General features: G+C 43.5%; 6 protein-coding genes and 1 long non-coding RNA gene across 12 annotated transcripts in view; 2 read left to right on the forward strand and 5 right to left on the reverse strand.

Annotated features, from left to right (window-relative positions):
* Positions 1 to 7,054: 7,054 nt before the first annotated feature.
* LOC121577307 (C-C motif chemokine 17) lies at positions 7,055 to 9,403 on the forward strand. The gene is made up of 5 exons (XM_041891071.2): positions 7,055 to 7,201; positions 7,978 to 8,107; positions 8,417 to 8,564; positions 8,811 to 8,892; positions 9,026 to 9,403. The coding sequence occupies exons 1-4, from the start codon at positions 7,138 to 7,140 to the stop codon at positions 8,847 to 8,849; spliced, it is 381 nt and encodes a 126-aa protein (XP_041747005.1). The 5' UTR covers positions 7,055 to 7,137; the 3' UTR covers positions 8,850 to 8,892; positions 9,026 to 9,403.
* Positions 9,404 to 15,781: 6,378 nt separating this feature from the next.
* Positions 15,782 to 56,352, reverse strand: LOC121577308 (excitatory amino acid transporter 1-like). Its single transcript, XM_041891072.1, has 12 exons — positions 56,217 to 56,352; positions 55,909 to 56,002; positions 53,902 to 54,165; positions 52,745 to 52,882; positions 52,287 to 52,494; positions 52,137 to 52,179; positions 51,860 to 51,988; positions 51,541 to 51,725; positions 51,119 to 51,352; positions 50,600 to 50,794; positions 16,521 to 16,655; positions 15,782 to 16,146 (listed from the first exon to the last, which is right to left on the reverse strand). Exons 3-12 carry the CDS (start codon positions 54,119 to 54,121, stop codon positions 15,948 to 15,950), a joined length of 1,686 nt encoding a protein of 561 aa, XP_041747006.1. The 5' UTR covers positions 54,122 to 54,165; positions 55,909 to 56,002; positions 56,217 to 56,352; the 3' UTR covers positions 15,782 to 15,947.
* Positions 56,353 to 64,674: 8,322 nt separating this feature from the next.
* On the reverse strand, positions 64,675 to 70,827 carry LOC121577309 (tax1-binding protein 3). Its single transcript, XM_041891073.1, has 4 exons — positions 70,548 to 70,827; positions 68,891 to 69,010; positions 68,361 to 68,438; positions 64,675 to 66,629 (listed from the first exon to the last, which is right to left on the reverse strand). The coding sequence occupies exons 1-4, from the start codon at positions 70,584 to 70,586 to the stop codon at positions 66,495 to 66,497; spliced, it is 372 nt and encodes a 123-aa protein (XP_041747007.1). The 5' UTR covers positions 70,587 to 70,827; the 3' UTR covers positions 64,675 to 66,494.
* Positions 70,828 to 83,683: 12,856 nt separating this feature from the next.
* Positions 83,684 to 87,613, reverse strand: LOC121577310. The gene is made up of 3 exons (XR_006002603.1): positions 87,533 to 87,613; positions 87,066 to 87,231; positions 83,684 to 84,751 (listed from the first exon to the last, which is right to left on the reverse strand). It is a non-coding gene; the product is annotated as an uncharacterized LOC121577310 (long non-coding RNA).
* A 9,157-nt stretch (positions 87,614 to 96,770) lies between these two features.
* LOC121576806 (ras-related protein Rab-8A-like) lies at positions 96,771 to 105,537 on the reverse strand. The gene is made up of 8 exons (XM_041890290.2): positions 105,318 to 105,537; positions 104,256 to 104,316; positions 104,042 to 104,102; positions 103,613 to 103,690; positions 100,854 to 100,943; positions 100,478 to 100,543; positions 100,290 to 100,340; positions 96,771 to 100,201 (listed from the first exon to the last, which is right to left on the reverse strand). The coding sequence occupies exons 1-8, from the start codon at positions 105,439 to 105,441 to the stop codon at positions 100,112 to 100,114; spliced, it is 621 nt and encodes a 206-aa protein (XP_041746224.1). The 5' UTR covers positions 105,442 to 105,537; the 3' UTR covers positions 96,771 to 100,111.
* Positions 105,538 to 105,662: 125 nt separating this feature from the next.
* On the forward strand, positions 105,663 to 109,684 carry LOC121576807 (40S ribosomal protein S27-like). Its single transcript, XM_041890291.1, has 4 exons — positions 105,663 to 105,769; positions 107,204 to 107,312; positions 108,967 to 109,077; positions 109,213 to 109,684. The coding sequence occupies exons 1-4, from the start codon at positions 105,764 to 105,766 to the stop codon at positions 109,239 to 109,241; spliced, it is 255 nt and encodes an 84-aa protein (XP_041746225.1). The 5' UTR covers positions 105,663 to 105,763; the 3' UTR covers positions 109,242 to 109,684.
* LOC121576805 (tropomyosin alpha-4 chain) overlaps positions 109,532 to 144,179 on the reverse strand; it is a 35,200-nt gene continuing 552 nt past the window's right edge. For 2 of the 6 annotated variants that reach the window (XM_041890285.1, XM_041890283.1), the window contains 8 exons: positions 142,698 to 142,823; positions 117,064 to 117,197; positions 116,591 to 116,708; positions 116,405 to 116,475; positions 116,181 to 116,256; positions 112,667 to 112,729; positions 112,484 to 112,553; positions 109,532 to 110,805 (listed from right to left, as the gene is read on the reverse strand). In XM_041890285.1, coding sequence (XP_041746219.1) covers positions 110,723 to 110,805; positions 112,484 to 112,553; positions 112,667 to 112,729; positions 116,181 to 116,256; positions 116,405 to 116,475; positions 116,591 to 116,708; positions 117,064 to 117,197; positions 142,698 to 142,823 — 741 coding nt within the window. In that variant the 3' untranslated portion in view covers positions 109,532 to 110,722. Of the gene's footprint in view, positions 110,806 to 111,252; positions 111,509 to 112,483; positions 112,554 to 112,666; positions 112,730 to 116,180; positions 116,257 to 116,404; positions 116,476 to 116,590; positions 116,709 to 117,063; positions 117,198 to 127,627; positions 128,113 to 142,697; positions 142,824 to 144,179 lie in introns of those variants that run through there. The other 4 variants (XM_041890286.1, XM_041890287.1, XM_041890284.1 and 1 more) reach the window with 4 other exon arrangements.

Consider the following 144,179-nt stretch of genomic DNA (forward strand, 5'->3'; position numbering starts at 1 on the left):
GTCCATAATCAAAAAAGCATAATATGAGCTTTTCTGAAGATTATGACAGCTCACGCCAGGACAGACACACATGCCAGGGAAAGTGGCTGTGCTGGTGGTCTGGGGCTATGGCAAATGAAATGTATCTGGAGAAAATCAAGGCTGGACAAAAAATACACAACATTTTATGTGCTCCTTGTGCGTTCCTGAATATATTTGCTTTAGTGTATCAACAGAATAATGGGTTGAGTGCAGTTTAGCCCACCTCCCATGATAGACTATTGCTGCAGAACAATATACAGTGGGGAGAACAAGTATTTGATACACTGCCGATTTTGCAGGTTTTCCTACTTACAAAGCATGTAGAGGTCTGTCATTTTTATCATAGGTACACTTCAACTGTGAGAGACGGAATCTAAAACAAAAATCCAGAAAATCACATTGGATGATTTGTAAGTAATTAATTTGCATTTTATTGCATGACATAAGTTTTTGATACATCAGAAAAGCAGAACTTAATATTTGGTACAGAAACCTTTGTTTGCAATTACAGAGATAATACGTTTCCTGTAGGTCTTGACCAGGTTTGCACACACTGCAGCAGGGATAATGGCCCACTTCTCCATACCTTCTCCAGATCCTTCAGGTTTCGGGGCTGTCGCTGGGCAATACGGACTTTCAGCTCCCTCCAAAGATTTTCTATTGGGTTCAGGTCTGGAGACTGGCTAGGCCACTCCAGGACCTTGAGATGCTTCTTACGGAGCCACTCCTTAGTTGCCCTGGCTGTGTGTTTTGGGTCGTTGTCATGCTGGAAGACCCAGCCACGATCCATCTTCAATGCTCTTACTGAGGGAAGGAGGTTGTTGGCCAAGATCTCGCGATACATGGCCCCATCCATCCTCCCCTCAATACGGTGCAGTCGTCCTGTCCCCTTTCCACCTCCATGCTTCACGGTTGGGATGGTGTTCTTGGGGTTGTACTCATCCTTCTTCTTCCTCCAAACACGGCGAGTGGAATTTAGACCAAAAAGCTCTATTTTTGTCTCATCAGACCACATGACCTTCTCCCATTCCTCCTCTGGATCATCCAGATGGTCATTGGCAAACTTCAGACGGGCCTGGACATGCGCTGGCTTGTGCAGGGGGACCATGCATGCGCTGCAGGATTTTAATCCATGACGGCGTAGTGTGTTACTAATGGTTTTCTTTGAGACTGTGGTCCCAGCTCTCTTCAGGTCATTGACCAGGTCCTGCCGTGTAGTTCTGGGCGGATCCCTCACCTTCCTCATGATCATTGATGCCCCACGAGGTGATATCTTGCATGGAGCCCCAGACCGAGGGTGATTGACCGTCATCTTGAGCTTCTTCCATTTTCTAATAATTGCGCCAACAGTTATTGCCTTCTCACCAAGCTGCTTGCCTATTGTCCTGTAGCCCATCCCAGCCTTGTGCAGGTCTACAATTTTATCCCTGATGTCCTTACACAGCTCTCTGGTCTTGGCCATTGTGGAGAGGTTGGAGTCTGTTTGATTGAGTGTGTGGACAGGTGTCTTTTATACAGGTAACGAGTTCAAACAGGTGCAGTTAATACAGGTAATGAGTGGAGAACAGGAGGGCTTCTTAAAGAAAAACTAACAGGTCTGTGAGAGCCGAATTCTTACTGGTTGGTAGGTGATCAAATACTTATGTCATGCAATAAAATGCAAATTAATTACTTAAAAATCATACAATGTGATTTTCTGGATTTTTGTCTCTCACAGTTGAAGTGTACCGATGATAAAAATTACAGACCTCTACATGCTTTGTAAGTAGGAAAACCTGCAAAATCGGCAGTGTATCAAATACTTTTTCTCCCCACTGTAATTAATTCCCACTCTTTTTTATGATGACCCATCAAATTATTTCTAATTAACAATTACACACTTTTCATTCAACACATATCAAATCTGATGGATGTAACTCATCCCTTGCTTACTTTTCAGTATTTCTGAGAAACTCAGTAATTTAATGTCATTGTAATTTATTTTCTAGCACCTTTTGGCACCAGTAAACTTGGGAGGATTATTTATTACAATGTCCCCTAACTTCTCGAATGACAAAAATGTGTTTTTCTTTTGCAGTTTTTGTTACACATCCATTTCGGAAAAGTGTTCAGTTTCCCCACTTTAAGCACTGTCAAGACCATTGAGTGTTGCAATGATTTTAAATAATTGATTTGTATGTTTAACCAAACACGTTCTGGTTTAGTGTTACAGTAAATGAAGACAAACCTGTGTGAACCACAGATGTTAGTTTGAGGACTGCCTCAAAGGTTTTCAGTCTAATCCCACCAGAAGAATGCCAGGCAGCATAGAACATGTAGTGCCCTGGCTATAATAAAATATAATCACAACATGTTGCATGGACGGACGTAATTTTATTTCCACAGTAAATAAGGAAATTCCATTAGGGATCTCTCTAATATAAAGTAAGATAGTTCCACCTAGACTTTTGTCAAGATCAGAACATTCAAGCATTCATTACGTAACCATGAAGAAGCATTGGTGTTTTACACCCATTTCAAATGATTGTGAGCATATATAGAATATACAGTGGGGAGAACAAGTATTTGATACACTGCCGATTTTGCAGGTTTTCCTACTTACAAAGCATGTAGAGGTCTGTAATTTTTATCATAGGTACACTTCAACTGTGAGAGACGGAATCTAAATCAAAAATCCAGAAAATCACATTGTATTATTTGTAAGTAATTAATTTGCATTTTATTGCATGACATAATTATTTGATCACCTACCAACCAGTAAGAATTCCGGCTCTCACAGACCTGTTAGTTTTTCTTTAAGAAGCCCTCCAGTTCTCCACTCATTACCTGTATTAACTGCACCTGTTTGAACTCGTTACCTGTATAAAAGACACCTGTCCACACACTCAATCAAACAGACTCCAACCTCTCCACAATGGCCAAGACCAAAGAGCTGTGTAAGGACATCAGGGATAAAATTGTAGACCTGCACAAGGCTGGGATGGGCTACAGGACATTAGGCAAGCAGCTTGGTGAGAAGGCAACAACTATTGGCGCAATTATTAGAAAATGGAAGAAGTTCAAGATGACGGTCAATCACCCTCGGTCTGGGGCTCCATGCAAGATCTCACCTCGTGGGGCATCAATGATCATGAGGAAGGTGAGGGATCAGCTCAGAACTACACGGCAGGACCTGGTCAATGACCTGAAGAGAGCTGGGACCACTGTCTCAAAGAAAACCATTAGTAACACACTACGCCGTCATGGATTAAAATCCTGCAGAGCACGCAAGGTCCCCCTGCTCAAGCCAGCGCATGTCCAGGCCCGTCTGAAGTTTGCCAATGACCATCTGGATGATCCAGAAGAGGAATGGGAGAAGGTCATGTGGTCTGATGAGACAAAAATAGAGCTTTTGGTCTAAACTCCACTCGCCGTGTTTGGAGGAAGAAGAAGGATGAGTACAACCCCAAGAACACCATCCCAACCGTGAAGCATGGAGGTGGAAACATCATTCTTTGGGGATGCTTTTCTGCAAAGGGGACAGGACGACTGCACCGTATTGAGGGGGAGGATGGATGGGGCCATGTATCGCGAGATCTTGGCCAACAACCTCCTTCCCTCAGTAAGAGCATTGAAGATGGGTCGTGGCTGGGTCTTCCAGCATGACAACGACCCGAAACACACAGCCAGGGCAACTAAGGAGTGGCTCTGTAAGAAGCATCTCAAGGTCCTGGAGTGGCCTAGCCAGTCTCCAGACCTGAACCCAATAGAAAATCTTTGGAGGGAGCTGAAAGTCCGTATTGCCCAGCGACAGCCCCGAAACCTGAATGATCTGGAGAAGGTCTGTATGGAGGAGTGGGCCAAAATCCCTGCTGCAGTGTGTGCAAACCTGGTCAGGAAACGTATGATCTCTGTAATTGCAAACAAAGGTTTCTGTACCAAATATTAAGTTCTGCTTTTCTGATGTATCAAAAACTTATGTCATGCAATAAAATGCAAATTAATTACTTAAAAATCATACAATGTGATTTTCTGGATTTTTGTTTTAGATTCCGTCTCTCACAGTTGAAGTGTACCTATGATAAAAATGACAGACCTCTACATGCTTTGTAAGTAGGAAAACCTGCAAAATCGGCAGTGTATCAAATACTTGTTCTCCCCACTGTATGACTTGATTAATTTTTTCTAAAGTTTACTATTCCATAAATCGATACCTCCCCAACTTTTTGGGGGTTGTGTCAACTCATGCTTTTTACAAGATCAGAACATTTAAAAAATGGTGAAACACCTTTAAATTAGGGTATAAAGCTGATAAATGTGATTGAAGTTGTAGAGAAGACAATGTCCTAAAATGACTATAATCCCCCATTCATTCACACTGTTCCAGACATTCCATACCAAATGTTATGTGCTTGATAAATTATAAATCTCAAAATTGGACACAGATTTGCCCCCAGAAACCTAACTTGACACCCTTTTGGGTTAAACAGCCCTGGCCTGGACCACAGGTATAGTTAGCCTTGCCCTACAACATCCCCAGGACATACTTATCCCTCCTCCTACCTCCTCAAAGAGGAACACTTGTTTAGTCCATGACTTCATAGTAAAAAAAAAAAAATGCCTTTGGCATGTTTGTGTCTATACTATTACAATGATCTATTAATCGCCCCAAAGATATGCGTGAAATGTGTTTGGCTCAGGAGCAGACTGGAGTAATGGGGAAGGTATGTTTTTGCAGCTGAAAGATTCCAAATCTGATTTCTTAAGGGTTGAATTCCTCTCCTCTACCCACCTCACCCCCTCAACAGACTGCATAGTTTCACTTCCAGGGCTCAGGTATGATCACAGTCACATAGTAGGGATTACGCTGTGGCCTTGTCGTCCTAATAAATGCCACTACCTAAATCCCACCATTCAGCAGGGATTTAAAACATAATTTACCCTGTATTCTTTACGGTGTGTTTTACCACATTATCTATTCATCGATGTTGCAATTCTCTCCAGGTGTGTATTATTCCTTTTGTACAACAGCATAATTAAATGGAGCAATATATTTACAGTAGCTACTGCTGTAAAATACAAACAAGATTTGTAGTAGTTAATAGCTTAACACTTACTTGTATTCACTGGAAGCATTTATTCTAAGGTACATTAAACAGCGGGTATTCAGTCTCGTCATTAAAAGACTAAGGTTATTTGGGTTTTCCTGTCCAAAAGGTTATTTGCGTTTTCCTGTTTTTGTTTGTTTTTCAGGCGGTTATATTTCATTTGTTCAGTTTTAACTTTGCATTTATTTTATGTAACAGTCAAAGATTTTTATAGCATTCCTTCCACTTCTTTTTTCAACCTTGTTTATTTAATTGAATACCAAAGGCATTAGAGAACGTGCTGTAATTCTGCAATAGTTTCATTGCTTGGTTAGAAGGGAGGTTTCTGACATTGTAGGGAGCGTCAGCTGGGTTCTAATGACACCTAACCTGCCAAAGCAAACGGTCTCTTCCCAAAACCACCACTCTGGGTCTCCGGGTCAATCAATCCTCAACCGCCAACCAGCGTTGACTTTGTATCCATTTCCTCAAACATAAGCCATTTTATATTTGACATTTTATATTTAGTTATAGTGGTGAGTTTGGGTGCTTGTCCCACACTGGTCCTAAAGGCAATTAAGTAATGCACTTGCCAACCTATTTTCTTACACTTTGGATGCCCTCGTGGGCAGCACCATGCATCCCACTTCTGACACCAAATGTAAATTCATGGGGTAACCTTCTGGGACTTGCATTTGTCAGTCCAAGACCTTTGCCATTACACCAAGAGAGGTCCAAACCTCTTGACAAGGTTCTAAGGTGTAGGTGTTGTACTGAGGATGTTAGAATTAAGCTTCTATACAAAGTCTGTCACAGTTCAGACTGTATGGAATATGGAAACTATAATGTACAGCTGTACTTTAGTCTGGCAGATCAGCGCCAATGTTCAAAATTATCATAATCTTGTGATCTTTCTAATGGTGGAGAGCTGGTTGCCGTTTTATGTCATCGTCTGACAATTGACATCTGCTTTTAACATCTTTCAGCACAACTTAATTTAAATGAATACCATAACAGGAGCAGACACAACTAATACCTGCATTTTCTCCTTGTAATCACATCGTGCTGCTGTTGGTTCAACTCGCTCTTTAATAATGTGAATTGTTGATGCTTGAACCACAGATAGGCTAAAGCCTTCATGCATATGCTGGTGGTTGGTTTTGGAAACAGGCTGCATGTAACTTTCTTGTGTTTTGAACCATGTCGGTACTACTGATGCCTTAGTCATTTGCATGGATGAAAACCACATGAATGTATTACAGTACACCAGTGGAGGCTGCTGAGGGGAGGACGGCTCATAATAATGGCTGCAACGGAACGAATGGCATCAAACACATGGAAGCCATGTTTGATGTATTTGATACCATTCCACTAATTCCTCTCCAGTCATTACCACGAGCCCGTTCTCCCCAATTAAGGTGCCACCAACCTCCTGTGCAGTACACTGTAACATCTGTCTTATAAATGTAGTGTGTGACAAGCTTTGGTGTTCCCTGTATTGCAAAGGAGGTTGGTGGCACCTTAATTGGGGAGAACGGGTTCGTGGTAATGGCTGGAGCGGAATAAGTGGAATGGTATCAAATACATCAAACACATGGTTTCCAGGTGTTTGATGCCATTTCATTCGCTCCGTTCCAGCCATTATTATGAGCTGTCCTCCCTTCAGCAGCCTCCACTGGTGTATTGTGCTCGAGCAGTGGGTCATAACATAGCAGCAAGACTAGTGGGACACACCTACAACAAGGAAGAGCACTTTACATGACTGCATTAGAGAATGCCATAAATCTGGATTATTTTAAGAGCTTTATTTGGGAAAGCACCTTTTGAAGAGTGGGAAAGACAGAAATTAACATAGTGAGTGGGGCACTCGGAGGATAGGGGAGAGAGAGGGAGGGAGCTGGAGAGAGGAGGGGTAGAGTGTGTGTGTGTTTGAGGGAGAGAGTGAGTGAGAGGGAGGGGGAGTGAAAAGGAGGGAGGGAGGGAGAAATATAAGACACACGGCAATAGAGGGGAAGGTAACACAGCGGATAACTTCCCTGTCAGGCTCACCATGTTTCTGCTGCAGACTGTGACTGTTATTTCTCTGACTGTCGTTCTCCTGGACGCAGTGGAAGGTAAGACACAATAACACCTACACTATACCGTCAGCAGTATGCACCCTGCTGGGAGCCAGTTTAGCAGGGAAGCGATGGCGAAGGAGATTAAGCTAGAGGAGAGGGGAAGAGAGCCAATACGGGAGCAGCAGCAGGGAGAGTCATGGATGTAAACAGAGGGCTAGAATGCAGGAAGACAATGATTTCAAAACTAACAAGCTAACTGAATACCTAATAACAAGCTAACTGAATACCTAATAACAAGCTAACTGAATACCTAATAACAAGCTAACTGAATACCTCATAGACTTTCATGGGAAAAGTGATAGATGATGTCAATGATAATATATGACAAGGTTCAGAGCAGCTTTTATATGACATGCATATGGTAACTGTAATCTCGGCTAATGTTATTGTGTTTACTCGCTCTGATTGGACAAAAAGGCTTGTCATGTAGTCACAGTGCCACTGGCATAACAGTACATTGTTGGGGATCATGGGATGATCTAGCTAATTCCTCTGGCATTCTAGTGTGTATAGGGGGTGTGTAATACTCCTGACTCTGTCTGCACAAAATATTACATATTAACCTTACATAGTCCAACTAAACTGTATAGAATAGTGCAATGATATGCGTTGCATTCCTACTAAAATATTTGCCATTTGAGCTAATTTCTATCATAACAACCCTCCTTAGCGATCAGCCTTCATATACTGTAAGTGTGCTTTGACGAGTCTGACATAAGGGTATGTCTCTCTCCCCCTCACTTTCTCTCTCTCCCCCCTTTCTCTCTCAGGTAAGGGGGTACAGATGCAGAGAGACGTTCAGTGCTGTATGCAGTACTCCCATGGGAAAGTGCGCACCAAAGACGTGCTGAGGTTTGAAGTGCAGACAGAGGGGCCAGACTGCAGCATACAAGCCATCATGCAAGTATTCCAACTATCCCCAAGCAACTCGCAGACATAGAACATATTCCTCTCACAGCTGTGAGGCATTGTCATCTATCCAGGTCATGTTGTTATGGCTCAGATTCTACTGTAATTGCCAGGGATGTGAGGAAGGAAATAGGTGGGAATAACAAGCCATAAAGAAAAAGATGCCTCACTAGCCAACTTTGTTGAAGCTTTGGTTCAGAGAAGGCTTTATTGAAACCATGCTGCATATCTACAGTATGTTCTGAATGTTTCAGTTGGAAAGTTGGTGTGGTGAATGTTCTTTATCTGTTGTGGCTGCAGACTGTACACCAAGAAGGCGGTGAAGTGTGCTGACCCCAGAGACAGAAGGGTCAAGAGGTTACTGAGGAAGCTGCTCCAGAGGCAGAGGACCAAAGCACATAGGACCATGTGGCTCCACCCTCATGGCAACCTGCCAGTCATGTCGGAGGTGGGAAATATGCACTGTGTTTATACACATAGGGCTCAATTCAATCTAATGCACATTGCAGTTACGTATACTACATTAAAATACTACATAAACATTCCTATGGTGGGAGTGATTGAATCCAGCCTGTACATCCAAACGGCTTTATTAGATAGTGGTAATGATAGCGTTATTGAAAAGTGTGCTGTAGACGTTTCTCCCTGATTTATGTCTCCATAGACAATGATTTTCCACACTTTTCTCTCTCAGGACAAAAAGGATGTGTGGGATGCCCTCCATGTGGAATGATTGTGAGGTTGCTGTTACCACAGGAGGATGATTACTGTCATAGGTGACAGCTGTTTAATATTGTACTGTATTGTCTCCGCATAAACTTACAGTTTCTGACATTTATGTTGCACTTAAATTGCCCTTTGGGGACAATAAAGATTTATTTAACTGAACTATCTTTCTTGTCATTGCAGGCCAAGTAAACTTCCAGCGGCTTCTCGTCCTAACTCAGCCAAGCTTGCTGACTCTCCAGTCGTCTCGTGTCACTATCTATCTGCCTGGGAGAGTGTAGTGGCTGAGTTGTCATCGCCATACATTGCAGAGTCCATGAGAGGTTTTGATATATAGCTAAATGTCTTTTACACACTGTCGCTAACTATGCCAAAGTATTTGCCAAGTATTTCTGATTACTCTTTATTCCGAGAAACCGGTCTTCACCATCTATGTATGGCTGTTCAACTTCATAGATGGCTTGTTCTCGCCTGAAACACAATGTTATGTAGAAAAATGCACTGTTTGTTTAAACACATCTAAAGTGGATATTTTATAAATAAATTAACCAGAAAGAGTTATATTTTCCTCCTCATTGTGTCTTATTGCAGCCTAGGCTCATTCTTCAAAAACCAGTATTATAGGTCAGTGGGTTCTTTATTTTTTTAAGGTATATTTTTGTACTTTTTTTGCTTTATTGAAGAGATAGTAAAGACTGGGGGAGGGTAAGTCAAAGGGCAGTGGGCCAGATTCAAACCTATGCCGACATACATGTGTGCCGGGGTCAGAGGCTTTAACTGCTGGACTACACAGTCCACAATGGGTTACTCTGGGAGTGTCCGTGTGATTAAATACACAGAGTATACCAAACATTAGGAACACCTTCTAAATATGGATATTAATGTTTTGTATACATTGGTTCAAGTAGGTTACCCTATGATTTCTCTTATAGGTACAGTTATCACAGTCACTGGTATAAAACAAGCAGAATAACTGCTGTATGAATAGTTTGGAACAAAACTGAGTTGCCCAGAGAGGTTGAAACCACACGCTGCTTCTGTTTACTGGCTCTGGGTGGATGCACTCTGTTTGATGTTGAGGTGCCAAGCATCTTCCCTCCCAGATAAAAGGTGATTTAATGCTTCCCAAATCATTGAGCTTCTGGCTCAACACTGTTTGAGACACCCAAAGCTGCTCTGGCACTCCATTTGACAGTTCATTAATTTCAGCTAAGACAGCTTGACACCATATCACTACCTAGAGGTTTTGACCACATAACTGGCAACAATGGGGAGGTTTTACTCGATGAGAGGCAGTACTGTAAGTGTGAAGCCAGCTGGAATGCACTGCAAGTGTTCAGTACTGCAGTTTAGACTGGTCGGAGCAAGAATCCATGGTGAATCAGGGACAAAAACAGAAGGAGATTCTCCACCAGGGGTAGCCATTTTCTGTGCGTTAAGAATATAGCCATGCTATCACACTATCACCTCAGATCAACCAAAAGAGAACAGGAATCTCCTGGGGAATCTCTCGCTGTCTGAATAGCCTCATTTATACCTGGCGCTAACATGCATCCTTGGTCCTGATCTTGTCCACATTCTGATTGTTCCCACATTTCCAGATATGCGTCTACACATGGTAGTAAAATGTGTCTCTTATCCCTCCACTGTGTCTGGATTGTGACCAGATTTCCTAGTCCCTCCCTGTATGCAAATATTTTGACAGATATTCTTCCAAAATAATATTTATTTATTTTAAGACACATATGTCTGTCGTAAGTCAATGGTGCCAGCAGTCAAGGAAGGATAATGATGCTTTAAATGGTCTTAGATCTGTCTACACTTGTGAGATATCCAGACACTGCATGCCTGACTACCTCCGTTGGTGATCAGGAAGATCTGAAAACAATCAGATCAGAATGTGTGTTTTGATCATCTACAAATGTGAGCACAAAACCACCAGGTATAAACAGGGCTTCTGTCTCTCTCAACCACACTTATCAACCTACAGATTCACACAATTGCTGTCAATTCCTGAGACATTTATTTGTTGCGACTGTCATATTCTTCCATCAAAATACTGATAATGACAGTTCCCAAAAGCAATCAAAATGTAAACCATCTCACGAAAACATAAATAAACTATTTAATACGTAAAACAAGAGGCACAAATGAGAAATGACCATGTAAGATTACAGCATCAAGGAAAGGGAATATCTAGTGAGCACTTTAGTTATAAGTCAAGAAATCTATTTAGATCTCCCTGCTCATATTCTACAAATGGACCAAATGTACACTACTGGTCAAAAGTTTTAGAACACCTACTCATTCAAGGGTTTTTCTTTTAATATCTTCTGTATACCAACCCTACCTTGTCACAACACAACTCAAACGCATTAAGAAGGAAAGAAATTCCACAAATTACTTTTTAAGAAGGCACACCTGTTAATTGAAATGCATTCCAGGTGACTACCTCATGAAGCTGGTTGAGAGAATGCCAAGTGTGTGCAAAGCTGTCATCAAGGCAAAGGGTGGCTATTTGAAGAAACTCTAATATAAAATATATTTTGATTTGTTTAACACTTTTTTGGTTACTACATGATTCCATATGTGTTATTTCATAGTTTTGATGTCTTCACTATTATTCTACAATGTAGAAAATAGTAAAAATATAGAAAAACCCTTGAATGAGTAGGTGTTCTAAAACTTTTGACCGGTAGTGTACATTCAATCCTTGCATGGTCTGAAAACACTCACAACACTCTTAAACAACCAACAACATTGGGGGAAAACATATCATGTAATACAGTAGCCTATGCGACATCCTTTTGTCAATATGTACAGAAACATACCACAGCCCCAATGATATCAACATTTCACATATTTCAGCCTTGAGTGACTTGTGGTAAAATAACAGGGCACTAGTACCAACATATGTTCAGTTAAGAAACACTAGAGCTAACACTGAAAATAAATATTTGTTACCCAATATTGTTTTGAAAAAAGAAAAAGAAAGTCTAACAACCCCAATTTACCTCAATAAGTAACATAGAAATCACCCAAGTGTAAAATATTATTACAGATATCCGTACAAATATATACTGTATACATTCACATTGATGCAATTGACAGAGATCAAGCAAAGTACATTATATCAAAACTGATGACAATACTTCAATGTTTATTTTCAAAACTGTTGAAAAACTGCTTATCAAAGTTGGTATCATGGATAATATGATAGGCCTACAACATTTCCTCTATGTAATGTTTGGGGCAGAAAATCGAATGGCTTAAGAGAAAGCATAATATACACTTGAATTATATTAGAGGTAGATTCACAATAAAAACAACAACCACCATCTACAGAAGTGCAACTGAGGCTGCTATAAACTCAAATTGATTACGTCAAAGATACTAAAAGTGTAAAAATTTAAAAAAGAAACAATCAAGCCATGCAACAAAACCAGCTAAGTGATGGTGAGTATAGGAATGGATTTTCCATTTATTCACATATTTAAAAAGGTCATTGAATGGCAATTATTTTCTTGTTCATGTAAATGAATCGGATACAGAGTACATAACAACAGTCTAAAGTGGTCTCTACTGATATGAACACATAGGATAAGAGAAATCAATATGGTAACTAGATGCAGTTGAAGTCGGAAGTTTACATACACCTTAGCCAAATACATTTAAACTCAGTTTTTCACAATTCCTGACATTTAATCCTAGTAAAAATTCCCTGTCTTAGGTCAGTTAGGATCACCACCATATTTTAAGAATGTGAAATGTCAGAATAATAGTAGAGAGAATGATTTATTTCAGCTTTTATTTATTTCATCACATTCCCAGTGGGTCAGAAGTTTACATACACTCAATTAGTATTTGGTAGCATTGCCTTTAAATTGTTTAACTTGGGACAAACGTTTCGGGTAGCCTTCCACAAGCTTCCCACAATAAGTTGGGTGAATTTTGGCTCAGTCCTCCTGACAGAGCTGGTGTAACTGCATCAGGTTTGTAGGCCTCCTTGCTCGCACACACTTTTTCAGTTCTTCCCACTCATTTTCTATAGGATTGAGGTCAGGGCTTTGTGATGGCCACTCCAATACCTTGACTTTGTTGTCCTTAAGCCATTTTGCCACAACTTTGGAAGTATGCTTGGGGTCATTGTCCATTTGGAAGACCCATTTGCGACCAAGCTTTAACTTCCTGACTGATGTCTTGAGATGTTGCTTCAATATATCCTCATGATGCCATCTATTTTGTGAAGTGCACCAGTCCCTCCTGCAGTAAAGCACCCCCACAGCATGATGCTGCCACCCCCGTGCTTCACGGTTGGGATGGTGTTCTTCGGCTTGCAAGCCCCCCCTTTTTCCTCCAAGCATAACGATGGTCATTATGGCCAAACAGTTCTATCTTTGTTTCATCAGACCAGAGGACATTTCTCCAAAAAGTACGATCTTTGTCCCCATGTGCAGTTGCAAACCGTAGTCTGGCTTTTTTATGGCGGTTTTGGAGCAGTGGCTTCTTCCTTGCTGAGCGGCCTTTCAGGTTATGTCAATATAGGACTTGTTGTACTGTGGATATAGATACTTTTGTACCTGTTTCCTCCAGCATCTTCACAAGGTCCTTTGCTGTTGTTCTGGGATTGATTTGCACTTTTCGCACCAAAGTACGTTCATCTCTAGGAGACAGAACGCGTCTCCTTCCTGAGCTGTATGACGGCTGCGTGGTCCCATGGTGTTTATACTTGCATACTATTGTTTGTAAAGATGAACGTGGTACCTTCAGGCGTTTGGAAATTGCTCCCAATGATGAACCAGACTTGTGGAGGTCTACAATTTTCTTTCTGAGGTCTTGGCTGATTTCTTTTGATTTCCCCATGATGTCAAGCAAAGATGCACTGAGTTTGAAGGTAGGCCTTGAAATACATCCACAGGTACACCTCCAATTGACTCAAATGATGTCAATTTAGCCTATCAGAAGCTTCTAAAGCCATTACATAATTTTCTGGAATTTTCCTAGCTGTTTAAAGGCACAGTTAACTTAGTGTATGTAAACTTCTGACTCACTGGAATTGTGATATTGTGAATTGTAAGTGAAATAATCTGTCTGTAAACAATTGTTGGAAAAATTACTTGTGTCATGCACAAAGTAGATGTCCTAAACGACATGCCAAAACTATAGTTTGTTAACAAGAAATGTGTGGAGTGGTTGAAAAACAAGTTTTAATGACTCCAACCTAAGTGTATGTAAACTTCCGACTTCAACTGTATCTACGGAAAATTTGATTTCACCTGTCCAGTTCTTTCATTAGTGTCATCTAGACAATGCTTCCATGGACTCAGATTTGGACTGAAATTACCAAAAGAGTTGGTGATATGGTTAAGAGTGTCAAAACAATCCCTAGCCACTATCCCTAGAGTGTTTGCAGATCTGAAGTTAACCAGATACAGTACCAGTCAAAAGTTTGGACACACCTACTCATTCAAGGGTTTTTCTTTATTTTTACTATTTTCTACATTGTAGAATAATAGTAAAGACATCAGAACTATGACATAACACATATGGAATAATGTAGTAAACAAAAAAGTGTTAAACAAATCAAAATATATTTTAGAATTTAGATTCTTCAAAGTCGCAACCTTTGCCTTAATGACTGCTTTGCACACTCTTGGCGTGCCTTGTTAAAAGTTCATTTGTGGAATTTCTTTCCTTCTTAATGTGTTTGAGCCAATCAGTTGTGTTGTGACAAGGTAGGGGTGGTATACAGAATATAGGCCTATTTGGTAAAAGACCAAGCCCATATTATGGCAAGAACAGCTCAAATAAGCAAAGAGAAACGACAGTCCATCATTACTTTAAGACATGAAGGTCAGTCAATCTGAACAATTTCAAGAACTTTGAAAGTTTCTTCAATTGCAGTCGAAAAAACCATCAAGCGCTATGATGAAACTGGCTCTCATGAGGACCGCCACAGGAAAGGAAGACCCAGAGTTACCTCTGCTGCAGAGGATAAGTTCATGAGAGTTACCAGCCTCAGAAATTGCTGCCCAAATAAATGTTTCACAGAGTTCAAGTAACTGACACATCTCAACATGAACTGTTCAGAGGAGACTGCGTGAATCAGGCCTTCATGGTCAAATTGATGCAAACAAACCACTACTAAAGGACACCAATAAGAAGAAGAGACTTGCTTGGGCCAAGAAACATGAGCAATGGACATTAGACCCGTGGAAATCTGTCATTTTGGTCTGATGAGTCCAAATTTGAGATTGTTGGTTCCAACCGCCGTGTCTTTGTGAGACGCAGAGTAGGTGAACGGATGATCTCCACATGTGTGGTTCCCACTGTAAAGCATGGTGGAGGAGGTGTGATGGTGCTTTGCTGGTGACACTGTCAGTGATTTATTTAGAATTCAAGGCACACTTAACCAGCATGGCTACCACAGCATTCTGCAGCGATACGCCATTCCATCTGGTTTGCGCTTATTGGGACTATCATTTGTTTTTCAACAGGACAAAGACCCAACACACCTCCAGGGTGTGTAAGGGCTATTTGACCAAGAAGGAGAGTGATGGAGTGCTGCATCAGATGACATGGCCTCCACAATCACCCGACCTCAACCCAGTTGAGATTGTTTGGGATTAATTTGACCGCAGAGTGAAGGAAAAGCAGCCAACAAGTGCTCAGCATATGTGGGAACTCCTTCAAGACTGTTGGAAAAGCATTCCAGGTGAAGCTGGTTGAGAGAATGCCAAGAGTGTGCAAAGCTGTCATCAAGGCAAAGGGTGGCTACTTTGAAGAATCTAAAATATATTTTGACTTATTTAATATTTGTTTGGTTACTACATGATTCCATATGTATTATTTCATAGTTTTGATGTCTTCAATATCACTCTACAATGTAGAAAATAGTAAAAATAAAGAAAAACCCTTGAATGAGTAGGTGTGTCCAAACTTTTGACGGGTACTGTAGGTGTTAGCAACCTAGGCATCCAATATCTTTCCCCATTTTGCTTGCATCTACTGTATCCAGTTCCTCCATTCTACAAACACTGAATAAGTACAGTGGAGGCTAGTGGTTGTTTTCAGACTGGGCCTATACATTCCCCTGTCCTGACCCCTACATGGGGGTCTCACTGTTGTGGTGCTTCACTGAGTCGTTCTCCTGGCAGATGAGCTGGTAGGACTTCTCGTTCTCTTCGATCACTGAGTTGCCCACCTCAACATCCTGGCTCTGCAACTCCTTGCGCGACAGGTGCTCCACGATGCCCGCCCCCAGAGAGTCCCCCAGCACATTGGTAGTGGTCCTCAGTCGGTCCCTGCACAGGTACACACATTATGACGCACAGACATTATATAGTGCGCGCACACACACACACACACACAAATGCACGCACAAACACTCCTTCCGGGTGTCAACCTCTGCGCAGCCACACAAAAACACAAGGCAATCCTTGGAGTAATCCACCCACAAGTTATAAAAAAAATGAATGTCAACCATTGTGTGTAAATCAAGCTATGAGGCATGCAGGAAAGTGTACACAACACCACACCACATCACAACATTAGAGAGGGCTAGTTGTTAACAGTTCATAAATTACAATAATCTGATGCACATAATGCATAGACAACCTTTCAGGGGGATCTGTTCTAGTGGGGTGGCGGCCTTACAGTGACATTTAGGCAGACTTACAGGAACCAATCCACAGCAATGATCATCGTTATGTCCTCTGTGGGCAGTCCCACCGATGTCAATACAATCACCATGGTAACCAGACCAGCCTGTGGGATGCCTGCTGCTCCGATGCTGGCAGCTGTTGCCGTGATACTGTGGAGGGATGGCACCAGCACCATTTAATAAGAAAGAGAAACACACATTGCAGTAGGGAATCGGTGGGGAGTGATATGTGAAAAATATTTAAGGCTGATCCGGGAGGACAGGGTTATAGACTAACTTTTTCCAATGGTGGCACTGGTGCTACCAACTTTTTAAGTTGATGGCACCAGCACATGATTTGGTCACACCAATTCTTCACCGCTGCACGCCGATAATAACTTGACCTGTGTCCCATAATGTACCTGCATTCCATACAGAACCAGGCTAATAATGACTAGCCATCTCTTAAATTAGCATATCCTTCCAGGGCTTGACAAATTTGCCAGTGGCACACCGAGCCAAAGCCAACTGAAAGCTACTGGCCCAAATGAAAAGAATACTGGCCCGGGAAAGTGGACGATGCGCACATCATTTAAATGTTATCTTGAATTTGCGGGCTAAGCAAGTAGCCTATGATAGCCTACCCTCCATACACAAATTATTACATTTTAACTTGACAATATCATATTTACATTGATTGTTTGGAGGGAAAAAATAAAACCTTTGCGCAATCTCAAATAGGGTGTTATTGTTAGCGATTTTGAACAGTTAATCTACAGTTGTAGGGCCCTATAAAATCAGTTTTTGTATTTTGGTAAATTCCGTTTTGCCGGTTAAGTTTTTCCTGGTTTCCGAAAACACCATTTTTAAAAATAGAAAAACAAAGAAAAAATATGTATGTTCCAAATCCACAACAATGCTTAAATCACATTAGGAGACCACTTTTGAGGTTTGAGAACAATATAAATAAAAAGATTGGAGGGTGTAGTTGCCCTTTAATTCAATTGTGTGCCATCAAGAGACCGTGTTTTTGTACTGTACAATGTAGTGTAGGCTAATCAAATCAAATAAATGTTTATTTGTCACATGTTTCGTAAACAACATGTGTAGACTAACAGTGCAGAGCTAAAGATAATTATTTATTTTTTAACAAAGAAATAGTGACATATGGAATAAATACACAGTGAATAACGAATAATAATGATGAGTAAAAATAACATGACTATACAGTTCATTAGGAAAGTATTCAGACCCCTTGACTTTTTCAATATTTTGTTACGTTTCAGCCTTATTCTACAATCTACACACAATACCCCGTAATGACAAAGCAAAAACAGGTTTTTATAAATTTTAGCAAATTTATACAAAATAAAAACTGAAATATTACATTTACATAAGTAATAATATAATAATAATATGCCATTTAGCAGACGCTTTTATCCAAAGCGACTTACAGTCATGCGTGCATACATTTTTTTTGGTGTATGGGTGGTCCCGGGGATCAAACCCACTACCTTGGTGTTACAAGCGCCGTGCTCTACCAGCTGAGCTACAGAGGACCACTCAGACCCTTTACTCAGTACTTTGTTGAAGCACCTTTGGCAGCGATTACAGCCTCGAGTCTTCTTGGGTATGATGCTCCTAGCTTGGAACACCTGTATTTGGGGAGTTTCTCCCATTCTTCTCTGCAGATCCTCTCGAGCTCTGTCAGGTTGGATGCGGAGCATCGCTACACAGCTATTTTCAGGTCTCTCCAGAGATGTTCGATCATGTTCAAGTCCGGGCTCTGGCTGCGCCTCTCAAGGACATTCAGAGACTTGTCCTGAAGCCATTCCTGTGTTGTCTTGGCTGTGTGCTTAGGGTCGTTGTCCTGTTGGAAGGTGAACATTCGCCCAAGTCTGAGGTCCTGAGCGCTCTAGAGCAGGTTTTCATCAAGGATCTCTCTGTACTTTGCTCCGTTCATCTTTCCCTCAATCCTGACTATTCTCCCAGTTCCTGCCGCTGAAAACATCCCCACAGCATGATGCTGCCACCACCATGCTTCACCGTAGGGATGGTGCCAGGTTTCCTACAGACGTGACGCTTGGCATTCAGGCCAAAGCGTTCAATCTTGGTTTCATCAACTGGGAATTCTGAAAAAAACAAGGTTTTTTAGCTCAATTGGTAGAGCATGGCGCTTGTAACGCTTGTAATGCCAGGGTAGTGGGTTCGATCCCTGGGACCACCCATACGTAAAAATGTATGCACACATGACTGTAAGTCGCTTTGGATAAAAGCATCTGCTAAATGGCATATTATATTATTATTATGATGTCAGTGATCTTCAGGTCCGAGCTCTAGAAAGAGGCCAGAGTTCCCGACTTGGAATTCCGAGTTGGATGACCGTTCAAAACGTATTTTCTCAGTCGGAGCTCATTTTTTTCAGAGTTCCCAGTTGTCTTGAACTCACTGAAGTCTGAGATTTCCCAGTTCCGAGTTTCCAGTTGTTTTGAACGCAGCAGAAGTCATGCTGGGATTTTAAAAAATGTTTTTATTTAACCTTTATTTAACCAGGTAAGCCAGTTGAGAACAAGTTCTCATTTACAACTGTGACCTGGCCAAGATAAAGCAAAGCAGTGCGATAAAAACAACAACACAGAGTTACATATGGGGTAAAACAAAACATAAAGTAAAGTACAACAGAAAAATATATATACAGTGTGTGCAAATGTAGCAAGTTATGGAGGTAAGGCAATAAATAGGCTATAGTGCAAAATAATTACAATTAGTATTAACACTGGAATGATTGATGTGCAAATAGAGATACTGGGGTGCAAATGAGCAAAATAAATAAAAATATGGGGATGAGGTAGTTGGGTGGGCTAATTTCAGATGGGCTGTGTACAGGTGCAGTGATCAGTAAGGTGCTCTGACAACTGATGCTTAAAGTTAGTGAGGGAGATAAGAGTCTCCAGCTTCAGAGATTTTTGCAATTCGTTCCAGTCATTGGCAGCAGAGAACTGGAAGGAATGGTGGCCAAAGGAGGTGTTGGCTTTGGGGATGACCAGTGAGATATACCTGCTGGAGCACATACTACGGGTGGGTGTTGCTATGGTGACCAATGAGCTAAGATAAGGCAGGGATTTGCCTAGCAGTGATTTATAGATGGCCTGGAGCCAGTGGGTTTGGCGACAAATATGTAGTGAGGACCAGCCAACAAGAGCGTACAGGTCACAGTGGTGGGTAGTATATGGGGCTTTGGTGACAAAACGGATGGCACTGTGATAGACTACATCCAATTTGCTGAGTAGAGTGTTGGAGGCTATTTTGTAAATGACATCGCTGAAGTCAAGGATTGGTAGGATAGTCAGTTTTACGAGGGCATGTTTGGCAGCATGAGTGAAGGAGGCATTGTTGCGAAATAGGAAGCCGATTCTAGATTTAACTTTGGATTGGAGATTCTTAATGTGAGTCTGGAAGGAGAGTTTACAGTCTAACCAGACACCTAGGTATTTGTAGTTGTCCACATACTCTAGGTCAGACCCGTCGAGAGTAGTGATTCTAGTTGGGTGGGCGGGTGCCAGCAGCGTTCGATTGAAGAGCATGCATTTAGTTTTACTAGTGTTTAAGAGCAGTTGGAGGCTACTGAATGAGTGTTGTATGGCATTGAAGCTCGTTTGGAGGTTTGTTAACACAGTGTCCAATGAAGGGCCAGATGTATACAAAATGGTGTCGTCTGCGTAGAGGTGGATCTGAGAGTCACCAGCAGCAAGAGCGACATCATTGATATACACGGAGAAAAGAGTCGGCCCAAGAATTGAACCCTGTGGCACCCCCATAGAGACTGCCATAGGTCCAGACAACAGGCACTCCGATTTGACACATTGAACACATTGAAGTAGTTTGTGAACCAGGCGAGGCAGTCATTTGAGAAACCAAGGCTATTTAGTCTTCCAATAAGAATGCGGTGGTTGACAGAGTCGAAAGCCTTGGCCAGGTCGATGAAGACGGCTGCACAGTACTGTCTATTATCGATCGCGGTTATAATATCGTATAGGACCTTGAGCGTGGCTGAGGTGCACCCATGACCAGCTCGGAAACCGGATTGCATAGCAGAGAAGGTACGGTGGGATTCGAAATGGTCGGTGATCTGTTTGTGAACTTGGCTTTCAAAAACATTCGAAAGGCAGGGCAGGATGGATATAGGTCTGTAACAGTTTGGATCTAGAGTGTCACCCCCTTTGAAGAGGGGGATGACCGCGGCAGCTTTTCAATCTCTGGGGATCTCAGACGTTACGAAAGAGAGGTTGAACAGGCTAGTAATAGGGGTTGTGACAATTTCGGCGGCTAGTTTTAGAAAGAATGGGTCCAGATTGTCTAGCCCAGATGATTTGTAGGGGTCCAGATTTTGCAGCTCTTTCAGAACATCAGCTGTCTGAATTTGGCCAGCCATAGCAAAATGCTTGTTGAAATTCTCGATTATTGTAGATTTATCGGTGGTGACAGTGTTTCCTAGCCTCAGTGCAGTGGGCAGCTGGGAGGAGGTGCTCTTATTCTCCATGGACTTTACAGTGTCCCAAAACTTTTTGGAGTTAGTGCTACAGGATTCAAATTTCTGTTTGAAAAAGCTAGCCTTTGCTTTCCTAACTGCTTGTGTATATTGGTTCCTGACTTCCCTGAAAAGTTGCATATCGCGGGGGCTATTTGATGCTAATGCAGTACGCCACAGGATCTTTTTGTGCAGGTCAAGGGCAGTCAAGTCTGAGGAGAACCAGGGGCTATATCTGTTCTTAGTTCTGTATTTTTTGAATGGTGCATGTTTATTTCAGATTGAGAGGAAATTACTTTTAAAGAACAACCAGGCATCCTCTACTGACGGAATGAGATCTATATCCATCCAGGATACCTGGGCCAGGTCAATTAGAAAGGCCTGCTCGCTAAAGTGTTTTAGGGAGGGTTTGACAGTGATGAGGGGTGGTCGTTTGACCGCGGACCTGTTACGGATGCAGGCAATAAGCCAGTGATCGCTGAGATCCTGGTTGAATACAGCGGAGGTGTATTTAGAGGGTAAGTTAGTCAGGATGATACAGTGGGGAAAAAAGTATTTAGTCAGCCACCAATTGTGCAAGTTCTCCCACTTAAAAAGATGAGAGAGGCCTGTAATTTTCATCATAGGTACACGTCAACTATGACAGACAAAATGAGGAAAAAAAAATCCAGAAAATCACATTGTAGGATTTTTAATGAATTTATTTGCAAATTATGGTGGAAAATAAGTATTTGGTCACCTACAAACAAGCAAGATTTCTGGCTCTCACAGACCTGTAACTTCTTCTTTAAGAGGCTCCTCTGTCCTCCACTCGTTACCTGTATTAATGGCACCTGTTTGAACTTGTTATCAGTATAAAAGACACCTGTCCACAACCTCAAACAGTCACACTCCAAACTCCACTATGGCCAAGACCAAAGAGCTGTCAAAGGACACCAGAAACAAAATTGTAGACCTGCACCAGGCTGGGAAGACTGAATCTGCAATAGGTAATCAGCTTGGTTTGAAGAAATCAACTGTGGGAGCAATTATTAGGAAATGGAAGACATGGAAGACCACTGATAATCTCCCTCGATCTGGGGCTCCACGCAAGATCTCACCCCGTGGGGTCAAAATGATCACAAGAACGGTGAGCAAAAATCCCAGAACCACACGGGGGGACCTAGTGAATGACCTGCAGAGAGCTGGGACCAAAGTAACAAAGCCTACCATCAGAAACACACTACGCCGCCAGGGACTCAAATCCTGCAGTGCCAGACATGTCCCCCTGCTTAAGCCAGTACATGTCCAGGCCCGTCTGAAGTTTGCTAGAGTGCATTTGGATGATCCAGAAGAGGATTGGGAGAATGTCATATGGTCAGATGAAACCAAAATAGAACTTTTTGGTAAAAACTCAACTCGTCGTGTTTGGAGGACAAAGAATGCTGAGTTGCATCCAAAGAACACCATACCTACTGTGAAGCATGGGGGTGGAAACATCATGCTTTGGGGCTGTTTTTCTGCAAAGGGACCAGGACGACTGATCCGTGTAAAGGAAAGAATGAATGGGGCCATGTATCGTGAGATTTTGAGTGAAAACCTCCTTCCATCAGCAAGGGCATTGAAGATGAAACGTGGCTGGGTCTTTCAGCATGACAATGATCCCAAACACACCGCCCGGGCAACGAGGGAGTGGCTTCGTAAGAAGCATTTCAAGGTCCTGGAGTGGCCTAGCCAGTCTCCAGATCTCAACCCCATAGAAAATCTTTGGAGGGAGTTGAAAGTCTGTGTTGCCCAGCGACAGACCCAAAACATCATGCTTCTTAATGCTTCTTAAGACCAATTTAGGTCACCAAGCAGTACGAACTCGGAGGATAAATGGGGGGCAATCAATTCACATATGGTATCCAGGGCACAGCTGGGGGCTGAGTGGGGTCTGTAGCAAGCGGCAACAGTGAGAGACTTATTTCTGGAAAGGTGGATTTTTAGAAGTAGAAGCTCAAACTGTTTGGGCACAGACCTGGATAGTATGATAGAGCTCTGCAGGCTATCTCTACAGTAGATTGTAACTCCACCCCCTTTGGCAGTGCTATCTAGATGGAAAATGTTGTAGTTGGGGATGGACATTTCAGAATTTTTGGTGGCCTTCCTAAGCCAGGATTCAGACACTGCTAGAACATCAGGGTTGGCGGAGTGTGCTAACGCAGTGAATAACTCAAACTTAGGAAGTAGACTTCTGATGTTAACGTGCAGAAAACCAAGGCTTTTACGGTTACAGAAGTCAACAAATGATAGCTCCTGGGGAGTAGGAGTGATACTGGGGGCTGCAGGGCCTGGGTTAGCCTCTACATCACCAGAGGAACAGAGGAGGACTAGAATAAGGATACGGCTAAAGGCTTTAAGAACTGGTCTTCTAGTGCGTTGGGTACAGAGAATAAAGGGGGCAGATTTCCGGGCGTTGTAGAAAAGATTCAGGGCATTATGTACAGACAAGGATATGGAAGGATATGAGTACAGTGGAGGTAAACCTAAGCGTTGGGTAACAATGAAAGAGATAGCATCACTGGAGGCACCGATTGAGCCGGTCTCGTCGTGTATGGGGGGTGGAACAAAGGAACTATTTGAGGCAGTTTGAGAGGGACTTGGGGTTCTACAGTGAAATTGTATAATAAGAACTAACCCAAACAGCAATAGGCAAGGCATATTGACATGGGAGAGAGGCATAACGCAATCACAGGTGTTATTAGAGAGAGCTAAGACAACAACTGGTAATGGCGATAAAGTTTGGGCTGAGGCTAATCAGAATAAACAGGACAGGGTACTGTGTAAAGGAACAGTCCAGCAGGCATCAGCTGTGCAGCTGAGTGATCATAAGGTCCAGTGAACAGCAATATGTGAGTCCGAGAGCAGTTCAAATTGGTGCTTCAGCACAGCGAGCAGGAAGCACGGTTGTGGTTTGCGTGTGCTAGCGGGCCGGGACTAGCAGATGGATCTTCGTGGTCGTCGCAACGGGAAGCCTGTTGAAACCACCGACGATTACGTCAGCAGACCAGTCGTGATGGATCGGCAGGGCTCCGTGTCAACTCTGGGAGGTCCTGTCCGGTTGACAGAGAGGTAGATAGCCGGGAGATGTGCTTGACTCAAGGCTAGCTCAAGGCTGATTAGCCAACAACAACGTTCATATGGTTGCAACTAGCTAGTTGCGATTATCCAGTCCAGTGATTCAGTGATTCCGGCAGAAAATCCGATAGGTTCTGGGATGACAGCATGGCCAATGTATTCAACCTTTTCTGGCCCATGGTGTTGCGTGTGAATGTTTATCCTTTTAAGCTTGGAAAAGAGACACTTAAACCCAGACTTGGGACCCACATACCCTCTCCACTGAATAGCAGGCAGGGGAAGTAAAATAGGGATTGCTTTGCTGCCATAGATTTACATTAGAAGTGCCCATCCAAGAAGGTTCAAGGTCATTGGCCACAGATAAAATGACGTCAAATCACGTCATATCTACCGTAGCTTTGATTGGACTGATCATGTCAACATCATACTTTCAAAATCTTCGCTAGCAAGCTAGACAAGCAGTCATCATCATGAATCTGTCATGAGCCCCCTCCTCAGCGGGTTCCCATCTTGTGTTGCTTCCACTCTGCTCATCACTACTTAGCCACCCATCCCAGCTCCCCTCCCCCCCCTTGCTCGGCCCGACTATTTACTCCCGCGGCGGCGTATCCCCCTATCCTCTCTCCTTATATCTTTCTCTCTCTTCTGCCCTTCAGATCGTCTGCAAAGCTCACACCCGGAACCTGTTTGCTCGCGCTTCTGGCTCACCCTGGTTTTGTGACCCCGGACCTGCCTGTTTATTGGATACTCTTCTGCCTTAGGAGATCCAGACCTGCTTCTGCCATTACGACTCCTGACTACTCTTCAATCCCGGTAACTCTGACCAGCCTTCTGCCTTGCTACTACGTTTTTTGGATTCCCTTGAACTGTACTGCTGCCTGGTTTCATTCCGCCCTGTTGTGTCTGTGTTTCCTCCCCCCCCCCCCCAGGACTTCTGGACCACCAACCACCGGCGTCATCGGACGCATCGCTGCCACTGGGGGGAGGCACAGACCCAGCACATCGGACGGGATAACCCCTGGAGCCTTCACTCACTCCCTACATCCCTTTCCCTTTAAGTTTAAATAAACTTTCTGGTGTGACGCAATTGTGGTCCTCTTGTCGTCTGTCTGAATCGTGACAGAATCACATCGACAATCTACTGGCAAATCCTTTTCAATCATTGTCATATGAAGATAAATTATAGATAAAAGGTATTGGTGCTCATCAGCCATTGGACATAAACATTACACAAGTTGGAAATCGCAAATTCAACAATGAGTGGTTTGGAAGCAATCACTAGCCTGCTATTCAGTGGAGTGGGTGTGTGGTCCAAGTCTGGGTTGAAGGGTCTCTTTTCCAAGCTTAAAAGGATAAACATTCAACACCATGGGCCAGAAAAGGTTGAATACATTGACCATGCTGTCAATCCAGCATGACTTCTGCCACGTTCAAAATAACTGGAAACTCGGAACTGTGAAATCTCAGACTTCAGTAAGTTCAAGACAACTGGGAACTTTGAAAAAACAAGCTCCGACTGGGAAAATACGTTTTGAACGGTCATCCAACTCGGAATTCCAAGTCGGGAACTCGGGCCTCTTTCTAGAGCTCCGACCTGATGATCACTAACGTCATGATTCAACCTTGTTTTTTTAGAATTCCCAGTTGTCTTGAAAGCACCATAAATCCAGAGAATGCCAGACTTTGATGACAAAATTTCACCACAAGGACCACCGCGCCACCTTCCTGTTCAAGTGAGCACAGCACAACAAGGTGAGTCCAAAAATGTCTTGTATGCTGCTGCATAAATTATTTAATATGCCAGGGAGATATGTATACTGTAGCTAAGAAAGTAATACTAAGTGTATGTTGTGTAGTAAGCTGTTAGTAGCCCATGTGCCCCACCCTAATAATTTGTCCCTCTCCCCCTCATAACTTAGCCTACTGTTCTGACTTGGTGGTGCACATGTAGCCTATAGCCTGTTTTAGAGAAATGTAACCATCTAATATTGTAAGAGCTTTCATTGTCTGCTTATATGCCCCCTTTATTTATCCTACGGTTCCGACTTGGTGTACAGGGAGAATACTGTAAGAACGGCCCATGTTCTGAATTATGTTGCTGTACATTTCAAAAGTGCTGAACAAATAGTTATATTGACTACGTCCATCCTAGCTCGCTCATTAATGTCTTAATCGAAATTACGGATTTCCTCTTATCCGCTCGCCGTCCCCTTATGCCATAGTTTGTACATCTCAATTGTCAATAGAAACCACATTGGTTTAAGCAAGTCAGCAATATCAGCTATGTTTTTTTTAAAGGCAGTAAATGAGGCTGAATGATCTGTTTTGCTGCCAGACAAGTCTCCGCTGATAGCCAGGTGTAGCAGTGGTAAGGATTCACTCCATGGTGCTGAAAAGAAAGCTCTGCTGTTGGGACAGCTTTATGTAGGCCCTAACAGTTTGTGGGCACCGTTTGTCACCGTTATAGTGCAATTAATGTATTGTTTAGTGTTGTGCTGTGTAGTGCCTTTGCTGGCATGCAGCTAAAAAAAAAATGTTTTGTTTGCCCCACAAAGATTTATGTACTAAAATCGCCACTGAGTGTTGCTGAATTGTCTAGTAGTCTCAGTCCTGACCTTAATCTGAATTAAAATCAGTGATAAGCATTGAACATTGTTGTCCATTAATGATTCCCAACCAAATTTACTGAGCTTGAGTAATTTGACAAAAACAATAGATATGTTGCCCTAAGAGTTGTGCAAGGTTAGAATAATCTTATTCTAAATTATTCACAGCTGTAATGAATGCCAAAGGTGCTTCCACCAAGTATTAACTCTGGGGTGTGAAAACATACACAATCAATACATTTTAATTTCTTATTTTTCTGTAATTGTTTCTATAATTTTTCTTTCTCTTTGAAAAAGAGGAGTGAGTTGTGTAGAGCTATACCAAGATAATCAAATATAATCCCTTTTTAGATTTAATTTTAAGGCCTGCAAAGAAAAAGACCAGTGTCTGTGTTCTTTTGCCCATCTTAATCATTTATATTTATTGGCCAGTCTGAGATATGGCTTTTTCTTTGCAACTCTGCCCAGAAGGTCAGCATCCCAGAGTCGCCTCTTCACTGTTGACGTTGAGACTGGTGTTTTGCGGGTACTATTTAAAGAAGCTGCCAGTTGAGGACCTGTGAGGCGTCTGTTTCTCAAACTAGACACTCTAATGTATTTGTCCTCTTGCTCAGCTGTGCACCGGGGCCTCCCACTCCTCTTTCTATTCTAGTTAGAGCCAGTTTGTCTGTGAAGGGAGTAGTACACAGCGTTGTACGAGATCTTCAATTTCTTGGCAATTTCTCGCATGGAATAGCCTTCATTTCTCAGAACAAGAATAGACTAACGAGTTTCAGAAGAAAGTTATTTGTTTCTGGCCATTTTGAGCCTGTAATCGAACCCAATATTGCTGATGCTCCAGATACTCAACTAGTCTCAAGAAGGCCAGTTTTTTTTGCTTCTTTAATCAGCACAACAGTTTTCAGCTGTGCTAACATAATTGCAAAAGGGTATTCTAATGATCAATTAGCCTTTTAAAATGATAAACTGGGATTAGCAAACACAACGTGCCATTGGAACACAGGACTGATGGTTGCTGATAATGGGCCTCTGTACGCCTATGTAGATATTCCATTAAAAATCAGCCGTTTCCAGCTACAATAGCCATTTACAACAAGAACAATGTCTACACTGTATTACTGATCAATTTGATGTTATTTTAATGGACAAAAAAATTTGCTTTTCTTTCGAAAACAATGACATTTCTAAGTGACCCCAAACCTATGAACGGTAGTGTATGTTAAAACAGCTTTCCATATTCTAGCTGTGTGTGTGTGAAATGTGGTACCTCTATCACCAAAGTTACAATCCAAAAACATAGCTGACCCACTAATGTCGATGGCACAATATGGGCTATTTTTTAAACAATAGTTGTAGCTGATGCTTTCAAAGTTGGTTATATTTTATATAATTTGAAAGGTAATTCTGTTGACCTGAACATTCCAATGTGTCTGATGGATAGCTGTGAATCTAAACGTTCCAATTATATATGATTAAAGGGTATACGTGAGCAATAACTTGTTGTAGGGTAAAATCCCTATGGGAAAAATGAATGGGATGGAGGGATGAATGAAAGAGTGATAACAGAGAAAGCTACCATTGCTGCACTGCTATCAAACATTTTCCAACTCAAGGGACCTTCAACAAAATCACTATGAGACATTGTCAGCCCAAGTGAGCCCGACGGCCCAAATTTGGATGTCTGGCTAATGGACTATTTGCACCAACTCTCCTGCACTGACTCTATGTACAGTGGGGAAAAAAAGTATTTAGTCAGCCACCAATTGTGCAAGTTCTCCCACTTCTCCCAAAAGATGAGAGAGGCCTGTAATTTTCATCATTGGTACACGTCAACTATGACAGACAAAATGAGAAAAAAATATCCAGAAAATCACATTGTAGGATTTTTAATGAATTTATTTGCAAATTATGGTGGAAAATAAGTATTTGGTCAATAACAAAAGTTTCTCAATACTTTGTTATATACCCTTTGTTGGCAATGACACAGGTCAAACATTTTCTGTAAGTCTTCACAAGGTTTTCACACACTGTTGCTGGTATTTTGGCCCATTCCTCCATCCAGATCTCCTCTAGAGCAGTGATGTTTTGGGGCTGTCGCTGGGCAACACGGACTTTCAACTCCCTCCAAAGATTTTCTATGGGGTTGAGATCTGGAGACTGGCTAGGCCACTCCAGGACCTTGAAATGCTTCTTACGAAGCCACTCCCTCGTTGCCCGGGCGGTGTGTTTGGGATCATTGTCATGCTGAAAGACCCAGCCACGTTTCATCTTCAATGCCCTTGCTGATGGAAGGAGGTTTTCACTCAAAATCTCACAATACATGGCCCCATTCATTCTTTCCTTTACACGGATCAGTCGTCCTGGTCCCTTTGCAGAAAAACAGCCCCAAAGCATGATGTTTCCACCCCCATGCTTCACAGTAGGTATGGTGTTCTTTGGATGCAACTCAGCATTCTTTGTCCTCCAAACACGACGAGTTGAGTTTTTACCAAAAAAGTTCTATTTTGGTTTCATCTGACCATATGACATTCTCCCAATCCTCTTCTGGATCATCCAAATGCACTCTAGCAAACTTCAGATGGGCCTGGACATGTACTGGCTTAAGCAGGGGGACACGTCTGGCACTGCAGGATTTGAGTCCCTGGCAGCGTAGTGTGTTACTGATGGTAGGCTTTGTTACTTTGGTCCCAGCTCTCTGCAGGTCATTCACTAGGGTCCCCCCGTGTGGTTCTGGGATTTTTTGCTCACCGTTCTTGAGATCATTTTGACCCCAAGGGGTGAGATCTTGCGTGGAGCCCCAGATCGAGGGAGATTATCAGTGGTCTTGTATGTCTTCCATTTCCTAATAATTGCTCCCACAGTTGATTTCTTCAAACCAAGCTGCTTACCTATTGCAGATTCAGTCTTCCCAGCCTGGTGCAGGTCTACAATTTTGTTTCTGGTGTCTTTTGACAGCTCTTTGGTCTTGGCCATAGTGGAGTTTGGAGTGTGACTGTTTGAGGTTGTGGACAGGTGTATTTTATACTGATAACAAGTTCAAACAGGTGCCATTAATACAGGTAACGAGTGGAGGACAGAGGAGCCTCTTAAAGAAGAAGTTACAGGTCTGTGAGAGCCAGAAATCTTGCTTGTTTGTAGGTGACCAAATACTTATTTTCCACCATAATTTGCAAATAAATTCATTAAAAATCCTACAATGTGATTTTCTAGATTTTTTTTCTCTCAATTTGTCTGTCATAGTTGACGTGTACCTATGATGAAAATTACAGGCCTCTCTCATCTTTTTAAGTGGGAGAACTTGCACAATTGGTGGCTGACTAAATACTTTTTTTCCCCACTGTGTAAACACTGGTCTTTACCCACACACTCACACATACTTGCACTAACACCCCAACACACACATAGACACACACACACACACGCACTACATACACCCACATACACATAACAAGCGCACACACATACTGACACCACACACACACACATTTTCACACTCACCACATATGCTGCTGCTACTGTCTATTATCTATCCTGTTGCCGAGTCACTTTACCCCTACTACAGTATATGTACATAGCTACCTCAATTACTTTGTACCCCTGCACATCGACTCGGTACTGGTGCTCCCTGTATATGGCATGTTATTTTTACTTGTTATTGTTATTCGTTATTCACTGTGTATTTATTCCTTGTGTCACTATAAAAAAATATATATATATCTTTAACTGCATTGTTAGAACAGGACCTGTAAGTAAGCATTTCACTGTTAGTCTATACCTGCTGATTACGAAGCATGTCAAATCAAATCAAATCAAATCAAATCAAATTGTATTGGTCACATGCGCCGAATACAACAGGTGCAGACATTACAGTGAAATGCTTACTTACAGCCCTTAACCAACAGTGCATTTATTTTTTACAAAAAAAATAAAAATAAAACAACAACAAAAAAAGTGTTGAGAAAAAAAAGAGCAGAAGTAAAATAAAATAACAGTAGGGAGGCTATATATACAGGGGGGTACCGTTGCAGAGTCAATGTGCGGGGGCACCGGCTAGTTGAGGTAGTTGAGGTAATATAATAATAATAATAATAATATGCCATTTAGCAGACGCTTTTATCCAAAGCGACTTACAGTCATGCGTGCATACATTTTTGTGTATGGGTGGTCCCGGGGATCGAACCCACTACCTTGGCGTTACAAGTGCCGTGCTCTACCAGTTGAGCTACAGAGGTGTACATGTGGGTAGAGTTAAAGTGACTATGCATAAATAATTAACAGAGTAGCAGCAGCGTAAAAAGGATCGGGTGGGGGGGCAGTGCAAATAGTCCGGGTAGCCATGATTAGCTGTTCAGGAGTCTTATGGCTTGGGGGTAGAAGCTGTTGAGAAGTCTTTTGGACCTAGACTTGGCACTCCGGTACCGCTTGCCGTGCGGTAGCAGAGAGAACAGTCTATGACTAGGGTGGCTGGAGTCTTTGACAATTTTGAGGGCCTTCCTCTGACACCGCCTGGTATAGAGGTCCTGGATGGCAGGAAGCTTGGCCCCAGTGATGTACTGGGCCGTACGCACTACCCTCTGTAGTGCCTTGCGGTCGGAGGCCAAGCAGTTGCCATACCAGGCGGTGATGCAACCAGTCAGGATGCTCTCGATGGTGCAGCTGTATAATTTTTTTGAGGATCTGAGGACCCATGCCAAATCTTTTCAGTCTCCTGAGGGGGAATAGGCTTTGTCGTGCCCTCTTCACGACTGTCTTGGTGTGTTTGGACCATGATAGTTCATTGGTGATGTGGACACCAAGGAACTTGAAGCTCTCAACCTGTTCCAGTACAGCCCCGTCGATGAGAATGGGGGTGTGCTCAGTCCTCTTTTTTTTCCTGTAGTCCACAATCATCTCCTTTGTCTTGGTCACGTTGAGGGAGAGGTTGTTGTCCTGGCACCACACGGACAGGTCTCTGACCTCCTCCCTATAGGCTGTCTCATCGTTGTCGGTGATCAGGCCTACCACTGTTGTGTCGTCGGCAAACTTAATGATGGTATTGGAGTCGTGCCTGGCCATGTGACCATGTATATATTTTTTTATGTTGTGTTTGCTAGGGATGTGACACCACTCTGGCCCCCGAGGACTGGAGTTGCCCTTCCCTGTGCTAAACCAACACTCCATGGTAGAGGTCATCCGTCTTGGGTAGTGAAGTCAATAGAAGAAAGCCAATAACATGGAGTTCGGCATAGACCACAAAATCCATCTTAACAAGACCACGAAAACACCTTGTTATTTTCTCTCCTCTAATGTAGTTACAAAATTAGATAATATGCCTTTCTTGAGATTTTACAAAATTATTTATTGTTAAAAATAACTTAATAATTGAAAAATACTTCATACTTAAAAATAACTTAATAGTTGAAAAATACTTAATACTTAAAAATAACTTCATAGTTAAAAAATACTTATTACTTAAAAATAACTTAATAGTTGAAAAATATATATTTTATTTTTTATTTTTTATTTATTTATATACAGTGCCCTCCACTATTATTGGCACCCCTGTTTAAGATGTGGTCGAGGACTTCCAAAAATTCTCATTTTTTTTTAAACAACATAGAACCCAAATGCAAAAAAAGAGAAAAATCCAACCTTTTATTTAAGTACATTACTTTGGTGGTAAAAAAGAAAATCACACATTTAGAAAAAAAAAACTTGAAATCATGTGTCCCACAATTATCTGCATCACTTCCAATCCCCCATGTTTTTAATATATACAGTGGGGAGAAAAAGTATTTGATACACTGCTGATTTTGCAGGTTTTCCTACTTACAAAGCATGTAGAGGTCTGTAATTTTTATCATAGGTACACTTCAACTGTGAGAGACGGAATCTAAAACAAAAATCCAGAAAATCACATTGTATGATTTTTAAGTAATTAATTTGCATTTTATTGCATGACATACAGTGGGGGAAAAAAGTATTTAGTCAGCCACCAATTGTGCAAGTTCTCCCACTTAAAAAGATGAGAGAGGCCTGTAATTTTCATCATAGGTACACGTCAACTATGACAGGCAAAATGAGAAAAAATAATCCAGAAAATCACATTGTAGGATTTTTAATGAATTTATTTGCAAATGATGGTGGAAAATAAGTATTTGGTCAATAACAAAAGTTTCTCAATACTTTGTTATATACCCTTTGTTGGCAATGACACAGGTCAAACGTTTTCTGTAAGTCTTCACAAGGTTTTCACACACTGTTTCTGGTATTTTGGCCCATTCCTCCATGCAGATCTCCTCTAGAGCAGTGATGTTTTGAGGCTGTCGCTGGGCAACACGGACTTTCAACTCCTCCAAAGATTTTCTATGGGGTTGAGATCTGGAGACTGGCTAGGCCACTCCAGGACCTTGAAATGCTTCTTACGAAGCCACTCCTTCGTTGCCCGGGCGGTGTGTTTGGGATCATTGTCATGCTGAAAGACTCAGCCACATTTCATCTTCAATGCCCTTGCTGATGGAAGGAGGTTTTCACTCAAAATTTCACGATACATGGCCCCATTCATTCTTTCCTTTACACGGATCAGTCGTCCTGGTCCCTTTGCAGAAAAAACAGCCCCAAAGCATGATGTTTCCACCCCCATGCTTCACAGTAGGTATGGTGTTCTTTGGATGCAACTCAGCATTCTTTGTCCTCCAAACATGACGAGTTGAGTTTTTACCCAAAAGTTATATTTTGGTTTCATCTGACCATATGACATTCTCCCAATCCTCTTCTGGATCATCCAAATGCACTTCAGACGGGCCTGGACATGTACTGGCTTAAGCAGGGGGACACGTCTTGCACTGCAGGATTTGAGTCCCTGGCGGCGTAGTGTTTAACTGATGGTAGGCTTTGTTACTTTGGTCCCAGCTCTCTGCAGGTCATTCACTAGGTCCCCCCGTGTGGTTCTGGGATTTTTGCTCACCGTTCTTGTGATCATTTTGACCCCACGGGGTGAGATCTTGCGTGGAGCCCCAGATCGAGGGAGATTATCAGTGGTCTTGTATGTCTTCCATTTCCTAATAATTGCTCCCACAGTTGATTTCTTCAAACCAAGCTGCTTACCTATTGCAGATTCAGTCTTCCCAGCCTGGTGCAGGTCTACAATTTTGTTTCTGGTGTCCTTTGACAGCTCTTTGGTCTTGGCCATAGTGGAGTTTGGAGTGTGACTGTTTGAGGTTGTGGACAGGTGTCTTTTATACTGATAACAAGTTCAAACAGGTGCCATTAATACAGGTAACGAGTGGAGGACAGAGGAGCCTCTTAAAGAAGAAGTTACAGGTCTGTGAGAGCCAGAAATCTTGCTTGTTTGTAGGTGACCAAATATTTATTTTCCACCATAATTTGCAAATAAATTCATAAAAAATCCTACGATGTGATTTTCTGGATTTTTTTCCCTCAATTTGTCTGTCATAGTTGACGTGTACCTATGATGAAAATTACAGGCATCTCTCATCTTTTTAAGTGGGAGAACTTGCACAATTGGTGGCTGACTAAATACTTTTTTTCCCCACTGTAAGTATTTGATACATCAGAAAAGCAGAACTTAATATTTGGTACAGAAACCTTTGTTTGCAATTACAGAGATCATACGTTTCCTGACCAGGTTTGCACACACTGCAGCAGGGATTTTGGCCCACTCCTCCATACAGACCTTCTCCAGATCCTTCAGGTTTCGGGGCTGTCGCTGGGCAATACGGACTTTCAGCTCCCTCCAAAGATTTTCTATTGGGTTCAGGTCTGGAGACTGGCTAGTCTACTCCAGGACCTTGAGATGCTTCTTACGGAGCCACTCCTTAATTGCCCTGGCTGTGTGTTTCGGGTCGTTGTCATGCTGGAAGACCCAGCCACGACCCATCTTCAATACTCTTACTGAGGGAAGGAGGTTGTTGGCCAAGATCTCGCGATACATGGCCCATCCATCCTCCCCTCAATACGGTGCAGTTGTCCTGTCCCCTTTGCAGAAAAGCATCCCCAAAGAATGATGTTTCCACCTCCATGTTTCACGGCTGGGATGGTGTTCTTGGGGTTGTACTCATCCTTCTTCTTCCTCCAAACACGGCAAGTGGAGTTTAGACCAAAAAGGTCTATTTTAGTCTCATCAGACCACATGACCTTCTCCCATTCCTCCTCTGGATCATCCAGATGGTCATTGGCAAACTTCAGACGGGCCTGGACATGCGCTGGCTTGAGCAGGGGGACCTTGCGTGCGCTGCAGGATTTTAATCCATGACAGCGTAGTGTGTTACTAATGGTTTTCTTTGAGACTGTGGTCCCAGCTCTCTTCAGGTCATTGACCAGGTCCTGCCGTGTAGTTCTGGACTGATCCGTCACCTTCCTCATGATCATTGATGCCCCACGAGGTGAGATCTTGCATGGAGCCCCAGACCGAGGGTGATTGACCGTCATCTTGAACTTCTTCCATTTTCTAATAATTGCGCCAACAGTTGTTGCCTTCTCACCAAGCTGCTTGCCTATTGTCCTGTAGCCCATCCCAGCCTTGTGCAGGTCTTCAATTTTATCCCTGATGTCCTTACACAGCTCTCTGGTCTTGGCCATTGTGGAGAGGTTGGAGTCTGTTTGATTGAGTGTGTGGACAGGTGTCTTTTATACAGGTAACGAGTTCAAACAGGTGCAGTTAATAAAGGTAATGAGTGGAGAACAGGAGGGCTTCTTAAAGAAAAACTAACAGGTCTGTGAGAGCCGGAATTCTTACTGGTTGGTAGGTGATCAAATACTTATGTCATGCAATAAAATGCAAATTAATTACTTAAAAATCATACAATGTGGTTTTCTGGATTTTTGTTTTAGATTCCGTCTCTCACAGTTGAAGTGTACCTATGATAAAAATTACAGACCTCTACATGCTTTGTAAGTAGGAAAACCTGCAAAATCGGCAGTGTATCAAATACTTGTTCTCCCCACTGTATATACTCCCCTTTATTACTTTTCAACCCCGCCATCCTTTCCCTACTTGGAGTAAATTAGTGAACAACAATGCCCAGGCCTCTACTTCCGGTCTATACTTACTATCTACACCTTATGGACAGAGTTAATTTTACAATAATTCTATTATATATACATTATTTATTTATTTTTTGGCTCCTGAACTACTTCTACTCTCAACCTCTCCGATCATTTTCATGATGTCCATCCGGTTTGCTTCTATATGCCATATCTTTCTAACTGTGCTCTTTCCCAAAAGCTCCCAACATACAACCTATATACTTATTATGGACACAGTATGCTTACATTATTAGCTATCTTTGTTATTATTTGTTGTTATTTGTTATTAGTCCCATCCTTCAACTCTATTCAATACCTCCCATCTATCTCTTAACACCATCCATATAGGATTTCTATTTGCCATATATACCGTACTGTGATGTTTTACAAAAGTTCTGAACCTTTCTATTCTCATTGCTTCTACAGATTGTGAATTAAAAATAAACATTTTTGCTAAAAGTATTATTATAATATTGATTGATTGACTATGACTTTTCAGATCACCCAGTAATGCTATCTGCAAGGTTAGCTCCAGGTAAATATTGCAATCCTTTAGCCATTCCTGGACCTGTGTCCAAAAACAAGCTACAAATGGACAGAACCAAAACAAATGATCTAATGATTCTGTCTCTTCACAGCAAAATCTGCAGAGCTGGGAAGATTGTATCCTCCATATAAATAACATTCTATTGGTAGCAAGAATTTTATATAATAATTTAAATTGAAAGATTCTAATTTTTGAATCCGGTGTCATTTTGCGTTTCAGTTCATAAACACTATGCCATGGGATCGGTACGTCAAAGATCTCTTCCCAACTATTTTGCAATCTATATGGGACGGCTGTCAATCCTTTGGTCCTTAAGTGAAACTGATATACTTTTTTATTTATCACAGTTTTCCTTAACCAATTATGTTCTTTAATGCAAGGCCGACAGACAAGTTCCTTACTTTCTCCCCCTTACACTTTCCTCTTCCACTTTTGCGGTAAGGCTGCAATTATTTGGTTGTAATTTTGGGTAGAGCAGACATTTCCATATGTTCCAGCTGCATGTGCGACATAACTCCACCAGTCCTACCGATGATATCATTTACGAAGATTATAACTTTTTTAAACATTCTGTCAAAAAATAAAGGTTCTTTGTCAATTAGTATATTTGAATTTAACCACAATATTTGTTGCATTATTTGTTCTGTCGTTTCTAGAGGATTAAATTGAAATTGCAACCAACTTTCTATGGCTTGTTTTAGAAATAGTGATATTTGGGAGATGATTTCCTTTTCAAATAACTGCAAATGAGTTATTGTAATCTGAATAAAGGGAAAAAGGCCTTTCTTGAACATTGGGTGAGACAATCTTACTAATTTGCTTGAGAACCAGTTCGGGTTTAAGTATAACTTTTGTATGACTGAAGCTTTTAGTGATAGGTCTAATGCTTTAATATTTAATAATTTCTGTCCTCCGAATTCATATTCATTATATAAATATGCCCTTTTAATTTTGTCTGGCTTGCCGTTCCAAATAAAATTTAATATTTTTTTCTCATATATTTAAAAAAACTGTTCGCTAGGCGTAGGCAAGACCATAAGCAAATAGGTAAACTGGGATAATACTAAAGAGTTAATCAGGGTGATTTTTCCACAAATTGACAGGTATTTTCCTTTCCATAGTAGTAAGATCTTATCTATTTTTGCTAACTTTCTATTAAAATTAATTGAAGTGAGATCATTTATTTCCTTTGGGATAAGTATTCAGAGTATATCCACATCACCATCAGACCATTTTATTGGTAAACTACATGGTAATGTAAAAATTGTATTTTTTAGTGATCCAATACGTAATATAGTACATTTGTCATAATTTGGTTGTAATCCAGAGAGGTTAGAAAATGTATCTAGATCCTCTATGAGGCTGTGGAGGGATTTTAGTTGTTGATTTAAAAGAAAACATGAATCATCAGCGTACAATGACACCTTTGTTTTTAAGCCCTGTATTTCTAATCCTCTGATATTATTATTGGATCTGATTTTAATAGCTAACATCTCGATGGCCACAATAAATAGATATGCCGATAATGGACAACCTTGTTTCACTCCTCTTGACAGTTTAAAACTTTCTGAGAAATAGCCATTATTTACTATTTTACACCTAGGGTTACTATTCATGATTTTGACCCATTTTATAAGAGATTCTCCAAAATTGAAATGCTCCAGGCATTTATATATAAACCCCAGTCGAATTTTATCAAATGCCTTTTCGAAGTCTGCTATGAATAGCAGGCCTGGTTTCCCATATTTTCCATAGTGTTCTATTGTTTCCAATACTTGCCTTATATTATCTCCAATGTATCTTCCATGTAAAAAACCTGTCTGATTAGAATTAATAATATCCGACAATACCTTTTTAATTCTATGCGCTATACATTTTGCTAGGATTTTTGCATCACAACACTGAAGTGTAAGGGGCCTCCAATTTTGTAAATGGACTGGATCTTTATATTTTCCACTTGTATCCTGTTTCAGTAATAATGAGATCAGACCTTCTTCTTGAGTGTCAGATAATCTACCATTTACATAGGAGTGGTTAAAACATGCTAATAACGGTCCTCTTAGTATATCAAAAAAGGTTTGGTATACCTCGACTGGTATGCCATCCAACCCTGGAGTTTTCCCAGACTTAAAGTCTTTAATTGCATCCAGAAGTTCCTCCTCTGTAATTTCACCTTCACATGAGTCTTTCTGTGTGGCTGTTAATTTGTCATTATCAATAGAAAAAAAATCTCTACAATTAGCTTCAGTTAGAGGAGACGGAGGCGACTGAAAAGAAAAAATATGCTGAAAGTACTTTGTTTCTTGTCTTCAAAATATCGTTTGGTGAATTATGGGTGACTCCGTCAATTGTAACCAGTTTCATTCAGTTCTTTTTGGTCGCATTCCTATGTTGAAGATTAAAAAAGAATTTTGTGCATTTTTCCCCATATTCCATCCAGTTTGCTTTATTTTTATAATATATTACACTTGATCTTTCTTGAATAAGTTTCTCCATTTAATTTTGTTTTTCCTCTAATTTATTCTGAGCCTCTATTTTACAGTTTTTATTGCCATCTATCTGTTCTGTTAGACTTTCTATTTCCTTTCTTAGTATAAACTCTTTTGACCTAAATTGCTTTTGTTTTCGAGATGAATACTGAATTGCATGGCCTCTAAAGGCACATTTAAAGGTGTCCCATACAATAAGGGGATTCGCTGTACCTATGTTATGTTGGAAAAAGTAAGTTATAAATTCCTTTGTTCTAATTATAAATAAATTATCATCCAATAGGCTTTGATTAAATTTCCAATATCCTCGCCCACATGGAAATTCAGTAAGAGTAATGTATATGCCTATTATATGATGGTCCGACCGCATTCTGTCCCCTATCAACACTTTTTTTACTTTTGGTGCCAACGAGAATGAGATAAGAAAGAAGTCAAGACGACTAGCTTGATTCAGTCTCCGCCATGTATATCTCACTAGATCAGTATATTTAAGCCTCCATATATCTACTAATTCTAATGTATCCATGACATTCACAATTTCCTTAAGAGCATGTGGGTGATTGTTTGTGGTGTGATTTCCTTTACGGTCCATTGAGCTATTTAAAACAGTATTATAATCCCCCACCATAACAATATTGTCTTGAATTGCTTGCAGGCTTGATAATTTATTATATATATTGTCAAAGAATTGTGGATCATCATTATTTGGTCCGTAAAGGTTAATGAGCCATATCTGTTTATGGTCCAATAACATATTAAAAATAATCCATCTATTTTGACAATTTGCACATTCGGATCGAATTACTATTAATTCATATCATCACCCCTTTTGAATTTCTTTGCCCATGGGAGAAGTATATTCCCCCCATTCTTTTTTCCACGCTACTTCATCTCGAATTGTTGAATGAGTTTCCTGTATACAATAGATATTATATTCCTTCTCTTTGAGCCATGTAAATATTGTTCTTCTTTTGTTATTATCAGCTAAGCCATTACAATTATAACTGGCTATACTTATTTCACCATACACCATAATGAGATACAAGTTTCAAGTCTATTTATCATTATATATGTTTGTAAATTTACCAATAAAAAATACCGTAATGATTGAGTGTCCATATAGCTGTACCGTGATATTTGCATTGCTACGGAGTAACCCTTCAATTGTTCTCCACTAATTCCCCCGCTAAAGCCCCTCCCCATCCCAAGTTGAGCCGTCATCCCAGTGATCAGCATCCCACCCACGTCCCTCCGGATCCCTAAGGCCCCGAGAGGCCAGGACCCATCCATCGAAAACAGCACACAGTGCCACCCACAAAACAGAAGCAGATTAACCGCCAAAAGCATTTCCAATGCTTTCACCTCTCTCTCTCTATATATATATCTATTTAACTATTTAAACAAAATTATGCATATCCTATTTTCCATCATTATCAATTAATATGCGTAATAATGTCGGCAGTTCACGCGTAGGATTCTAACATATAACCCGGATTGCCATTGTATTACATTTAATTAATTGACAAGCAATTATTATCCTAGCAAATAATTCCCATGGTCCATACCATACCTCCCCCCTCCCCCCCCCCAACATCCCCACCCCCCCACAACAGATGCCAGACAAGCACACACGCACATACTCACATACTCCAACACACTCAACCCCCCTCCTCCACAATCCACCATAAAATCAGATACTCAACGGCTGTTATATCCCAGAGCCCAACTCGAGAAATAACTTGATTTACGAGTGCACATACAGTTAAAGCTGATTGAGAAAGCATGCAGATTGAGCAGAAATTGATAACAATGTGAGATTTGATTAATCTACTTAATCTATGTCAAGTCCTAGGTGATGGAGATCAGATCCACCCTCTTCACCCTCTTCACCTGAGACACAAACACTCTGATCCCCTGTTGTAACCATTTTCCCAAGCATCTCCGTGCGGTCAGACCTTTGATTATTTTGTGCCACCTGGGCCACAATGATAAACCCCCTCTCTGATTGTCCGAGTGTGACCCCCTCCCCATGGGTTACTGCAGCCAGTGTTGCCAGCACTGCCACTACCTGGGTGGGCGTACCCCACCGGAATCCCCACTGGCTAGGTAAAAGGTCGTCAAGGTTCTCATTAGCAGCTTTGAGAATTTCCTTGTATATTATGCTCTCCCTTCAGGGGGCTCTGGCTTTGTAGGACCAACCCTGCCAGGCAGGCTCAGAATCTTGAGGGGGCGGTGCTGCTCAAGTGTCACGGTTTCGGCCGAGGCTGCCTCTCTTCCTTGCTCGGGCAGGCTTCGGCGTTCGTCGTCTCCGGAATACTAGCTGCCACCGTTGCATGTTTCTATGTTCGTTTGCTTTTGTCTGATTGTTGTTACACCTGTTATCGTTTAGTGTAATTAGTGTCCTATAAGTTCTCGTTGTGTTTGTCTAGTGTTGTGTGTGATTGTTTTCACTGTCGTGCGCTTAGCTTTTGTATGTACAATTTGCTTGGTTGAGCTGCTCTCCATTCTGTGTTTTTGGAGTAATTTGTCGCACGTATTTTGTGCGCCCGCTTTATTTCGCCGTTGTGCGGAGTTTCTCGCCTCAGGGCATTTGTTTTCGTGCTGTGTTTTGTTGCCAAACAACTAAAGTCTTTTGGACTTACTTTGTGCGTCCTGTGCCTGATTCCACCACCACACCCACCTACAGCTACACTGACAGAATCACACACCATACTCGATGGAGTCAGCAGGAGCCGCAACAGCACAGGCGACGTTGGAGGACAGGATCCGCGAACAAAATGACCAGATCCTGCGGATGGGGTCCGCACTGCAGGAGGTGATCACCACCATCCGAGGCTGGGAGACCCGAGGGACTCCTCCACCGCCATCCTCCCTGCCCGCACCATCGGCTCCGGAACCCAGAGGAGTTCGGCTCTCGCTCCCGAGGGCCTACGATGGGACCGCGGCCGGGTGTCAGGGATTCCTTCTCCAGGTGGAGCTTTACCTGGCCACCGTGCACCCGGCGCCCTCGGGACACGAGAGCGTGTCCGCCCTGATCTCCTGCCTTTCCGGGAAGGCGTTGGAATGGGCCAACGCAGAGTGGAGGAGAATCGACGCGAACACCATCACCTACGACGAGTTCTCCCGCCGCTTCAGGGCGGTGTTTGACCATCCCCGGAGGGGAACGCGCGGGGAGCGTCTGGTCTGCCTCCGGCAGGGGAAGAGGAGTGCCCAGGAGTTCGCCTTGGAATTCCGTACTCTAGCGGCGGATGCAGGGTGGAATGAGCGGGCTCTCATCGATCACTACCGATGTAGTCTACGCGAGGACGTCCGTAGGGAGCTGGCCTGTAGGGACACCAGCCTCTCGTTCGACCAGTTGGTCGACATGTCCATCAGGCTGGATACCCTGCTAGCTACCCGCGGGCATCCCGAGGGGGGTCCGTCCATTTCACCCTCCAGCGCCTCCGAGCCGTGCCCCATGGAGCTCGGGGGCGCTGGCGCTAGAGAGAGGAGGGATCGGCTTACGAGGGGGTCCATCTCCTGCACCAACTGTGGTCGGGGAGGACACACCGCGGCTAGGTGCTGGGGATGGCCTCCTAGGGGAGAGGACGACAGGTCCCGCACTGGGGAGTCCTTCCAGGTGAGTAGGCGCCCCACTCACCCAGAGCTCTCTGTTGCACATTTCTGTATACCTGTGCGTTTTCCACAGGTAGCACCTCATTCCCAGCATAAGGCGCTGGTAGATTCAGGCGCGGCTGGGAATTTTGTTGATAAGAAGTTTTGCTTAGCCTTAGGGATTCCCCTTCTTCCAGTTGACGTTCCCTTCCCCGTTCATGCCCTAGATAGCCGTCCGTTGGGTGCGGGCTTGATCAGGGAGGTCACTGCGCCACTTAGGATGTGTGCGCAGGGGGGTCATCAGGAGATGATCCAGCTATTTCTGATCGACTCGCCTGCGTATCCGGTGGTGCTGGGCATGCCCTGGTTGAGTACCCATAACCCATCTATTTCGTGGCAGGAGAGGGCTCTGATGGAGTGGTCTGCCCAGTGTGTGGGTCGATGTTTAGGCGTTTCCGTAGGGGCTACCTCGTGGAGAGTCCAAACCAGGTGCCCGCATTGCACGTTCCCCCTGAGTATGGGGATTTGGCTATTGTGTTCAGTAAGTCGAGGGCGACGCAGTTGCCTCCCCATAGGCAGGGAGATTGTGCGATAGACCTCCAGGCAGGAGCTGCGCTCCCACGGAGCCATGTGTATCCTCTGTCTCAGGAGGAGAAGAGAGCTATGGAGACGTACATAGACGAATCTCTGAGACAAGGATACATACGGCCCTCCACTTCCCCTGCGTCCTCGAGTTTCTTTTTTGTGAAGAAAAAGGATGGAGGATTACGCCCGTGCATTGATTACCGTGGTCTCAATCAGATCACGGTGAAGTACAGTTATCCACTCCCGCTGATTGCGACCATGACGGAGTCATTGCACGGGGCGCGTTTCTTCACTAAATTAGATCTCAGGAGCGCGTACAACTTGGTGCGCATTAGGGGGGGGCGATGAATGGAAGACAGCCTTTAGTACCACCTCGTGCCATTACGAGTATCTTGTCATGCCATACGGGTTGATGAACGCTCCTTCAGTTTTCCAATCCTTCGTGGATGAGATCTTCAGGGACATGCAGGGGCAGGGGGTGGTCGTGTACATCGATGACATTCTCGTGTACTCGCCTTACGCGAGTCGAGCATGTGGCCCTGGTGCGCCGAGTGTTGCGGAGACTGTTGGAGCACGACCTGTATGTCAAGGCAGAGAAGTGTCTGTTCTTCCAGGAGTCGGTCTCCTTTTTGGGTTATCAGTTGTCTGCGTCAGGGGTGAAGATGGAGGTAGACCGGGTGTCAGCCGTGCGTAATTGGCAAACGCCAACCACTGTGAAGGAGGTGCAGCAGTTTTTGGGGTTTGCGAATTATTACCGGAGGTTTATCTGGGGTTTTGGACAGGTGGCAGCTCCCATAACGTCTATTTTGAAGGGGGGTCCGGTGCGTCTGCAGTGGTCAGCCGAGGCAGACAGGGCGTTTGGGAGGCTGAAGGACCTGTTTACCTCGGCTCCGGTGCTGGCGCATCCGGATCCCTCTTTGCCATTTCAGGTAGAGGTGGACGCGTCAGAGGCCGGTATAGGAGCCGTGCTGTCGCAACGGTCCGGCGCGCCACCTAAACTCCGCCCCTGTGCTTTTTTATTCCAAGAAGCTCCAGTCCGGCGGAGCGAAACTATGACGTGGGGGACAGGGAGCTGTTAGCCGTGGTACAGGCCCTAAAGGTGTGGAGGCACTGGCTTGAGGGGGCTCAACACCCTTTCCTCATTTTGACGGACCACCGTAACCTGGAGTACATCCGGGCAGCGAGGAGGCTGAACCCTCGCCAGGCGAGGTGGAATATGTTTTTGACCCGGTTCACATTTAAGATCACGTACATCCCTGGGTCACAGAACGGTAAGGCAGACGCACTGTCTCGGCGGTATGACACGGAGGAGAGGTCCGTGGAGCCCACTCCCATACTGCCGGAGTCGTGTCTGGTGGCACCGGTAGTGTGGGAGGTCGATGCTGAACTCGAGCGGGCGTTACGCACCGACCCTAGTCCACCTCAATGCCCGGAGGGTCGGAAGTACGTTCCGCTCGAGGTTCGGGATCGATTGATCTATTGGGCTCACACGTCACCCTCCTCTGGACACCCTGGTATCGGCCGGACAGTGCACTGTCTTAGTGCCAAGTACTGGTGGCCCACGTTGGCGAGGGATGTGAGGGTTTATGTTTCCTCCTGCTCGGTGTGCGCCAGTGTAAGGCGCCTAGACATCTGCCTAGGGGTAAGTTACTACCCCTGCCCGTTCCACAACGACCATGGTCTCACCTCTCGGTGGATTTCCTCACTGACCTTCCTCCTTCACAGGGGAATACCACTATACTGGTCGTTGTGGACCGGTTTTCTAAGGCCTGTCGTTTGCTCCCTATGCCGGGCCTTCCTACTGCCCTGCAAACCGCCGAAGCACTATTCACCCATGTGTTCCGGCACTACGGGTACCCGAGGATATTGTGTCTGATCGAGGTCCCCAATTTACCTCCAGAGTCTGGAGAGCTTTTATGGAGCGGTTGGGGGTCTCGGTGAGCCTCACCTCGGGTTACCACCCGGAGAGTAATGGGCAGGTGGAACGCGTGAACCAGGATGTGGGGAGGTTTCTTAGAACATACTGCCAGGACCGGCCGGAGGAGTGGGCAGGGTACGTTCCTGGGCCGAAATGGCCCAGAATTCCCTACGCCATTCCTCCACTAACCTAACCCCTTTCCAATGTGTGTTAGGTTACCAGCCGGTTCTGGCACCTTGGCAGCAGAGCCAGATCGAGGCTCCTGCGGTGGATGAGTGGGCGCGGCGCTCGGAGGAGACATGGAACGCTGCACACGTCCACCTGCAGCGGGCCCTCCGTCGTCATAAGGCGAGCGCCGATCTCCACCGCAGTGAGGGACCGGTGTACGCACCTGGTGATAGAGTCTGGCTCTCTACCAGAAACCTGCCCCTCCGCCTGCCCTGTCGGAAACTGGGTCGGCGGTTTGTAGGGCCATTTAAAGTCCTGAGAAGGTTGAACGAGGTGTGTTACAAATTACAACTACCTGTTGAGTATAAAAGTATTAACCCCTCGTTCCATGTGTCTCTTCTCAGGCCGGTGGTAGCTGGCCCACTCCAAGAAAGTGAGATCAGGGAGACTCCTCCGCCCCCATTGGACATCGAGGGGGCACCGGCGTACTCCGTGCGGTCCATCTTGGATTCGAGACGTCGGATGGGGGGTCTCCAATATCTAGTGGAGTGGGAGGGGTACGGCCCGGAGGAACGGTGCTGGGTGCCGAGGAGAGACATTTTGGACCCGTCTCTCCTGACGGAATTCCATCGTGGGCACCCGACGCACCCTGCTCCGCGTCCTCCTGGTCGTCCCCCGAGGCCGGAGTCGGTGCACGTCTGGAGCCCGGCGTCAAGGGGGGGTACTGTCACGGTTTCGGCCGAGGCTGCCTCTCTTCCTTGCTCGGGCAGGCTTCGGCGTTCGTCGCCTCCGGAATACTAGCTGCCACCGTTGCATGTTTCTATGTTTGTTTGCTTTTGTCTGATTGTTGTTACACCTGTTATCGTTTAGTGTAATTAGTGTCCTATAAGTTCTCGTTGTGTTTGTCTAGTGTTGTGTGTGATTGTTTTCACTGTCGTGCGCTTAGCTTTTGTATGTACAGTTTGCTCGGTTGAGCTGCTCTCCATTCTGTGTTTTTGGAGTAATTTGTCGCACGTATTTTGTGCGCCCGCTTTATTTCGCCGGTGTGCGGAGTTTCTCGCCTCAGGGCATTTGTTTTCGTGCTGTGTTTTGTTGCCAAACAACTAAAGTCTTTTGGACTTACTTTGTGCGTCCTGTGCCTGATTCCACCACCACACCCACCTACAGCTACACTGACATCAAGTAGGTCTCTGACCGCATGTATTTCTCTGTTTAGGCTGCATACTCACAGCAGGTCCATAAAAGAGATGGGAACTTCTCTTTGGTGTATGGGTCGCTCAGGTGGGTGTCCAGGTTATAGGTTTAGGGATCTTTCCATCATGATAGGACAATGAAAAATTTGATTAGATGTATACTATATTTTAAAATGTATATCCCTCATCTACACAAAATTGAAAGCTCTCTCTCACTACCCCTGCTCATAGACCCCCGGTCGGCTCTGGGATATGCAACCATTTCCCCTCTCACTCACTTAACGCCGCACCTTTTCAAACACAAAAATGCACACCACATGGTTGACTGCGGAAGAAATGAGCAGAGCGTGCAAACGCACCCGCATCCACATCTGCCGCAAGGGGGAAAGGACGCCAGAGAGAACACAGGACCAACCACAACAACCATCTGCCAAAACAACAACCTCCCACCAAAAAAGCCATGTTCTAATTATTTGTATTTAAAGATGTATTATTCTGCTTGTTATGTCGTTTTATCCTTTTATAAAATAATATACTTACTATAAATGTTATTTAATATTACAATCCCTATCATTGCTAGCATCAGGTGCTCCAATATTCGACTCCTCTATTACAACTTTTAGAATAGCCATGGAGTAGTCTTTGTGTCTCTGAACATTTGGTTGTCAATATATAGTTTATCCACCACGAGTGCAACACGTTTCCCTTTTAATCTGTTTTCCTTGAAGATTGGATACAGAACTTTGCGCCTTTCTACAATCTCCCTTGGGAACTGATCATTCATGCCTATTTTCGTGCCAGCAAGTCTTTTTCCTAGGCTTTTCACCATAGATTATCCTTTAAAAAAAGCAAATTTGGCAACGATTGGGCGCTCATATTTCTGTCCTCTTTTTCTGAAACGGTGTACACGTTCGAGTTGGATTTTATCGACAGCCTCGAGTGGGATTTGTAGCGCTGTATGCAGGAAGTCCTTCATAATATTCTCTGTTAATTCTCCCTCCTTTTCCTGAATGCCCGTAAGTACTAGATTTTCCCTCATCGATCTTGTTTGGATGTCTAGTAAGGCTTCTCTCAGAAGGTTGTTCTCCTTTTTTAGTTCCTTAACGTCCGTTTCCATTTTAGAGACTGTCACTTTTAATTATTTGGTTTCTTTCTCCATTACCAAAGCTTTTTCGTCACTCATTTGAAGACTCGCTTTCAACTCTTTTACGTCTTTACTGACCAATTCTAGTATGCCCAATTTGTCATTTATCGACTTCAACAGGTCGCTTTCCACACTTACCATACCCAGTGGTGAAAAGCATATATCATCTGTATCAGTCGATGAGTCGCGTTTCCTTTTGGGGATCGGCTCTCCACGCTTGTCTTCAGTCATGTTTGGGTGTTGCGTGTTGTTGTAATATTTGTCGATATATTTCTCTAGCCTTGTGATCTGTTTTGTGTTATTATCCAGATTGAATTATATTAACTACGAATATATGAAATGCTAATATTTAGTCTAACTTACTGATTTTTAATATTATGTTTTTATCTTGAGGTGTTTTGTACCGCTTTCTATTCAATACGCCAAATAAATTCATTAAAAATCCTACAATGTGATTTTCTGGATTTTTTTTCCTCAATTTGTCTGTCATAGTTGATGTGTACCTATGATGAAAATTACAGGCCTCTCTCATCTTTTTAAGTGGGAGAACTTGCACAATTGGTGGCTGACTAAATACTTTTTTTCCCCACTGTATAAACACTGGTCTTTACCCACACACTCACACATACTTGCACTAACACCCCAACACACACATAGACACACACACACACACACTACATACACCCACATACACGTAACAAGCACACACACATACTGACGCCACACACACACACATTTTCACACTCACCACATATGCTGCTGCTACTGTCTATTATCTATCCTGTTGCCGAGTCACTTTACCCCTACTACAGTATATGTACATACAGTGGGGAAAAAAAGTATTTAGTCAGCCACCAATTGTGCAAGTTCTCCCACTTAAAAAGATGAGAGAGACCTGTAATTTTCATCATAGGTACACGTCAACTATGACAGACAAATTGAGAAAAGAAAATCCAGAAAATCACATTGTAGGATTTTTAATGAATTTATTTGCAAATTATGGTGGAAAATAAGTATTTGGTCACCTACAAACAAGCAAGATTTCTGGCTCTCACAGACCTGTAACTTCTTCTTTAAGAGGCTCCTCTGTCCTCCACTCGTTTCCTGTATTAATGGCACCTGTTTGAACTTGTTATCAGTATAAAAGACACCTGTCCACAACCTCAAACAGTCACACTCCAAACTCCTCTATGGCCAAGACCAAAGAGCTGTCAAAAGACACCAGAAACAAAATTGTAGACCTGCACCAGGCTGGGAAGACTGAATCTGCAATAGGTAAGCGGCTTGGTTTGAAGAAATCAACTGTGGGAGCAATTATTAGGAAATGGAAGACATACAAGACCACTGACAATCTCCCTCGATCTGGGGCTCCACGCAAGATCTCACCCCGTGGGGTCAAAATGATCACAAGAACGGTGAGCAAAAATCCCAGAACTACACGGGGGGACCTAGTGAATGACCTGCAGAGAGCTGGGACCAAAATAACAAAGCCTACCATCAGTAACACACTACGCCGCCAGGGACTCAAATCCTGCAGTGCAAGATGTGTCCCCCTGCTTAAGCCAGTACATGTCCAGGCCCGTCTGAAGTTTGCTAGAGTGCATTTGGATGATCTAGAAGAGGATTGGGAGAATGTCATATGGTCAGATGAAACCAAAATAGAACTTTTTGGTAAAAACTCAACTCGTCGTGTTTGGAGGACAAAGAATGCTGAGTTGCATCCAAAGAACACCATACCTACTGTGAAGCATGGGGGTGGAAACATCATGCTTTGGGGCTGTTTTTCTGCAAAGGGACCAGGACGACTGATCCGTGTAAAGGAAAGAATGAATGAGGCCATGTATCGTGAGATTTTGAGTGAAAACCTCCTTCCATCAGCAAGGGCATTGAAGATGAAACGTGGCTGGGTCTTTCAGCATGACAATGATCCCAAACACACCGCCCGGGCAACGAAGGAGTGGCTTCGTAAGAAGCATTTCAAGGTCCTGGAGTGGCCTAGCCAGTCTCCAGATCTCAACCCATAGAAAATCTTTGGAGGCAGTTGAAAGTCCGTGTTGCCCAGCGACAGCCCCAAAACATCACTGCTCTAGAGGAGATCTGCATGGAGGAATGGGCCAAAATACCAGCAACAGTGTGTGAAAACCTTGTGAAGACTTACAGAAAACGTTTGACATGTTTCATTGCCAACAAAGTGTATATAACAAAGTATTGATAACCTTTTGTTATTGACCAAATACTTATTTTCCACCATAATTTGCAAATAAATTCATAAAAAATCCTACAATGTGACTTTCTGGATTTTTTTTCCTCATTTTGTCTGTCATAGTTGACGTGTACCTATGATGAAAATTACAGGCCTCTCTCATGTTTTTAAGTGGGAGAACTTGCACAATTGGTGGCTGACTAAATCCTTTTTTCCCCACTGTAGCTACCTCAATTACTTTGTACCCCTGCACATCGACTCGGTACTGGTACTCCGTGTATATAGCATGTTATTTTTACTTGTTATTGTTATTTGTTATTCACTGTGTATTTATTCCTTGTGTCACTATAAAAATATATGTATATATATCTTTAACTGCATTGTTAGAACAGGACCTGTAAGTAAGCATTTCACTGTTAGTCTATACCTGCTGATTACGAAGCATGTGACCATGTATATATTTTTTTATGTTGTGTTTGCTAGGGATGTGACACCACTCTGGCCCCCGAGGACTGGAGTTGCCCATCCCTGAGCTAAACCAACACTCCATGGTAGAGGTCATCCGTCTTGGGTAGTGAAGTCAATAGAAGAAAGCCAATAACATGGAGTTCGGCATAGACCACAAAATCCATCTTAACAAGACCACGAAAACACCTTGTTATTTTCTCTCCTCTAATGTAGTTACAAAATTAGATAATATGCTTTTGTATACCCTTTCCAAGTTGAGATTTTACAAAATTATTTATTGTTAAAAATAACTTGATAATTGAAAAATACTTCATACTTAAAAATAACTTAATAGTTGAAAAATACTTAATACTTAAAAATAACTTCATAGTTAAAAAATACTTAATACTTAAAAATAACTTCATAGTTGAAAAATACTTAATACTTAAAAATAACTTCATAGTTGACAAATACTTAATACTTAAAAATAACTTCATAGTTGAAGGTCTAGCTCTAGCTCATTCATAGCATTGTGGCTTATCAGATTAATGGTATCTTAACACACACCTGATGGTGAGGATTTGGCCAAAGCTGAGTTCCATGTCATTGACCTGGGCAATGAAGATGGCTGCCACAGCCTCGTAGAGGGCAGTGCCATCCATGTTGATGGTGGCACCCACGGGTAGCATGAAACGTGTCACTCTCTTGTCCACACGGTTGTTCTCCTCTAGACAGCGGAAGGTGATGGGCAGGGTGGCAGAGCTATGGCAGGGTGGCAGAGAATAGAGGACGTTGTGAGATCATAATAGTCCAAACAACAACTAGCAGTGTTTCCCAACTCCAGTCCTCGAGTATCTCCAACAGCACACATTTTTGTTGTAGCCCCGGACAAGCACACCTGATTCCACTTGTCAACTAATCGTCAAGCCCTCAATGAGTGGAATCAGGTGAGTTTGTCTGGGGCACAAACAAAAATGTGTGCTGTTGGGTGTCCTGGAGGACTGGAGTTGGGAAACGCTGAACTAGAGGATGTCCGCAGGGCAATGAATTAGCTACATCTGACCCTGAATCAGTTCCTACACCCACCTAGAGGATGTCCCCAGGGCAGTGATGAGGGCCTGCAGCAGGCCAGCGATGAAGGTGTATGGGTTCTTCCTGGTGATCAGGAAATAGAGCAGGGGCAGGACGAAGAGGCCGTGGATGAGCAGACCCACAATGACAGACACCGTGTACATCCCCAGCTGACCTCCCACCTCGGCCAGGTTCTTCATCTCCACGATCTTACCTGCTATCAGGAACAAGATGCCCACTGGAGCGTACCTGACGGAGCGAGAGGGAGGAAAGGAGATAAACGAGAGAGATATTTGTATGATAGCCCACACTACCTAACACAACAATTCCACCGAAAGCAACTGTTTTGAGAGATATACTGTATGTTCGAAATAATGGTAAAGGCACATACGAGTACATTAACGCGTTACTTTGTAACCACTAATCTGACTACTAACCAGATGATGATGGCCACCAGGCGCATGATGGCTTCATTGAGGCAGTTGAATAAGTCCCTGAGAGCCTGTCCCTGCTGCTTCATGCTGCCAATGACCAGGCCGAAGCACATGGAGAACACTACCAGACCCAGGGCGTTCACCCCGTTAGAGGAACCAGACACTGGGATCGTCTCCACCACTGTCTCCTGGAGCACGAGGAGAACAACCACTCACATCACATTTACATTTATACTTATCCAAATTAACTGTAGCACTTTTTCCCCCAAAGGACTTTACATTGGGGTAAGTCACCCCACCACCACCGATGTGTATCACCCACTTGGATGGTTTGCAGCACTCTGCTCATGTTAGCAGCCAAGGCAGCCTCTGTAGCGTTTAGGGAGTCAGTCAGGTTGAGGGCAACGGTCACGTTCTTGGTGTAGATGGTCTTCTTGTAGACTGTTTTGTACTGGGCGAAACAGTGCATGCATTGAATACATGTATGTATTGTACAAGGAAAGAGTATCAGTCCTAAACAATTTATTTGGTGAGTAAGCATTTTAACACAGTGTATTGAAGAATAGCAGCTTGATCAATTGGCAAGTGAATTCCCTTACCTGCTTGAAACAGGCTTCCACCAAATTAGGTGGGAACATGTTCCTGAAAGATAAACAATGCTGAACTATTATCACAGTGAATAAAGGACAATCAATTATTAATATCTTCTATTGACTTACTGTCATTGGGATCCTACAGTAGTTACTCACCTAATGAGATCCAGGAAAGCGTCAGCTGCTTGTACCGGCTCTATGGTACCGCTAGAGGCCACTGGGCTGTCCCTATGGCCTTTCCCTGGTTTGATGACAATCACAATGACCATGCCAATGAAGACAGCGATGAGGGTGGTCACCATGTAATAAACCACAGCCCGCATTCCCATCTTCCCAGACACTTTGCTGTCCAGAGAGGAAATACCTGCAAGACAAGACAAAGTTAATAATTTTCTCCTGAATCCTCTAGGTACTTCCACAAGACTACTACTGTACCAACTAACTTTGAAACTCAAAATAGCAAGACGTATGGAAAATGTAGAGTAATAACATGCAGAAGGGGTGAGAGATCTCCATGAAATGTAAATCATTTTGAGTTTGACAAAAGCAATACATACTGTAAATGCAAATCATTATAATGATGCTAAGAAAGCAGAAGTCCTGTGACCAGCTACCTGTGACCAGGCTGGAGATGATGAGAGGCAGAACCAGCATCTGCAGCATCCTCATCAGCAGCTCTCCAGGGAAGGCAAAGTACTTGATCTCCCTGAGGGTCAGGTTGTGGGGCCGCAGGGCGAAACCCAGCATGACACCTGGACACACACAGGAGACATGATATAAAGGCTGGAGCATTGATGAAGAATACTGTATGTATTTCAAGTCTTCTTGACACAGGAGTCTACACTTGGGGGCTACAGCTCATATACCTGTGTAATAACACTGCAATTACTATTGTTTTTTTTTAATTAACATTGTATTAACTATAAACAAACAATCAACAAACTAACCATTGATGTGGAAAAGTATCACTATACTTCATTAAAAATCAAAGTTCTTCCAGAGTTTTTGTAGAATTAAGATAGACTTTATTACACAGAGTAACGTGAGCCGAGATGGTCTGCAGACCACCTCCCGTCTCCCGCTCAGCTCTCCGTTTATATAGTCACATTCACACACATCCTAGTTTAGAGCCCCTCCCTCTGTAGTTCCCCCACCATTATCTTCAGTTTCCCACTCTCTACTGCTCCGCCCACTTCCTTAGTCTATGATAGCGGCTACATTTGACTTCTCTTCAATTTAGAAACAATATTATTACAATCAATCAACCCTTGTCATTCACAAATAATCATGTTCAGTTTTAAACTGTTAAACACCGGCTCTCCCTGGCTTGACCTAAAGATTGATTGTTGGACATGACAGGTCCACACTCAATCTCTCAAACGTACACAAAACCCCACTCCTCCCTCCTGTCATGCTGTAATTACTCATGATTAGTCTAAACTCTGTTCAACTCTGGCGTCGCTCTTTGTACTTTGTTTGAGGAGAAATGAATAAGGTAACAGTCTGGTTTCAGTCTCTGATAAGGTAGGACAGCCATGGATTAGGTAAGAGCGAGCAATTCGACCCTAGGTCAGATCCCCACTTCACACACAGTGAAATGAACCAATTAAGTTCTTGCCTAGCAACAGAGAATTCTAACTATATGTTCGTGATTAACTCAGTTTTATCTCATAGTCCACTAAAAAATCCCCATCACCATAACCTTAGCACTAAACCTTAACCCTTAATCCTAACCCCAATAAGACAGTAACAAAGTATTTTGTCCACTTGCCCAGAGCCACTGCTGCGATGGTGAGGAGGACAAAGAGGTTGCGTCTCAGGAAGCCCTTGACGCTCTCCTTAGTGATGGAGCTCATCGTGTCTTTGCCACTGGCCGATCTCTTCTGCATGGCCCTACTTAGCCGCCGCCAGAGGCCTCGTTCAGGGAGGGTGGGCTTGTCGGCGTCCTCGTTCAGGAAAAGGCTGGCGGTGTTGGCGGACTTCTCATTCATAATAAGCTCCAGCACCTGGTCCAGGAGGCAGGTTTCCTGTGAAACTGGAGGAGAGGAGATGGAGGAGACTATAAGCATTCTGTTATAATGCAATGAAGGAAAAATGTGTATGAAGTTCACATGACTGCTTGATAGAGGAGTTGGTTGGAAATATTGATATCAATTCAGCAACGCTGAAGTCAGAAAATAATTCAAATGGATTGCAAAAGACCACTCAAGAACCTGATGGTTGTTGCTAATACTCAAACAGTGCTGGATGAGCGTTGACTAAATGCATGACAAATACATACAGTGCAGTATCACAGCTCTGCATTGAAATTGTAGTTATTTTCTGAGTTATGATCCTATCATCCTACCTGGTCCAAGGCAATCCTATAAGGCAAGTAGTGTAGCTGTGACCAGGCTAGCATAGAAATGGCCCCATTTTGTTAGAGGTGATGGTATTTCATGCCTAACTTACAAGAAAGCCTTGAGCCTCTTCAAACTATCCTGCTAAAATATGCATGAACACAGAGTACCAACTCTACAGTATGATTCTAACATGTAAAAGCCAGAAGCAAATCACAGCTTTTCTATGCAACAAGTTTTGGAAACAAAGAAGCACAATCAATGTCGGAAATCAAACAGCACAGTTTGGTTGGTGCTGAAAATATCAACTGGTCCCTTAAACTCCCACTTCTTTTCAAGCTGACTCAAACTGCCTTACCTTTAACATCCCACTGGGCAAGATTGTTTCAAAATAATTTCAATAACAAAAATGTGATGTGATGACGTTGAATCAATGTGGAAAACTGATTGGATTTGCAAAAAGTTGTCAATGTAAGGGAATTTAGTATTTTATTTCAAACAACTTTTCACCTAAATCCAATAACATGGTGATTTTTTGTTTTGGTTTAATGTTGAATTCACGTTAGTTGACAACTTAACCAAATGTAAATCAAAACTAGATGTTGAACTGACTCTTTAAACATAGCATACTCACCACTCATGGTTTAGTCCAAAGCCTAGATACAACAGACGCGGTCTACCTGTACTGTCAGAGCCTCAGGGCCAAACTGACTGGAGGTGACAGTTCGCTGATTTCATAAGCGGGCAGACATGAAAAGGTCTGTCATCTCGTCTGACCTAACCTTCACATGCATGCTCTGCCCTCCCAAACCCACCCACCCGTCAGCACACAAACACACACACACACACACACACACACACACACACACACACACACACACACACACACACACACACACACACACAGCTGAACACAACTACAAAGTCCTTGGACAACCCCAGGTACAGTCTAACCCCCACCTATACCTCCCATGTCCCACTGTCCTAGCCAACATTAGTCTCCCCAGCAGTTCCAGGGCTGGAAATAGCAATACATGACAATGCAACTTCAGTTTATGAATTTGGTCCTCTATTTGTACCATTCATACAAAACCAATGCTCTTTTTGTTGGTGCACATTACATCACCACTTCTGCCACTATTCTACCAAGGGGCTGTGATAACGTAGTGGAGCAATATCATTACAACTAGCCCTAATCCCAATAAATGGTTAAGAGACATATTAACTGAGCATCAACAAGTGAGCTGTCAGTGTCAGCTGTGGGACCTCCCATTTTCCTTTTCAATGCTGGAGGAAATGAGCTGTTGTTCTCTTTTTTTCCTCCAAACACTGACAACAAATCAGGACAATATTTCAGTTATTACTGTCAAGTTCATGGTCACTTTTAAATGTGTACCCTACTTAATCACTGCTAATAAAATATGCAAAGAAACATATACCCTGTTTCTGATGTTTTTTCTCTTCACAGATTAAGATACAGTCATGGAGAGTGCCTCTGGTCTGGGTGGATTGTCTTCAACTGGTGGTTCTTAACTATACAGGGTATAATCATAAAATACACTTAAAATGGCAATATTATAATTTGTGTACAAGTTATCAAAGTTGGTACCTTTGATAGACATGAAATCATGTATCTAGCTATTAAGTGAGATTGAATTCACCTAAGTCTGAGAAGTACATGTGTTGCATGTTATAATTAACCATTAATTTAAAATTAATACAATCCAAAAAAGTTGTATTTTCATACCTTCTCTCAAGACGGTCCTCACACGGTACGGTTAATTCCTTTGCTTGCTTTCCACTCACATAACTGAAGTAGCCTACCGGAGCACACATTCACATCTACAGTTAATTTCCCTTAGTTACATGAGTGTGAGCTTTTCTCCAGCCCTCGGGCGTGATAGAAAAACGCCTCGACATCGAGCAGAGGTCTGTGTGGGCGGGAAGAGGTTTAAAGGATTCTTCTGGCGCGAAGAAAAGCCACCTGCTGCACATCCGAATCGGCGGAGCTCGTGTAGTCCCAATATTAGTGGGTGGTAGAGTGGTTACCCAATAATGATAAGAGAGATAATGTGCTGCCTAATAGATATCCTAAATGTTCTACCAATTAAAAGCTTAATCCATTTGTTGTCATTATAGGGATGATTGTGAGGTTGACATATTGAGAATTGGATTTGTATTGAGATATTTGTTCTCCAGAAAGATGTTTTAATAGTTTTGTTTTCTCCTTGGATATTGTGAACTTTGAGAGAGGTGAAGATACATACATAAACGCTGCTATTATTTCCATGACAACCGGCCTTCCCGCACTTGCTCAGGATCTGGTCTTAGCAGCTCAAGGGAACCATACTGTATATGTGTAACCTTTAACTCCTGACTACCCACACTCCCACCCACACATTGTTTTAGGCCCTCTGTGTATAAAAGCATTACTTCAATGTGGATATTCTAGAACTTTACAGGGGGCTTCAAAGAACTCCATGTTCAGAATGCATTGGCTCCTCATCATCATGTCATTGACATAATAGTATTTTCACTGAAATAACACCATTCAATTCTCCAAAGTAGTAAAATAATGCTTAGTATTGGAGCTGTAATGTGGGTGAAGTCATGCAATACTCTCAGTCCTGTTTCTCAATAGAAAACAGGTGAATATCCTTCAATTATGTGAGCATTACCATTGTTATTTCTGATAACTCAGATAGATATACTCATATTTATGTGAAAAATACCTACTTATATTAATTAAAACATTTAGACCACTGTGATCAAGGGTGATTTAAGAATAAACAGGAAGTGCCTTGGACATCTTCAAGCATTCTACCATGAGAATTTGAGAAAAAAATTAAACTGTCCCAGGTGGCCTCAGAAATAAATCAGGCGTAGACACGTGAATACCATCTGATCTCCAATAGTATGCAATATTTTGCCTAATGAGAGACAAAGTTCAAGCCAAGAGAGTTATTAAAGACAATATTTGACAATTTTCTGCTTAAGCCCTCCAACTGTCTGGTTCTGTTTAATCAAAATGAAATGTATTTCCTAATCCCTAGTACTGAGTGAGTATGAGCAAGGCTCTTAATCTAGTTTTTTTCCCACTCAAATGGTGAAGACTGGAATTGACCAACAGCTATGAATACATTGTGCGCTGCATTATTTCACTGTCTTAACTAAGTGGTAAACCATCATCATAAGGAATGTCTTGAAAATCCTTTCCCCTTAGAAGAAGCAGAGATTGGAAGCTATGGATCCATGATCACATGATTACAATCTGGTGTCTCCAAAGTGATGGGAGCAGATTGCATCACTATGGAAATACAATTACCCTGCCAGAGTGTGGGAGGTGTGGGCCATGTATGATCCACATTTAGCCAGATAATTATGCACTTCCCTGTAGAAAGTAACGCATGTCATTTGCAGGATAGTATGTGCAATGGATGATGGCTCCATTGTCTTGCATGAAATTTGATTTGTTAATTAAATAAATGTGTTTTCCTCAAGTGTGAAATGGTTGCTTGATCCGATTTAAATTAATGCAGATAAGGAAGAACAAAAAAGTAATTAAAGGGAAATGCCAAAAATGTTCTACTTCATATTCATCATCACCAGCACTACCCCAACATCAACATATGTGAAAATGGCACGTTTCTATGTTTTGTAGTAAAAAAGATAGAGGAAGATATGATTTTCCACCGGCATCATCTGGTGTGCATCATGTGATTTCAACCAATTATGAGTAGGCATTGCCTACTAATTGGTTAAAATCATATTGTGAAATATCCCTTTAAGGTCTTCAATTCTATCTTTTGCCTTCTCAAAGCCAACGGAAATTGATATTGACAAGAGTCCAGTTGATTAGTTAGCATTATAGTATAATTATTTGTAGAATATCTGTATGAATAGATTCACAATAGTAATATATATATTTTTAGGGGGTAGATCAGCTTTAATATTGCAGATAGATGTGGCTTCCATCAATGTAATTGTCTGTATAATTTTTAATATATATTTCATAAGATATATTTTCCTTCTTTATTATGTTCCCCTAACCCCACCCCTCCCCTAATTTGAGTAAACTAATGGACAAGAATACTTAGGCTTCTACTTCCAGCTTATACATACTACTGTATATACATTTTACAGACACAGTATACACTATATGTACAAAATTATGTGGACACCCCTTCAAATGAGTGGATTCGGCTATTTCAGCCACACCCGTTGCTGACAGGTGTATCAAATTGAGCACACAGCCATGCAATCCCTATAAACAAACATTGGCAGTAGAATGGCCCATACTGAAGAGCTCAGTGACTTTCAACGTGGCACCGTCGTAGGATGCCACCTTTCCAACAACTCAGTTCATCAAATTTCTGCCCTGCTAGAGCTGTCCCGGTCAACTGTAAGTGCTGTTACTGTGTAGTGGAAATGTCTAGGAGCAACAACGGCTCAGCCGCGAAGTGGTAGGCCACACAAGCTCACAGAACGGGACCGCCAAGTGCTGAAGCGCGTAGCGAGTAAAAATCGTCTGTCCTCGGTTGCAACACTCACTACCGAGTTCCAAACTGCCTCTGGAAGCAACGTCAGCACAAGAACTGTTCGTCGGGAGCTTCAAGAAATGGGTTTCCATGGCCGAGCAGCTGCACACAAGCCTAAGATCACCATGTGCAATGCCAAGCGTTGGCTGGAGTGGTGTATAGCTCGCTGCCATTGGACTCTGGAGCAGTAGAAACGTGTTCTCTGGAGTAATGAATCACGCTTCAACATCGGACGAATCTGGGTTTGGCGGATGCCAGGGGAGAACGCTACCTGCCCAATGCATAGTGCCAACTGTAAAGTTGCTACAGCATACAATGACATTCTAGACTTTTCTGTGCTTCCAACTTTGTGGCAACAGTTTGGGGAAGGTCCTTTCCTGTTTCAGCATGACAATGCCGCCGTGCATAAAGTGAGGTCCATACAGAAATGGTTTGTCGAGATCGGTGTGGAAGAACCTGACTGGCCTGCACAGAGCCCTGACCTCAACCACATCGAACACCTCTGGGATGAATTTGAACACTAACTGCGAGCCAGGCCTAATCGCCCAACATCAGTGCCCAACCTCACTAATGCTCTTGTGGCTGAATGGAAGCAAGTCCCCGCAGCAATGTTTCAACATCTAGTGGAAAGCCTTCCCAGAAGAGTGGAGGCTGTTATAGCAGCAAAGGGGGGGACCAACGTCATATTAATGTCCATGATTTTGAATGAGATGTTCGACGAGCAGGTGTCCACATACTTTTGGCCATGTAGTGTATTTTACATTCGTTATCTTTTGTTTGTTTTTAGTCCCAGCCTTCAGCTACCCTCAACCTCTCCCATCTATCTCTGAAGACCATCCAGTTTTGATTTCTAGCTGCCATATATTTTTCCACAGATTTTTCCAATGATGTTTCACAAAAGTTCTGAATCTTTCTATTCTCGTTGTTTCTACAGATTGTAAATTAAAGAGAAACATTTTTGCCAAGAGTATTATTATATTATTGATCGATCGACTATGACTTTTCAAATCAAATTTCTGCCCTGCTAGAGCTGCCCCATGTCAACTGTAAGTGCTGTTACTGTGTAGTGGAAAGGTCTAGGAGCAACAACGGTAGGCCACACAAGCTCACAGAACAGGCATTGCTATTTGCGGAGTTCGCTCCAAATAAATGTTGAAATGTTTCAGCCATTCCTGAACATGCGACCAAAAACAAGCTACATATGGGCAGTACCAAAACAAGTGGTCTAATGATTCTGTCTCTTCGCAGCAAAATCTGCAGAGCTGGGATGGTTGTATCCCCCATATACATAACATTCTATTGGTTGCAAGAATTTTGTATAATAATTTAAATTGAAAAACTAAGTTTTGAATCCGGCGTTGTTTTGTGTATCAGTTCATAAACCATGTGTCATGGAATCGGTAAAACGAAAATCTCCTCCCAACTATTTTTAACCTGTATGGCGCAACTGTCATTTTTTTGATCCTGAAAGGAAACTGGTATACTTTTTTATTTATCACAATTTTCTTTAGTCAATATTGGTCTTTAATGCAGGGTCGACAGACAAGTTCCTTACCTTCTCCCCTTTCAACTTGCCTCATCCCTTTTTGCGGGAATGCTGCAATCAGTTGGTTGTAATTTTGAATAGAGCAGATGTTTCCATATATTTTTGTTAACTGCATGTCTGACATAACTCCACCAGTCCTATTTATGATATCATTTACAAAGATTATACAGTTTTTAAACATTATTTCTTAAAATAATGTTTTTTTGATCAATTAATATATTTGAGTTTAACCATAATATTTGTTGTAATATGTGTTCTGTCTTTTCTGGTGGATTAAACTGAAATTGCAACCAGCTTTCTATGGCTTGTTTTAAAAATTGCGATATTTTTGAGATTATTTCATTTTCAAATAACCGAAAGTGAGAGGCTGTAATCTGCTGAAGGGAAAAAGGCCATTCTTGAACACGGGGTGAGCCATTCTTACTAATCTGCTAGAGAACAAATTTGGATTTAAGTATAGTTTTTGTATGACTGAAGCCTTTAGTGAGAGGTCCAATGCTTTAATATTTAATAATTTATGCCCTCAGAATTCATATTCATTATATAAATAGTTTTTTCTGGTTTGCCGTTCCAAATAAAGTAGAATATTTTTTGCTCATATACAGTGCATTTGGAAAGTATTCAGACCCCTTGATTTTTCCCCACATTTTGTTACGTTACACCCATATTCTAAACTTAATTACATTGTTTTCCCCCCTCATCAATCTACACACAATACCCCATAATGACAAAGCAAAAACTGTTTTTTGTAATGTATTAAAAAAATATTTTAAAACAACAACAGAAATATCAAATTTACATAAGTATTCAGATCCTTTACTCAGTACTTTGTTGAAGCACCTTTGACAGCGATTACAACCTCGAGTCTTCTTGGGTATGACGCTACAAGCTTGGCACACCTGTATTTGGGGAGTTTCTCCCATTCTTCTCCGCAGATCCTCTTAAGCTCTGTCAGGTTGGATGGGGAGCGTCGCTGCACAGCTATTTTCAAGTCTCTCCCTCGATCCTGACTAGTCTCCCAGGTTTCCTCCAGACATGACGCTTGGCATTCAGTCCAGACAGTTCAATCTTAGTTTCATCAGATCAGAGAATCTTGTTTCTCATGGTCTGAGAGTCCATTAGGTGCCTTTTGGCAAACTCCAAGCGGGTTGTCATGTGCCTTTTACTGAGTGGCATCCATTTAAGAATGATGGAGGCCACTTTGTTTTTGGGGACCTGCAGACATTTTTTGGTACCCTTCCCCAGATCTGTGCCTCGACACAATCCTGTCTCGGAGCTCTACGGACAATTCCTTCGACCTCATGGCTTGGTTTTTGCTCTGACATGCACTGTCAACTGTGGGTCCTTATATAGACAGGTGTGCCTTTCCATATCATGTCCAATCAATTGAATTTACCACAGGTGGACTCCAATCAAGTTGTAGAAACATCTTAAGGATGATCTATGGAAACAGGATGCACCTGAACTCAATTTTGAGTCTCATAGCAAAGGGTCTGAATAGTTATGTAAATAAGGTATTTCTGTTTTTTATTTTTAATACATTTGCAAAAATGTCTAAAAACCTGTTTTCGTTTTGTCATGATGCGGTATTGTGTGCAGATTGATGAGGATTTGTATTTTTTAAATCCATTTTAGAATAAGGCTGTAAAGTAACAAATTGTGGAAAAAGTCAAAGGGTCTGAATACTTTCTGAATGCACTGTAATTAAAAAACAAGGTGTAGGCAGGGCCATAAGTAAATAGATAAACTGGGATATGACTAAATAATTAATCAGGGTGATTTTTCCACAAATAGACAGGTGTTGTCCTTTCCAAGATCTTATCTAATTTGGCTAACTTTCTATTAAAATGTATTGTAGTGAGATTATTTATTTATTTTGGGATAGTAATACCGAGTATGTCCACTTCACCGTCGGACCATTTTATCCAATACGTAGGCCTAATATTTATCATAATTCGGCTTTAATCCAGAGAGGTTAGAAAAATTATCTAGATCCTCTATCAGGCTATGCAAAGATCAAAATTGCGGATTTAAAAGAAAACATGAATCGTCAGCGTACAATGACACCTTTGTTTTTAAGCCCTGGATTTCTAGCCCCTTGATATTATTGTTGGATCTGATTTTAATAGCTAACATTTCAATGGCCATAATAAATAGATATGCCGATAGTGGACAACCTTGTTTTACTCCTCTTGACAATTTAATACTTTCTGAGAAGTAGCCATTATTTACTATTTTACACCTGGGGTTACTATACATAACTTTAACCCATTGTATAAGAGATTCTCAAAAATTTAAATAATAATTATTTTTTCTTTAACCTTTATTTAACTAGGCATTTAAATAATCCAGGCATTTATATATACATTCCAGTCGTACTTTATCCAAGGCCTTTTCAAAGTCAGCTATGAATACCAGGCCTGGTTTCCTAGATTTTTAATTGTGTTCTACTGTTTCCAGTACTTGTCTTATATTATCTCCAATGTATCATCCATGTACAAAGCCTGTCTGATTAGGATGAATAATATCCAACAATACCTTTTCAATTTTATGCGCTATGTATTTTGCTAGGATTTGGGCATCACAACACTGAAGTGTATAGTAACAGTAATATTGGGAAGTTATTGTTTTGGCATCGTTTTGGTTTGAGTTTTCTAATTCAATGAACTGGTTACCTCTACATGAACAACAACTACTCTACATATTACAGTACTGTAGTATTAGTATCTATTGAGATGGAGGTGGTTCTCTCATTATAAATCCAGTTACCCAGCAACAAGCAATGTGATAATTTTGTGGACAACATGGCACGATTGGATTGGATTAGTGAGAACAGAGCCAGTTCTAATGGATTACTGGTGTGATTTCTTTGCGGAAATGTGTGCTCAACCACATTCACTGTAGCCCCACGTCATATCTCATAGCTCCCTGTGTAGTGTTTAGGCAAGTGGAATGGAACGAAAATTATGTATGTAGCTAAGTCCCTATGAGACAAACAAAACTCTTGCTGATGTCTTCATGTCAAACAACTCACTTTCTCATACTGAGAAAACACACACACAGATACACACTCCTCATCAATTATTTCTCAAAGGGGATTTTAGCAAAGCCTCACACTGAATCGATCAGCCACCCTCCCCTGATTCTGGGAACAGCATAACCCATTTGGGTATGTCATTAGCAATATTATTAGTAAGGTAAAAATTGTGCCATGTCTGTATCTCTTTGATAATGACAGCCATGAATAAAAATATGCTGAATTGGATAAAAGCTGATGATGTGATCATTTGATTCAAGGATGTGCTGCTATTCTTAGAGTGAAGAGATTGGGGAGAGGATGGACCAGGTTGCTCTCTGGGTGGTGCATCGGGTGTTGTCTCCACACCAGCAGTTAAAAGAGGAGTGTTTGTTTTTAGATGAGTGGCAATATTAAGAGATGAAAGTGGAGAAACTGATCATATAAAATGCCTGAGTACACAGGGAAAGGTCAGGTAATAGATTCACTGCTTTGAAATGTCATCTGATTACTTTCAAGTTGGTAACATGAAGATATCTAAAGTCTATGGTGATAAAGGCCAAAGATCAAGACAATTGGACGAAATACAGTATGATGAAAGAACAAATCTTTCAATATGTCAATAATAAAACTCAACCTATAGAAATACTGTATTGCAAACCCACATATGTATTTCTATTGGTTAATATGCTTCATAAAATGGTCGATGACAGGGTGGTGGTAAGCTGCGCAACTGCCCACACACACCATGAATCTATGCACACACCAGGATGCTCCAACAGCTTCTCAAATCTAACATTCACACCTTTTTTTCCACCCATCTTTATGATGCTAACGAACAGCATTTAATTAGCAGCTGTGGATCTGTGAAGTACAGCTGCTCTTCATTGTTTCAGCTGACGTTATGTAATCTTTTCACAAAATGAGCTTGTCTTGGCATATACTATTTCTTCTAACATACAGTGCACACAGAGAAAATATTATCCCTGCTCATGTCTCAGAACCACATATTCTGTTTTGTCAGAGAATATCACCTATCGGTGACAACAGTCAATTTTCCACAAAGTGCCTGACAAACACATAATACCAAAAAAAAGATGCATTCTTTCAGTTGATTTTGATTTATGTTAAAGACATTTGAAAAGTGTACAGTATACAATCATATGCCCAAATAGTAAAATCAAAGGTTTTCCTCATATACTCGGGAGTACTTATGGAGAACAAATAAAATAAGATATTTTAACAATCGACATGTAGATAAAAATCGACTTCATAGAAAACATTCATGCAAGACTACATTTATCAAAAGGTTTGGCAGTCTTTTGAAGTGTTTATTCTTTAAAAAGTTGGGTGTGGAGTTAGATGTGTCACTCTGCCAATGACATATAATGATAATCTCCCTATAAAATAAATGCTAACAAAAACAAAGCCATACCAAATACTAAATTAGTAGAACATACTACAACGTGTATGTATATTAGGTACCATTGGAATCTGCATTACGACTTCACTTTACTTTATTTTTTATCCATATTAATAGGAACTAAGAAGATTGGATTAAATCAGTGATGTATTGCTGTGTATTGCATGGCTGAGGCAGTGATAAAATTCACATATCATTGAACTATATAGGAATGGAAAAGTGCATGAATATAAAAACACTATCGGCACCATCAAGATTTAGTGGTACAATCACTAGAGTTTCATTTAAGGCTGTGGTGTATCAAACTTCTCTCTCAATTCATTAGATCCTTCAACCTTGGTCCAAACTATTCCAGTGTGCAACTAGCTGTCTAAGATCATCCAACATGCCACTTTCTCTATATGAACCTGATAAAGAAGGCACTTATTAAAAGGTTGACTATGCCCCAGCCTTGATTTCAAGGCAAGGATGGCAACACCAGATTAACTATATGCAGATGATTGGGAAGTAACTGTTTTCCTGCACAACATACAAAACTAAAATCCTCAAATTAATATTACAGTATTTGGTAGACATGAACTACAATATTGTAAAATGAAATATAAAGCATGCAGTTCAGCTGTGCTTGTTACTTTGGTAGATGCACAACATGGATGACACCAAAATAAAGATTCCAAAATATATCATCCAAGCCTGATGAATATTCATTAATTTCCCACAACACAAGGCGGTGTTAAGCACTTCAGTGTTAAATTGTCATTAAAGCCATATATTAAACTCAAAACATAAGTCATATAAACAGGAAGCCTCTATAGAAAACACACAAATTAGTGTAGCAGATAAATGCTAGAAATTACCATATGTGCTTTGTATGCGTATGTTTGCATAACAACCTCTATCACCACTACAAAACGGCACATGCTAAATATGTGGAAGTTACACCACATGACATGGTTCAATTTATCAATCTATAGTTCCTTTGCATTGTTTTCCTTTGGCTTGTAGAGACATCGACTCGAAAACATAGATATAAAATGATGAGTAAATCAAATCATGACAGATCATTAACTGAAATGAAATGTACTAATAACTGAATAAGTAATACACAAGTCAGCTAGTTAAGGCATTAATAATCCCAATAACTAGAACCATACTGATGAATTGTAGAGACATTATATAAATGGAGTGTACCCTGTTTGGGAATATGCGAGTACGGCCATGATCAATTCCATTTCAACTCCATCAACTCTGGAATCCTTCATGAAAATAAATGGCACTTTTCAATTTCATTCCATCTCCTGAATTGACAGAATTGATATGGAATTCACCCCAACCTTACAGTATGTGAGAAAAGATTTGGAATACAATGCTCTCGGTCACTGGCATTGTCTTACGTCAGATAGCAAACTCCGTCTGCACTAAAGGACAACCGTTGCATTGGAGGGATGCCACCTGTTCGAAAGACAATGAGGTCACCAAGCCGCTGTTACTGTTTGGCGTCATTACATCATAGAATGTCTGACAGCCTGCTCCAGCGATTTCCTGGTCACCAGTAGCCGCACAATGTCTTCATTCTTCTTTGTCAGCCGTTTGCGTGCCTGGTCGTGTGTCACCATGGTCATATCCCATCCATTTACCTGGTTGAGACAGATAAACAATGTTAAGTCTTCCTACAATAGTTTGTTATTACTGTATTATATATTATTGATGCAAAGTAAGTAGAATATTGGGATACAGTGAATAGTTTGAGTGTTTGTATGTTCTCATCACCAAGAACTTCAGATCCACTGAATGATGGTTAACCATATTGACCACAGACTGCAGGGGTTTTAAGAACTTCTGACCACTGACACTGAGGCTCCTCTTATTCACCATCACAGACACGCTTTGGTAGAGCATGGCGCTTGTTACGTCACGATTATGGGTTCATTTCCTGGGGCCACTCATACATGAAATGTATGCACGCATGACTAAAGTTGCTTTGAATAAAAGCGTCTGCTAAATGGCATATACACTATATATAGAAAAGTATGTGGACACCCCTTCAAATTAGCAGATTTGGCTATTTCAGCCACACCCGTTGCTGACAAGTGCATAAAAATCGAGCACATCTCCATAGACAAACATAGGCAGTAAAATGGCCTTACTGAAGAGCTCAGTAACTTTCAACGTGGCACCGTCATAGGATGCCACCTTTCCAACAAATCAGTTCGTCAAATTTCTGCCCTGCTAGAGCTGCCCCGGTTAACTGTAAGTGCTGTTGTGAAGTGGAAACGTCTAGGAGCAACAATGGCTCAGCCGCGAAGTGGTAGGCCACACAAGCTCACAGAACGGGACCGCCGAGTGCTGTAGCGTGTAAAAATCATCTGTCCTCGGTTGCATCACTCACTACCGAGTTCCAAACTGCCTCTGGAAGCAACGTCAGCACAATAACTGTTCGTCGGGAGCTTAGTGAAATGGGTTTCCATGACCGAGCAGCCGCACACAAGCCTAAGATCACCATGTGCAACGCCAAGCATCGGCTGGAGTGGTGTAAAGCTCGCCGACATTGGACTCTGGAGCAGTGGAAACGCGTTCTCTGGAGAGATGAATCCCGCTTCAAGATCTGGCAGTCCGACAGACGAATCTGTGTTTGGCGGATGCCAGGAGAACGCTACCTGCTCCAATGCATAGTGCCAACTGTAAAGTTTGGTGGATGAGGAATAATGGTCTGGGGCTGTTTTTCATGGTTCGGGGTAGGCTCCTTAGTTCCAGTGAAGGGAAATCTTAATGCTACAGCATACAATGACATTCTAGACTATTCTGTGCTTCCAACTTTGTGGCAACAGTTTGGGGAAGGCCCTTTCCTGTTTCAGCATGACAATGCACCCGTGCACAAAGCGAGATCCATACAGAAATGGTTTGTCAAGATCGGTGTGGAAGAACTTGACTGGCCTGCACAGAGCCCTGACTTCAACCCCATCTAACAACTTTGGGATTAATTGGAACGCCGACTGCGAGCCAGGCATAATTGCCCAACATCAGTGCCCGACCTAACTAATGCTCTTGTGGCTGAATAGAAGCAAGTCCCCACAGCAATGTTCCAACATCTAGTGGAAAGCCTTCCCAGAAGAGTGGAGGCTGTTATAGCAGCAAAGGGGGGACCAACTCCACATTAATGGCCATGATTTTGGAATGAGATGTTCGATGAGCAGGTTTCCACACTTTTGGTCATGTAGTGTATATCATCCCAAGTGAAATTTAGTAAATGGTGCCACCTTGTGGAAATGTATTAATAAGGTAAAATGAAATGTTTCTTGGGGCCAAAAGTTTGAAACGTGCATTCTGAAGCAATTAACGTTTAAAAAATATTTTGAAGTATTGCATACCTGCATTACTTTGTCTCCCATCATCAAGCCTGCAACTTCTGCTGGTCCCCCTGGTGTCACCCGTGTCACATAGATGCCCTGTGATCACACAGACACACAGAAAAACATAAACAGAAAAAGTGAAATACATATTTGTTACATTTTAGTCATTTAGCAGACGCTCTTATCCAGAGTGACTTACAGTTAGGGAGTGCATACATTTTTTTTTTTTTTCATACTGGCCCCCGTGGGAAAGTCCAACATCTGTGCATCTACATTTAAAACGTATTAACTAGCGTCAATTCGTTAGACTGGTTTGATGATATAGGCCAAACTTTAAAATGTCACTGTTTGAGTAATCTATCTATGCCCTTGTATGGGATCAGCTATCTGGATCTGCAGTGTTACTACAGTAGCAACCTGAGGCTAGAGTTGATGTGTTCAGGCCTACCTCTGATACCTTAATTTACTGCTGATGTTAATAGAGTTTTGCCAGAGCAGAGCTCACTGAGAACAGACAGGGAGAGTATTTCCACGTGTTTTACTCGTACCTTGTCGGACTTGTCTTCAGAGAAGGGGTTCTGACCAGGGTCTTGGTCTATTCCCCCTCCAATGCTGAAACCCAGGATCAAATGTTCACCCTGACGGAGTTTGCAGATTTCAATTCGTTGCTGTAAAGCACATGAAAGTTGAGAGTTGAGCTGGGAGAGGAAAGAATTCATAACTTCAACAACCATCAAGTATCTGTTCGTATTCCCATTCCACCATTGCAACATGTTATAAAAATGTGGTAAATGACTACCAATAGTTCCAATAGCATAACTAGCCACAATATTTTGAATGAGGTGATGACTTGCATAGAATGTTACATTTTGTGCTGAGTCCACCACATCATGCACTGAGCTTCCTTTAAGAATGCAGAAGGGCAATTCCACAGTTTGATAACCAAAGTTTGGTAACAGAATGACAGCACAAACCATGATTCTGTTACCAAACTTTGCATCTGCACTGTTCTTCAAGTAAATGTGTTTTTGTAAATGTTTGTGGAAATTGTTAAAAGTAGTTATTGTGCATAGAGTTGTATGGTTTGTTTAACTTTGCAATCATTGGTTTTTGTTTGCCAATCATTTATAGTGAAAAATCAATCTCAGCATCATTATGTTACCATGGAATTGTCCAGAACACTAGGGTTATGAATAGACTCTAGTTCCCTGAAGGGACAAAGATAATATCCCTGTAGTGTGTTATGTTGAGTGACTGACTGAAAGGGAAACCCTCTGCCACCAACTGACTGGAGACAGATCTTTTCTCAGTCTAGCTATCCCCATGGTCCTCAGACAGCTGCCCTCTCAGAGCAGATGGAGGATTCTGGCACATCCAGCTCAGTGCTCTTTACAGCACAAAGCGAGTCTGTGTGATGGTGAATAAGAGGAGCCTCAGTGTCAGAAGTTCTTAAAACCCCTGCAGTCTGTGGTCAATATGGTTAACCATCATTCAGTGGATCTGAAGTTCTTGATGATGAGAACATGGAAACACTCATGGAATTGTATAATGCAGGCTGACCACCGTCCGTTTTAATGGAAATATCAACCCATTGTCACTAGGCAATTACTTCATGACTCATATTTCTAGCTGATGTTAGATATAAACAGTGTGTTGAGAGGCATGGCCTTTCATTAATGACAGAGTATTGACCATGTCACTTCAATGGCTGTGTCAATAGAGTAGGCTATGCACCCAAGCCGTCTCGGGTAGGTAGGTGACGCCCTTCTCTGAAACACTTCACTTTCATGCATGCAGCATTGCAAACAACTTGGCTAATAATGCTAGCTGCTATCCATAATGTAGCGATAACAGGCTACTCCTAAAGAAAAAAACACGTTGGCAAGGCCGCACAGTGTAACATTAGCTTACTAAATAAATGTACTTTCAGTGAATAGATTTCTCATCATATATGAAAATGAAATACACCTATAACTTCATAACCCTAAACTGTTAGCCAGCTAGCTACAGCAGCTACAACAGAAAGGCGTACAACGTAGATACTGTAGGTGGTTTAATTAGAACCTATCGAACAGCAATGTTAGTCTACATTTTTGCACTAAATACTTATTTATAGTTTGCATCTAGGCACTGATTGAAGGGTTTTAGACGTGGACAATGGATGCCGTAGCTATTGAATGAAGAGTAGCCTGTTCCAAAACTTACCACAACGGCAGTAACTGGTTGTCCTGGGATGAAAGACATTGTTTCAGACTGTAACTCGGACACAATTGTTTTGTGTTTCTCAGCGGTTGCAAATAACTGAACGATCTAAAGTAATTTTTGTTCCTTTGGGGAAATCATACAGTGTTCGAAGCGGCTTGCATTTGTGTGAGTAACAACAACTAGCAAATAAATCCTGCCATTATTATTTAAAGGCAGGGTTGGTGATGTCATACTGCCTTTCAGTGGTTAGTCATCATCATGGATCCTGGGGTATATTTATTAGTCGGATTCCGTTGCAAAACGTTTCGCAACAGAAACCGTTGACTCTTGGAAGCAAACGGAACGAAACGGTGAGGGACCTACGTAGGCTACCTGCATTTATCCAATAGAAACTCTCGTTTTCGTTTCAAAACGTTTTCAGTACGCAAAACAGACTAAACGTTTTGCAACGGAATCCGACTAATGAATACACCCCCGGGGTGTAATCATTAGTCCAAAGTCCAAACAGTTGCGTTTTGCAACGAAAACGAGAGTTTCTATTGGACAACTGCAGCTAGGTCCCTCCCCGTTTCGTTCCGTTTGGTTCCTAGTGAATACACCCCTGTAGTGTCCAGGGCTGCGTTCAGTACGTTTTTACGTTCTGGAACGTTCAATTGAACGGAAACTGTGCTGCACTGAACGACCAGTTAAAAAACGGGGTTGAATTGTGGCGTATATTGTAAAATGTTTGTGGGTTGGGCAATGCTGTCAGCATGGATTGGCCACTTGCTGCGTTAAAAACAAGGTGGGAACTCGGAAATATCCTACTTCCGACTTCAGTGCGTTCAAAACAATGGTCATCCAAGTCGGATACTCTGGTATTTTTCTAGAGCTCCGACTTTCCTGCCTGGAGATCACTGACGTCATGATTTGACCTCTTTTTTTCTGAGTTCTAATGCTGGGAACTCTGAAAAATACGAGGTCAAATCATGACGTCAGTGATCTTCAGGTCGGAAAGTCGGAGCTCTAGAAAGAGGCTTGAGTTAGAATTCCGAGTTGGATGACCATTCAAATCGATTTTTCCCAGTCGGAGCTAGTTTTTTTTCCCCAGAGTTCCCAGTTGTTTTGAACGCACTGAGTCGGAACTCCAACTTCCCAGTTGTTTCTAACGCAGCACCAGTTGTTCATCAAAAAGAAAGGAGGACCAAGGCACTCTTCATATAATTAATTAAAATGCCTTTATTTGTATGGCATGTTCAATGGATACAACGTTTTTTAAACTTTGTTTCCATTGAACATGCCATACAAATAAAGGCATTTGAATTAATTATATGAAGAGTGCCTTGGTCCTCCTTTCTTTTGGATGAACAATTTACCCCTTTTACCAAAGAGCACTACCAGAACCTACTATTGTGCACTGTTGGTTAAGGGCTGTAAGTAAGCATTTCACTGTAATGTCTGCACCTGTTGTATTCGGCGCATGTGACCAATAAAATTTGATTAGATTTGATTTGATTTGTGTACTTTAGCAGCGCTTCCCTTCCTTTTTTTTCCTACAAGCAACACCAGTTGTCTTGAAAGCACCAACTTCCCTTTAAATACGTCACTCATTGATTCAAGCAACACCTAGCCACACCCACCAAACAAAAGCAAACGTACCTCAAAGTCTGTTCAAGAACATACAAGAACGTTTTGAGGAAACATGTATTCTCACCCATCAGACTATGTTCAGTACAAACTGTTACGCAATGTAGCAAACGTTTAAGCGAACTGAACTCACGTCAGTTGGGGTGTATCAATTTTTACATTTACATCATTTAGCAGACGCTCTTATCCAGAGCGACTTACAAATTGGTGCATTCAACTTATGATAGCCAGTGGGACAACCTCTTTTTTTCTTCTTTTTTTTTGTGGGGGAGGTAGAAGGATTACTTTATACTATTCCAGGTATTCCTTAAAGAGGTAGGGTTTCAAGTGTCTCCGGAAGGTGGTCAGTGACTCCGCTGTCCTGGCGTCGTGGGGGAGCTTGTTCCACCATTGGGGTGCCAGAGCAGCAAATAGCTTTGACTGGGCTGAGCGGGAACTGTGCTTCCGTAGAGGTAGGGGAGCTAGCAGGCCAGAGGTGGATGAACGTAGTGCCCTTGTTTGGGTGTAGGGTCTGATCAGAGCCTGAAGGTAAGGAGGTGCCGTTCCCCTCACAGCTCCGTAGGCAAGCACCATGGTCTTGTAGTAGATGCGAGCCTCAACCGGAGGCCAGTGGAGTGTGCAGAGGAGCGGGGTGACATGAGAGAACATGGGAAGGTCGAACACCAGACGGGCTGCAGCGTTCTGGATAAGTTGTAGGGGTTTAATGGCACAGGCAGGGAGCCCAGCCAACAGCGAGTTGCAGTAATCCAGACGGGAGATGACAAGTGCCTGGACCTGTGCCGCTTTCTGTGTAAAGTAGGGTCGTACTCTGCGAATGTTGTAGAGCATGAACCTGCAGGATCGGGTCACCGCTTTGATGTTAGCGGAGAACGACAGGGTGTTGTCCAGGGTCACGCCAAGGTTCTTTGCACTCTGGGAGGAGGACACAATGGAGTTGTCAACCGTGATGGCGAGATCATGGAGCGGGCAGTCCTTCCCCGAGAGGAAGAGCAGCTCCGTCTTGCCAAGGTTCAGCTTGAAGTGGTGATCCGACATCCACACTGATATGTCTGCCAGACATGCAGAGATGCGATTCGCCACCTGGTTATCAGAAGGGGGAAAGGAGAAAATTATTTGTGTGTTGTCTGCGTAGCAATGATAGGAGAGACCATGTGAGGATATGACAGAGCCGAGTGACTTGGTGTATAGAGAGAATAGGAGAGGGCCTAGAACTGAGCCCTGGGGGACACCAGTGGTGAGAGCGCGTGGTGCGGAGACAGATTCTCACCACGCCACCTGGTAGGAGCGACCTGTCAGGTAGGACGCAATCCAAGAGTGAGCAGTGCCGGAGATGCCCAACTCAGAGAGGGTGGAGAGGAGGATCTGATGGTTCACAGTATCAAAGGCAACGGATTGGTCTAGAAGGATAAGAGCAGAGGAGAGAGAGTTAGCTTTAGCAGTGCGGAGAGCCTCCGTGACACAGAGAAGAGCAGTCTCAGTTGAATGACCAGTCTTGAAACCTGACTGGTTTGGATCAAGAAGGTCATTCTGAGAGAGATAGCAGGAGAGTTGGCTAGAGACGGCACGCTCAAGTGTTTGAGAGAAAAGAAAGAAGGGATACTGGTCTGTAGTTGTTGACATCGGAGGGATCGAGTGTAGGTTTTTTGAGGAGGGGTGCAACTCTCGCTCTCTTGAAGATGGAAGGGACATGGCCAGCAGTCAAGGATGAGTTGATGAGCGAGGTGAGGTAAGGGAGAAGGTCTCCGGAAATGGTCTGGAGAAGAGGGGAGGGGATAGGGTCAAGCGGGCAGGTTGTTGGGCGGTGATGTATAACGCCTCGATCACACCGACAGTGATTTGCGTTTTGGTACACCAGAAGTACATTAATTTCCAATGGAACGCTGCGTTTGCCTTGCAGCATTGCGTTGCAGAGGCAGTTGCAGTACGTTCTGTGTGGTGCATACGTAGAACGTATGCATTTATAGAACATATGCATAAAATTGTATGTGTAAACTGCTTGACAGAAATGATAGCAGAAGGTGAAGGTTGAACTTTTTCTGCACACAGATCCAGATGATGCTGCATACCATTTTACACAATGACACACTCTGCGTGATCGAGGCGTAAACCCTGAGCTGCGTACAGTACGTTTTTTCCGTTATGTTAAATTGAACAGAAGCGGTGCTGTACTGAAAGACCAGTTGAAAAACGGGGAGGTTGTGAGTTGGGGAACGGCTTCAGCATGGCCACTGCCCTTTAAATACGTCACTCATTGCTTCAAGCCACACCTCGCCACACCCACCAAACAGGAACAACGTACCTCAAAGTCTGTTCAAGAATTTACAAGAACGTTTTGGGGAAAGATGTCATTCAGTACAAACCGTGGCGCAGTGAACTGAACGCACCTCAGGATTGCTGATGCTATGTATTGCTTTGATGCCAACGGTTTAATTTAAAATTTTAATGTTTAGCTCACATAATATAATATAAAAGTATGAATTAAGGTATCTGTAATAGAATAAACGTGGGGAAAAAACAAATGTAGACATTAATAAATGCTTTTCTATACTTTCCTAAATATTTTTACAATGGTGGGGGAGTACCAAGACGGAGATAATGGCGCCGGAGGGGATGGCTGCCGTTTTACGGCCTCCTAACCAATTGTGCTATTTTTTGTGTTTTTTCGCATAGTTTGTAACTTATTTTGTACATAATGTTGCTGTTACCGTCTCTTATGACCGAAAAGAGCTTCTGGATATCAGAACAGCGATTACTCACCTCGAACTGGATGAAGATTTTTTCTTTAATAAGTCTGACACAAAGGATATACTGTTTCACCCGGACCAGGCCCAAATCCCCGTCACTCGCATGAAGAAAAGACAGAAATACATAGGGCGAAGATCCGGGGGCCTTGTAAGAATTTGTCGGCGAGTGGGTAACCCGCCTCTACCATCCGTTCTATTGGCCAACGTGCAATCACTGGAGAGTAAACTGGATGAGCTCTGTTCGAGACTATCATACCAACGGGACATTAAAAACTGTAATATCTTATGTTTCACTGAGTCGTGGCTGAACGACGACACGGATAATATACAGTTGGATGGGTTTTTCGTGCATCGGCAGGACAGAACAGCTACGTCTGGTAAGATGAGGGTTGGTGGTGTGTGTCTATTTGTCAATAACAGCTGGTGCGCGATGTCTAATATTAAGGAAGTCTCGAGGTATTGCTCGCCTGAGGTAGAGTACCTCATGATAAGCTGTAGACCACACTATCTATCAGGAGTTATCTATATTTCTTCGTAGCCGTCTATTTACCACCACAAACCGATGCTGGCACTAAGACCGCACTCAACGAGCTGTATAAGGCCATAAGCAAACAAGAAAATGCTCATCCAGAAGTGGCGCTCCTATTGGCCAGGGACTTTAATGCAGGCAAACTTAAATCAGTTTTACCTAATTTCTACCAGCATGTCACACGTGCAACCAGAGGGAAAAACAACTCTAGACCACCTTTACTCCACACACAGAGACACATACAAAGCTCTCCATCTGCCTCCATTTGGCAAATCTGACCCTAATTCTATCCTCCTGATTCCTGCTTGCAAGCAAGTAGTAGGAAGTACCAGTGACTCGCTCAATACGGAAGTGGTCAGATGACGCGGATGCTATGCTACAGGACTATTTTGTTAGCACAGACTGGAATATGTTCCGGGATTCATCCAATGGCATTGAGGAGTATACCACCTCAGTCATCGGCTTCATCAATAAGTGCATTGACGACGTCGTCCCCACAATGACCGTAAATAAATATCCCAACCAGAAGCCATGGATTACAGGCAACATCCGCACCGAGCTAAAGGCAAGAGCTGCCACTTTCAAGGAGTGGGACTCTAATCCGGACGCTTATAAGAAATCCCGCTATGCCCTCAGACGAACCATCAAACAGGCAAAGCATCAATACAGGACTAAGATTAAATCCTACTACACCGGCTCTGACGTTCATCGATGGCAACCCAGCCTGTAGCTGCCCAGTGACGCGAGCCTACCAGACGGGCTAAATGCTTTTATTCTCGCTTCGAGGCAAGCAACACTGAAGCATGCATGAGAGCACCAGCTGTTCCACCAGACGACTGTGTGATCACGCTTTCCTTTAAACAGGTCAACATTCACAAGGCCGCAGGGCCAGACGGATTACCAGGACATGTACTCAGAGCATGCGCGGACCAACTGGCAAGTGTATTCACTGACATTTTCAACCTCTCCCTGACCGAGTCTGTAATACCTACATGTTCCAAGCAGACCACCATAGTCCCTGTGCCCAAGAAAGCGAAGGTAACCTGCCTAAATGACTACCGCCCCATAGCACTCACGTCAGTAGCCATGAAGTGCTTTGAAAGGCTGGTCACGGCTCACATCAACACCATCATCCCGGAAACCCTAGACCCACTCATATTCGCACACCGCCCCAACAGATCCACAGATGACGTAATCTCAATCGCACTCCACACTGCCCTTTCCCACCTGGACAAAGGGAACACCGATGAGATAATGCTGTTCATTGACTACAGGTCAGCATTCAACACCATAGTGCCCACAAAGCTCATCACTAAGCTAAGGACCCTGGGACTAAACACCTCCCTCTGCAACTGGATCCTGGACTCCCTGACAGGCCGCCCCCAGGTGGTAAGGGTAGGCAACAACACATCTGCCATGCTGATCCTCAACACGGGGACCCTCAGAGGTGCGTGCTTAGTCCCCTCCTGTACTCCCTGTTTACCCACGACTGCGTGGCCAAGCTTGACTCCAACACCATCATTAAGTTTGCTGACGACAACAGTGGTAGGCCTGATCACCGACAATGATGAGACAGCCTATAGGGAGGAGGTCAGAGACAACAACCTATCCCTCAACGAGCTTATCGTGGACTACAGGACACGACTACAGGCCGAGCACGTCCCATTCACATTGACGTGGCTGTAGTGGAGCGGGTCGAGAGTTTCAAGTTCCTTGGTGTCCACATCACCAACAAACTATCATGATCCAAACACAACAAGACAGTCGTGAAGAGGGCACAACAACGCCTTTCTCCCCCTCAGGAGACTGAAAAGATTTGGCATGGTTCCCCAGATCCTCAAAAAGTTATACAGCTGCACCATCGAGAACATCCTGAACGGTTGCATCATCGCCTGGTATGGCAACTGCTTGGCATCCGCCCGTAAGGCGCTACAGAGGGTAGTGCGTACGGCCCACCTGGGAGCCAGAAATCTTTCTGATTGAGAGGGGGTCAAATACTTATTTCCCTCATTAAAATGCAAATCAATTTATAACATTTTTGACATGCGTTTTTCTGGATTTTGTTGTTGTTATTCTGTCTCTCACTGTTCAAATAAACCTACCATTAAAATTATAGACTGATCATGTCTTTGTCAGTGGGCAAACGTACAAAATCAGCAGGGGATCAAATACTTTTTTCCCCTCACTGTATACAGTGCCTTCGGAAGGTATTCAGACCCCTTGACTTTTTCCACATTTTGTTACGTTACAGCCTTATTCTAAAATTGATAAAATATTATTATTATTTTTTTTGACAATGCGAAAACAGGTTTTTATTTAAAAATATATTTTTTAAATACATTATTTACATAATAATTTAGTCCCTTTGCTATGAGACTCGAAATTGAGCTCAGGTGCATCCTGTTTCCATTTATCATCGTTGAGATGTTTCTACAACTTGAGTGGAGTCCACCTGTGGTAAACTCAATTTATTGGGCATGATTTGGAAAGGCACGCACACCTGTCTATATAAGGTCCCACAGTTGACAGTGTATGTCAGAGTAAAAACCAAGCCATGAGGTCGAACAAATTGTCCGTAGAGTTCAGAGACAGGCTTGTGTCAAGGCACAGGCCTGGGGAAGGGTACCAAAAAATGTCTGCAGTATTGAAGGTCCCTAAGAGCACCGTGGCCTCCATCATTCTTAAATGGAAGAAGTTTGGAACCACCAAGACTCTTCCTAGAGCCAAACTGAGCAATCGGGGTAGAAGGATCTTGGTCAGGGAGGTGACCAAGAACCTGATGGTCACTCTGACAGAGCTTTAGAGTTCTTCTGAGACGGGAGAACCTTCCAGAAGTACAACCATCTCTGCAGCACTCCACCAATCAGGCCTTTATGGTAGAGTGGCCAGACGGAAGCCACTCCTCAGTAAAAAGGCACATGACAACCCACTTGGAGTTTGCCAAAAGCACTTAAACAAGATTCTCTGGTCTGATGAAACGAAGATTGAACGCTTTGGCCTGAATGCCAAGCGTCACGTCTGTAGGAAACCTGGCATCATCCCTACGGTGAAGCATGGTGGTGGCAGCATCATGCTGTGGGTATGTTTTTTAGTGGCAGGGACTGGGAGACTAGTCAGGATCGAGGCAAAGATGAACGGAGCAAAGTACAGAGAGATCCTTGAAGAAAACCTGCTCCAGAGCACTCAAGACCTCAGACTGGGGCGAAGGTTCACCTTCGAACAGGACAACGACCCTAAGCACACAGCCAAGACAACGCAGGTGTGGCTTTGGGACAAGTCTCTGAATGTCCTTGAGTGGCCCAGCCAGAGCCCAGACTTGAACCCAATCTAACATCTCTGGAGAGACCTGAAAATAGCTGAGCAGCAACGCTCCACATCCAACCTGACAGAGCTTAAGATGATCTGCAGAGAAGAATGGGAGAAACTCCCCAAATACATTTACATTTTAGTCATTTAGCAGACGCTCTTATCCAGAGCGACTTACAGTTAGTGAGTGCATACATAAAAAAAAAAAAAAAAATCCATACTGGCCCCCCGTGGGAATACAGGTGTGTCAAGCTTGTAGCATCATAACCAAGAAGACTCAATGCTGTAATCGCTGCCAAAGGTGCTTCAACAAAGTATTGAGTAAATGGTCTGAATACTTATGTAAATGTCATATTTCAGTTTCTTATTTTAAATAATTAGCACAAAAAAATAAAAACCTGTTTTTGCTTTGTCATTATGGGGTATTTTGTGTAGTGATCAGGGGGGGGGAAACTATTGTATACATTTTACAAAAAGGCTGTAACGTAACAAAATGTGGAAAAAGTCAAGGGGTCTGAATACTTTCCCGAAGGCACTGTATAAATCATTGGGTGTATCCCAGAAAAGGGTTAAGGCCATTACAGTATTTATCTTTGTTGGTAGGATAGGCCTACTTCCTGCCAATGAATAAAATAATTTACTGAATGCCCACTACTTTTTAGGGACATTATTTACTTGGCAACTCATGTCGTGGAGCATTCATCACCACTTTCTCACAGAATGCTACTTTGTTTTTGAGTTTGACAGGGGATGCATCTCAAGTTTACTGCCTAAAATCAATGGCCTCTTGGCCTTTTCTACTCATCTCCTCTCCTTCAACCGCACTGATATGAAAAACCTGCACAGGTGGAAGTAAAATTACCTGAGAAAATCAGAAAAGGAGACCATGATGATGTTGAGATTCAGCCAGGGTAGCGGTGCAAGTCAGTACATCAGGAGGAGTAGGCCTAATGGAAAAGGTCAGACTGTGATTGGAGTGTGTCTCTGAATCAGTGGCAGACATTCAAACAATGGGCCTATTGTTCTATAGAGCAGAGGGGGACCCATACAGATAGTCACAATCACTGAGCTATGATCCCTTACTGATGTCACTTGTTAAAGCAACTTCAATAAGTGTAGATGAAGGGGAGGAGACAGGTTAAAGGAGGATTTGTAAGCCTTGAGACAATCGAGACATTGATTGTGTATGTGTGCCATTCAGAGGGTGAATGGGCAAGACAAAATATTTATGTGCCTTAGAACGGGGTATGGTCGAAGGTGCCAGCCTGCTGGGTTTTTCATGCTCAACAGTTTCCCGTGTGTATCAAGAACCACCACCCAAAGGCCATCCAGCCAACTTGACACCACTGTGGGAAGCATTTGTGGGAAGCATTAGAGTCAACATGGGCCAGCATCCCTGTGGAACGCTTTCGACACCTTGTAGAGGCCATGCCCTGACGAATTGAGAATGTTCTGAGGGCAAAAGGGGGTGCGACTCAATTTTAGGAAGGTTTTCACAGTGTATTTCAGGGGCCTTTTCATCACATCACAAGCTGTAGAGAAGCAGGCATTCAGGTAGCCTGATACATCATCCGGTGATAGGTTGCACTAACAAGGTACCATCTGAAATACAGCATGTTACGGATACAGGTATCCTGTGTCTTTTTGTGTTTTTCCTCTCCTTCTGCCCTAATCACAGGTGTCCTGTATGTTCCTGATTGGTGGTCATTGGGGTGTCTGCTGATAGCTGAGGTAGACCAATCGGTGGACATTCCTCTGCATTGCACCACCTGTTTCTGGTTTTTCAATCACACATCCCATTGTTTAAAAGTCGGTCAGTTGTGTTTGTTGTTAGAGACTATTTCCGTATGTGAGTATGGATACTGTGGTGTTTTGTGTACTCACTCACTCATTTGCTGGCTACTCTGTTTGGTAACTTTGTGTGTTTCTGGGAAAAGGGGAATTTAAGCAAGTTGCCCTTGGGCGTACATTACCCGTGGGAAGAAAACTGTCTAAAAACACTAGTTAGACCTGAGCGGACCACCCACTGTAATTTTTGTATGATTAGCAGTAGCTTAGCAGTTCTTGAGGCAGGCAAGATCAGTTTAGGGGTTCTTTACACTATTGTTTCATTTCTTGGGTCCTGCTCAGCCCTTTTTCCCAAACCTTTACAGTGTGTTCAAAAATAAACATTTTATGTTTGACGGTAGTTTATGGTTGTCGTGTAGTTTTTGTTCTCACTGTTCCATGTCACGATTCTAATTTGCATGAATTATGTTACGGGTCTCTTGTCCATCCACCCTAGACGTTTAAAGCCACATGGGTTCGTAACACAGCAATACAATTTTTTTGAACAATTATCTGCAAGCAAGAATGTTGAATAAAATTACATTTGAACTTACTATACCGGTTGTCTGGGTGGTTGGTCCTAATGCAGCTGGACAAAATATCAACAGGAAATAATTATTAAACAGACATCAAAACGCTGGAAGAGCGTTCAGATGTATATTACCTTAAGCATGCGCACACAATGTAAATACCTGCAACAACAACAACAAAAAACTATATTAAGTGCCAAATAAAGTAACATCCCACTGGGCACAGACATCAGTTCAACGTCTATTTTTGATTTACATTTCATTGAGTTGTCAACATGAAATCAACAAAAATTTCACCATGACATTGGATTTAGGTTAAAAGTTAAGTGAAAGAAAGACAATTCCCTTATGTTGATTCAACGTCATCACATTTATTTGTTTTGGTTGAAATTACGTGGAAACAACGTTGATTCAACCAGTTTTTGCCCAGTGGTAATGTTGACCGTAACAGGGTTGACGATTTCTTCTTAAATCAGCCATAAATTGAGACCGGGGTAATGGAAGCTTGTGTGCAACAGGGAGTGGCAATTGAAAGAAAGCTTCACAAAAAAGAAAATGTTAAAACATTTCTAGCCTGTCTATGGTTAACAGTGTTGATGTGTTATGCTTGCCCCGCTCAGTTTCCCACCACAAAACACCAGAGAATGACCAACAAGAGTAGAACCAGGTGACCTGATTTTAATCTATGATTTGAGTATTAAATGTTCAATGTTTCTTTAAAAATAAAACTTTTAAGGAATAGTTTCACCATATTAAAGTGAGCGTACACTTCACGTAACAGGGTTGCCCTTAAAGTGACAGTCGAAATTAATCACATGAAATAAGTAACTATGTTCAGAAATGACTGTCAAAGCAACTAGGGCTTTACAATGATGGCGACATTTTGCGATTAAGTGGGTTAAAATCTTCCTAGAAGTGACACAGGGTTGACAGAGGGACAAGCAAGAGGGGGAAAAGTATTTGATCCCCTGCTGATTTTGTACGTTTGCCCACTGACAAAGAAATGATCAGTCTATAATTTTAATAGTAGGTTTATTTGAACAGTGAGAGACAGAATAACAACAACAAAAATCAAGAAAAACGCATGTCAAAAATGTTATAATTTTTATTTTATTTTAATGAGGGAAATAAGTATTTGACCCCTCTGCAAAACATGACTTAGTACTTGGTGGAAAAACCCTTGTTGGCAATCACAGAGGTCAGATGTTTCTTGTAGTTGGCCACCAGGTTTGCACACATCTCAGGAGGGATTTTGTCCCACTCCTCTTTGCAGATCTTCTCCAAGTCATTAAGGTTTCGAGGCTGACGTTTGGCAACTCGAACCTTCAGCTCCCTCCACAGATTTTCTATGGGATTAAGGTCTGGAGACTGGCTAGGCCACTCCAAGACCTTAATGTGCTTCTTCTTGAGCCACTCCTTTGTTACCTTGGCCGTGTGGTTTGGGTCATTGTCATGCTGGAATACCCATCCACGACCCATTTTCAATGCCCTGGCTGAGGGAAGGAAGTTCTCACCCAAGATTTGACGGTACATGGCCCCGTCCAGCGTCCCTTTGATGCGGTGAAGTTGTCCCCTTAGCAGAAAAACACCCCCAAAGCATAATGTTTCCACCTCCATGTTTGACGGTGGGGATGGTGTTCTTGGGGTCATAGGCAGCATTCCTCCTCCTCCTCCAAACACTGAGTTGAGTTGATGCCAAAGACCTCGATTTTGGTCTCATCTGAACACCACTTTCACCCAGTTCTCCTCTGAATCATTCAGATGTTCATTGGCAAACTTCAGACGGGCATGTATATGTGCTTTCTTGAGCAGGGGGACCTTGCGGGCGCTGCAGGATTTCAGTCCTTCACGGCGTAGTGTGCTACCAATTGTTTTCTTAGTGACTATGGTCCCAGCTGCCTTGAGATCATTGACAAGATCCTCCCGTGTAGTTCTGGGCTGATTCCTCACCATTCTCATGATCATTGCAACTCCACGAGGTGAGATCTTGCATGGAGCCCCAGGCCGAGGGAGATTGACAGTTATTGTGTTTCTTCCATTTGCGAATAATTGCACCAACTGTTGTCACCTTCTCACCAAGCTGCTTGGCGATGGTCTTGTAGCCCATTCCAGCCTTGTTTAGGTCTACAATCTTGTCCCTGACATCCTTGGAGAGCTCTTTGGTCTTGGCCATGGTGGAGAGTTTGGAATATGATTGATTGATTGCTTCTGTGGACAGGTGTCTTTTATAAAGGTAACAAGCTGAGATTAGGAGCACTCCCTTTAAGAGTGTGCTCCTAATCTCAGCTCGTTACCTGTATAAAAGACACCTGGGAGCCAGACATTTTTCTGATTGAGAGGGGGTCAAATACTTATTTCCCTCATTAAAATGCAAATCAATTTATAACATTTTTGACATGCGTTTTTCTGGATTTTTTTTGTTGTTATTCTGTCTCTCACTGTTCAAATACACCTACCATTAAAATTATAGACTGATCATTTCTTTGTCAGTGGGCAAACGTACAAAATCAGCAGGGGATCAAATACTTTTTTCCCCTCACTGTATAGAATTTTCCATGTGGTCTCTATTAAAAAGGGCACTTCATTTAATATAACCCCCCCAAAAAATATTGGTGCACAATTTCTACTTAAAATATCAAAGGGACACAAAAGGCATTCATTTCGTGGAATGACCCACCTACACCTGAATGCCCACACTGTCACTGGAGTTTCCCAATTTACTCACATTCCTCATCAATCCAGTTAGACCAGAACCTTTCTGAGAGCAGACTTGCCAATTTTAACAAGATGTTTAACATAATTCCTCACATGACATAAAACTAAATTATTTTCACATTTGATATGAAATAGTCCACCATACACAGTATTCTAAAGCATTGGACATTGTCTAACTACTAACCAGAGATTATTGCAGACATAAATAGCACTCAATGTTAATTTGTAAAATAAATTATAGATATACAGTTAAATAATGAACTCCTCAGACCGTCATTAACTTTTAACTCATCATTGCCTTCAACAGACATCTTTCTCTCATGAACAGTCTTGCATGCTACAACTACATTAATGTGTCCATCCATCCAGCCATCCATCCATCCATTCGAGGGTAGAGAAGTGGACATTAGTATCCAAGGGCAAAAGGAGGTGGGGGCAGGTATTTTGGCGGTAACCCCCTGTATGTGGGTCTAACAGTGGTAACATCAGTAATGGGTGGAGGGCCATTGGCAATCTCTCCTGGAAGCATCTGGTACTCGTTCTCACCAGCTGTATCAATGTCCCTCTCTGGCCTCCAGGACTGTTTCCCCTTGCCTCTGCTCAGCCTCCACACTGATCTCTGCATACATGTGCTCCTGAGAGGCACTTCTCTTATTATGGAACTTCCTCTGACTTTACATCTTAATTCTTCTGTTTGTTGGGATTTGGGTCCTGGTGGTGTGTGTTTGGTCGGGCCTGTGGTCATCTGTCTGTACACACCATCATGGGTCCTGGGGGGCCCTTCAGGTGCAGTGCTGCTCTGGTCCTTGATCTTTCTCTGTGGAAGAGCAGGGAGCTCTGGCAGGTAACTCAGGAGGTTGGTCTGGCTGGGCCGCGGTGACTAAGTATCTTTCTGGGCAATGGCACTGGTTTAGCAGTACGATCTACCTGGAATGTACAGAATAGATAGTGGAAGAATACAGTCTAACTTCAGTTCTCTTTGATCTCAGTGGATTCAACCTGCAGACAAATATGTGGGGCAATATAGGCCAACAATGCTTTTGCAATATCTCAACATTTAAACAATGAAAATAAAACTTTAGCCCTATCCCCCAACAAACACACAATGTAAACACAATGACATTCCAGCATTTTTACCACGCTTGGGTTTTGGAGGCTCATTGTGTTTAACTCAGTCTCCAGGTAGGGGTAGAGTCATGGAGGATGGCCGTTTGGAGTTATAGGTAGTTTGCTAGTGTTTGGAGGCTTGTCGGCAGGGTCACTCAATGTGCTGGGACGATGTTGGAAAGCAGGTGAAGTGTCCTCATCTGGTTTTAGATGAGTACTACTGTTAATGTGTGGGGGGTTATTTAGCAACACACCATGATTAGGGTTAATCAGGAATAACGGTTCTGCATAATTAGCCTTGTCTGTTGATACCTACAACAAGAAGTAGATGAGGGGGGAGAATGTTTAGTCAAAAACATGTCAATTCACTTACAGTGAGGGAAAAAAGTATTTGATCCCCTGCTGATTTTGTACGTTTGCCCACTGACAAAGACCTGATCAGTCTATAATTTTAATGGTAGGTTTATTTGAACAGTGAGAGACAGAATAACAAACAAAAAATCCAGAAAAACGCATGTCAAAAATGTTATACATTGATTTGCATTTTAATGAGGGAAATAAGTATTTGACCCCTCTGCAAAACATGACTTAGTACTTGGTGGCAAAACCCTTGTTGGCAATCACAGAGGTCAGACGTTTCTTGTAGTTGGCCACCAGGTTTGCACACATCTCAGGAGGGATTTGGTCCCACTCCTCTTTGCAGATCTTCTCAAAGTCATTAAGGTTTCGAAGCTGACGTTTGGCAACTCGAACCTTCAGCTCCCTCCACAGATTTTCTATGGGATTAAGGTTTGGAGACTGGCTAGGCCATTCCAGGACCTTAATGTGCTTCTTCTTGAGCCATTCCTTTGTTGCCTTGGCCGTGTGTTTTGGGTCATTGTCATGCTGGAATACCCATCCACGACCCATTTTCAATGCCCTGGCTGAGGGAAGGAGGTTCTCACCCAAGATTTGACAGTACATGGCCCCGTCCATCGTCCCTTTGATGCGGTGAAGTTGTCCTCTTAGCAGAAAAACACCCCCAAAGCATAATGTTTCCACCTCCATGTTTGACGGTGGGGATGGTGTTCTTGGGGTCATAGGCAGCATTCCTCCTCCTCCTCCAAACACTGCGAGTTGAGTTGATGCCAAAGACCTCGATTTTGGTCTCATCTGAACACAACACTTTCACCCAGTTCTCCTCTGAATCATTCAGATGTTCATTAGCAAACTTCAGATGGTCATGTATATGTGCTTTCTTGAGCAGGGGAACCTTGCTGGCGCTGCAGGATTTCAGTCCTTCATGGCGTAGTGTGTTACCAATTGTTTTCTTGGTGACTATGGTCCCAGCTGCCTTGAGATCATTGACAAGATCCTCCCGTGTAGTTCTGGGCTGATTCCTCACCATTCTCATGATCATTGCAACTCCACGAGGTGAGATCTTGCATGGAGCCCCAGGCAGAGGGAGATTGACAGTTATTTTGTGTTTCTTCCATGTGCGAATAATTGCACCAACTGTTGTCACCTTCTCACCAAACTGCTTGGCGATGGTCTTGTAGCCCATTCCAGCCTTGTGTAGGTCTACAATCTTGTCCCTGACATCCTTGGAGAGCTCTTTGGTCTTGGCCATGGTGGAGAGTTTGGAATCTGATTGATTGATTGCTTCTGTGGACAGGTGTCTTTTATACAGGTAACAAACTGAGATTAGGAGCACTCCCTTTAAGAGTGTGCTCCTAATCTCAGCTCGTTACCTGTATAAAAGACACCTGGGAGCCAAAAATCTTTCTGATTGAGAGGGGGTCAAATACTTATTTCCCTCATTAAAATGCTAAACATTTTTGAGATGCGTTTTTCTGGATTTTTTTGTTGTTATTCTGTCTCTCACTGTTCAAATAAACCTACCATTAAAATTATAGACTGATCATTTCTTTGTCAGTGGGCAAACGTACAAAATCAGCAGGGGATCAAATACTTTTTTCCCCTCACTGTATGTATCCACAACAGTGTACAAAATTTAAGCAGTGTGCTGTACCCTGACTACTGTGTGTGTATGCCATATCAACCCAACTCAATTCAAGCCTATAAGGTACCTGTGTGTGTACAAAATGAACAATATGGTAGTTCACAGTTTACGGAATCAAGTATAGTTCCTCACCTGTCCACAAGCTACAGTCAGCAGCTCATTGAAATGCATGACAGGCACCGTACAGTGAAAGTTCACCAGGTCTTGCAGTGCCCTGTGACGCATGTCCTCTCCTACAATAATGTAGTGATTGCCCTTCAGCACATCGATCATGAAGTGCCTGCAGCGATCAGTGGCACTAGACGTACAGAGAAAATCCAAAATAAGGAAGTGTAAAAGGACTTTGAACTACACTGTTGAATAGAACAAGGGCCTGTCAGAGGGTAATAGGTGTGGCGTTGGTGTAGAATCAGATAAGATACAAGCTATGGAAACAGAACACAACTAATTTGCTCATGTGCTTATTGTTAACATTTCTTTGCCTGCCAGTTTATAGAAATGCCATTATATAAAATGCCATCCTAAATGTATCAGCTGAACAAACAACCAATCTAACGACGCCTCGCCTGGAAGTGTCTATCTAATGTACAGAGGCTTACCGATAGGAGAGAGTGTATCCTATCCTGCTTTCACTGACACGGATCAGGAAGTAGCCCGTGGGCTTGGAAAGGAGCATTTCCTCAGCAACCCTGCCGCGAATAGACACGGCCATATTAGGACAGACTTCGGTTTGAACTCACTTGACTGAAGAATTTACAACATGCAATTTGCCAGAACACAACCCTTCAGTGCCCTACTGTAATACAATAACAACAGTCATAAGGCATATATCCTACACTACAGGCCACACATTTGTATTTACATTGGTCTCATCTAGCCTTGGTTGCTACTGCTGGTAAGCATTGAGTGCATTTCAATGACAGAGACACAATTTGAGAACTTACTTTCTGGAAATAATGCCATGGAACCATTCTGGAACTACCCCATTCCTAATGACAAAGTCACGTTGGGACTCTGAACCAGGAAAGGGCTTCATGTCTTCCCTGAGTCTGTGTTCTGTTCATACCCTCAGTTGTGTCCTGGTAAAATAAAGAACGTTTGGAATCAACCCCAATTTCCATTGCCAGTTTGACAGGTCAAACGCAGCTGGGTTTTTCACGCTTAACAGTTTCCCGTGTGTATCAAGAATGGTCCACCACCCAAAGGACATCCAGCCAATTTGACAAAACTGTGGGAAGCATTGGAGTCAACATGGCCAGCATCCCTGTGGAACGCTTGACACCTTGTAGAGTCCATGCCCCGACGAATTAAGTTCTGAGGGCAAAAAGGGGTGCAACTCAATATTAGGAAGGTGTTCCTAATGTATTGTGAACTCAGTGTACATACCACATTGACAGCCATATTGATAGGCTATGCAAATCATTATATATTTTGGTCTGGTATAAGTATTCAACTATTATTTAATGGAGGCAAAAACCTGATACAGCAACAAATATGCATAAAAATGAATACAATGCAATAGTCATAACAAACTGGGTAATTAATATATTACCAACAACACGTTACCTCTGCATGATACTGCCTTGTCTATTTCTTTAAAATAGTACAAAGTAAAATAGTTGATGTAATGAGAAAAGTTTTCTGTTGTGTCCAAACCACATGTCCATGTCAACTGACATACATAGCCTACGCAACTGTTGTGGCTAATTACAATTTTAGCAGGCTTTTTAATAAAACAACTTACCTCTTGAGGATCCAAGCCAAATTACCTTCGTTCACACATTTTTAAAAGGTAGTTCTAGAACCTGTAGAAAAAAACGTTGCAGCCTGGTCTCATAGACTAGACGTAACATAGTACACGTAATACTCAAATTATTGTAATATGTTACGTTTACATAAGTCAGAAGGTTACTTAAGACAAAAACAAAAGGAGGGTGGTTGGTCGGGGTGAATGGGTGGGCGTATAACGTCAACGTCTATCAACCCAAAGGTTGCGTGTTTGAATCTCATTACAGACAACTTTAGCTAATTAGCAACTTTGCAACTACTTAGCATGTTATCTAACCCTTTAACCTAGCTCCTAATCCTAACCCCTAGCGTAGCTAACGTCAGCCATCTAGCAAACGTCTAGCAGTCCAAAGTTTGCATGTTCGAATCTCATCACGGACAAATTTAGCTAATTAGCAACTTTCCGACTACTTACTACTTTTTAGCTACTTTGAAACTACTTAGCATGTTAGCTAATCATTCCTCCCCTAACCCTTTTACCTAACTCCTAACCACACCCCAGTGTTTCCCAAACTCGGTCATCGTGACCCCAAGGTTTGCACGTTGTGTTTTTTGCCCTAGCACTACACAGCTGATTCAAATAATCAAAGCATGATTTGGGAAACACTGTGCCTAACCCCTACCGAAGTTAACAATAGCCACATAGGTAACTTTAGCGTTAGCCACTTAGCTAATGTGAGCCACAACAATTTGGGAATTCGTAACATATCATACAAAATGGATGATGGACATCCACAAATTAATACATACCACATGAAACATAACATATTGTAGCGACCCGCACAGACAGCTGTGTGTTATGTGTTAGGCTAGTAGATGGTTGTGTTGTACCTACCAGTACCCAGTGTTCGCGGGGTCCGACATGTCAATCAACCTGCTATCTGCCAATCACGGAAATGCCTGGAATGTTCTGATGCCGGGCATCCTGGCGGTTGGCGGAGTGGCGTGGAGGGGGGTTGGGCAGGGGGATGGAGCATTGGAAGTTAAGACCAGGTTTAGCCTTTGTTCTCTCTTTTTTTACGTCTGGGCTTCACAAGAGAAGGTCACGATTGCCTTGTGGGTTATCTTTCATTTATTTGGCGTGGGCTACGGCCAAACAGTAGCCTGTGTAAAGTTGGTTTAATAAACCGTCTATTCGTAAACTCAATCCTCTGTCTGGACAGTTGTTCTTTTATGATCTAGTCAGGTCATTACATTGGTGTCAGAAGTAAAAACGTTGATAAAAGTTAGCCAGCTAGCTAGCTGACTTCTGTGGCTAGCTACCGTAGGTGAGAACGGGGGTTGAAGATGCTTCGAGGGAATCCGAAAGTGAAGGTGGAGGTAGGGGACGATTATGGCCAAGGAGGTGCGTGTGCATGGACGTCGGGGGTTCTGGCTGAGGAGATCGCCAGGGCATCGGAGCCCAGAGGCCGCTTGAGGGAGGACGTTAGAGTGATGGCGGCTGAAGCGGGCATGAGTGCTTCGTCGACTGTGTTTCGCGCGGATTCTGGTGGGCGGACCAAAGGGGGTGACGCGACGCGGCGGGACGAGGAATCTGGGGCTCAGGATGTAAACAAACATGGCGGCGCCCAGTTCCCGGCTGCGTCCGTATCCGTTAAGACCCCGAAGTATTCCGGTAAGGCGGATTGGGAAGCTTTTCATGCTCAGTTTGAACTGTTAGCTCATTTTAGGGGGTGGTCGGATGAAGATAGGGCACTGCAGTTGGCTTTATGCCTCACGGATTAAGCTCTGGCCTGTTTGATATTGATTAGCCCCGAGGACAGACGTGATTATGGTGCTTTAGTGGGAGCACTGAGGAGGCGCTATGGACAGTGTGTACAGCCCGGGCTACTGCGCCCCCCGAACTGAGTAATAGACGCAGGCAGCCTGGAGAGCCTCTACGGGTGCTAGCTAATGACATTGAGAGCCTCTCTCGGCGGGCATATGCTCACATGCCCCCTCCGTGCAGAGCGAGCTAGCACGGGACCAGTTCATACAGGCGCTCTCTCCTACGGAGCTGCGCATACAGACCCAGCTGGCTCATCCTGAGTCATTGCAGGTAGCCTTGGAGATGGCTTTGGAGAGGGAGCTGGTGTGGGCTGGGGCTTCAGCTGGGGCTTTGGTGGGGGTGCAGGGAGACAGACCCTCTGTGCGAGCTGGGGGCAGAGCAGCCCGGAGCCGGAAAAGCCTGCATGGGTGGCTGAAATGACAGAACTCATTCGTGCTGTGTCGCTACAGGCGGCACGAAACACACGCCCTGGTCCCAGGGTCTGCTGGGGTTGTGGCCAGCCAGGCCATCTGCGCCGAGATTGCCCCATGTCCCCCAGAGCTCAGGGAAACGGCTCGGGGTCCGCATAGACCGGGTAGTGCGGACCCCCTGGCTTTCTATCCCAACCACCATCTTCTTCAGGAGGAGCCCACCGGCACAGACGGGGAAGCAAGGCTCCACTTCCCCAGAAGCAGACGAGGGCAAGCGGATGGAGCCTGTTGTTGTGGTGGGCCGGACCTGTGTTGGGGACTTTTGTCATGTCCCTGTCACTGTGGAGGGGGGTGCCCTGCTCCGCCCTGGTGGACACTGGGTCCACAGTAACCCTGGTGAGGCCAGATATTGTGCCAGGTTGGACTCAGTGTGAGCCTACAACTGTGCAGCTCCGCACAGTCACAGGTGAGCTGGCACCCATGAAAGGGAAGGGAATAATGACTCTGACAGTGGGGGCAGGACTGTGCGTCACCCTGTGTGGGTGGCGGCTGTGCAGGACCCTTGTATCCTGGGGTTGGACTTTCTTAGGAGCACAGGCTGCCAGTTAGACCTAAATAGGGGCACACTGAGCTTCCAGGGAGGGCCGGAGGTCACCATGGCCCCTAATGTCACATTCACTCAACCCAACAAACCCTTTACTCCAACAGTTAAAGCAGCAGAGACTCATGGCTGCCCCCCTCCCCCACATCTGGGTGTGACTTTTCCCCAGCCCCCTGTCACCTACGGCGCTATGTTACATTCCCCAGCTACCTCCACGACACAGTCCTCTGTGAGCCCGGGCCGCGCCCCCCAGCCCAGCTACCCCAGATGGGAGGGGGAGAGGACACTGTCTGCAGTGAGGGAGATATGGGGGGAGGAACTGTGTTGGTCTTGACCCCGAGCAGCAGGAACGGTTGAGGCAGTTGCTGTTTGAATTCAGAGACAGCTTTGCGCTGAGTGAGGAAGAGGTGGGTCAGACTCATCTGGTGCAGCATGAGATCGACACAGGTGATGCTCGACCTATCAAGATGCGTCCCCGCCGTATCCCGCTGGCACGCCAGGAGGCGGCAGACAAGGCTGTGTTGGAGATGCAGCGGGCAGACTTCATTGAGCCCTCAGACAGCCCCTGGGCGGCGCCAGTCGTCATGGTTCCGAAGAAGGGGGGCAAGCTGAGGTTCTGTGCGGACTACAGGCAGCTGAATGAGGTAACCAGGAAGGACTCATACCCCATACCACGTATCGATGAGTCGCTGGACCTGGTTAGGGGGTCCTCCTGGTTCTCCTCACTAGACCTCCGCAGTGGCTACTGGCAGGTGCCCCCTCCCCAGAGGCCAGAGCCAAAACTGCGTTCTCCACTAACAGAGGACACTGGCAGTTCAAGGTCCTGTGCTTTGGCCTGTGCAACGCTCCAGCTACTTTTGAGCGTTTGATGGACAGGGTGCTGGATGGCATCCCCCGACAGCAGTGTCTGGTATACCTCGATGACATCCTGGCCCATGGCAGCTCCTTCCAGTCAGCCCTGGGGGCGCTACGGTGTGTGCTGGAGAGGGTGGCTGCCGCAGGTCTGAAGCTCCACCCCGAGAAGTGCCACTTCATGAGGAGAGAGGTGTCCTTCTTGGGCCACCGAGTGGGGAAGGAGGGGATCAGCACCATGGAGGACAAGGTAGCGGCTGTCAGAGACTGGCCCACCCCCACCGACCAGCGTCAGCTGAAGAGCTTCCTGGGCCTGGCCTCGTACTACAGGAGGTTTGTACGGGGCTTCTCAAGCGTTGCTGCTCCACTGAACCGCCTGCTGCCGAAGGACAAGGCTTTCACTTGGACAGTGGAGTGTGAGGAGGCGTTCAACACCCTCAAACGTGCACTGATCGAGGCCCCCGTGCTCGCTCCCCTGACCTCACATTGCCCTTTATTCTGGACACAGACGCGAGCAATGTGGGCATGGGTGGGGTGCTGGCCCAGGTGGGGCCAGAGGGGGAGAGAGCGGTGGCGTACTTCAGCAAAACATTTGACAAACATGAGCGCCGCTACTGTGTCACCGGCGGGAGCTCTTGGCTGTTGTGGCTTCCGTCAAACACTTCAAGTACTACCTGGGTGGTCTGCCCTTTACTGTAAGGACTGACCACTCTGCTCTCCAGTGGCTCATGTCTTTCAGAGAGCCAGAGGGGCAGGTGGCACGCTGGTTGGAGGAGCTTCAGCCGTATGACTTCACGGTGGTGCACAGGGCAGGGGCACGCCACTCCAACGCCGACGCCATGTCCCGTCGGCCCTGTACTGCAGACGGCTGCCGCCACTGTGAACGGAGAGAGGGACGGGAGAGAGAGCTGTGTGCAGAGGAGGGGGTCTGTGCCACAGTGTGTCGGGCGAGCGGGCCTGTCTGCTGTGAGCTGCAGACTGTCGACGTGGCTGAATGGGGGCAGCAGCAGGGACGGGACACAGACCTACAGCCAGTGCTACAGTGGGTAGAGGCGCAGGTGAGGCCACCATGGGAAGAGGTGACAGCGCTCTCACTCGCGACCAAAGGGTTGTGGTCAAAGTTTGAGCGACTGCGGCTGGCTGATGGCGTGTTACAGCGGGCATGGAAGGAGTCAGCTACGGGGGAGGAGAGGTGGCAGGTGGTGGTCCCAAAAGCATTGCGGGAGGCTGTGCTCCAGAGTACTCATGGGGGGTGGGGACTGGACACTTTGGGGTCACAAAAACACTGCGCCGCCTCCGTCAGGGCTTTTACTGGGGGCAGCACAAGAGGGATGTGGAAGACTTTTGCCGCCGCTGTGACAACTGCACAGCGAGAAAGGGCCCCCAGGCCGCTCTCATGCTCAGCTCCAACAGTTCCCAGTGGGGGCTCCCATGGAGAGGGTGGGAGTGGATGTAGTTGGGCCGTTCCCCACCACAGACAGTGGAAACCGCTGGGTGCTCACGGCCATGGACTATTTCACAAAATGGCCCGAGGCCTATGCTCTGCCTGACCAGGAGGCAGAGACCATCGTCGACGCCCTGACAGCGGGGATGTTCAGCAGGTTTGGAGCTGCAGAGTCCATCCACAGCGACCAAGGCAGAAACTTTGAGTCCCGTGTGTTCGCCACCATGTGTGAGAGGCTGGGTATGCACAAGACCCGCACTACTCCTCTCCATCCTTAAAGTGATGGCCTTGTGGAGCGCTTCAACAAAACGCTTGGACAGCAGCTGGCCATCGTCTCTTCCAAACACCAGCGTGACTGGGACAAGCACCTGCCTATGGTCCTCATGGCATGCCGCTCCGCTGTCCAAGACTCCACCTCCTGCACGCCTGCCCTCCTCATGCTGAGGAGAGAGATCCGTACCCCTGCGGAGATGGCGTTTGGTCGGCCCCCTGGATAGCCCTCATGTTTCCCCGGGGCCGGAGTATGCCCGGAGACTCCAGGACCGCCTGGAGACAGCCCACACCTTCGCCAGAGAGCAGCTGCTGAATGCAGGTGTGAGGCAGAAGAGGAACTATGACGTGCACACCCGGGGAAGGCACTTTGTGGCTGGGAAGCTGGTCTGGGTCTACAGCCCGCTAAGGAAAAAAGGCAGATGCCCCAAGTTGGACAGTCACTGGCTGGGACCCTGCAGTGTCCTGGAGAGGGTAGGGAGGTTGTTTACGGGTGCAGCTTCCTCCCAGGGGGAGAAAGGTGACACTGCACCGGGACAGGTTAGCCCCATATAGAGGGGCCTCTTCTCCCCAAACCCCAGGAACCCCCCACAATTCCCCTCTCTGGCAATGACATTCTCCAGGCACCCACCCACAGGTGCCGCAGACAAGGCTCCAGACAGCCCACTCCCCTGTGTCACCGCGTGGTTCCCCAGAGCCACGGACTGTATTACCTCGTTCCCGCTTCCTTGTCCCCCCATGTCCTTGCCTTCATCCTCTGGTTCCCAGAGGGGCACTCTGCGGCCATCACAGCCACGCAGGCAAAGGAGACCTCCGGGTCGCTTCAGAGACTTTGTTTGTTCCCTCGGGGACGAGGGACTTTGTGGTGGGGGGCTGTGTAGCGACCCGCACAGACAGCTGTGTGTTATGTGTTAGGCTAGTAGATGGTTGTGTTGTACCTACCAGTACCCAGTGTTCGCGGGGTCCGACATGTCAATCAACCTGCTATCTGCCAATCACGGAAATGCCTGGAATGTTCTGATGCCGGGCATCCTGGCGGTTGGCGGAGTGGCGTGGAGGGGGGGTTGGGCAGGGGATGGAGCATTGGAAGTTAAGACCAGGTTTAGCCTTTTGTTCTCTCTTTTTTTTACGTCTGGGCTTCACAAGAGAAGGTCACGATTGGCTTGTGGGTTATCTTTCATTTATTTGGCGTGGGCTACGGCCAAACAGTAGCCTGTGTAAAGTTGGTTTAATAAACCGTCCATTCGTAAACTCAATCCTCTGTCTGGACAGTTGTTATTTTATGATCTAGTCAGGTCATTACAATATCATAGTACATTAATCTGTCTCCCTTCATTTAGTATGTTACCTCTACCAGTCCAGGTTGAGAAAAAGGGTGGAGAGAAACTTGCCCTTGAAATGTTTTAACATTTTCTAGAGAGCTCTTTGTTTATGCCCACTCAGCAACATTCACACCCTCTGATGCCTTCATCATAATACATGCACGAACTCTCCCGAACTGTTTCGGCTGGGAAGCATGCAGACGCCTTTAGCCCCACTCATCTCTTTAAAATGTCACATGTTAAAGGGGGGTTTATTGTGAATGGGTCTCTTTTGTCTCCTTTGTTTAGCTAAACAAGTTCATTAGTATCATTATTAACCATTATCTCAGCCAATCACGGCACGCCAGGAAGGATCCTGTCTTTCTCCCTATAGCTCAGTGCTTTGTCCTTGGCTGAACTAGGCTCGTTATTTAACATCTTAGTTCATATTTATAGATCACATACCAGTTTGTTATTAAGGCACATGAAAGTTCACATGTTCAAGAAAGCATTCTGCAACCAAAAAAACATATCCCCCCCTTCCAAAATCCTCAATAGGTATTACCAAAGAGTACTATCAAAGATTTTTTACAACTAAACCAAGATAGACCAGAGCCTGTCGTTTCGAATGGGAACAAATGAGCCATATTGTGCAGAACAAGCAAGGAGGGGGGCAGAGCCAAGCACGAGATAGCGAGATCTTACTGGCGCGTTCTAGCATCATCTGCATATTTCTGTTAGGGAACGCCTACTCTGTGAAGTTCGCGTGTGCATTAACCCAATTCACCTTTGCACTCCTTCTAAACAACGCGATTTGTAAAAACTTTTGCAAAGGGTAAAGTCTACACACCTTAGTCCACTCTATTCATAACATATTCTAGTTTTGGGAACAGAAAACTGTATTGAGATCAAATGTTTCATCGATGAGAACATTTGCAGAATGTCGGCCAAAATCCATCTCGTTCATTCTTCCCCCACTGCCCGCCAGTGTGCTTCCTCTCACTACCACATTTGGTAGTGAGTGGAAACGCCAAGCGGATGCTTAATTTAAACATTCAGTGAAATATCTGTCTCGTTGTTCTATATGTGGTATTGTCCTTGGTATTACAGCTTTATCAAGCTATTTTGTTTTGTAAAATGTTAATGAATTCCATATAGGATTAGGCCTATTCAATATCCATTGATAAAATTAAGATTAATTCGTAAAAGTTTTGTTTCTCAACAGGTGCCATAAAAAATTATGTAAACAGCAAAGGTGCTATCGAAAGTGTAGAAAATAAATATAACACGACAGTGGCTATTGTCGGATCTCTTCAATATCTTCAATATTCCCTCATTATAGGAATTCATTGGGACAACTGGTAGCCTAATACATTTAAAGTAAATTGACAAAATGCAGTACGTTTTAAAAGAATCTCATTTTAATAAATCATCAAAAGTACACATATCTACAAACGTGTAGATCAATTCAACAAGATTTATGAAAGTAGGCTACAGTAAAATCATTGTAGATATTTTTCTTATTTACAATTGTAAATTGATTTTCTCCTCCATTTAACCCATAATCAACTATGAAATCCAAATTATTGTCTTGAACATTGAATGCTAATGATATGTTCAAAGAAAAGTAATTTATAAACTGAAAAAGATGTACAAATAGTTCCACCAGAAGGAAAATAAACCTTCATAATAACTGGTATTCTGATGAAACATTTGCCAGACCTTTGTAAGGTCCTTAAGACATACAACAGTCCAACAAACTGACTGTGTCCCACCCATGTGGTGTTTTACACAAGAGAGGACACAGAAAATAATTCAATTTCCAACGACAATTTACTTGAATGTCACAACTAGAGAAACCATTTGTGATAATTCATGGGGAAGTCATTGTTGTTCCTTTGCTATGATTTAACATGTGCTCAATTACCTAGATGTTTGCGTTGAGAAATGCAAGTTCAAGGTGACAAAAATAAGTATAAGAACAGAAAGCTATACAAGAATGATCCTTTGCGCATTTCTAATCTCAAAGAGAAGCTGTTCTTCAAATCAAATGTGAAAAGCTTCAAGAGGTCCTACAATCTCATGATGCATTGTTCCAAAGCCCATGATATCAAGCATCAGGTGAAAATAAGCCACTTCTGTTGCCATGTACAGTGGCAAGCTCAGAGAGAAGGACAGATAAGAACAAAAACAAAATGCTAAATCCAATATGAAAGGTCACTTTCCTCCAGCCTTCAGGCATCCATTTAACACCCTGAAGCTGACTTAAATCGCTTAGACTAAAATTAAGTCTTGAGGATAGGGACTGTACTGTAGAATATTGCAACTCTTCATCATTTGGTCTTTCATGACAATGGAGAATTATTGAAAAGTGCATAATCAAGAGCAGGCTTTCTACAAGGGCACTTTCATACTTGGATGTTTTGTTGTTTCACTCTACTGACTACATGTCCTCTTGCTTGTAACATTTTAGTCCATCGTCATGTCACTACAGTGGTATGCCGTTATCTTGCTTCGAATACAGTATGCAATGCCAATACCTTCAACTGAAAACACACCTAAATAGATTGTGGTCTTAATACTGGCACATTAGTACTTGGGATCAACGCAACATTTGAGCCTTGGAGTTAAATCAGGATAACACATAGCTACTCCTCTTGACTAAAGGGGAGGGACTATAAGGACACTGCTGACCTTCAAAACGACTAACCAAAATCTAAAACTGACCTTTACCTTAACCAAACCCTTAACGGCCATGCACTCTTATCTTCACCCGGCACAGCCAGAAGAGGACTGGCCACCCCTCAGAGCCTGGTTCCTTTTTAGGTTTCTTCCTAGGTTCCTGATACTTCTAGGGAGTTTTTCCTAGCCACGTGCTTCTAAATCTGTATTGCTTGCAGTTTGGAGTTTTAGGCTGGGTTTCTGTATAAGCACTTTGTGACATCTGCTGATGTAAAAAGGGCTTTATAAATAAATACATTTGATTGATAGATAGATAGATTAACCCTGACCCTAACCTAATTTTAACCAATTCTTAAATTAAATATTGGTTAGCAGGTCAGGAGTGTCCGTGTAGCCTTTTCCCTAAAGAAGCAGCAGGAGTGGTTCTCTAGCGAACTAGAATGTCACAGCATATTGATAAATCAACAGAAAAAAGGAGAACATAGTAATAAACCTGGAAATTAATATTCATGGCATTTCTGTTTCAAATATTCTCAATACAGTAGGTTGACATTCAATTGAGCTCTTATAAAATCACCACATTTGACTAGGAATGGGAATATAGGCTTACAAAACAACTATAAAAGGCAGCCTACTTTGGCGCAATTGTCACTGTATTACAGTATCACAATTATAACAACCAGTAAACAAGTAAGGAATAGGCTGAAAGGCTGGAATTTGAAAAGGGTGCATAAGACATAGCACGTTAAAAATGACATAAAGCAATTACCACCCAAAGGACTATATGTCTATTTCAGTGGTCTCTGCATCATACATAAAATGAATATTTGGGGCAATGAGGTACTCACAATGTTTTGTGGAGTGGTATAATATTAAAACACATTTTGAATGCCAAAACTAAAAATGTGGTAAATGTATGCATTCAATTGTTAGATTACAATTAATTTCCTAACTAGACTGATGTTATTGTGGAACAGATGATTATAACTTATAGCCTCTGGCACAAGTTCTGGAATGTAATAGTTCTAATGAATACTGACATATTCCTATACTTCCATACAAGGGACCGGAATAAGACATGCTTTTGCAAATTGTAAGCTGTGAAGCCAATTTCACTACTAAAGTGCAAGAGTACACAGTAAAACAGGGTTTAACTCAATGTGCAGTTACCAGCGCATAGAATTGTTCTAACACTCAAATATATGGTTTATAATCATTGCAAACCTTGCGCATGAAAATAATCTGAACTGCATAATGGTAGAGTACACGTAAAATACTGAACACAGAAGCTAATTTTCAGCTATGTCGTTAAAATGGTATGTCTTTACTATTAACATTGTAAGACTAACACTTCAGAATTGTATTATCTTACCTAAAGTATTATCATAAGAAAATAAGTGGCTTTCTTGTATGTTATTTGTTGGATGGCAAATGGGGATTTTCAAGGTAGAATAAGAGAGAATCACTATCATTTGAGAAAGGAAAAACAGGGACGCATAGATGACACATTTGGAATAAATCTCCATAGTAGCTAGATGACACGGAAGTCAACAATCTCACAGAAGACGTCAGATGTATGATGGTTAATTAGTCTTATCATGGAATTAAGCCACTGCTTTTAAGAATAAGGTCAATCCATGTTGAGACAAAACCTCACTAAGGTTCAACTTTGGCAGCAGTGCAACCACAGAGCAACATACAGTATCTGTGACAATAACCGTTGCAGAAGACAGAGAGAAAGGAGAGGGTGAGCAGAAACCTACGTGTAATTACGAGAGACGATATAAGAGCATGATGGTACAGAAGAGTGCCTGGTATAGAGACCTCCATCTAACACCCATCCAACAACCCTGATTGATCTACTGATTGATCCACCTGCCAATAAACGCTACCGTTTGTAAACTGGGGGCACATGAAGAAGCAGAAAAAAGCTCAAAGCCCAAAGAGGTCTGGGATATCGGGAATGAGAGAGGGATGAGAACATGGCGAAAGAGGAGAGGAGAGCTCTGAGCAAGCCCAGTCCAGTTCTGTCCAGCTGTGGACAATGATAAGATCGTGGTCCTCACAGGAGGGTGCAGCGGAAGAAACTGCTCTTCTTGGGCTGTTCTGTGATCTTCACACCATGACTGCTGCCCTGAGGATTGTTGCCCTCCTGGAACACACACATAAACAGTTTTAGTCATAGCACATACACAATACCCCATCTAAAATAGGTTTGCACATTCAACACACACACTTACTAGTTTCTTGTCCATTTTCGCCTTGATGTCTCTTGCAAGGGTCATAAATGCCTGAAATGTCAAGGTGGAAAAAACAGGACAAATTGAGATCAAAGAGACAAAACAATGTGCAGTCTCTTTCAACCCAACAGAACAATTACTGTACTTCCATTGTTGTTTTTTTAACTGCTGAGAATGAGTCAACTCACATTCTCCACGTTGATATTGGCCTTTGCACTGGTCTCCATAAACTTGATACCATACTCCAACGCCAACTGCCAAAGGGAGATAAATGGGACGCACAAAAAAAGACTCAGCGAACATGGACAGTAGCTCAATCACAAATCTACCAAATCTATCTATCTGTAGATACTCAGATGCGAGTCATTGATTATAATTATTGATAATAGCCTACATAACGTTTACTGATCACCCACCTTCTCCCGTCTGTCTTTGGACACCTGTCACACAGCAAACATGGACAGTAGCACAAAACATCTACATCTACTGTATAGACACTTGGATATCAGTCAGGTAGTTTATGATATGATATTTTTCATTTCCTGATCAGTGATGATCACCCACCTTCTCCCCTCCATCTTTGGACACCTGTCGTTTGTCATTGACGTCACACTTGTTGCCCAGAACCATCTTCTCCACGTCAGCAGAGGCATGCTGGACACGAAGACAGAAGATTGATCATACATAAAGTGTAATGTAATGCAATTGCTACTTTTCACTAAAACGTACTTAAATAAAAAAAGTCATTTCTGTTCTCGTACAGACTTCAGTGATATACAGTGCATTCGGAATGTATTCAGACCACTTGACTTTTTACACATTTTATTACGTTACAGCCTTATTTTAAAATGGATTAAATTGTTTTTCCCCCTCATTCTACACACAATACCCCATAATGACAAAGCAAAAACATGTTTTTAGAAATGTTTGCAAATGAATATATATATAAAAAAACATAAGTATTCAGACCCTTTACTCAGTACTTTGTTGAAGCACCTTTGGCAGCGATTACAGCCTTGAGTCTTCTTGGGTATGACGCTACAAGCTTGGCGCACCTGTTTTTGGGGAGTTTCTCTCATTCTTCTCTGCAGATCCTCTCAAGCTCTGTCAGGATGGATGGGGAGCATCGCTGCACAGCTATTTTCAGGTCTCTCCAGAGATGTTAGATCAGGTTCAAGTCCGGGCTCTGGCTGGGTCACTCAAGGACATTCAGAGACTTGTCCCGAAGCCACTCCTGCATTGTCGGTTGTGTGCTTAGGGTCGTTGTCCTGTTGGAAGGTGAACCTTCGCCCCAGTCTGAGGTCCTGAGCACTCTGGAGCAGGTTTTTATCAAGGATCTCTCTGTACTTTCCTCAGTTAATCTTTGCCTTGATCCTGACTAGTCTCCCAGTCCCTGCTGCTGAAAAACACCCCCACAGCATGATGCTGCCACCACCATGCTTCACCGTAGGGATGGTGCCAGGTTTCTTCCAGACGTGACGCTTGGCATTCAGGCCAAAGAGTTCAATCTTAGTTTCATCAGAGAATCTTGTGGCTCATGGACTGAGAGTCTTTAAGTGCCTTTTGGCAAACCCCAAGCGGGCTGTCATGTGCCTTTTACTGAGGAGTGGCTTCCGTCTGGCCACTCTACCATAAAGCTCTGATTGGTGGAGTGCTGCAGAGATAGTTGTCCTTCTGGAAGGTTCTCCCATCTCCACAGAGAAACTCTGGAGCTTTGTCAGAGTGACCATCAGGTTCTTGGTCACCTCCCTGACCAAGACCCTTCTCCTCCGATTGCTCAGTTTGGCCGGGCGGCCAGCTCTAGGAAGAGTCTTGGTGGTTCCAAACTTCTTCCATTTAAGAATGATGGAGGCCACGGTGTTCCTGGGGACCTTCAATGCTGCAGAAATGTTTTGGTACCCTTCCCCAGATCTGTGCCTCGACACAATCCTGTCTCGGAGCTCTACGGGCAATTCCTTTGACCTCATGGCTTGGTTTTTGCTCTGACATGCACTGTCAACTGTGGGACCTTATATAGACAGGTGTGTGACTTTCCAAATCATGTCCAATCAATTGAGTTTACCACAGGTGGACTCCAATCAAGTTGCAGAAACATCAAGGATGATCAATGGAAACAGGATGCACCTGAGCTCAATTTCGAGTCTCATAGCAAAGGGTCTGAATACTTATGTAAATAAGGTATTTCTGTTTGTTATTTGTAATACATTTGCAACATTTTCTAAAAACCTGTTTTCGCTTTGTCATTAAAGGGTATTGTGTGTAGATTGATGAGGGAAAAAATGTATGTAATCCATTTTAGAACAAGGCTGTAACGTAATAAAATGTGGAAAAGGGGAAGGTGTCTGAATACTTTTCGAATGCACTGCACGTTACAATTAAGCGATAAGGCCCGAGGTGGTGTGGTTACGGTATATGTAAGCAATAAGGCCCAAAGGGGTGTGGTATTTGGCCAATATACCATGGCTAAGGGTTGTATCCAGGCACTCCGCGTTGCGTCGTGCGTAAGAACAGCCCTTAGCCGTGGTATATTGGCCATATACCACAAACCCCTAAGGTGCCTTATTGCTATTATAAACTGGTTACAAACGTAATTATAACTGTTTATGGTGTCTGGGGTCCCCACTGGATAATTTTTACGTAGAAGGACTGAGAAGCTCAGTTCTGGTGACTTTTTTAAAAGGACATTCTACTCCAAAATTAATGAAAATAAAATCATGCTGACACCATCTCAAATATAATTTCCACCTCCAGAAATGATCCCAATAACATATTGATAAAAATATGTGTTAGAATTATTTTAGCATATTGGACCATGCATATAGCCTATGCATGGTCCATATTATTTGATATTTGTGATGGGGGAAAATAATCGATACAGTTACATATCGGGATTTTATTTTTGACAATATATTGTATCATTTTGACAATATCACAATATTATTTTTGACTGCTTGTCAGGAAACATGTTTCCCTCCCTATGGCACTCATAACTTGAATGCGCCTTGAGAGGAATATTTATCTAGCATAGAACGCACAACAAGCTGACTAGGTAAATAGATCAACTATTTTACTATGGGGTTGTCTGGTGTTTCTAGTCATTACTCGTTTTGTTTGCAGGAAAAAAGTAAATGTGGACTGTTCTAGCGTCTTTCAATATTTTTGTTCAAATTTTTTTTGTCATTGAGCAGTGAGTTTGCCTGCGCCACAGCTAAATGATTGCAGCGGAAACACTGTTCTTAGGCACCATGTGACATTTAAAATGCTGTTTCAGCAAATCAGCATCCAGGAACCAATCTACCCTGTTGATAATTTCTGATAATTACCTCCTCTATATTCCTTATCCAGTTCTTGATGTTGTCAAATGACTTCTCATTGGTGATGTCGTAGACCAACATGATGCCCTGGGGAGAAAAACAAAAACAGAGACTTGGTAAACAACAACCATTTTAACAATGTATGTCAGATATTAACATCCTGGTAAACTTGAGAGACTTGTACACTTGAGAGAAAAGCTAATTGTTATGAAGGGCCTGAACAGGATTCCAGTGCGATTTCACACACATCCCATGGATGATCTCAGGTATGTAGTGCTTCATTTACAAAATAAAGGGAGGGACTCAAACTAGCGTGCAATCTAGGCCTAACATAAATGATGCAAAAATTGATCGCCATGAAAGTCTCTGAATATGGATTTTATTCTCATGTAGGAGAGTGACATTGTGAGAGTGACATAGTGAAGCAAGGCAACTGACCATGGCTCCTCTGTAGTATGCTGTTGTGATTGTTCGAAACCGCTCCTGGCCAGCTGTGTCCCTGGGAGAGAACAACACAATGAGAGCCTTTAATTCCCATCCCTGATTTAACCCAATTGTAGAATTAAAGGCCAATTTTGATCATTCCAAACGTGCACTTTCTCAAGACATAATTTCAGAGACATTCTGTGAAGAAGTCAAAGGGCTGTCTTACCATATCTGTAGCTTGATCTTCTTACCGTCTAGTTCTACAGTTCTAATTTTAAAGTCAATACCTAAAAGAGGAATAGCAAGAGTGAGACAATTCTTGCACTGCTACCCACTTAATTTTATTTCACTATTGTCTAACCACAGCGCTCCAAACGACAAAGGATCCTTGAAACACAACCATTTGAGGTTGATTTATTTTGTACATTTACATTTGAGTCATTTAGCAGACGCTCTTATCCAGAGCGACTTACAGGAGCAATTAGGGTTAAGTACCCTTAAGGGCACATCGACAGATTTTTCACCTAGTCGGCTCGGGGATTAGAACCAGCGACCTTTCGGTTACTGGCACAATGCTCTTACCCACTAAGTTACCTGCCGCAGTAGGCCTACAGCATTGTTTATGCACAAGTGGCAAAAGCAGACTGCATTCAACATTTGCTTGAAGGCTAGCTAGTATTTATTTGCATGATATCATGTCCAGAGAGACTGGGTTCTGGCTACGGAGGCCCATCTTTTTAGATGATGCTGCAGGCCAGACACAGGAAGTGCACAACTTCAATTTGAGAGATGGCTTGTCTAACGTAAATGGCTGCATAACTTCAGGGGATACCTCCCCAACCTGTAGCTACTAAACTAACCTTTCTGTAATGTTACAGTGAGTGGTTTGAACTAGCAAACTCTTTCATGTATTGCTTGTTGTGTAGGAAGTGAACTTCACTGTTAATTTAGCTAGCTAACGAGTCAGAGTAAGCTTGTTTTTGCTCACTTGACAGCTAACGTTAGTTAGCTAAGGAGTCAGGTGACGTCGCCTGCTTAAATCTCATGAAAATCTCAATTTGAGGTATGACGGGGATGATGAAGTGCTGGTTTTATTGCCAATCGAGAAGTGACAAGCCGGTTAAATTAACTAGCTAGCTAGTCCTGAATGCTAACCAAATAAGATAGATAGATAGCTAGCCAGCTAACTAGCGATAGCATGACAGGATGGGCGCTCACTAGCATTGCTGCTAGCTACCCGTCCTCCGGCATAACTTTTCTAACCAGAAAACTTACGAAATTCACATACCAATTGTGGAGATAAATGTTGAGTTGAAGGCATCTTCTGAAAACCTGAACAACACACATGTCTTTCCGACGCCAGAATCGCCGATTAACAGTAGTTTAAACAAGTAATCGTAAGTCTTCGCCATATTATTAGCAATTGCGGAAATCCCGCCCGGCAGTTTTGCAAAGAGATACGTTGCTACTTTGCCCGATTTACTGGACCAGTGATTGGACTAACAACATGTCTCTCTTGCTGCTGTGGATCCCTGAATTACCAGCTGTCAATCAAAATGGAAACGTCAGCTGATTGTGCGCTTGCAGGCAATATCCCACCCATTAAGATGTGATCCCACCCTTATCTTCTCAGCTTCACAACAACGATATTAGTCTGCAAGCAGTGCTATAATTTTCTAATCAAAGTCGAAAGTGCAGTGCCAGTGAGTGAAATAACAATAACCAAGAGAAGCAATGTCGGTAAGTGTTTTTCCTTTGCTCATGTGAGAAGTATAGCCACACGTATTGTGTTTACATCTTTGGAATAGCCAGTCAAATACTGTACAACGTGTACATGTTTATTGGAGGTCGTGTCTTGACCATGAACATTGCAGTCAGTAGCTAATAGTGCTGAGTTATTAGTGCTTTTTGAGGTTGCTTCCGTTTCAGTTCGATTATTTAAAAAAAATCATGGTTTTCGTTTTCGATCATTTTTTAAAACATGAAATGCATTATGAAATAATTGCATTACAATGATTTTAGGTATTTTTAATGGAAATTGCAAAGCCAAAAATAGTGAACATTCATTTGCCAAAACATTGAAAATATTCCATTGTCTCTATCAGGTTCCATGGGGTAGACGTCAATAGGGCGGCAGGTAGCTTAGTGGTTAAGAGCGTTGTGCCAGTAACCGAAAGGTCGCTGGTTCTAATCCCTGAGCCGACTAGATGAAAAATCTGTCGATGTGCCCTTGAGCAAGGCACTTAACCCTAATTGCTCATGTAAGTCGCTCTGGATAAGAGCGTCTGCTAAATGACTAAAATGTAAATGTAGAAAAATAAGAAATTAGTTGAAATAATACAATATTTCCAGTGTATGTGTTACTTTTTATTTTATTATTTTATTATTTTTAATAGCCTAATAATCCCTTCTCTGTTTAGGCAGTAACAGTCAGCCGGTGGCAACCTGGTTTCAGATTATTTCGTATTATTCTGTTACGAATTCTAGCTAGGTGGCTAACGTTAGCTAGCTCGTTAATGTTAGCTAGGCTAGGGGTTAGGCTTAAGGTAAAATTTAGGAGTTAGGTTAGGGTTATGTGAAGGGTTAGCTAAAATGGTTAGGGGAAGGGATAGCAAAAATGCTAAGTAGTTGTGAAGTAGTTATAAAAAGTAGTAAGTAGTTGAAAAGTTGTTAATAAGTGAAAATGCTAAAGTTGTCCATGATGAGATTCGAACTTGCAACCTTTGGGTTGCTTGATCTTCGCATTATACATCCACCCACCCACTAAAACCAAACTAAATGGAATCCAAGTAATTGACTGACGTTGGTCAATTAGTTGTTTAATAACCGGAACAAAACTAAATCTCGGTTAATCGCTCAGCACTAGCTAATGATTCAGTCAAGTTCAACAATAAGTTAAGAAGACTATGGTTTGGTTTAAAACATGACCCATTTAGCAAATAAAATAGAGGTGCCTGTTCTGGGAATGGGATACATGTCTGGGCATGCCTCAGAAATAGCTCTGCTGCAGTTCTTGTATCAGACATGAGAGGGTGCCCTTGACTTATTTACATCAAAACCATACATTTATATCAACGATTAATGGTTTCCCCTTTCATATGGTTTTATATTTTTCAATGGTTCTAATGGTGCGAGCTGTGAAAACATATATTTATACATTAATCCATATTGCAGCTTGCTAAGGACCTATTGCACCCTACTTTGGAGGCTGAGAGGCAAAGACACAAGAAGAAGAGGTTGGTTCAGAGTCCCAACTCCTACTTCATGGATGTAAAATGCCCTGGTGAGTATTAAGGATGTAGGCTACATCAACTGCCCAAGTTGCAACTTTTTGCATTGACATCTACAGTACCAGTCAAAAGTTTGGACACACCTACTCATTCAAGGGTTTTTATTTATTTGTACTAATCTTTACATTGTAGAATAATAGTGAAGACATCAAAACTATGAAATAACACATATGGAATCATTTAGTAACCAAAAAAGTGTTAAACAAATCAAAATATATTTTATATTTGAGATTCTTCAAATAGCCACCCTGTGCCTTGATGATAGCTTTGCACACTCTTGACATTCTCTCAACCAGCTTCACCTGGAATGCTATTCCAACAGTCTTGAAGGAGTTCCGACATATGCTGAGCACTTGTTGGCTGCTTTTCCTTCACTCTGCAGTCCGACTCATCCCAAACCATCTCAATTGGGTTGAGGTCGGGGTATTGTGGAGGCCAGGTCATCTGATGCAGCACTCCTCACTCTCCTTCTTGGTACAATAGCCCTTACACACCCTGGAGATGTGTTGGGTCATTGTCCTGTTGAAAAACAAATGATAGTCCCACTAAGCCCAAACCAGATGGGATGGCGTATCGCTGCAGAATGCTGTGGTAGCCATGCTGGTTAAGTGTGCCTTGAATTCTAAATAAATCACAGACAGTGTCACCAGCAAAGCACCCCCACACCATAACACCTCCTCCTCCATGCTTTACGGTGGGAACTACACATGCGGAGATCATCCGTTCACCCACACCGCGTCTCACAAAGACAATGTGGTTTGAACCCAAAATCTCCAATTTGGACTCCACACCAAAGGACACATTTCCATCGGTCTAATGTCCATCACTTGTGTTTCTTGGCCCAAGCAGGTCTCTTCTTCTTATTGGTGGCCTTTAGTAGTGGTTTCTTTGCAGCAATTCGACCATGAAGGCCTGATTCACACAGTCCCCTCTGAACAGTTGATGTTGAGATGTGTCTGTTACTTGAACTCTGTGAAGCATTTATTTGGGCTGCAATTTCTGAGGCTGGTAACTCTAATGAACTTATCCTCTGCAGCAGAGGTAACTCTGGGTCTTCCATTCCTGTGGCGGTCCTCATGAGAGCCGGTTTCATCATAGCGCTTGATAGTTTTTGCGACTGCGCTTGAAGAAACTTTCAAAGTTCTTGACATTTTCAGTATTGACTGACCTTCATGTCTTAAAGTAATGATGGACTGTTGTTTCTCTTTGCTTATTTGAGCTGTTTATGCCATAATATGGACTTGGTCTATTACCAAATAGGGCTGTCTTCTGTATGCTCAAACGCATTAAGAAGGAAATAAATTCCACAAATTATCTTTTAAGAAGGCACACCTGGCTATTTGAAGAATCTTACATATAAAATATATTTTGATTTGTTTAACATTTATTTGGTTACTACATGATTCCATATGTAATTTCATTGTTTTGATAACTTCACTATTATTCTACAATGTACTTTTTTTTTTTATAAAGAAAAACCCTTGAATGAGTAGGTGTGTCCAAACTTTTGACTGGTAGTGTATAAGAATTATAATAATTTACAAAAAATAAAGCATGAAAATAAATATAGCATTTACAAATGTTTATTAAAGAAAAAATATTATATAAGGTTACAGAAAAACACATTTGTTTTCAACTTTATTCCAGGCTGCTACAGGATCACCACAGTGTTCAGTCATGCCCAGAAAGTGGTGCCCTGTGGCGGCTGCTCCTTCATCCTGTGCCAGCCCAGAGGGGGGAAATGCCGCCTCACTGAGGGTAAGAAGACTGTTGTACAATCACATTGCTCAAGAACTTATACAGTAGCATATGCCCAAAATATATTAGTGTAGAGCTCTGTTGAATGTCTACTGATTATTGACTTTACCAGTTCTCTTTCTCACCCCTATCCAGGCTGCTCCTTCAGAAGAAAGCAACACTGAGTGAGATTTCAGTAGTGAGCTATCAACTGTGATCAATCGTGAAATGTGGACCATGGATGATTCAGAAAATATTAAATTATATTGAATGGAATGGGGATATTCAGCTGAGCTTATTGAGTGTTTTGTCCTTATTATGATGTAAACAGATTACAATATTGTTCAACTACAATATGTATTCTTTTCATATTGAATAGCAATAATGTAATATATGTTGAAGTGGTTTGTCTCTGAATGTTTGACATTTCTATTTTTCTTACTAAATATTACAATAAATCATCTCTTGAGCCAGGTCGTTGTGTACAAATTTATTAAACTGAAAGCGGGAAAAGTGAATGAAACATTTAAACACAGACTCATTAAAATATGAGGCTTTTTTCAAGGCTGAAGGATGAGAAGCCATGATTGATCACCTTCACAGACAACAATAAAACATTTTGACAGTTCATCTTCTCTTGGTATGTGTATTCTTTGGTTTCGAGAGTTCCCCTGACCGAAAGTAGTGTAAAACTGGAGCAATACATCTCAATAACTATCATTATTCTACTATGTACAATAAGTATCCATGTTTTATTACCTTGATTGTGGACCCAGGGGTGCTGTTTTGGTTTCAGTTTTACTAAATATGCTACCACCATAATATAATAACAGGAATATGATTTTACACTTAGGCTAGGCAGTCAAATGCAGAGCTGGGATAGTGGCAGGCATGTCAGGCCATAGCGGAAGGGGATGTAGTTCTTTGAAAGATTTGTATGATGTTTATTTTGGCTTTGGCAATCCCGCCACCTGACTGACAGTCAAAGTGTTTTACCACCAGCAGTAGCACCACAGACATGTTCACCATCCTTTCCATGAGTCTTCCTCTAGTCTCAATGACCATGTTAACACACACACATACACCAAAGCTAGAATATTGGCTCATTATTAAAAGGCACAGTCCAACCTATGGATATGTTCACATACATTGTGCATGCACTAAATATGACCATGTCAGTTGGTAAAAGCTGATTCCTGTCAACTGTTCGCATAAGAACTCTAGGTGGAGCTCATGAATCATACATAAATGAAGGCCATACATATAACATAACCTATTTCAAAAACATGATGTTGGAGTGCACATTTCAAATATGAGTTGTCGTTTTTCTATTCTTGACTCATTGGTGTGATTATCCATTTGGTCTGTTATCAATTTTCTCTAACGCTGGTCTATAATCTCAAAGTTCCAGAAAACAAAATGCTGTACACATAAGAATCAGGGGATTCGAGGAAGGTTGGTATGTATTTCTCTTGAACAGAGACATTAGAGAGAAAGTTGTGACTTAAAAAGAGAGAACTATTAAGTGTACAAGTATTTAAGTTAATCCCCTTTCGCTGGGAAAAAGACTTCACAGCTCAAAATGTGGAATGAAATAGAATATTTATGGAATGTTGCAAGACTTTTATCCTCTCCATCTTCCTCATCATCATCATCATCATCATCTTTATAAGCTGTTGAGCTCTTGCAGTGTTTGATCCAGGACTTGATGCATTCCCAGGTTTTCTTCTTTGGCACATGCTAATTTTTCTAAAAATAAAACAAAAAATACATTGAAGAAATATTGAATAAAACCACACATGACAGGACCACCATAAAGTTGATTAATATGAATTCATTCTCCTTAGGTTTGGTAAACAATATTCTACACAGAATCCAAAGCCATTCCTATACAGGATGTCTAACAGCTGTTTTACATACTGTAACTGCTGTGGTTGTGTTAAGTTGTTCCATTTGCAAAACCCAAACACACTAAAAGAACCCTGCCCAAAACAAAAGGTAGATTTGCATATATAACACTGATGACGGTAATGTATGAAGTTGCGTGACAAATGTTTTATAAAAAGGAGGTGAGGGACACTCAATGTGAATGCATGCCACCCTCCATAAATTCTCACCTTAAAACAGTTGTTTATCACATTATAAAGACTATGTAATATCAGTACTATTTCATTCAAGAAGAAAGGAGAGTTGAGATGTAGGAAATAATTAGCTTTTAATTAGTTTAATTGCACAGTGAGATGGACAGAAGGCACAAAGAACAGGAGAAATGTTATTTCAGGAGGCTAACCCTGGGACACAATAGCCTAAAGTGGGAAGGGTGAGAGGACAGACCCTGGAGGCAGCAGGAGACAGGCAGAAAGAGATGTCTACAAGGAGGTCATGTCATTGAGGGCATGGTCCAGCTCCTCGCTGATAGCCTTGTACTTCAGCTTCTGAGCGTAAAGTTCATCTGGAGGTCAAAGGGCAGCAGGAAGTAGTGCAGGTAAGGCACAAGGAAAGCAGCAGCAGCAGCAGCCGAGAGAGGTGGAGGACAGGACAGGGAATCAAAAAGGAAGTGGCGGCAAAAAGAGAGGGAAGAGAAAGAGAGGACAGGTCAGTGGATGCAAAAGAGAAAATTCATACAGTATAAAAATGAAAGAAGAGAATATGCCAGAAAGATAAGAGATGTTTGTCTACCTGTGAGCATTCTAAAATGAAAATATGTTGCAAATCTTTTTTGGGGGGGCAGGAGATGACTACCTTAAGCATTTATGCCTATATCAAGGTTTTCAGAAAAGTACTTCATATCGGTAAACCCGTTACATGTGGCTCTAGAACCAAAAATGCTGATCTAAAAGGAATTTGAGCACTCTGTTCTTAGTGCAGACATCAGACCAAAATAGGTGCTCATTGGTTAGTAGAAAATGGGCCTACATATTTCTTTACACTTGAGACCAAGGCAGTGTGTTTTATTAGCTTGTTGGAGAAGTTTCCATATGTTTGGCAGGGTACCCTTTCTTCCAGATAAATATTTCCAGCTAGTTGAAACAAAACTTTAGCTAGGACCGTTTCAATGTGAAACTGCATCACAAAATGGAACTGTGCATAATAACATGTCGTTTCATTGCTCAGGGAGAGGATTAAATATCTAGACCTCTTGACCTAGGAAACTACATACACTGGGGAATCCTGAACAGTCCTGAACAGCTCGACATCTTTCCTACTTTACTGACATGGAATGTTCTCATTAGAGCAACTCAGGTTTAGAAGTCTGAGATGCAACTGAGAACAATGATAAAACAGTTATTTTCAAAATATAGTTTAATCTTCTGCAATAAAGTATGTCTAATTTACAGGAACTTTCTCTCCACGCTAAAATACGTTTACCTTCTCTTTTATCTAAATACCATAGAGCAGTTTGCAACAGCGTTTTAAGCACTCATACCTTCCAGGTCGTCGATGGACTTTTCCAGTTTGGCCACTGTCCTTTCTGCAAATTCTGCACGAGTCTCAGCCTGGGGGACACAGAGGGAGGGGGTGTCAGAACAGGATGACATTTTTGACATGGAGCAAATTGGCTTACTACTGTATGAACTAAGAATCAAATAAGATGCCAGCAGCCACTTACCTCCTTCAGCTTGTCACTAAGAACCTTGATCTCCTCCTCATACTTGTCCTCTTTTTCTGAGTACTGTCAAAATACAAGACAAAGTCTGTTACAGGCAAGCTCTGAAATCTTGAACATGTCAGACCAGACATCTCAGAGACAGATACGAATACAGAAACAGACAGACATGAAAGTGCATTGAGAGCGATAATCTTGCAGGACTGTTTGTCAACCATGCTTCGCTGTAATGCAACTAGGGTTGCAAAGGGAGGCTATATTACTGAAAACTTTCAAAGTTTACCAGTAAACGACCAACATTTTGGTATCTTTCAAGGATTTTATGTAATCTATCACAAACATCTAGTGGCCCTTTTGGGTACTTCAGATTATCACAGGTGTCTGTAATAATCTCTTGGCTCTCCGTGTGACCTTATCACATGTAAAATATATTAAATAAGATGATTTTAAAATAAAAAGATTGGAATGACAAAGCTGTAAAACATTATCCTAAATATAAAGCATCAACTTAGTTAATACCAATGGTGTTTAATATGAGGGTTTCAGCCTGAAATATCCATCATATGTTTTTTTACAAACTTGTATTATTTATTTTACTATGTCAATATGTATTTGTTAATGTTTTGGCGTCAAACTGGTGGCAGTTGTGAAAAAAAGTAAATTGTTTGAAGAGTTGCAGAGTTAATTGAAAATAATGCCATTGTTGATTAGATGCTTTTTTCATTAATTTGGCTTTTTTTTTTTTTAACCACATGGTCTATCTACAATAAACTCATGGACAATACGGACACAAGTATAACAAAATGAATACTATATATGAATAAAACATTTAAGTTATTCAAGTAAATATTACCAAAATTATGATATACAGTGGGGAGAACAAGTATTTGATACACTGCCGATTTTGCAGGTTTTCCTACTTACAAAGCATGTAGAGGTCTGTAATTTTTATCATAGGTACACATCAACTGTGGGAGACGGAATCTAAAACAAAAATCCAGAAAATCACATTGTATGATTTTTAAGTAATTCATTTGCATTTTATTGCATGACATAAGTATTTGATCACCTACCAACCAGTAAGAATTCCGGCTCTCACAGACCTGTTAGTTTTTCTTTAAGAAGCCCTCCTGTTCTCCACTCATTACCTGTATTAACTGCACCTGTTTGAACTCGTTACCTGTATAAAAGACACCTGTCCACACACTCAATCAAACAGACTCCAACCTCTCCACAATGGCCAAGACCAGAGAGCTGTGTAAGGACATCAGGGATAAAATTGTAGACGTGCACAAGGCTGGGATGGGCTACAGGACAATAGGCAAGCAGCTTGGTGAGAAGGCAACAACTGTTGGCGCAATTATTAGAAAATGGAAGAAGTTCAAGATGACGGTCAATCACCCTCGGTCTGGGGCTCCATGCAAGATCTCACCTCGTGGGGCATCAATGATCATGAGGAAGGTGAGTGATAAGCCCAGAACTACACGGCAGGACCTGGTCAATGACCTGAAGAGAGCTGGGACCACAGTCTCAAAGAAAACCATTAGTAACACACTACGCCGTCATGGATTAAAATCCTGCAGCGCACGCAAGGTCCTCCTGCTCAAGCCAGCGCATGTCCAGGCCCGTCTGAAGTTTGTCAATGACCATCTGGATGATCCAGAGGAGGAATGGGAGAAGGTGATGTGGTCTGATGAGACAAAAATAGAGCTTTTTGGTCTAAACTCCACTCGCCGTGTTTGGAGGAAGAAGAAGGATGAGTACAACCCCAAGAACACCATCCCAACCGTGAAGCATGGAGGTGGAAACATCATTCTTTGGGGATGCTTTTCTGCAAAGGGGACAGGATGACTGCACCGTATTGAGGGGAGGATGGATGGGGCCATGTATCGCGAGATCTTGGCCAACAACCTCCTTCCCTCAGTAAGAGCATTGAAGATGGGTCGTGGCTGGGTCTTCCAGCATGACAACGACCCGAAACACACAGCCAGGGCAACTAAGGAATGGCTCCGTAAGAAGCATCTCAAGGTCCAGGAGTGGCCTAGCCAGTCTCCAGACCTGAATCCAATAGAAAATCTTTGGAGGGAGCTGAAAGTCCGTATTGCCCAGCGACAGCCCCGAAACCTGAAGGATCTGGAGAAGGTCTGTATGGAGGAGTGGGCCAAAATCCCTGCTGCAGTGTGTGCAAACCTGGTCAAGACCTACAGGAAACGTATTATCTCTGTAATTGCAAACAAAGGTTTCTGTACCAAATATTAAGTTATGCTTTTCTGATGTATCAAATACTTATGTCATGCAATAAAATGCAAATTAATTACTTAAAAATCATACAATGTGATTTTCTGGATTTTTGTTTTAGATTCCATCTCTCACAGTTGAAGTGTACCTATGATAAAAATTACAGACCTCTACATGCTTTGTAAGTAGGAAAACCTGCAAAATCGGCAGTGTATCAAATACTTGTTCTCCCCACTGTAGATGTCCTAACTGACTTGCCAAAACTATAGTTTGTTAACAAGAAATTTGTGGAGTGGTTGAAAAACGAGTTTTAAATGTCTCCAACCTAAGTGTATGTAAACTTCTGACTTCAACTGTATACTGAGATCATGTGACACTTCGATTGCACACAGGTGGACTTTATTTAACTATTTACTTATTTATGTGACTTCTGAAGGTAATTGGTTGTACCAGATCTTATTTAGGGTCTTCATAGCAAAGGGGGTGAATACATATGCACGCACCACTTTTCCGTTATTTATTTTTTATACTTTTTTGAAACAAGTTATTTTTTTCATTTCACCAATTTTGACTATTTTGTCCATTACATGAAATCCAAATAAAAATACATTTAAATTACCGGTTGTAATGCAACAAAATAGGAAAACACCAAGGGGGATGAATACTTTTGCAAGGCACTGTATAATTTCTGTTAATTACCAAAATTACTGTAACTTTGGTAAATTACCGGTAGCTTTGCAACCCTAAATACAACTCTTCAGGTATGATAAACTGGCAGTGTGTTAGCATGGGTATAAGGAACACATCGTGCTGTGATGCCAACCATGAGAAGGGCAGTGATTTAATCAGCACTGGGCAACTACTTAAGTGGCTGAGGGGGATTCATGTGGCATGACTGGCACTAAGCTGGCTGGGTAGGAATGCAGAGAAAGGTCTGTGCTGGTCCAGGGCTTTATGTTCCATCAACATTATCATAAAGAAATCAACATCCAATTTGTCAGGTGATAACAGCATCTTTGTTCAGATGTCTGAAGATTAAAGTGTGTCAGGCAGTGATTATACTCAAAACAACTCTGCTTGCATGTCAGCCATGTATAGTCAACTCCTGATTTGGGACTGCCTTAAGTGGGTGAACTAACCCAGAACATGCAGATATCAGAATAAGTTAAAAGAATGTATTTGAATTGGGACTGGTGATCTACACTGCATTTAAACTGAGTTTGCACTCATCAGTAGTTGACTGTATTTACTTGTATGATGTAATAGTATGCACACTGACCTTCTCAGATGAGGCTTCTAGGGATTTGAGGTTGTTGGTCACATTTTTCAACTCCTCCTCCAGATCACTGCATTTACTACCGCCGAATAAAGGAAGAAAATGACTTAGCATTGATTGGCATCTCAATAATGACATACACAATACTGGAAGGATCGTCACATGTTCATTTCAAGGACCTTTGTTTACCCTCTTATTTCAGTGTAGGAGGTGTGTGCTGCACTTACAGTTCTGAGACCTCAGCCCTCTCCTCAGCTCTCTCCAGTTCTCCCTCAAGGATCACCAGCTTACGGGCCACCTAAAGTAGAGAGCGAACCATATTAGTGGAACAGTAGGAGTGTGTTAAGGGATACTTCTATGAGTGGATTTAACCCCAGACAGGCCAAACTCTATGGGACCATGTGAAGTCTCACCTCCTCGTATTTGCGGTCGGCCTCCTCAGCGATGTGTTTGGCCTCCTTTAGCTGCATCTCCTGCATCTCCATCTTCTCCTCGTCCTTGGAGGCCCGGTTCTCTATCACCTTCATGCCTCTGATAGTACAGGACACACAGTAATGTCAGCAACACCCAAGACACACTCAATTTCAAGTATAATTCACACAGCCCACCCAATATGGAGGCACATTGAATTGTTTTACACATTCAAGATGGCTTTCCGGGAAATATCGCTTTCAGTACGCTAATGAAGGGGCTGGTCATTTGCTAGCAATGGACATGGCGTCAAAACCTATAACAATAAAGAACCATCAAAGCAAGCTGCATGTGCCTGGTACTATCCAATGGGCCTCAAACCAGCAGGAAAACGGGCATATAAATATAAATATGCGGTCAAATTAAAGATGAAAGATTGTAAATACATCAGTTTCTGTGGCTGGCTGGTACTGACCTCTCGCTCTCGTCCGCAGCCTTCTCGGCCTCCTCCAGTTTCTGCAGCGCGGTGGCCAGCCTCTCCTGGGCCCGGTCCAACTCCTCCTCCACCAGCTGGATCCTGCGGTTCAGACCCGCCACATCACCCTCCGCCTGGGAGAAGAGAGGGGGACGAGAGGTCAAAGGTTAGACAGATATCAGGGTCACACTGACACAGTAATGTGTTGTACTAGAAAGAAGCACATCCTGCTAAGAGGATGTTTCATGGATGGAATCCTCACATGGTCTCTCCTATCATTGCTATGCGGATGACTCAACTACTTTTCTCCTTCCCGCTTCTGACACCCAGGTGGCGACACGCATCTCTGCGTGCCTGGCAGATATCTCAGCTTAGATGTCGGCCCACCAACTCAAGCTCAACCTTGACAAGATGGAGCTGCTTTTCCTTCCGGGGAAGGGCTGCCCACTCAAAGACCTCTCCATCAAGATTGACAACTCCACGGTGTCCCCCTTCCAGAATGCAGAGAACCAAGGCGTGACCCTGGACAACACCCTGTCGTTCTCTGAAAACATAAAAGCAGTGACTCGCTCCTGCAGGTTCATGCTCTACAACATCCGTAGAGTACGACCCTAGCTCAGACAGGAAGTGGCGCAGGTCCTAATCCAGGCACTTGTCATCTCCCGTCTGAATTACTGCAACTTACTGTTGGCTGGGCTCCCCGCTTGTGCCATCAATTACTGCAACTTATCCAGAACGCTACTGCCCGCCTGGTGTTTAACCTTCCCAAGTTCTCCCATGTCACCCCGCTCCTCCGCACACGGCAAAAATGCCTTTTGTGAACTAACATTCGCACTTGACTTCTCCCCATTACTAGCTCTGACTTTGCTGATAGCTACCTTATTGAGGAAAAATGTACTTACTATGACTGTGATGTGGTTGTCCCACCTAGTTATCTTAAGATGAATGCACTAACTAACTGTAAGTCACTCTGGATAAGAGCGTCTGCTAAATTACTAAAATGTTAATGTAATGGAAGCCATCATATGGAGGTTAAAGACATCCTCAGTCACCCATAACCATGTGTCAGGATCCAAGGACAGGGGAATGCACAAAGAGCCCATATCTGCTCCATGATCCCTTTCCTGTAGTCAAATGACCAAATCGCCCTCTAGTGGCCTCATGGGTGTAATATTATTTAACTATTTTTTTTACATTTTTAGTCATTTAGCAGACGCTCTTATCCAGAGCGACTTACAGTTAGTGAGTGCATACATTATTTTGGGAAACGAACCCACAACCCTGGCGTTGCAAACGCCATGCTCTACCAACTGAGATACATCCCTGCCGGCCATTCCCTCCCCTACCCTGGACGACGCTGGGCCAATTGTGCGCCGCCCAATGGGTCTCCCGGTCGCGGCCGGCTACGTCGCGGCCGGCTAGAGAGCCTGGATTTGAACCAGGATCTCTAGTGGCACAGCTAGCACTGCGATGCAGTGCCTTAGACCACTGCGCCACTCGGGAGACGTTTAATTAATTTGATTATTAATATATATTATTTATTACGCAGAAAATCCAGAGTTTCTATGTCAAACGGTTTTGTTATATTTCATTCTGTGATGTATATAAAGTCCAATATTGGGATGTAAACCCAAAATGTCATACATTTCAATTCTATATCTGACATTCACAGTGTCTAAAGTGAATTGGAGGCAGATGGAAACATTCAAATGGATAGAAGCCGGAGTCTTTTAAGGTCAGTGGGTTTAATGATGAATGAGCAGTGAACAGAACTATTGATTCCATTCACTGGAATCCATTTCTGATTTAAGACAACAGAACTGGGTCACACAATGGAATTTTTTGGGATGCTCTTTGCTTTCTATGAACTGGATTGTTTATCAAGTAAACAGAAAAGCAAACATTTATTTCCTCTCTCAGTCCATAAGCATATCCACTTCCCAGGTAGTAGGACTACTATTTAAACACATAACTGATTTCAGACCAGTACAATGGAAGCTCTCCAGCCAATTCTGACTCAGGTCTTACTACTACTACTCCCACAGTTCAATACAGCACCCACAGGCCTGCCCCTGGCTGACCATTACCAGACCCAGCTTACACAACTAGGCCTCAGGCCTAGGGCCTGGAAGAGAAGCGCCACAGAGATAGAGATGGGGGTTACTGTTGGAGAAGGAGCATACATAGAGAGAGCTAACAGAGGACAGAGGAAAAGGGTAATTAGGAGTTATTTGTACAGAGTGAGTGCCATTCCATTCCATTCTCTCATGGGCTGGATATTTCAGCTCTGCTCTGGGCTGGGATGGCTGTGGGAGAGACATAGCTTCCTGCTCTGCTCAGGGCCTGGCGGTTAGTCAGCACTCTCCTTTCTATGCCTCTCGTTTTCTTTCTCTCAATCTATCTTTCAGGCCTGACTGACACCCCACCCATCCTCCCCCTTCTCCTCTCTTTCTCTTCCCCTCTCTCCCTAGTTAATAAAGAAGCATGTGCTTAGAGAGGCAGTGGAGGCAGGCAGGAAATGTCCGTTATATGACTGGTTGATGGATCAACAGCCAGCCAGCTAAAAACCAATTGAATCCAACGAGACAATGAGCGTTTTCTAGATTGGGGCATAAACTGACCACAAAATAAATCATTGTGGATAATATATCATCCCCTAACTTCTTTGTGGGATTTTATGGATATCAGATCAACTGCCAGACAGTTAGAAAGAAACCAGGCCTGAAAAAACAGATACAGTTATGAGGCAATTACTGTCTGGAGAAAGCCTCCACACATAAACAAACAATTCTATTCATGAGCGCAGGTCAGTTAGGTATGGATGTCTGTATGTGGCTGTAAAACACCTTCAGATACAGACAGGCAAGCAGTTAGCAACAGAGCTACAATAGCTTCCTGAACAGTTGAATGGCTGTTGTGTTGACAAAAAATCAGCAGCATAGAAACATGGTTACTAGCGGATTTACCACTAAAACAATGAGCGATAGAGTTGAGGCACTAGTTTATAATGGCTATCTAACATCAGACTTTGATTATCATGTGGGGAAATCTCCCCCAGACAGTTCTCTGTGTGTTTAAAATATGCTTGTCCATCTACAGATGTAGGATCTTCATTTGATCACCCTATTGCAGGAGAACCTTTCTGCAATGCAGGAAATGTAAAACTTGTAGTGTATTTGAGGTTTAAAAAGGCTTCAGACAAAAATGTCCCGCTGTAGCAAACTGGCTCAAATTAAGATCCTACATCTGTATACAGTATGTCCCGAAGGTAATTCATTCAGCCATGTCGAGGGAACCAGGCATTCTTCTGTGAGACACATGACGATGGAAGGTACTTGCATTCAAAAACGGAAGTCTCTCAGGGTTGGATGGGAGAAGCATTTTGTTGTTAGTTAGTTCAGCTGCACAGTAAATAATCTATGGACCAGGCCCATACCATTCTCTGGAGACTTGAAAAGTACCCTAAAGAAAAGTATGCAAATATCATAGCTAATTACCAACTAACTGTCATAACAACTTATAGGCTCACCCTATACAGTACATGAGCACATTCCTGTTATTTAAACAAAAATGTAAAGACCCTCTTTGAGAGAAAGGAAATGGAGTAGGTTTAAAGGGGGAAAGGTAGAAAACAGACAGGAAACCAGCCCACACTACATCCTGTCCTTCCTCCCTCCCCTCTTTCTCTCTCAGTCAGTTCAGGGTCAGAGGAGAGCGCTTTCTCCCTCTCTCTCTTTCCCTCTCTCTCGCTCTCTCCCTCTCTCGCTCTCCATCTCTCTCCCTTTCCCTAGCCATGCCCCTTCCTTAGTCACACAGCATTCTCTGGCTGCCTGAGACACACCTTATATGGTAAAACATACTCGAGAGAATGTTTGTGGTGGATTGCCAGAAAGATGTTAGAGAGCAATCACACACACTAAGAGACAAACACACACAGAGAAAAAAATGCTTCAATGAAACCATCTGTAAGCAATAGATTCAGGAAAAGGAAAGAAACCAAGCTAAAGAGGTGATCTGTTAGCTCTTCCTCTCTCACATATAAATAAGATGATCCAATTATGAATGGAAGATAGGAAATGTCTAGTGAGAAACTAAACAGACTAACGTTACACTAATGGCATGTCTATTATTATGTCATGGCATTAAATATATCAACAATATTGTGTTCAGAATGAAAAGTGTCAGTAGCTAGAGATGTAGGATCATCATTTGAGCCACTTTGCTACAGCAGGAAAATAACAGGACATTTTTATTATTATGTGGATAATAATTTATGGACATTTTTGTAGGGGTTGATTCCTTTTTTCGTAAGGGAAAATCAGGTCTGAAATTTCAAAGTGTAAATTACAAACTTCAGAAGCCTTTTTGGTCCAGCCTTTTTAACTCCTAGCCATTAGCTTCTATATATCTGCTGTACCAGCTGAATGTGTTCTGTTGTATTGAGGCCGTTTGAGGCTAGCTGGCAGCTGATGACACAATGACGCCCCACTGACACTAATAACCCACTGCCACAGCATCCTTAGCAAGCGCCGGCCGCTCACTACAATACGCTTGATGTTCCACCAGCATCTGGAGCGCTAACTCGCTGAATCACTCACTTTGTCCCCTGCTCTGCACAAAGTTCTATCTCCCTCCCTGTGGCCACACGGCCAGCTTTCTTTACACTGTTGAGACTTTATATCAATACCAGAGCTTTTTCATTGGCCGTGATTATGTAAATGCTGAGCTACAGACAGGGATATACCATTTAGCTTCTTTTTTTTTTTTTAAAGCGACTAACAACAGTGACTGAATAAATTTTCGTATTGATGGCCCCAGCGGGAATCGAACCCAAGACCCTGGCGTCACTAACGCCATTATTTTACAAACTGAGCCACAAAGAACCAAGGAGGTGAGAGTGAGACATGCATTCATTAGAAAACACATTCCTGTTGTCGCTCTCATCCTGTCGAGTCATAGGCATTGAGAGGGAGGGAGGGCTACAGCACGTCAGGAATCTAATTATTGCTTCATTTGAGGACAGTGGGGTAATGAAGAGCATAAAGATTGGGTTTCTATGGAAGTGTTCCAGGCTGGTGCTGTGTTATAGTGCTGGTCCAGTCCTGTTGTGATCCCATCTGTTAGCAGAGACTTGACATGCAAAGACAGCCTCATATAAGCAGGCGTTTCAGGAGGAGATATGTAAAGGCAGGCTATTAAACATCAGCCACGTGCTTCTAATGCAGTGCCACACGCCTTTTCAATGCAAATAGGACGCTAATTGAACAGAGTGGTCAACTCCATCGTATTTCAGCCACATTCAGACCCTGTCCCATTCCTCATCCTGACTTAAGCCAGCTTCAGAGTGGAGAAGGCTCATTGCTCACTGATTTGTTTGTGGGTCTGAGAACATGGGCAAAACAAAAGCCCTGAGCTTCAGCAGGGTCTCGGTTGCTAGCCAACACCAGGAAGTAGTGCGGGTATGGAAATAAGGATGCGAGAGCTCAATTGGGTCTTAAACCTTGAGCCTTGCTGACAGCAAAGACCGGAGAGTTAAGTGCCAGCAGGTCAAGTAAACATTCCGCTTGTGAAACTATTTACTGGTTTATATATTATGGCGAACCCCACAACTCTAAAGCAGTGGACAAGCTTAGGCCTGTCACTATGCGTGGCAGTGGGAGCCCTGGTCAACACTAAGTAAGTACAAGCCAACATCCACTACCTCAAATACTGTACTTCCAAGTTCCAAGGGAGTGCCCTGTGCCCAATGAATGCCAAAATGTATTACTGTTAAACTTACATTTGAATAGTCGTGATACTCCCATGGAGAAATCCAAAGATGGAAAAATGTTGGCAGTGGAACCAGGAAGTAATTATTTACATAGCATGCAATGTATCATGGTGCTATTTGTGGCAGGAAAGCACTGGCTAATTACCAGACAGGCCAGTCAACAGATCTATGCCTATTTGGCATTCACTGTAGACTACTGTATATTTACTGTCAAAAGCATACAGATCTAAGCAAACAAATTTGATTTAAAACTTGGTGAGAGGGATAGACTGCCTAGCTAGCACATTTGGTTCCTTGGAAGTTGTGGGAAAGTATGTTTTTGGTATCCCATTGGCTCTGGGAACAAAGCCATAGGTTTCCTGACAGGTAAAACTGAAAGTTTTTTTTTAATGTTCTGAGAACAGAAGTGAAACATTTTCCTGTTCTGGGAATGTAAATTTTTTGGTTGCAGGGAGGTTTGGAGAACGTTTTACTATGGTTCCCTGAAAGATTTCCTGAGAGGTTTTATTAACATTATGAGAACGGAAATGATAGGTTATTTGAAGGTCATTAAATAACGTTTTGAGAACATGTTTCAATAAGACTTTTAATCAAATCACATTTTATTTGTCACATGCGCCGAATACAACAGGTGAAATGCTTACTTACAAGTCCTTAACCAACAATTTAACTAGGCAAGTCAGTTAAGAACAAATTCTTATTTACAATGACGGCCTACCCTGGCCAAACCCGGACGACGCTGGGCCAATTGTGCGCCGCCCTATGGACTGGAATCGAACCAGGGTCTGTAGTGACACCTCTAGCACTAAGATGCAGTGCCTTAGACCGCTGCGCCACTTTTATTGTGGCACGGCATCAGGGAGATTCAAACCTATGATCTTCTGTTCTTTATCCATGGAATTAGTCCCCTGTGCCACCAAGATGGAGCTAGCATGGCATGTTTTTTTTTACTCATACAAAGCTGTTCATTTTAGTCTATTCAAACAGACCCAATTTCAAAGGAAACAAGCACTCATTAAGATCAGGTGTGGCCAATTAGTGGGCCACACCTGTGGTTTTTATGGAAATGTTCTTAACGTTCTGAGAACGGAATGTATGTTTTTAAATAACCTTCTTAGAATGTTCTCTGAATGTTATTAAAGTGTTCTTGTTGTTTTTATGGAAAGTTTTCTTAACGTTCTCGGAACAATTTGAGAACATGACTTTAAATAGAACCATGAGAAACCCTGTAGGAAACGTTATGCTGAAGTACTGGAAATTCCCATGGAAGAACGTTGTTTCTTTTTTTCACCCCCTTTTTCTCCCCAATTTCGATCCAATTACGATCTTGTCTCATCGCTGCAACTCCCCAATGGGCTCGGGAGAGGCGAAGGTCGAGTCATGCGTCCTCCGAAACATGACCCGCTGCTTCTTAACACCCGCTCGCTTAACCCGGAAGCCAGCTGCACCAATGTGTAGGAGGAAACACTGTTCAACTGACGACCGAAGTCAGCTTGCAGGTGCCCGGCCCACCACAAGGAGTCGCTAGAGCGCGATGAACCAAGTAAAGCCCCCCCGGCCTAACCCTCCTGTGACCCAGACGACGCTGGGCCAATTATGCGCTGCCCTATGGGACTCCCGGTCACGGCCGGTTGTGACACAGCCTGGGATCGAACCCCAGGCTGTAGTGATGCTGCAACACTGCGATGCAGTGCCTTAGACCGCTGCACCACTCGGGAGGCCAAGAACGTTGTTTCTTAATGGTCTCTGAATTATTTGAGAACATTGTTCCTAGAACATTACCAAAATTGAAATTAAATGTAAGCATGTTTGAACTTTTAGGAAACGTTCTGTTAAAGTAATGAAATACCAAGAAAATAACATTTTTTGTCTATCCTGCACCATTCCCAGAAAGTTATGGGAAGGTTTTATGCAAAATAACCATAGGACAACCACGCTCATATGGTTCTCTGAACGTTATGTGCTAGCTGGGTGGGGTCTGCTCTTTACACTTTTATAATAAGTGATTATAAATACCACATTATCCTATATAAGTATTTTAATAAGAAATATTTGCAGCACCAAAGTCAGTAGCCAACTTCACATAGCAACTGGTTTCTCATTTAGACCGCCCACATAATCAGGATGAGCCAGGCCTGGGAGAAATGTCCAGCATCTGCTTATCTTCCTGCTGATGTGGGCTGAAGCTGTGGCACAGGAAGTGTCGGAGTGGAGCCGGCAGGCAGGCAGTATCCTGGGCCTGTTCCTCAGGGGCAGGGAGTAGAGAGAAGCTGCATCTAACCGCTGATACTGGGTCAGATACTGTTTCATCCCCCAATGGTTAAGGCTAGGACTGGGGGTAGGGTAATCTGATCCTAGCTCTGTGGTTTGAAGCAACATGGTCTATATCGAGCCAGAGGCAGTCCCTCCTGGAAGGGGCTGGGAGTGAAGCTAGCTCAGCTTGGGATAGATATCATCCCTCTCCTCTACACACATAGAATATGGATAATAATCTGAAGTAGGCCTATAACCTCCAACCTAACCTAAATACTGTGAGAACTGTTGATATGAATATACAGAATCTCAATGAAGCACACGTCGCTCCTCAAGTATTTCTTTTTTTTGTGATGAACTTTATATTTCATTTTGACATTTTCCTTTTTCAGAGGGGGGTTACAGGTACAAAAACAATCAAATAAATGCATACAAAGATAACCCCGACCCATTCCCCCCTCAGTCCCCATCCACTCGCCCGCATCCTCCCTCCCCATCCGGAAACCATGCTTCCCACCCTGAAGAAAGCATGCCTCCCACCCAGCAACCGAGGTTGCTTATCAGTCCCTCTCCCAGCCATCCATCCCCTGTCTCCTCTTAGATTCCCCCCAATCTCCCCCCACCCTGCCCAGTGGACCTGAATGCAAAGAAAGCAACAAAAGTCTAAATAAATATATACTGTATAATTGGTTTGTATGTGTGGGGCTTTAGCTGAGATTGTTCTTTACAGAGTAAAGTATTTCTTGATTATCATTCCATGGTGGTTCAACAAAGGCAGAGGGTGTTGTGTGAAGTTAAGTTACGCCTTGCAAGACAAGAATGCCACTTCACTCCAAAATAACATCAAGGCATTCGTTTTAGGCCAAAAGAGTCTCCCTGTTTTAACTATTCAAAAGACGATTCATTACCTCAAGAAAGACAACAATGTTCCCTCTTTTGTGCACCTTGTTCCAATGAAAGAGTTTGTTGTGCCAAGAAATCACCCTGGTTTGCCCCAATTATTCACACATGGGCCCATACACCCTTGAGGTAGCCACACAATTGCTCACTCAAGACTCAACCACTTCAAGTACTTTCATCCTTGAACACAGACTAATGGTTTGAGTTTGACGGGATAGTTTGGGATTTTGGCAATGGAGCCCTTTATCTACTTCCCCAGAGTCAGATTAACTTGTGGATACCATTTTTATGTCTGTGTGTGCAGTTTGAAGGAAGTTGCTATCTAGCGTTTGCACAATTGCCAACTTAGCGCAATGACTGGAAGCCTATGTAAATTACTAACTTCAGAAGCCTTTTTAACGCCTAGCCATTAGCTTCTATATATCTGCTGTACCAGCTGAATGTGTTCTTCCAGTCATAACGCTAGTTATCATTGGTTTGTGAAACTACCTCTAACTTCCTTCATGCTGGAGAGATATAAAAATTGTATCCACGAGTTTCTGACTCTGGGGAAGTAGATAAATCCCAAACTATCCCTTTAAGAGGTACCTTTCAAATGTTTTGAGGCTGAGAAGACCGACATGATGTAAGGACTGAGTCTGTGACTGAATAAACTGTGAATGTAACAGCAGCCAGGTTGCAGACTTGGGGTCAATTCAGGGGATGAATTGAAATTCATTGCAATAAATGAAAATGTAGCCAAGCCTGATTCTTAAGCTTCTCACAGACCAACTATGGCCTCCCTGCTGTCCAATCATGAGTCAGTACTCTGTCACCAGCTCTATCTAATGAGCCCTGAGGTTCTCTTCTATATGCATCATATGTCAGTGAAAGCTGCCTTGCCACAAGGCCTATAGCTATCCATCAAACATCCCTCTTTCTTTTGCTTCCTTTGATGGATTGCTCTGAAATGAAGGGGAAACCCCTCCTTTAGCCAGATCCTCTCATTATCTCACCTCTTACTGCCTTCCCAATCAAGACCTGACAACTCAATCTCTCTACTCTCATCAGGCCCCCCACAAGTAGCCATTTAATGTTTCTATTGCAAATATGTTTGATGATTCAGACATATTTTAAAAGGAACAGCATGTGATATACTTTTTGAACCATCCAGCTATTTTACAATAAACTTAAGTTCGTACAGGCCGTCCAGATTTACCAATTTTATATACTAACATCTTGTTCCAGTATTAGGCTTATACAAACCAAAATTAGGCCTTATTATTAAATGAAATAGCCTAGTTACAGCTTCCTCCTTTATAATGAAAAGGAAATGTCCAAAGAGAGAAAAGGTCCATATATTTAGGCTATGAAAATATATGTCAATAGTGGACTTTCTAAGACAAAGATGGATGATTCCTACTCTAGCCCACCTCTGTCGATTAACAGGCACGCGCTAGGACCTTTAGGAATTCAGCCTTTTATGGAGATCATTGTATGTCTTCATCACTACCGGCAGATCAATGAATTAACGTGTACTTTCCACACTATTACAGAACAAAACATTATAACAGACTTCGTCATGAGGAGAATGACAGGTAAGAGAAGTTTCCAATGGGAGTAGACAGAGAGAGGAAAAAGATAAGTATTCGATTGTCTCACTTTCTCCCGAAGTTCTCGTTCCCCATCCAGTTCTCTCTGTAAAACCTGGGCTCGGTCTTCTGCATCGTCGGCTTGCTGTTGCAAACACTGGATCTTTCTCTTCACAGCGTCCAAAGAATTCAAACCTGCCATTCTCGTACTATTCGTTACTTTTGGTATCTAAAAATTTTATATTGTGCAAAAGCTGCTTTGGTCGATTCAAAACAGGATATAATAATAGTAATCAGTCTTTGGAATGGACCGAAATAGCAGAATATAAATCTTCTCAAGTGCAATAAGAAAAGTTGTAGAAGGCAATAGGTTATCCAGGTGGTTATTTAGTTCAGCCTCAGCCTAAGAGTAGTTTAACAAAAGTATTAAAATATATAATTTGGAATGAAATATATATGAACGCATTAGCGAAGTCAAGCGTTCTAGTTTTGAAAGGCAGATAAAAAAAAAAAAGAAGGAATGATGTGGAAAGTTCCTCCAATCCAGAGAAGTGTGATTCAGATGAGGTCACGGTTCCAGGATAGGCGGGGCGTGCCCGTTCTGCGTGATTCTTGCCGGTGTAGGCAAAGGGAACTTTCAATAGAAATTCAATGAACAGCTTCAATGACAAGAAATCAATACATTTTGTAGCCTATAAAGAGTCTTATGTACGTTAACAGTTGCCAATGCCATGGTAAATAACGTATGTTCTTCAAATGCAGGGCTTCAATTCAGTCACCAAACAGGAAATCCAGTCCAGCAAACTGAGGCTAAAATGTGACACATTTAAGTGCCTATAAATAGCTCCTCTCTCTGGTTTGATATGGAAAATTCATACTTGACCTTTAAGAGATTAATCTGAACAATATTCGCAACAGTTCCTTCTTATTATGTTGTGTAGTATCTATTACAGTGTACAAAAAAATCCAGGTTTTATCAACAGTTGTCAGATCAAAGTCTAAAGCGTTTGATTTTAGGCTATATGTTGTGGTGTTTTCGTGTAGCTCTGTCTATTTGTATTGGATACTGTAACTTGATTGTTGAATACCTCATCAATATGTGTGTGGGTAGCAATACACAAAGCAATTCATATGATTGAGTTGTCTCTATACCCCAGCCAGCAGACGGAATCAGCAGGTTTTGATTTATGGTGTCTCGGGTGAGTGTCTGTTGTGGAAATGTAGTCGGTATAGCTTCAGCTCCAGCTCTGTGAATGCCTATGTGAATTTCCCACCGGAAAAGCTTGGAGCATTTATTTCATTAGACACAGGAGTGTGGGCCTATCTGTTTGCTTTAGCTGCATTCCTGACATTCCAGCACTGCTGCTCAGCCCTGCTGCTCCACAGCCCTTATCAGTAACAGGCCTGCAATACACTACCACAAGACCCTTATTCACTACAGCCCATTCTCTCATAATGTTACCATGCCCCACAGACACAAAGGACATACCACACGCTTCAGGTTGGAGTTCCCCCTAGGCACTGATCTAGGACCAGCTTACCCTCCCTAAAATGCTGATGTTAATCATTAGGTGGGAAAATTGACCTTAGACCAGTGTCTAGGGTCAACCTCACCATATGTTTACAATGCCCCACAGACACAGGCTAATATTAGCAATACCACACAGGATAGCTGTTGTCTGGCGTATAGGGTAGTTATTCCCTACCTACTCAAATGCTTTGGCTGTGTGAATTCAGATGTGTAATGAGTTGACTGCTGCCTCTAATAAATGATATGTGGCGGAGCATTCAGCAGCATGTTTTCATGGGAAGCCTGGCCTAAATTTCTCAGAGCTGCCATGTCAGTCCTGCCTTCCTGGGCCTGGTCAGCCATGTCCTCTCTCTCTCTCTCTCTCTCTCTCCCTCTCCTCTCCCTCTCCCTCTCCCTCTCCCTCTCCCTCTCCCTCTCCCTCTCCCTCTCCCTCTCCCTCCCTGTGCAACATAACAGTGGGTTTCTCTGGGATATCCGGAATCCCAAACAATACGGTCTCCTTGTGGAAGTTGGGGCACAAACGGCTCAGATAATCTGACTTTTTTGTTTGATCTACAAACCGCTATCTCTTTCCTTAGAGATTATTTTTGAACGTGTTACAGGAACTGTATTGTTACTGCTAATTGTTTTCTTTGCATAGATTGTTTCTTGTATAAAGATTGTTACTCATTATTTATTTCTGTCTGCTTGCAGATCTCAGACACCAGGCCTACTGTGTTCGGGAAAATGAAAAAGTGGGTCTGGTGTGAGAGATAATATCTCATAATGACAGCAGGATAACATCATTCTAGCCACAGGCAAAACAGACACTGCCTCTCTTTGATGAACAGTCATGCAGAGAGCACATAACTAATATCAAAACCTGCCTTTCCTCTTATGAGAAGTTGGTGAATTTCTACATTTTAATAGATCATTTTATTAGATCATCAGATTGTGGATATTGAAAAACAACAATATGGGCTTATTCTTACTCAACATCAAAAATACCCATCAAAGGTATGACTAGCACACCCCTGATCCTATATGAAACCCTGACGAAGGCCATGCAGCCCAAACGTGTCAGATTAAAAAAAAATATTGTTTCTATTGAACATGCCATACTAATAAAGGCATTTTAATTAATTATATGAAGAGTGCCTTGGTCCTCCTTTCTTTTTGATGACCAATTCACCCCTTTGACCAAAGAGCACCTTCTGTCTACCAACATTTACTATTGTGTACCTTAGTAGCGCTTCCCTTCCTCCTCTTTCTACATATACTATACAGTGTTTACCAGCATTCCTGTCTGTTAACCAGTGCTGCTGTGTTTGGGTGGAACATAGTGGCTGAGTGTGAGTATGTATGGGGAGTTAGTGTGCTCATCTTTCAAGACTAGGCGCACAGGAATGATACAGTGGGGAAAAAAAGTATTTAGTCAGCCACCAATTGTGCAAGTTCTCCCACTTAAAAAGATGAGAGAGGCCTGTAATTTTCATCATAGGTACACGTCAACTATGACAGACAAATTGAGAATTTTTTTCTCCAGAAAATCACATTGTAGGATTTTTAATGAATTTATTTGCAAATTATGGTGGAAAATAAGTATTTGGTCACCTACAAACAAACAAGATTTCTGGCTCTCACAGACCTGTAACTTCTTCTTTAAGAGGCTCCTCTGTCCTCCACTCGTTACCTGTATTAATGGCACCTGTTTGAACTTGTTATCAGTATAAAAGACACCTGTGCACAACCTCAAACAGTCACACTCCAAACTCCACTATGGCCAAGACCAAAGAGCTGTCAAAGGACACCAGAAACAAAATTGTAGACCTGCACCAGGCTGGGAAGACTGAATCTGCAATAGGTAAGCAGCTTGGTTTGAAGAAATCAACTGTGGGAGCAATTATTAGGAAATGGAAGACATACAAGACCACTGATAATCTCCCTCGATCTGGGGCTCCACGCAAGATCTCACCCCGTGGGGTCAAAATGATCACAAAAAATCCCAGAACCACACAGGGGGACCTAGTGAATGACCTGCAGAGAGCTGGGACCAAAGTAACAAAGCCTACCATCAGTAACACACTACGCCGCCAGGGACTCTAATCCTGCAGTGCCAGACGTGTCCCCCTGCTTAAGCCAGTACATGTCCAGGCCCGTCTGAAGTTTGCTAGAGTGCATTTGGATGATCCAGAAGAGGATTGGGAGAATGTCAGATGAAACCAAAATATAACTTTTTGGTAAAAACTCAACTCGGTCGTGTTTGGAGGACAAAGAATGCTGAGTTGCATCCAAAGAACACCATACCTACTGTGAAGCATGGGGGTGGAAACATCATGCTTTGGGGCTGTTTTTCTGCAAAGGGACCAGGACGACTGATCTGTGTAAAGGAAAGAATGAATGGGGCCATGTATCGTGAGATTTTGAGTGAAAACCTCCTTCCATCAGCAAGGGCATTGAAGATGAAACGTGGCTGGGTCTTTCAGCATGACAATGATCCCAAACACACCGCCCGGGCAACGAAGGAGTGGCTTCGTAAGAAGCATTTCAAGGTCCTGGAGTGGCCTAGCCAGTCTCCAGATCTCAACCCCATAGAAGATCTTTGGAGGGAGTTGAAAGTCTGTGTTGCCCAGCGACAGCCCCAAAACATCACTGCTCTAGAGGAGATCTGCATGGAGGAATGGGCCAAAATACCAGCAACAGTGTGTGAAAACCTTGTGAAGACTTACAGAAAACGTTTGACCTGTGTCATTGCCAACAAAGGGTATATAACAAAGTATTGAGAAACTTTTGTTATTGACCAAATACTTATTTTCCACCATAATTTGCAAATAAATTCATTAAAAATCCTACAATGTGATTTTCTGGATTTTTTTCCCCTCATTTTGTCTGTCATAGTTGACGTGTACCTATGATGAAAATTACAGGCCTCTCTCATCTTTTTAAGTGGGAGAACTTGCACAATTGGTGGCTGACTAAATACTTTTTTCCCCCACTGTATACAAACTCTGATCTCCTCCCAGCAGACAGGCCTGATCAAAGCACACTCACAGCTGGCACTGGGGCAACGGGCCAGCCATATAACTAGAACAAGTAGAATGTATATCAACATTCAAAACAATGGCATGTGGTGGGTAGCTGAGTACATTGCTGGCCATATTTGGTGTAGGCCTCTTAGCACAAAGGCCCAGGTCCCAACCAATGATGTATATAAACCCTGGATTGCTGATGCTATGTATTGGCCATTGAGAGGCTTTGAAGCCGCCGGTCGACCATATTGGCACTCCCCAGTAGGAGCAGTGTCATAATTCCCATAAAACCTAGTGGTCAAACAGGGAGATGGTTTTAGAAACTCTTAAAATAAGGGCTGTGTTTTGTGTAGGCTTATCCTGGCGTGACGGTTTGATAACTATTTAAATCTCTCTCGGACAAGGTAACTTTTATCAATATATTTGGCTCTATTTACTCTCAGTTTCGAAAATACTAATTAGCATCAAAGTAGACATCATGCAAAACTACAAATCCCTGCCAGCTCCTGCACGTCATCTCTAGCTGACACCTTTGCTAACAGGTATTGTGTCAATTTAAACTTGCACAAGACAGTTCACAGAATTATAAATTTAAAGAAATGTTGCCAGTTTATTCATTACTACATTTAGCTAACATTAGATAGTTAATCCAGAGATTCTTACATTTGTCTCGATTCGCCAGTCTCGTCCAGATCATCATGGCATTTTTAGTTCTTTATGATAGCCACATTAGCAGCTAATTGGCTTTTCATTATTGGGGGTAAATACAGGCAAATATGTTGATAAAAAGTCACCTTATCCTAGAGAGATTTACATGGTTATCAAAACGTCATGCCAGGGTAAGCCTACACGAAACAAAGACCTTATTTTAAGTGTTTCTAAAATCCCCTATGGGAACAATGAATGGTGGAAAAATGATAGGAGCCATTTCCATGTTTGACCGCTAGGTTTTATGGTTATTACGACTCATACTGTGGTACTCTATGGGAATTCATGAAATTCTACAGTATTTCAATCAAATATTACAAGGACAATGTTTTTGTTGTAGTGGGGACAGTAACCTTAGTTATCTAAAAATATTGTACTTTTAGAAAATGTTTCTATATATATTGGTTTTTTAAATGTTGATGTTTAGCTCACATAATGTAATTAAAACGTATTCATGAAGGTGTCTGTAATAGAATACATATGGCAAAAACTAATGTAGACATTAATAAATGCATTTCTATAGCTTCCAAAATATTATTTACAATGGTGGAAGAGTGCCAAGATGGAAGCACGGGGGCTTCAACACAGTCATCTAGTGTATACATAAATCATTGATCCCAACAGGTGGGAGCCATTCCACTAATGCTCAATACTGTAAAGGAGCTGATCGTGGACTACAGGAAACGGAGGGCAGAGCACGCCCCCATCCACATCGATAGGGCTGTAGTGGAGCGGGTCTAGAGCTTTAAGTTCCTCGGTGTCCACATCAATAAGAAATTAACATGGTCCACACACACCAACACAGTTGTGAAGAGGGCATGATAGTGCCTCTTCACCCTTAGGAGGCTGAAATGATTTGGCATGGGCCTTTAAGTTCTACAGCTGCACCATTGAGAGCTTCTTGACTGGCTGCATCACCGTGTGGTAAAGCAACTGCAAGGCACCCGACCGCAAGGCATTACAGAGGGTGGTGTGTATGGTCCAGTACATCACGGGGGCCCGAGCTCCCTGCCATCCAGGACCTCTATACCAGGCACTGTCAGAGGAACAGCCAAAAAATTGTCAGAATCCAGCCACCCAAGCCAGACTGTTCTACCAGTGCACCAAGTCTGGAACCAATAGGACCCTGAACAGCTTCTTCCCCCAAGCCATAAGACTGCTAAACAAGACTGCTAAATAGCTAATCAAATGGCTACCCGGACTACCTGCATTGTCCCTTTTTTGCACTAACTCTATGCACAAAAACTGGACTCTTCCCACACACTTACACATACTTACACTGACACCCCAACACACAGACACACACACACACACACACACACACACACACACACACACACACACACACACACACACACACACACACTACATACGCCCACACACACACATAACACGTTGCACACACATGCATAATGACACCACACACACTTGCACACTTTCACACTCACCACATACGCTGCTGCTATGGTCTATTATTTATCCTGTTGCGTAGTCACTTTACCCCTACCTATATGTACATAGCTACCTCAATAACTTTGTACCCCTGCACATCGACTCGGCACTGGTGCTCCCTGTATATAGCATGTTATTTTTACTTGTTATTGTTATTCGTTATTCACTGTGTATTTATTCCTCGTGTCACTATTTATACCCTTAAAGTTTTAGACAGTGGCCAATAGGCTATTGTGGCTATTTGAGCATAATGTAGGCCTACCAACAAAACCAATGGAGCAAATCCCATAAAATGTTCACATGGAAATAGCTTTTGATTTCTATGATATACAGTGCATTCTGAAAGTATTCAGACCCTTTTACTTTTGCCACATTTTGTTACGTTACAGCCTTATTCTAAAATGGTGTCACACCCTGGCTCTGGGGAGTATATATTGTGATGTCACGAGAGGCTGTGTCCTGGAGGGACGTTACATCCCCCTGAGGTGGCTGCAAACCCAGACAGCTATGGCTCCATCTGCTGGTATGGTCGGGAACTCCACCCCTCTATGGCCAATCTTCCCACGCAGCTGAAACAAATGAGGAGCTGATGAGCTGAAGGTTTGGGAAGGGAAGAGACACTGAGAGTGTGTGTGGGGGGTGAAGAGACACAATCTCCAACCTGGGCTCTCTGGAGGACAAGAGTGCTGCACGTCCACTTCCATGAGGAATATAAGGATTTGGAGATACTTACCTTTGGGAAATACTCACCTTTGGATATATGCACCTGTGGAAATACGTGTGGGACATTTGGAAGGACGTTTTGCTGGGTTGGCCACTAGCTGCAACGTGGACTACAGTAAGGCTGGGGAAAAGTTATCTGAGCGAGTGAGAATTATGATTTTGGATGTGGAAGAGACATCCCTGAACTGTTAACCCTTAAAGAGCCACAAGAGAACAGAATTTTGTTATATTTTCGTTAATTTCCCAAGACCTATAATAAAATCCTTGTTTTGTTTGACCCTTGTCTCCTTGCACTACTTGAGCAATCCCGCTGAAAGCTGTGTAGCCTCTCGTGACGTCACAGATGGTGGAGAATACGGGCAAGCTCAAGCGTTAATAGTGCATGTCAGAGGAGGATACCGAAGGTTTGATCACCCAGTTTTCCAAGTTGGCCGTAGGCTCCCCGCCGACTGAAATGGAGGACATATTGAAAGCCCTTGTTGCTGGCCAGCAAGCCCAGATGCAAGCAAACGTGGCTCTCTTGGAGGAGCAAAAGAAAGCCAACCTTCTGAAGGCAGAGGAATTGCAGTTGCAGAGACAGAGGGTGGTCCAAAATACCCGCCCAATAAAGGCAAGTGACTTTATATCTAAGATGGGAGCGACCGATGACATTGAGGCATACCTGCATGCATTTGAGGCCACGGCCACTAGGGAAGCCTGGCCCAAGCAACAGTGGGTTGGTCTGTTAGCCCCCCTTTCTAACCGGGGAATCGCTGAATGCTGTCCGGGACCTGGGCCCTGACCAGGTTACTGACTATGATGCCCTGAAGTCTGAGATCCTCAGCAGATATGGACTCACAAAGTTTGGTATGGCCCAGCGCTTTCACAGCTGGACCTTCCAACCAGACCAACCTCCTCGGGCGCAGATGCATGAACTTGTCCGAATCGCAAGGAAATGGCTGGATCCGCAGAGGAATACAGCAGCGGCGGTGGTGGAGGCCGTTGTGGTGGATCGTTACCTACGCGCCCTGCCTTATGAGGCAAAACGGTTCATCAGTCAACAGGCCTTGACCACGGCTGATCTGACCGTGGAAGCTGTGAAAAAGTACCAGGCCACAGCGGAGATGCTGAATGCTTCCCGAAAAGACCCCAGGAGGGCGGGCCCACTACAAATGGGAAGAACCCGTCCAAAGGACCCCCAGTTCTCGAACCCAGCCACGTCAGGACTTATCCCGGCTCCAGGGGGAGCCAGAAACCAGGCGGGTCCAAGAAGAGTACACCAGGAGGGGGAAACTCGACAGTGTTACCGGTGTGGGGAGATGGGACATATCTCCTGGCAGTGTGGGAAACCAGCCGATGAACCTATGCCCACTGCGGAGTCCTCCAGCTCAGCACCCACACACCGTGTTGCCTCGCTCTTGGGAGTCGTAGATGGCAGCCCAGATCGACCCCCCACCTGCCCGGTAACTGTGAATCACCATGATGTGGAGGCCTTACTGGATTCTGGTAGCCGGGCCACCCTGGTGCGTAAGGATTTGGTGGGCCCAACGTGTCTGACCCCGGGGAAAGTCCTCCCAGTTTCCTGTGTCCATGGGGACACCAGAGAATACCCCATTACTGAACTTACAATGACCAGCACACGGGGAACCATACACACGACGGCGGGGGTGGTTGATTCCCTCCCCGTCCCTGTCCTAATTGGACGAGACTGCCCAGCCTTTTACCCACTCTGGAGAGAGTCTCAGGAGAGGATAACCCGAGTACCTCGGAAACGGAGAGGCAAGACTCATCCTGGGAAGGCTCCGGTGCAATCCTCCGAATTGCTCACTCCCGCCCGGGCTCTGATAGGGATGGCAGGTGCCCAGACCGACACAGAGACGGAGCTACAGAATCTGGACAAAGAACTGTCTGGTCTGAAGGGGACCGCTGAGAGGTATCGTTTGTTAAAGCAACAGTTAGACATGAAGACAGAAGAGTTAGATATCCTCCAGGCTAAACTCCAACAGAGCTCCTTCCATAAGCAACAGGGGGAGCTGGAGAGGCTGCGCAGGACCATCGAGGAGTGTGAGGAGACCCTGCGCAGTAGTAAGGAGGTCCAGAAGAAGGCAGAGGAGAAGTACAAGGTGTTGGAGAACAAGATGAAGAATGCGGAGGCAGAGAGAGAGAAGGAACTGAAAGCTGCTCAACAGAAGCTAAACTCTGCTAAAACCAAGGCTGATGCGTTCAGTAAGAAACTCAAGGAGAGACAACAGGAGGCTGAGTCCCTGGTCCTAGAGGTGGAGGAGTTGAAGAGAGAGCAGGCTGGCAAGCACCACGGCAATGCGGACGCCCTCTCCCGGCGTGATGCCTTCTTCGCTGCCTTTACCCCGACGAGGACGTCGGTCCCGAGGAGGGGGATGTGTGATGTCACGAGAGGCTGTGTCCTGGAGGGACGTTACATCCCCCTGAGGTGGCTGCAAACCCAGACAGCTATGGCTCCATCTGCTGGTATGGTCGGGAACTCCACCCCTCTATGGCCAATCTTCCCACGCAGCTGAAACAAATGAGGAGCTGATGAGCTGAAGGTTTGGGAAGGGAAGAGACACTGAGAGTGTGTGTGGGGGGTGAAGAGACACAATCTCCAACCTGGGCTCTCTGGAGGACAAGAGTGCTGCACGTCCACTTCCATGAGGAATATAAGGATTTGGAGATACTTACCTTTGGGAAATACTCACCTTTGGATATATGCACCTGTGGAAATACGTGTGGGACATTTGGAAGGACGTTTTGCTGGGTTGGCCACTAGCTGCAACGTGGACTACAGTAAGGCTGGGGAAAAGTTATCTGAGCGAGTGAGAATTATGATTTTGGATGTGGAAGAGACATCCCTGAACTGTTAACCCTTAAAGAGCCACAAGAGAACAGAATTTTGTTATATTTTCGTTAATTTCCCAAGACCTATAATAAAATCCTTGTTTTGTTTGACCCTTGTCTCCTTGCACTACTTGAGCAATCCCGCTGAAAGCTGTGTAGCCTCTCGTGACGTCACAATATGTTGAGCCAGGGTGTGTAGATTCTATGTGTTTTTGTTCTGTGTGGGAGTTCTAGTTGTTGATTTTCTATGTTGGCCAGAGTGGCTCCCAATCAGAGGCAACGAGTGTCAGCTGTTGCTGGTTGTCTCTGATTGGGAGCCATATTTAAACAGTCTGTTTCCCTTAGTGTTTGTGGGATCTTGTTTCCGTTTGGTTTGTTTCCGTGTTAACCGTAGGACTGCACGTTTCGTTTATTGTTTTGTTGTTATATTATCACTAAAGATAATAAAGTTTAGTATGTTTGCAACTAACGCTGCGCATTGGTCTACTCTCTACGACGAACGTGACAGAAGATCCCACCATACCAGGACCAAGCAGCGTGTCCAGGAGCAGGCAGCCTGGACGTGGGAGCAAATATTGGACGGGCAGGGGTCCTGGACCTGGGAGGAAATCCAGGCCGGGATGGATCGCCGTCCATGGAGTGAGACGGTAGAGGCGCGACGGAGAGAGGAGCAACGGCGTCAACAGTGTCGTCGTCGGACGGACGAGAGGCAACCCCAAAAAAATTTTAGGGGGGGGCACATGGCATGGACGACGGGGCTGCTGGAGGCATATAAGGGGCGAGTTCAGAAGGCCACCAGGTTACGGGAGCCATTGGTGAGAAGAGGGAAGGAAGATGTAGAGGCACGGCGAGAGGTACTGAGGTGTATTGCCAGTCCGGTCCGGCCCGTTCCTGATCCCCGTTTAAGGCCAGTGGTGTGTGTTCCCAGTACGGTCCGGCCTGTTCCTGTTCCTCGCACCAAGCCCACGGTGCGCGTCGCCAGCCCGGCCCGGCCTGTTCCTGACACTCGCACCAAGCCTACGGTGCGCGTCGCCAGCCCGGCCCGGCCTGTTCCTGACACTCGCACCAAGCCTACGGTGCGCGTCGCCAGCCCGGCCCGGCCTGTTCCTGCCACTCGCACCGAGCCTACGGTGCGCGTCGCCAGCCCGGCCCGGCCTGTTCCTGCTCCTCGCACCGAGCCTACGGTGTGCGTCGCCAGCCCGGCCCGGCCTGTTCCTGTTCCTCGCACCGAGCCTACGGTGCGTGTCGCCAGCCCGGCCCGGCCTGTTCCTGCCCCTCGCACCAAGCCTACGGTGCGCGTCGCCAGCCCGGCCCGGCCTGTTCCTGCCTATCGCACCAAGCCTACGGTGTGCGTCGCCAGCCCGGCCCGGCCTGTTCCTGCCCCTCGCACCAAGCCTACGGTGTGCGTCGCCAGCCCGGCCCGGCCTGTTCCGGCTCCTCGCACCAAGCCTACGGTGCGCGTCGCCAGCCCGGCCCGGCCTGTTCCTGCCACTCGCACCAAGCCTACGGTGCGCGTCGCCAGCCCGGCCCGGCCTGTTCCTGCCACTCGCACCAAGCCTACGGTGCGCGTCGCCAGCCCGGCCCGGCCTGTTCCTGCCACTCGCACCAAGCCTACGGTGCGCGTCGCCAGCCCGGCCCGGCCTGTTCCTGCTCCTCGCACCAAGCCTACGGTGCGCGTCGCCAGCCCGGCCCGGCCTGTTCCTGCCACTCGCACCAAGCCAGGGGTGCGAGTCGTCAGCCCGGTACGGCCCGCTCCTGCTCCACGCACCAAGCCAGGGGTGCGCATCGTCAGCACGGTCCGGCCCGTTGCTGCTCCACGCACCAAGCCAGGGGTGCGCATCGTCAGCCCGGTCCGGTCCATTCCTGCTCCATGCACCAAGCCAGGGGTGCGCATCGTCAGCCCGGTCCGGTCCGTTCCTGCTCCACGCACCAAGCCAGGGGTGCGCATCGTCAGCCCGGTCCGGTCCGTTCCTGCTCCACGCACCAGGCCAGGGGTGCGCATCGTCAGTCCGGCACAACCCGTGCCTGGGTCACCGGTGCCTGATCAGGTACCGGTCAGCTGCTCCACAACGGAGCTTAAGCAATCCGCTCCTTCGATGTCCAGTCCAGCTCCAGCCTGCGGGACCAGACCGGACCAGGGGCGCTACGGGGGGATTATTGAAGGGTGGTGGTCAAGCCCGGAGCCGGAACCGCCTCCGAGGAGGAATGCCCACCCAGCCCTCCCCTGTTTGGGTTTTGTTGAGGCGTGGTCGCAGTCCGCGCCTTTGGGGGGGGGGTACTGTCACACCCTGGCTCTGGGGACTCTATATGTTGAGCCAGGGTGTGTAGATTCTATGTGTTTTTGTTCTGTGTGGGAGTTCTAGTTGTTGATTTTCTATGTTGGCCAGAGTGGCTCCCAATCAGAGGCAACGAGTGTCAGCTGTTGCTGGTTGTCTCTGATTGGGAGCCATATTTAAACAGTCTGTTTCCCTTAGTGTTTGTGGGATCTTGTTTCCGTTTGGTTTGTTTCCGTGTTAACCGTAGGACTGCACGTTTCGTTTATTGTTTTGTTGTTATATTATCACTAAAGATAATAAAGTTTAGTATGTTTGCAACTAACGCTGCGCATTGGTCTACTCTCTACGACGATCGTGACAAATGGATTAAATACATATTTTTCCTCCTCATTCTACACACAATAGCCCATAATGACAAAGCGAAAACAGGTTTTTAGAAATGTTTGCAAATTAAAAAAACAAAACAAACAGAAATACCTTATTTACATACTTATTCAGACTCTTTGCTATGAGACTCGAAATTGAGCTCAGGTACATCCTGTTTCCATTGATCATCGTAGAGATGATTGGAGTCCAACTATGGACATGATTTGGAAAAGCACACACCTGTCTATATAAGGTCCCACAGTTGACATTGCATGTCAGAGCAAAAACCAAGCCATGAGGTCGAAGGAATTGTCCGTAGAGCTCCGAGACATGATTGTGTTGAGGCACAGATCTGGGGAAGGATACCAAAAAATGTCTGCAGCATTGAAGGTCCCCAAGAACACAGTGGCCTCCATCATTCTTAAATGGAAGAAGTTTGGAACCACCAAGACTCTTCCTAGAGCTGGCCACCTGGCCAAACTGAGCAATCAAGGGAGAAGGGCATTGGTCAGGGAGGTGACCAAGATCCCGATTGTCACTCTGTAGGAGCTCCAGAGTTCCTCTGTGGAGATGGGAGAATCTTCCAGAAGGACAACCATCTCTGCAGCACTCAACCAATCAGGCCTTTATGGTAGAGTGGCCAGATGGAAGCCACTCCTCAGTAAAAAGCACATGACAACCCGCTTGGAATTTGCCAAAAGGCACCTAAAGATTCTCAGACCATGAGAAACAAGATTCTCTGGTCTGATGAAACCAAGATTGAACTCTTTGGCCTGAATGCCAAGCGTCACATCTGGAGAAAACCTGGCACTATCCCTACGGTGAAGCATGGTGGTGGCAGCATAATGCTGTGGGGATTTGTTTCTGCGGCAGGGACTGGGAGACTAGTCAGGATCGAGGGAAAGATGAATGGAGCAAAGTACAGAGAGATCGTTGATGAAAACGTGCTCCAAAGCGCTCAGGACCTCAGACTGGGGCGAAGGTTCACCTTCCAACAGGACAACGACCCTAAGCACACAGCCAAGACAATGCAGGAGTGGCTTCAGGACAAGTCTCTGAATGTCCTTGAGTGGCCCAGCCAGAGCCGGACTTGAACCCGATCGAACATCTCTGGAGAGACCTGAAAATAGCTGTGCAGCGACGCTCCCCATCCAACCTGACAGAGCTTGAGAGGATCTGCAGAGAAGAATGGGAGGAACTCCCTAAATACATGTGTGCCAAGCTTGTAGCATCATACCCAAGAAGACTTGAGGCTGTAATCGCTGCCAAAGGTGCTTCAACAAAGTACTGAGTAAAGGGTCTGAATACTTATGTAAATGTGATATTTCAGCTCTTTATTTTTAATAACTTTGCAAAAATTTCTAAAAACATTTTTAAAAACCTTGGTCATTATGGGGTATTGTATGTAGATTGATGAGGATAAAAATTTAAAAAGTGCGTCGCAGCATGGCGTTTCTTCTGCGCAGCAGTCCTGGAGGAAGTGCGGGGCCGCGCACGTGCGCAGCTTAGAGGGAACATTGCCCGTAAGTAAGCATTTCACTGTTAGTCTGCACCTGTTGTTTGCGAAGCATGTTACAAATATTATTTGATTTGATATTGAACAATTATCTAACAGCATATTATAGCCTTGGTAGGGACTTCTTATAACAGAGCACCTGTGTTATAGATGGACTATTACAGCACCGTTCCTCAAATAAGCAATATTAGCTCGTTTTTCTTAGTTGGCTCTTTGGTTTATACATTTTCTAAACAAACGTAACCATCTGAGTGGCGCAGTGGTCTAAGGCACTGCATCGCAGTGCTAGCTGTGCCACTAGAGATCCTGGTTTGAATCCAGGCTCTGTCATAGCCGGCCGCGACCGGGAGACCCATGGGGCGGCGCACAATTGGCCAAGCGTCGTCCAGGGTAGGGGAGGGAATGGCCGGCAAGGATATAGCTCAGTTGGTAGAGCATGGCGTTTGCAACGCCAGGGTTGTGGGTTTGATTCCCACGGGGGGCCAGTATGAAAAATAAAAAATAATGTATGCACTCACTAACTGTAAGTCGCTCTGGATAAGAGCGTCTGCTAAATGACTAAAATGTAACTTGGGGGCCTGTGGTTTGGTTAATGAGTGTGTGGGTTAGGGTCTGCCCCAAACATACTTAACCCACACCCCCAACCTCCTCCTAGTCCCCTTCCTCCAATCACAACCCAATGGGCGTGTGATAGGGGCTCTACCCAGGGTGCTTTGCTTCCCACTCACGTCTGCGGCAGTTTTCTCAGACTGTTCCAGTTTTTCCTGGGCGTCTTTGAGGGCCTCAGAGTATTTGTCCAGCTCATCTTCAGTCCCCTTCAGGTTCTTCTGCAGGCTCAGCAGCTTGTCTTCCAGCTAGAGCAGGACAGATGTTTGTTAGTTAATAGTGAACACAGTTAGCTCTCTCTGTCACTCACCCACCCACCCACCCACACACATATACACACACACACACACACACACACACAAAGCAACAGTGATGAGATGATAAGTCTATAATGTGCATGGTGACTTCCCTTGGGCTGTTGAAAGCGGTGTTCATTTTTTGTCAGAACTATAGAGCGCTGGCATGCAGAGCCTGCACACACACTGGGGGCTAAGTAGTCCCTAACCAGAGTTCCCCTCTGTGCCTGTGGGGCTCTGAAGTGCTTCTGATAATCCCACTGGATTCCACACGGCCTAGCTCTCTGTTGTCTAAAAATACAGCTGCGGTTGACACTGTGTTCTCTCAGGCGATGGAGACACCTGTCAGGCACTTGGATGGACTCCCGTACATATGCCCTTGGTCTATCAGTGGTCCCCAGCAAGACTCCTCTGCTCCAGCCATACCTCTCCAGAGCCCCATCACAAACCTCCAAACTCGGGGTGAATAGGCTCTGGGGCCTGGGTCTATCTCCGTGGCTGTGGAGGGTGGAATTGTAGGACCACGACCACCCCTGGGCTTATCCTGATTTGGGCCGAGCCTTGTTGTCAACAGACCATCCATCAAGATGACGCTGCATCCAGCACCTATTTGTCCTTTTTTCTAAATACGTTTTTTCAGTTGGCATCAGTTTAGTCCAAGCCTGGGGGATATAGTACTCAGATCATCATGAATCTTTGGACTATGTAACTAAAGCCATACTCAGAGGTTATACTTGTCAAGTTCCAGTGGTACTGTGTGTTGTCCATTGAAGGAGTTGTCATCCTGTCCTCTTTCCCTCCCAAGGCTGCTGTGGGCTGTTGGTAAGGAATTTTTCCTCATATGTCAGCATCTTCATCTTTCAGAGAGTCATTTGTTGATTTAACCCAACCTAAACACTTTCACACTGAGCTGTGCTCTGGTCAGCTGCAGCTATTACAGGTATATGCACACTGGATCAACTTTGATTCTCTAATCAACTGACTTGGTCTTACATCTTCTATCTTCACTAACAATACATTTGCTAACACTATAAATCTTTGATTTAGGTCCACATTTTAATCAAACATATTTGCATTGGATTAATTAAATAAACTGTGATGTGTTTACACCTCATTTTCTCAGAAATACGTCTGGTATGGAACAAATGTTTAGATTGGCTTACAGAGTCTAGAGCAGTATGAGACAACATCAGAGCCCGTACATGGTTTCAATTTAAGCATCATCATCATCTAACTCGGATATCTCTTGTGAAAAGTTGTGCAGTGCTTTAAACTCATCATACCTTTTGATTAAATCCTGCACTTTAT

The sequence above is a fragment of the Coregonus clupeaformis genome, chromosome 11 (genome assembly GCF_020615455.1).
Source record: "Coregonus clupeaformis isolate EN_2021a chromosome 11, ASM2061545v1, whole genome shotgun sequence".
Classification (NCBI taxonomy): domain Eukaryota; kingdom Metazoa; phylum Chordata; class Actinopteri; order Salmoniformes; family Salmonidae; genus Coregonus; species Coregonus clupeaformis.

Bases quoted from the DNA above. Each gene is read 5' to 3' on its own strand.
- LOC121576807 (XM_041890291.1), top strand. The intron at 107,313-108,966 runs GTGAGTATTAAG...ACTTTATTCCAG, and splicing joins CATGGATGTAAAATGCCCTG to GCTGCTACAGGATCACCACA. The intron at 109,078-109,212 runs GTAAGAAGACTG...ACCCCTATCCAG, and splicing joins GAAATGCCGCCTCACTGAGG to GCTGCTCCTTCAGAAGAAAG.
- LOC121577308 (XM_041891072.1), bottom strand. From the start codon at position 54,121: ATGAATGAGAAGTCCGCCAACACCGCCAGCCTTTTCCTGAACGAGGAC. The intron at 51,989-52,136 runs GTAAGGGAATTC...TGTTTCGCCCAG, and splicing joins TGGAAGCCTGTTTCAAGCAG to TACAAAACAGTCTACAAGAA. The intron at 51,726-51,859 runs GTGGGTGATACA...CTCGTGCTCCAG, and splicing joins GAGTGCTGCAAACCATCCAA to GAGACAGTGGTGGAGACGAT.
- LOC121577309 (XM_041891073.1), bottom strand. From the start codon at position 70,586: ATGTCTTTCATCCCAGGACAACCAGTTACTGCCGTTGTG. The intron at 69,011-70,547 runs GTAAGTTTTGGA...TGTGCTTTACAG, and splicing joins AACCAGTTACTGCCGTTGTG to CAACGAATTGAAATCTGCAA. The intron at 68,439-68,890 runs GTACGAGTAAAA...GTGTGATCACAG, and splicing joins CTGAAGACAAGTCCGACAAG to GGCATCTATGTGACACGGGT.
- LOC121576806 (XM_041890290.2), bottom strand. From the start codon at position 105,441: ATGGCGAAGACTTACGATTACTTGTTTAAACTACTGTTAATCGGCGAT. The intron at 104,103-104,255 runs GTAAGACAGCCC...GTTCTCTCCCAG, and splicing joins AAGATCAAGCTACAGATATG to GGACACAGCTGGCCAGGAGC. The intron at 100,544-100,853 runs GTGGGTGATCAT...TCCCTTTGGCAG, and splicing joins CCAAAGATGGAGGGGAGAAG to TTGGCGTTGGAGTATGGTAT.
- LOC121577307 (XM_041891071.2), top strand. From the start codon at position 7,138: ATGTTTCTGCTGCAGACTGTGACTGTTATTTCTCTGACTGTCGTTCTC. The intron at 7,202-7,977 runs GTAAGACACAAT...TTTCTCTCTCAG, and splicing joins TCTCCTGGACGCAGTGGAAG to GTAAGGGGGTACAGATGCAG. The intron at 8,565-8,810 runs GTGGGAAATATG...TTTCTCTCTCAG, and splicing joins ACCTGCCAGTCATGTCGGAG to GACAAAAAGGATGTGTGGGA.